At 44.0% G+C, this 144,179-nt stretch overlaps 1 protein-coding gene across 1 annotated transcript; it reads right to left on the minus strand.

The window, feature by feature from the left end:
* Window positions 1–2,418: 2,418 nt before the first annotated feature.
* Window positions 2,419–112,889, minus strand: ENPP6 (ectonucleotide pyrophosphatase/phosphodiesterase 6). Its single transcript, XM_008710495.2, has 8 exons — window positions 112,624–112,889; window positions 61,293–61,472; window positions 36,078–36,189; window positions 27,243–27,384; window positions 26,333–26,512; window positions 23,420–23,557; window positions 11,204–11,327; window positions 2,419–6,356 (listed from the first exon to the last, which is right to left on the minus strand). The coding sequence occupies exons 1-8, from the start codon at window positions 112,862–112,864 to the stop codon at window positions 6,151–6,153; spliced, it is 1,323 nt and encodes a 440-aa protein (XP_008708717.1). The 5' UTR covers window positions 112,865–112,889; the 3' UTR covers window positions 2,419–6,150.
* Between the last annotated feature and the right edge of the window lie 31,290 nt (window positions 112,890–144,179).

Genomic DNA, 144,179 nt, shown 5'->3' on the forward strand with positions numbered 1-144,179 from the left:
CTGTTGTCTCTTCCAAGCCTACAAAAACGACAGTACAAGTGCGTGTTAGTCTTGTTGAAAAGTCAAATTAAACATGGTGAAGACAGAGCCAATTTATCTTTTCTTCCTTTCTTCCCATCTGTTCTACTTCCTCTTGTTCATGGCTAAAGAGGGGGCCTGCTGAAATGCTCAAAGAGAAACTCCTGCCCTCTGGATCCCGTGTCACACAGCTAGTCATTTGTCAAAACCTGTTCCTTTCTCCAAAACCTTCCTGTACCTGGCTCTTCCAATCCCTCACTGCTATGAGAAGCTCTGTCCAAACTCTGGGGGATCATCTGATTGGAGTGTCCTAACTTCTTCACTTCGTTCATTGGTTCATTCATTCATTAATTCACTCAATAATTCATTCTTTTATTCACCAGTTGTCAACTAGTTTGTGTCGACTTTGTTGGTGCTCCAGACTTCACTGGAGGACTCCAGAAATGAGAAGACACAATCTTGCCATTCTCCTTCACCTGCACCTTGGTTGGAGAACACTTGCAAAAAAATTATCACACTGCACTGTGACTTGCTTTGTAATAAATGAAACAGTAAGAGAACATGAAAGTACAAAGGCCTCCCAGAAAATCCGGGCCATGAGGGTGAGTATAAGTTTGCTAGACAAAAAGTGGGAAGGGGCATGATGGACAGAGGGCCACGTCAGAGCTGAGAGTGGGGTGAGCAGTTCAATGCGTAACGAAGGGTGTGGTGTGCGCTATTCTTGTGTCTAGCAGTGGGAACCTTCTCCGAAGGGACTCACTCTGCATGGGGCAGGTTGTTTCCAGGGCGGCTCCAGAACTTCAGATAATTGTATGACATAGTCAATATAATACGCTCTTTTAAAAACAATTAGACTCGTCCTTTTTTCAAATGCATGAGAACCTATTAGGTGCCTGACTGTTCCAGGATCTAGATATGCAGAGGTGAATAAGCTGGACCTGGGCTCTGCCCTGATGAGGTGAAATTATTTGACTGTGTTTTAAACTTGCCAAGAGTATAACAAACTGTTGGCAATTACGTGACTAAAAGTTTTTTAAAAGGAATGAAAAGTAATCATTCTTTTGCCAAGAGTTAAGCTAAGACTCACAATTCGGAGAATGTTATCTCATAGAACTATGCCTTATCTATAGGGGCTCCTGGCAAAAATGCGAAACCAATTTGGAGTTGCACAAGTCCTAGCACAGCAGGGAGGCCAGGAGAGCCAGCAGGGTCAGGTGGGCTCGAGCAAGGGCAAAGTCAAGTGAGCACCCGGAGCTCCTTTCCAAGGGCCACATTACAGGCATTCTGTGTGGCCTCACCATGAAGCAGGCCACCCTGAGTCCTCCTGAATCACTTTGGTGACCTTCGGGACCGCTGCAGTGACGCTCCCTAAGAACCTGTCCTGGCCCAGCAAGCGCGCTGCGTGGCCCAGAGAAGAGACGCCCTAGCGGGTGTTCAGGGTTCAGGGAATCAACTCCAGAGCTGCTGTGGGTCAGATTCTGTGCCTTCGGACTTGACACACCATTTGCTTTCCTTTATGTAGCCTGCAGAGCACTTACAAGTGTAGGGCATTGGTGGGCCGGTCCGTGTGGTTCAGAGGTGTGGTGTTATAAGCCACACTGTGCGATTACTATCAGCTTTATTGTAATAAAGGTGATGTTTCACTCTCCATCTAGCAAACCCTGGAGCTACCTCAATTACATACAAAATTAGTTAGGAAGCAGGGATGCCAATTATTAGGTCCCCTCAAATCCTGACCTTTGACTGAAGGAGGGAAGGAGGGAAGGAAGGAAGGAAGGGGAGGGGAAGGAAGGAAGGAAGGAAGGAAGGAAGGAAGGAAGGAAGGAAGGAAGGAAGGAAGGGGAGGGGAAGGGACAAATGGCCAATAAGCACATGAAAAGATGCCCGCCATTATTCACCATGAGAGAAATGCCAATCAGAACCACAATGAGCTCTCACATCGTGTCTGCTAGGATGGCTATAATAAAAAAAGAAAGACATGATTCGAATGTTGGTGAAGGTGTGGAGAAACTTGCACCCTCTTACGCTTCCGGTGGGAACGCACAATGGTGCAGCCAGTTTGGAAAATGGTCTGGTAGTTCCTCAACAGTTTAATGTAGAGTTAGCGTATGACCCCACAGTTCAACTCCAGGTATGTTCCCCAAACAAATGCAGACTTATGTCCACAAAAATTCATACATGGATGTTCAGAGTGCCAATATTCAGACTATCCCAAAAGTGAGAAAATAAACAAATGCCCATCAACTTAATAATGGATAAATAAAGAGTAGCCACTCCATACAATGGAGTATTATTTGGGAATAAAAAGAATGATTGATATTGTATATTGATTCATGTTAAAACATTGAAAACATTATGCCGAGTGAAAGAAGACAGCCACAAAAGACAACATATTGTTATTCCATTTTAATGAAATACCTCGAATAGGCCAAACCTGTAGAGACAAAATGTAATTTAGTGGTGGCCCGAGACAGGTGCAGGGGGATGGTGGGCAGGAAATGGGGACTGAGCCACTAATGTGGATATAGAGTTTTTGGGGGTGATAAAAACGTTCTCAAAATTGATTGTGGTGATGGCTGCACAATTCTGTGACTCGACTCAAGCCATTGAATTGTACACTTTAAGTGGATGAATTATATGGTATATGAATTAAATTTTGATAAAGCTGTTATTCTAAAAGTATATTATGCTTAGTATATTCAAAATTAATCTCCCTCCCTCCCTTCCATCCATCCATCATCAAATCCATAAGCCTGGAACGGACTATGTTTAATCCATGGAATGAAGTATAATTATATCATCAGTTGGGTGATAAGAAAAGATAGCAAGCCAAAAATGAATCATTCTTTTAATTTGTGGAACTATAGACAAAGGGAATATCTGAAGTGTGAGCAGGTCTCCTTAATGAGATTTATTCTTTTTTCCATTCAACACTCATTTGCGGAACGTTTACTGAACATCTGAGGTGCTGTGCTAGGTGCTACTCTGTGATTTCCAAGCAACACACATAGCATGCTCTTCACAGCGTGTACCTGAGACCGCGTTTCACGTGTTTCAGAGCCAGTCTGCCAAGGCTACCACCTCCCCTTCTCCTAGCCAGTAGTTTACAAGAGCTGACTTTGGTCTATCACCAATTGTTTAAAAAGATTAAACACACAATCACATTTGGAAATCTTTTGATATTTACAGAAATGCAAAAAACACTTTTTCTTAGAAAATCCATTAAATAGGCCTATGTCTTCAACAATGAGTTTGTTTGATAGGACTCTTGGGAATCCTAGACTCAGGGGAATGGGGTGTAGAGAAGCCAAGTTTGCTCCTTTGGGTGCCTCTCTCCATCCCTGGGGCTTGCAGATCTGCCTTGGTGTAGACAGGGCTGGAAGCTTGACCCAGCTGGGACCAGTAGTCGATGCCAGTCCAATGGCCTCTGAAGAAACTGGCGGATTATGGAATTGCTGTCAGAAGACTCAGGTCTACCAAGGTCTAAGCAGAACCTCTCTGTCCGTAGAGCAAACGCAAACCTACAAGTACTGTCTGAGGTCCCCCCCAGATCCTCCAAACCGACGCGTCTGGAAGCAGTCTAGATGATGCTTACAGTCCCAGGAAGTTTGCAAATGGCTGTCAGTGACTGAACTCAGATGGATGTGGTTCCCAAGTTCTCTTTAAAAGTAGAGAGTTGGGACTCTATAATCAGGACTCTTCGAGGCTAGAAAGAATTCCCGGGGCCTGTTCTAATTTATGCTTAGGTCTTCAGAACTTAATTGGGTTCTGGAGATTAAACATTGGGCAGGGAAAGTGGCCATTCATCTCATCTTTAATCTAAGGTTCATTCCTTTGGTTTATGGTCAGTATTTGCAGGTCAATCCAATTATCTTCCCCCTGGAATTAGCAGTGAAGTAGCAAAATAATCGAGGAGAAAAGGTGTCCATATGTATGAGAGTTTACTCCAAAGGAACAGAACACATTTGGAAAAGAATTTTACTGGGGAAAGTAATGTAACTTCAAAAATCAAAGGGAAAAAAGTTCTAGCCAAATAATTAAGCCACTTAAACATGTGCATTATTTTAGGAAAATTTTTTTCTCCATTTGGTGTCTGAATTTTCTTTATTATTTACCAATATTCAGGATTCCAAAAGTATCTTACTCTCATTCATCTATTTACGATTATTTATTAGCTCCACTCTGTCCGACAAATATCTGAGATTTTATTACGTACCTTGAAGTTTTGAAGGCTGAGTGAGGGGAAAGTGGTCGAACAGAGCAGGAGAGACAAATGTAGGACCGTGTGCGTGTCTGTAGTCTCTTGACCGTGACGATCCCCGTTTCACTGAACCACTTTGGTATCTTTAGCGACCCTTCACAAGGAATGAAGGTGGGCTCCACTGAATTCATTAGATCACCATCCTTTCGGGAGAAAGGACACTTTGAACAATGGATGCCTGTTTCAACAGCCATTGCCCAATGTCGTGAGAGCACCAGTTTGCTTTCGGCCAAATAACAAAAGCCGATTTGCCTTCTTTTTAAATGATTCGGTGGTTTGCTGGCACTTTTAAAACACATTACATAAACCCTTAGAAGTCTTTTGTGATGACAGGTTTGGTATATGTATTTTTTTAAGTAGTGATCTTTTTGCTTTCACGATTCAAGGTGCAGAGATGCTCCCAGCCTTCTCGAATCAGGGTGAGTGTTGCTGCTCGTTTCTCAAGGCAAACACTGCACAAGGGCCTCAGCATCCTGAGGAGACCTGATGTGCTGTCCCTTCCTGGCAAAAGTCCATTTTGCAGATGTGCCCCATTTAGTGCAGAGTCACGGTTAATGCAGTGATCTGTCTGTGTGATTCCGATCGTTTGAACATGCAGTCATCCCTTGTTTCACAAGATTTCCTACAGCAAATCTGGGTGACTAAACTGAACACATTTCAGTTCAGGCTCAGTGGCTCTTCTGAGGGGTTACCAAAGATCTGAGGTCCCTGAGGTGGCACTTCGACCAAACTGTTGCCTAATCAAATGGCTAATTGGTTAGTGACTGGGATTCGGTTCCATCGTGTTCTCTCCATTCCCCACCGCCACCCCCACCATTTTCCTTGGGATTCTGGGTCCTTCAGGACACACTTGGCTGGTGTTATTCCACAAGCCTTGCTCCAAGACTACCGGTGCATAGAACTCAGGCTTAATGTGCCACATTCCAAGCCGTGATCTGAGGTTGCTACAAACACGTCCACGAGGCATCCGTAAGATGTGTAATGACTGTATCACTATATCGTTATAGCCTACACTCGGGATTCACACAGGGCGGGGAATCCATTAGTGCACGCACACACGCAGGGCCCACCGTGTGCAGGGCTCCGTGTTGTGACGGACTCTGCTGAGTCTCACAGAAGCCCCGTCTGCTGGAAGCTTTTCTGCTCCTCGAGGCAAGCAAGGCATGTTCGTGCGCTCAAGACCTTGGGAGGGCGCCCACATCTTTCACCTTGTTCTGTGAGTTCAATCCTTAGTACTTTTGATTGGTGATCAAAGCTAAGATAGGCCCTTTCTAGGACTTGGTATAAAATGAAAAAAAAACCCTCCATGGGCTGGGCCAGAAACAGAAGACAGCTATTGCTTTTATGTGGATTTCTTTCTTCTGGGATATGAGGATTGTAATACTGTCCATAACCCTGGATAGTACAGGATTATGGCCGTAGACCCCAAGGATGGCTCCTGGGTGTGGACCAGGCACAGACAAGGGCCTGCTCCGTGCAAGGCGGTGCAGAGAGGGGCCCAGGACTCCACGCGGTATCTACGCAAGGTCTGTTGGCCCAGGGGTAGGCCCCTACTCAGACCGTTCATCTGGGTAACTGCAGGGAAACAATGCAGAAAATGACATCTAGTTGAACCAAGGAAAAGCTAGGGTTTTCCTTACCTCCAGAAGAAACAAAGCTTGGGGTTTTTACTGTTTTTTTTTCTTTTCGTTTTGTTTTTTGTTTTTTTAAAGAAGTAAGGACTTTTATGTATGGAATCATCCAAGAACAGTATATTTACAATTTTTGTGGCCTTGATTGTGTTAATGAAGCTATTATTCGAACAGAAAATGAAAACCATCCCACCGTGGAGGCACACTCGGCTGAGTGTTTGGGGACAACAATAGCAGCGTCTATACAAACAGTAGGAGGAGAATCGAGACCAGAACACAGCTGCTCGGTCGGACAGACGGAGCCGAGCTGGCCTGGCCCTTCAGCATGCACAGCACCCTGGACCAGGACCCGTTGTTGGGCAGGGGAGCGATGCCCGTCACGTTGCACATGACATTGTAGACATCCACGGATCTGATTGGAGCAGCTCTGAAGTCGGATTTGAAATCTGAAAGGGAAAGGCAAGCAAACAAGTTGTCACAACCATTCCGCGGGCAGAAAGGGGCCGAGTCACAACACAGAGAATGATACTCAGGCTCCAGGCAGCTTTGGGACCGGAAATCAGCTCTGTCAATGGGGCGTGGCCAGTTCATGGTGAACTTGGAAGGGTATCTGGAAAGGGTGTCGCTTACAAAAGGAAGTTGCTTTCTATGGCTCATGGAGAGGAGTTTCTTTAAAAAGACGAATCAGGGGGGCGCCTGGGAGGCTCACTCAGTTAAGCATCTGCTTTTAGCTCAGGTCATGATCTCAGGGTCCTAGCCCCATTTTGGGCTCGTTGCTTGGCGAGGAATCTGCTCTTCCCTCTCCCTCTGCCCCCCTTCCTTCATGCTTTCTCTCTCTCCCTCTCTCCTCTCAAATAAATAAAATCTTAAAAAAAAGACAAATCAGCAGACCATCCTTGTGCATAACTGTGGTCCCTTCCTGACAACAGAGCTATCCTGGAAAGGCAGAAGGGCATCTCCAATTTTGCTGCTCATTTCTGCAGAGCCCTGGAGAGCAGATGTGGTCACAGAAGGTTGACTGTCTTGTTGAGCCCCCCAAACCCAATGACATACATTTATCCTCCAGAACATCTATGTAGCAGCAGCTGGTTGGCCAGGGGGGCCTCAGAGCCACTCATGAATGTTTCTTCCTTTTCCTGCCACATCGAGGTCTCGGGGCTTCATGAAATGTGACCTGTGCAGTTTGCTCAGTGCTGGCTAACTCGGAAGCAACAGCAGTGGTTTCTGAAGTATGTTTGGAGACTCAACTGAACATTCCTTGGGAGCCTCTCACTGGCAGATGAAATAACTTAGCCAGATAGAACACAAGCGGACTGGCACTGGGGTTAGGGACCCAGAGGAAGGCTCTGAGAGCTCCAGTGGAGAAGAGTGCGGTGCTGGCTTCCGCCCAGAGGCCGCACCGAACCCCAGCGTGGACGCAGGCATGGAGAGGGCAGGGCTAGCCGTCCACAGCCTAGCGGGTACGGAGGATTTCTATCAGGAGTGCACCTTCTCCTTCTCCTTCTCCGCAGGAGGCAGAGAAGCGGCTGAATGCCAAGTACTTGTCCGTGCAGAGACGGAGGGTAAGAGGTGAGTAGTGTACTTAGCAGTTTCCCTTCGGGGTCCCAAACCAGAGCTCCGCTGAGCTTGAATTCAAGAAGGAGATTTTATCCATCCATAAAGGCCTCTGTTTGTGCTTTTAGTCCAGGTAAGACTTTGAGAGGAAATGCCTGGTTTGGGGGCCGTAGGGCCAAGTTTTCTACCTTAGAAAATAATCCTGTATAATAGCTTTGCTAAAATGATCACACGTACTTTATTTAAAAAGCAAACAAACACCAATGGCCACAGAGTCTAGAAGGGGCAACACCAAACCCTGCTCTTATGTCAACCCTGAAATTACAAACACGGAAAGAAATTCCATTCCGAAAACTCTCCCACGGAGTATGTTAGATCCAGGCCAACTTCCCAAGTGATGGGTTTTGCTCACTTTGGAGAAGTAATGTTGACTTTAGCATAAGAAGTTCATAGGCTCTACAACCAGCCCACAGCCACTCAGTAGCTGGATAAGCTCGGGAAACGCACATGGAAGTGGTCCCCAAACCGTCGTTCCAGGCGCACTGCACCGCTCGATAAACGGTAACTATTCTTAGTGATAGGCGCGTAGAATAAACAGCCGGCAAGGGCGAATTATGGAGTGAAACTATTCACCCTATAAATTATTTGGAGGATTCAATTCACTGTTGGGGCAGGAAGGATAAGGGATAAGGCGGCATCACCTCCTGGTAAAAGCTAGTCGACATCCAGAGCCTCCCTGGAGAGGAGATTCCGGACTGCCCCAGAGTCCCAGCCCCTCTTAATGTCAGGGTCATTACAAGTAGGTGAGGAGGGCGGTCAGACCTCCCCAGAGAAGAGTCAGCCGCGGTTTGCGAAATCGATGGAAAGGTTGTCCCAGTGATGTGGCAGCAACTCCTGTCTCCTTCCGACTTGCCACGGACCTGGACATGACGACCGCACTGCCCCACTACACGGTGGCCGTGTCCTTGTCACGCGTGTGGGTGGGGAGGGTGTGTGGGTGGCGGACAACAGTAAACCCAACATGTCCTTCCCCAGCCTTCCAAATGCCCATGTCTTTAACACTCAGCAAGAAAAACCGAGATCAAGCTCTACTGACAAAAAAAAAAAAAAAAGAAAGAAAAGAAAGAAAAAAAAAGAGAAGAAAAAAGATTTTACATTAAAAGTACAAAATTAAATCCTATGTACGTAAGCAGGAAGGAGAACTGGGTTTTCCCTCCCACTCTATCTGGTTCATGACTTCCTGTGCTGCAGTGCTGGGACTTTGGGCCCAATGAATAGAGGATCCAGGCTAGAATGAGAGCTTCCAGAAAATTCCTGAACAGCAGAACAATAACAGATCCAGTTGGGGAGGACCTGGCCAAGCTGTGCTAACTCAAGGTGCCATTTTGAACCTGGATTGGGAATCCAGGTTATTTCCATGAATTTAAATTTTGTGGACACTGAAACTGTTTTTCCTAAAGAGAGAAGGTTCTGCTGCCCCACGCCATGCCTGGCCACCTTGGGCTGCTTTCCGGGTGAGGCCCACTAGCTCACAGGCAGCTCACTGAATCACACTCCTGCTGGCTTATCTTGAAATGGGGAGTTCTCCAGGGCAAGATTAGGTTGTTCAAATTAGAAACTGGGATTAAGCAGAGAGAGGCTATCTTCCAGAATTATTTCCTTTTCTTCCTGCTGGACCAGACTTACTGACTTCTAACGCTGTATCTGGGCGGCTGCAATGACGCCCAGCTTCCTCCCTAAGCGAGAAGCGCATATAATTAATGGGGGGGGGACGTACCTTTATCTCAAAGTGCAGCTAGATTGCTATTAAAGGCCTCACTCTTAAATTTTCTTCTGAGTAAACAGTCAGTGTGTAAAGCTGTTCAATTTTTCATGAGAATTGGAGCCAGAAACGTGATGGTTTGCGGGAGACTCTCAAGGCAGTATCTGCCTGGAAACGTTTTTGCAATTGGCCCAGTCCATTTTCATCAGGGGTCATCTATCTGTCTATAAAAGGCTTAGGCTTTTAGTTTTAAAGGAGCATATGACGGAGGCTTTTGTTGATCAACAAACTCTCCCCTCTGAATTTAAGCTAATGTAGCTTTGGGTACTTTGTTTTTAAAATTTTGGTTTGAAGCTAGATTTGCTTCCACTTTAAAATATGCCTGAGACTCTTGTTTATAAACACTCCTTCCACTGACAACTGTTTTGCACTCATGGTCTTATTTCTCTTTTCTAAGGAAGGAGGAGGTGATGCTTTTGAATGAAAGCCCTGATGTTTAATGTTCTCGCATATAAAGCCCGCAGCCCTGGAATGTCTCCAACCTAATCTATCGAACACGGTTGACCTCAACAAAGTCCTTAGGGCGCCATCCCTCATTCATTATGTTTTTGAGCTCTTTGGAGAATTAATGTTGAATTTAGTAGAAGAGCTTATATCTGCCCTGAGGCTCGGCTGACAGGCAGCACCCGATAACTACCACTGCTTGATGGCAGTGTGCTTGGCCATCCTCTGAACTGTCTTAGGCCGGTGTTGGGGACCCAGGGAGCACTCTGTCAGTGTTTGCTGCTCCTGGTACTCACGCCTACTTCCGGACCTGGCAACTTGGATCACCTATGGGAAAGGACCTGGACCGGTGTGTTCCCTGTGCTCAGGCGGCCAGGGGCTCCCAAGGAGCATGCAGAAATGGACACCTAGTTGTTCTCGGCAGCTGTTTTGTGGTAAGTAGAGTGACCCAAGGCAGATGGAATGAGAGGCGTTGACAGAGATCTTTGTCTTGCTGCCTCAAGACGAAGAGCAGACCTTCTCGGCATGGCTTCTAACCTATACTATGAAAGGGAAGCACGGACTGTCGTGGGCTGGAACATTCTGATCTAGATCCAGAAAACAGCACTTGGAATATGATGTCAGGGTAAGTTTAAGGAGAGTGGACAGTAGTAAGAGAGAAGACTAGCTAACGAGCCAGTCAACTGATGGTTGATGGCTGCCGTTCAATGCCTCTCCTGCCTCTGCTTTTTTTTTTCTTCTTAAGCAAGAAAGGGGTGTTTGGGTCATAGAATCATCTCCAGAGTGTTTGATAAACTTTTCCACAATGTGAATTTACAGTACTCTGTCAGTTAAAGCAAATGACCAAATAGACCCTCTCCATCCCCCCTCTATTCCAGCCTTAGAAATTTATCTGGTCAAGGAAGGCAGAGTAGATTTGCTTTCATCCAAGACATCCCTTGGCCTTCTGGCTCATTCTCAAAGTCAGTCTCAAGGTCATTTCCTAGCCTGGCCTTGAGCACATCCCAGCTTCTGGTCGGGCCCTAAACCGAAGGACCCCACAGGGGTGGGTACTCTAGGCAGGGAGGAGCTGCGGGAGAGTCAGACCCTGTGAAGTGATCACGTCAACTCCGAGACCCACAGCCGTCAGCAACCTGGTGTCTGATAAGCTCTCCTGGACATCGGATAGCTGTGAAATAACATTTTGATGAATTAAGTAAAAAATGAATCACAAACATGTGGAATACATTTTCTTCACTGCACTCAAGATTTAAAATTTACAAGGAAAAGTATTTGGCCACATTTGCCAAACCTAAGCAGCATTTGAAAGCAAGCCAGCAAAAGATGTTTCATGGAGACCAGCTGGGTTTGCTCAGCCTTGCTCATAAAGGGCATCCATAAAGAGATCACTTCGGCCTTTACTAGTGCTGTCAGCCCCTCTGGAGACACTGCCTTGGGAACGGAGGACAAAGCATACGGTCATGTCTTGCCTACCGGGTCCGAAGGCCAGGAAGATGCCCCTCATGTCCATGAGCTCGTTGTCATAGCCGTGCCAACCGTGCTGCCAGCCTTCCCTCCTGCCGGTACTGTTCATCCAAAAAGGAAGTGTGTCTCGATTCTGAAAGCAAGCGAGGCAGTTACATTACACCGTGTCCCAACCGTCGTGATGAGTGAGCATCTGGCCCAAACTACCACCCAGCGTGGGGGTTTCCTTCTCAGCGTTCTCCACTGGGGTCATCCAACCTCAGCTGGATCGCGTCCTACTCCAGGAAGCACAGACCTTTGCAGGCAGCCCCTGAAATTGCCAGAGAGCTCTAGTTATGAAGGTATCTCCTTAGCTGAGCAGAACTGTACCTGTAATCAGTCTGAACACCGCTGTAGATGTTAGAGAGAAGGGATGTTAAAGGGTATCTATGGTAGAGTGAAAAGTATATTTGGCCTTTGTCCCGGGTTCCTGGTCCCCAGCTCCTATAACCCTTGGAATTTCGGAGTGATAGGGGTGTTTTTTGTTATTCATAACGACCCCATATCTCCCATAGCTGAGGGTCTGTTAATGAGATGGCTGACTGGGGCTGGGGACTGGGTAGCTTTAGGTCACTGGAGGGACCAGCCACGTGACGGAGACGTCCCCTGACTTCTAAGACTACATTCAGTCTCGTGGCCAACGACGGAGGCACCCGTGCCTATGCAGTGAAACCCATACAAAAACCCTGGAGCAACGTGCATCAGGGAGCTTCTGGATCAATGAACAAACCAATATGCTGGGAGGGCGGTGACCCCAAAGACGGCCTGGCTGCTCTGTGTCCCTCACCCACCGTCCTTTGCTCTACAGAAAGCGTCCCTTCCACTGGGCTCTTCCTGAGTTGTAGCCTCTGTAAGGAAACTAATCACAGTTAGAGCCCATTTCTGGGCTCTCTGGTCCATTCCGGTCAGTTATCAGAACCTGCAAAGGGTGGTGAGAACCCTCTGGTCTGTAGCCAAGCCGGACACTAGCGCGGGTCAGAGAGTTGTTGGAAAACTGTCTCATCTAATCACCTTGTTGTTCTAGCAAAGCCGTCGAAGCCCAGAGGCCTTTCTACCCCCACATCCCACCCCATCTTTCCTTTTCTCGAGCTCCCCCCTCAGGAGCAACTTGGAATAAACTAGTCCCCTCCTCTCCTTTAGTCGAACGCCTGCAGATGGCATGGCCGTTCCTCTTACCCAGGCCTTTTACACCTTCGTTTCCTCCAGCAGTCTTCACTTGGGATGGGCTCCAGAACCATCTCTTCCCCGTCACCCTCTCTCCCTCAGAACTCAATTTCCTTAGACGGCAGATGCCGTGCGACAGCCGTGTCCTGAGGAGGCCACAGCCAGCTGGCTCACATCCCCAGCCCTTCCCCGCAGACGGACCATCCGTGCCTGACGTTCCAGGCCCCTCTGCTGAGCAGGGTCTGAGACCACGAACATTTCAGATGCAGGAAGTAGAAGCGCCTGGCCGTGACCGAGGCAGGGAAGCCACAGTGCCGGCCATCGACAGGTCGGCTCCTCCGACACGTAACAGTACCATCGGTTCAGTTCGCCAAGAGCCTGCGCCAACATTCGCTTCACCGGCACCACATCCCGGTGTGCATGACGTTCTTCCCACTGCACGGTGGAAGGAACTAGGGCCCAGAGAGGTTAAGGGACACTCTGAAAGCCACACAGCAGTGGAGAGGCAGGGCGGGGATTGGAACCCAGATGGGCTGTCTCCCGGTCCTCGTGCACCTCGTGCCCCATGGGTGGAGGTCACTGCGGGGCTCCTGCCTGTCCCTTGCCTCTTGACTCACCGAGTAGCAGCCAGTTCTCAAGAGTCTAGAAAAAAGGTTTTAAAATTGGATTCCAGTTTGTTGCTTTCTGGTTCTGCAAGCTGGTTCGGATCCTGGGCAAGCTACTTCTCGGAGCTTCGGTTTCCCTGCTGGATATGATGATACCCGCCTCCCCGTTTCTGGAGGAGGACATGACTGTGCGCGACGTGCCCGGCACATACCAGATGCTCAATAAATGGCTACGGGGGTCACCAGACGCCGCTGGCTGTGGGGCGAGGCGCTCTGGCCCCGCGCAGTAGGGCGGTGATGCCTGCGGGGCCTGAAGTCCCCTTTGCTTATTTAGCTGTCATATCGCATTGCACACCCGTCCCATCTCACCCCATAAATCACTCCCTCGCTTTCCAAATCACACTATTTCCCTGACTCTCCGTTTCCTGAATTTCCATCATCCCTGTCCCCCCTTCTCCCGCTGTAGCTTGTATTTTTCCATGGGAATGTTTTTTCTTACTGCATTTCTAACCTGTGATACCATTTTTGTTCTCTGTCTATGGTGGTGATCACAACACATCCCAATTTAGCGTTGTCAGCTAACTGGAGGTGTCGCTTCCCTCGCCAGGTCCCGGCAGTGATTCCCGCAGCACCAGGTAGAACGTTCTGTTACTAACGACTTCACCAGCTATGACCCCACAGGACACATGTGCCCCATGACAAAGGGATGGATGGAAGGGAGACGAAGCCTGATTATACCTGATTTACAAATTCCAGTCCGAAGTCCACAAATACATACAGCCGTGAGAACCTCGGCCTGAAGATAACTGGGGCTTTGTCTGATCGTAGGTGAATGCGTTCGTTTTTGGTAAGGTGACAAGTCGCTCCAGTCAAACACCTGTTCTTACTGATTTTAAAAAGTAACAAGGAACCGGCTGCTTATGGGAGCAGCTCACCATCTCCGGGCAGGGGCTGGACGCGTTACACTCCGCGCACAGCCTTAACTGCAGAATGGCGTGCGATTTCCTCCCTTCCCTTTCCTGGCGGCTTCCCCTGTTTCTGTTGCGTCCCCCAGACTGTCACCCCAGATGCATAGAGATGAGGTCCTACTGATGCGTGTGTGTCCAGACCTCTCAGCCTCCAGAGCGGAAGCCCCCAGGCTGCGGACCCTCCGGCTGCTGGTGAGGAGAACTCATGCCAGCCTGACTCTCGCGGGTTCAGGGACTGCCCCACAGAACCGCCTGGTGACGTGCAGAGGTGCCCAGACCCTCCAGGTTGGGTCAAAGCTGAGACAGGTGTAGAGAGTGGGTGTGTGTGTGTGTGTGTGTGTGTGTGTGTGTGTGTCCACGGGGAAGGGGGAGGGCAGGGCTCCTAAGTTTGGGTCACTAAGAAGACTGGGCTCCTGGTGGGGTGGGCAGCCAATTCCCAGGAAACACTGGGTCCTCCAGCAGCATGTTGTAGAAACCCAAAGAAGGGCCCCACCTGGAAGGGGTGGTTCCCTCTAACGAATAGGTGAGGGAGGGACTCTAGACGGAACAGAGTCTTGGGGAGAGGAGCCCCCGGCAAGGGGGGGAGATGTTCTTACCCCTCATGGGAGAAGGCAGGGATTTAAGAGCTGTTCACTCCGTGCTGCAGCTCGAGGGACTTGCGCGGAGCTCTGAATCTGTGCGGGGCTCTCTGCAGGCTTTCGGCTGAGAGGCACAGAGGAGGAAGGCATTCCTTCCCCGGAAAGAGCTTACCGTTAGCGAGGAAAGACGAGGGGTTACGGCTTCTGTGTCCTGAGGCCTGAGCGGGCCGGGACAGGCAGTGAGGTAGGATGAGGCCCTGGGGAGGCCTGCGGTGAGAACCACTGTCCGTGGGGCGGGCGAGCGTGTACTGCAGGGGGACCCACTGTGACAGGCCACCCAGGTGGCTCCAGCAGAGTGTGGGCAGGCCCCGGGCTCCTGGGAGCTCTGGGCGTGGGGAAGGCCTGGCAGAGAGAAGGCCGGGCCAGGCAGGGAGAGCTTGCAGCAGCTCGGACGGCCGGGAGAAGCATGAGAAGGAAGCAGCCACGGGAGAGCAACGCTGGCAGGCGTGAGGAGGGGACAGGGCTGCCTGAGGTGCCTGCCTGAGGCCGTCTGCCCAGGACTGAGCGGCTGCAGGGGATGCAAGACTTCGGGACAGTTCGAGACAAACCAGGACGTGGTGGCCATTCTACACTGAACACTCTCGGAAATTTAAATGAAATCTTCACCAAGTGTAATTTGTTCGGCACGTTCCAGAGCTTTCCGGGACCCCTCCCCCACACACGGTAGGTAGCTGCACTCGGACCTTCCTTCAATGAGCCACTAACCTAATTAATCATTTCTCACAGGAAGGAACCAGAAGTAGCTCCACAGGAGGAAACACTGTGAGAAACGGTTATTATGCTCATACACTTGTGTTCTTCGACCTCGGCGTCTGTACTCCGCTGCCAGCTGACGGGGAAATGCCTATAATCAGTTTGCTTGGATTTGGGAAGCCAGCGGAGTCTTTATGAGATAAGAGTCATGGCTTCCAGACTAGCTCTTTGTCTCAATCATTCTTAGAATTAAAAAAGAAAAAAAAAAAAAGCACTCCTACCTCAAAACCTGGAGAGCTCACTGTCTACACTGCTGGATCCCAAGCCTGGCCATGCACAGACTGCCCTGAGCTTATCCTGGGCCCGACTTTTGGGTATTTGCTTCAGTAGGTCAGGGTAAATCAGGGAACCTCTCTGTTTAATCACCTCTCCCCAGCCGATTACGATGCATAGTCAGGCCTGGAAAGCCCTGGAAACCATTCACCTGGCACCCATCACATGCTATGTTAACTTATGTGTCCTTTTCTAAGGACGCTTCTTATTTATACTGGATTACCATGCCAAGGTCCGAGTCTGTGTCTCAGGCCCTTTGCGTGGCCCCAGCAGAGCTGCCTGGGGCCTCCCTCCCCGAGAGAACGCAGGGTCTAAGGGGCGTACAATCAGTCACGCAGTCGGCTCCCAGAGGACTGTTCTCCACAGCAGGAACCAGGGCGGCCCCACCGGCTTATTCCATCCGGCCTCCAGCCTCATTGGCCAGTGCCTGTGGGATACTGGTTGTTAAAGTTTTTAACCATCACCCCTCTTTTCAACCCCTAAAAGTATAAATCTTCCAGGGAACTGGGGTCAGGCACCCAAGTTTGTCCCCTCCCTCTCTTGATGAGGCATCTCCCCGAATCTCCAGGGCTCTGGGGAACACAAGGGAAATCTGGTCAGATTAAAATAAATAAAATGTGAACACCTATCTAAAATTAAATCTACTTTATTCTCCTAGGACACGGTTATAAGAGGAACCTCCCACGTCCTGGAAAATACAATAAGCTTCTGACATCATCTCCGGCTGAAAGAGGCACCCAATACTATCCAAGTCAGGGGTGGCTTCAGTTCAAACTCTTGTGTTAGTGATGACAGTTTGGCGGGCTCGGGTGGTTTCGCTGATAGGGTTAAGTTTGACCGACGGTTTCTTTCTTTTTTTTTTTTTAAAGATTTTATTTATTTATTTGACAGAGACAGAGACAGCCAGCGAGAGAGGGAACACAAGCAGGGGGAGTGGGAGAGGAAGAAGCAGGCTCATAGCAGAAGAGCCTGATGTGGGGCTCGATCCCATAACGCCGGGATCACGCCCTGAGCCGAAGGCAGATGCTTAACCGCTGTGCCACCCAGGCGCCCCTGACTGACGGTTTTTATTACCGACCCCGTTTCTTAGATTTCCCCGTTGCTCTCTCTCGAGGCTTCAGGTTGGCATGAGTCAGGCTGCCTTTCTAACACAGAACCAAATTGCCCAGCCTCGGCCCTGGTCTGACCCTGGAAAGCCCTGTTGCCACACACAGCCTAATCCTTCGACTAGTAAATGTCAGAGAGCAAAGCCAGCAGGGCCCAAGAGGCACAGAATTCCTCGGAGTTCAGTGCAGGGCTGGAGAGCACTGCCTGGATGGGGCTCCTTTTTCTCCCTTTTCCCGCGGGCTCGTGTTTGCTGAAGTGTGCCAAGGGTGAGGAGGGCGTGCATGTGCTCCCCGACGACCCTAATCACCCCCAGAAAGTCCGCAGCTCCCAGCACTCGACAGCCCACTTCCTGAGGCTCAGTTACTTGGGCCTGGACAGCACCACTGCAGCTGCCACAAAAACTCAGAAGCCACGTTTTCCAGCTTGTCTTGATTTCCCCAAATATTTTGGGTCCACGCCTAACTGCCATTCAACCGCAGGCCTTAGAATTGAGCCTGGCATTCCATATCCTTGCCAGTTTTCAAAATAAATCTTTCCTCTGGAGACAAATATTGGCCTCCCTTAGAAGCTCGGGCCTGGATTAGCTGCATTTCTCTCCCCTCAGACAGGAGCCCAAGAGATCAAGAACGAACACCATGGTTCACAGCCCTTCACCAGGCTGGGCCCCAGCCTATCTTCCTGAGCACTGTGGCATGAGGGGGCCACCATCTAGGAGAGGCTACAGGACTCGGCCCCGAAGCAGGCAGGGAATCGGGGGCGGTGTCTGGTGAGAGCTGTTGTGTCCCATGCTTGTGCTCCAGCTGTGGGCTCGCTGAAGCTCGGAGAACTGCCATCGCTGGTCTGAACACCCTCTCCCTGTTGAAATCTCTTCTCGGACTGCTAATAATGAGCCCAAAGGAAGGGCTTTCCTGACTCAGCCGACCTCTCCCGTTTACTTGGTTACTGATTTACAAACTGACAAAGTGAACAGCCTGTGATAAGTAACCCGGGACCAACTGCCTTAATATTTATTAATTCACTTAGTAATTCATATTCCACAAACGCGCACCGAGCCCTTGCCACGTGCCACATGCCACGTGCCACGGAGGACAATAAGGGCGGAGGCGCCACAGGGCAGCCCGCAAGGAGTTTCCACGGCAGGCAGGGAGAGCACAGGAGCAGAGGGACAGATGGAGCACGTGGGGGAGTGGGTCCGGCTCTCGTGAGGATTCCGGGAGGGAGGAAACGAAGGGGAGAGCGGGCTGTTTCATGGGAGGGCTGGTGTTTGAGCCGGGCTAAAGGACAGGTGGGGGCCAGAAGGAGAGGGCGCCCCCAGGGTTCTGACTGATGTTACAAGAGCCTGCTGAGTACTGGCTGATTTCTTTAGGTACAGGTAACCCCCGCTTTCTGAGAGTTCGAGCTACACCACTTGGCTTTCACAAAAGAGCTACCACATTAGTAGCTAAAGTGAAAGAACTCTGAGGAGGGTCTTCGCTTCTAAGAAGAAGGGTGAAAAGCGAAACGGTGTTCAGCACTGGCTTTTGTAGAGACGGCAGGCCCCCAAGCCGCGGAGCGCACCGACCAGCTCCTTCCCTGACTTCGAGGCACCACCAGAGCTTCGAACTGTTACTGCGAGCCCCTGTGCTTTATCTTCGAATGATTTTGTGTGTCCATAGCAAGATGGGATCTAAGGTATCAGAAAAGCCTAGGAGAGGGCGCCTGGGTGGCGCAGTCGTTACGCGTCTGCCTTCGGCTCAGGGCGTGATCCCGGCGTTGTGGGATCGAGCCCCACATCAGGCTCCTCCGCTGGGAGCCTGCTTCTTCCTCTCCCACTCCCCCTGCCTGTGTTCCCTCTCTCGCTGGCTGTCTCTATCTCTGTCAAATAAATAAATAAAATCTTAAAAAAAATGAAAAGCCTAGGAGAGGTGATTTTCTGGGTTTGGGAACGCTCGAAAATGTTTCCATATGAAGTAGTGGTAACTGCTTCTTCGCTTTGCACCATTTCTGCCTACGTATGAAGGGTTTCAGAGGAACACTCTGCTTCTGGATAGCAGGGGGCAGGTGGGGGGGTGCTGCATATGGATGGAGGAAGGGGGGGATGGAAGAATGCACTTGAGTTTGGAGGAAACTACCCTCAGCATTTGCCCACTTTGCATTTTCCTGTGTTGCTCCTGACTATCCCACAGGCCAAGGACGCGTAGCATCACTGAGCCTCCCTCCTGAGGGCCCTTGGCCCACCAGATGGGGAGGAGCCCATGTCCAGCCCCACTGCAGGTGCCCCCTGGAGGGGGTGGGGGGTAGAGCATGGGCGAGTGAAACCTTGGGACTGGGAAGTGGGGTGGCTGGTGAAGGGTGTGGCCTTTGACCCCTGGCAAGCACAAGCAAAGAGGCTTCCACAGGACAGGACCAGGTCTTAGGGAGACAGATGGGGTGGGGGCAGCACTTAGGCAGCCCTTGAAGAAAGGAGCCTGGCAGGTGGGACAGGCCAGGGCTTGACCTAGGTAGGTGGCCTGGATTTTTCCACCCTCCATGTTTAGGCAGTCCTCTGGGAATACGGACGCCTCAGACTGCTGCCCTCGCAGGAGGAGCGCCAGGGCGAGGACCGGCAGCGGGCGGCAATCCAGTCCACACATTAAGGAATGCGGGAGCAGAAGCGAGCTGCGGGGAGCCGCTGGCCAGGGAGCTGGCTCTTCTGCGGCAGCCACAGCAGCCACCCTGGGTAACTGTGCAATTCCAGGTGACAGATGCAACCTGCTTCCCGGTCTTTATCTTTTTCAGGGACAGCTCTCTAAGTGACCGTTTAAAAAAATGAACTCGATTAAGTCTTCCCGGTAGAGCAGCGGCCTTAGAGTCTGTAAAACTTAGAGTGGTAGCAAAAAGTTGGTGTTTATATGGGAACGGCGCTGTTGCCGGGGAAGCCAAGTCTTGCATGTTGCGGAGTGGCGGCCGTAGAGGGAAAGGAAGGGGAGACGGGATTCTATTTTATTGGCCTCAGTCAGCACCAATTTGTCCTGACTCAGCTGTTTTTCTAATCGTGTCTAAATCAGCAAAAAGACTCCTCGGCCGTCCAAACCCAGACCCGGAGAGATTGCTTTCAGGCCTGAGAAGTTGGCCCTGCTGCACGCAGAGTGCCGTGTGGCGCGGACGCACCCGCACACGTGCCCTGCGGGCTGTGCAGGTCACGCTGCAAAGCACAGCGTCCTTCTGCCGCGTGGGGAGAGGCTCGGCAAAGAGCCAAGTGGGGGACGAACAGCGCGGCACGGAGCGGGAACAAGGATAGCGAGTGCGGTTCTCCATCCTCTGCAGTCAAGGAAGTATAATGAACAACAGAAAGATGTGAAAGAAAAAGGACCGAGGCAACGAGAAAGAAATGGTCACTCATCTTGACAATTTCTCAGAAGACAAAGAGATAAAACCCCATGTTTATCAAGGTAGAATCTGAAATTGTAATTTTTACCTGTGAGCCTTGAAAAGTCCATGAATTCAAGGACAGGAGTAAAGTGATAAAGGTATTCATTCATTCAGTCTATTCATTCAGTCCTGGTCATTCAGTCTAGGAAACTAAAGTACAAAAAGGAGTGACCGAAAGGCATCTAATTTCTCTCAGGACTCAGGGACAACCATGATTTTTCTGAGAAACATTTGTGCTTTTATGCGACAGACGCTCGAAGTTACATTAATGTATGTAACTGACGGTGCTTCCCTCTCTGAATTGGCTGCTTTTCAGAACTTTTCAGAATCGTATTTTTTCACGTCCTATTGATCTTCCTTGTGGTTTCTTTCTTTAAAAAAAAAGCAAACCAAACACTTTCTGCTTCAAATATTTAAACTGAATTTCCTTTTTGAGATGATTCTACATTTTTAAAAAGTTTTGCAAGTAATCGTCAGTCGTTAGGCATTCTTCCTTTCTGTTCTGGTGGCTTCTCCCCGCTCCCTAAGCCATGCAGTTAACTGGGTCCCCTGTTAACTCCCTGACTCAGCTCTGATTCACACGAGCGTCTGTGTGTGTTGTAGACCGTGTCGTACGTACAAAGATAATATAACGTAACGGACTACGTAACATGGTGTGTGATGGGCGTGTGGCCGGCTCCCAGCAGACACGTACGTCCGCAGGCTTCCCGCAGGAGAGCAGGTGCCTGGACCCTCAGTGCAGAGCGGAGGGGCGTGGGGAGGTCGGGGAGGCGATGAGGCCCCATCAGACTTGTCACTGGGCTTTGTGAGTGGGCCGCTGCCAGCCAGCCAGCACGTCTGTCCTCGTTCTCGTCTCAACTCCCTTCTTTGTGACTAAATTTCAGGGACCTTGCGTGCCTCATTCTGCAGCCTCTGCGTCTCAGTTGTCTTGTGACCGTGGCCCCCCGGTCCGCATTGCAGCATAGTGCTAGATCTCAGGACCAAAGCGGACTCGAGGCAGGAATTTTCTAGCCATGCTGCTGCTTCCGGATGAGACCTAAGGGGGGGCTTGCTAGTGGGGTCTCGGCAGAAGTGGATTAGCAGTGCAGTTAGAGAAGCTTAAGCATCAGGGCTTCTCACTCTCATGCGTCTCTTCTGAGTCCCTATAGCTAATTTTATTTTCATAATTACATATTCTTTTCTTAAAAAGAGACCCCTCCAAGTTTTATTATTGTCAGAGTCCCCTGAAACCGGCATCTGACTGATTCTAGGGTTATATTTTTGCTCTGTAATGAAAGTAGGAGACATACAAGAAGAAGCCACACCCCTTCTTTTCTGCTTTGGGATGACCTGAAGGGATGTGATGCTTGGGGTTGCAGCAGCCATCTTGTGATCCTGAAGAGAAAGCCAAAAGAACTGCAGAAGAACTGACTCGGAGACTTGATATGATTGAGATGACTGAGCTGCTGGATGAACCAACCCCAGAACGGTCTATGTCGACTTCTAGTTACATGAGGTAATAAGTCTTTACTATTTAAGGCACATGCATTCAAGTGGTATGTGAATGATAACCAAGGGCGTCAGGCTGATCTCCAGATCCCACCACTGTGTTTAAGTCACTCACTGGAAAACATGCATCTCCTTGCTGGGTGTGCTACTGCCAGGAGTCTTACCTTCCAGAAAGCACTCAGAGCTAGTGTGCCCATCCTACCCTACTGCGGGGTTTGGGGCCTCTCCCACTGGAATGGAGATGGCATCCCATTCGTTGTACAGCGAGTCTGGCTTTGCCACTCTCCCCACCCATGACTACTTTTCCATAAATTACCCCAAATCACCTCTGTCGCCCTCCCTACCATGAACCAGCTTCTTGGTGCACTGGTTTCAGCTCAATATGAGAAAGGAAACAGGAGATGCACATAATCATAGTGAGAAATGAGTGACAGGTAACGAGACGGACCGTCATCGTCTCTTTGCTTTGGAAAAGTCAAAGTCATTCCACCAGAATTTCCTAAACTGAGAAAGTTTCAAAATGCAAGCCCTTTTGAATGACTTGGGGAAGCTGGCTTTATGGAATACAGTCGAACAGGTGCCAATGCAGGTGACGCGACTGACTGCTCGCAGTCGGGTGTTCAGTGCAAAGCCGTGAGCAAATCACTGTCCATGAAAACGCCGTGGGCCTGGAATAATCTCACTCCGGGCAAACACCAAACAGTGTGATAAAGTGAAGACAAGCATGAGAGGCAGAGGGGCCTTCTTGGAAACTTACAGTCACATGGTGTGGAAGCCCACGTCCGCTGATTCGATGGGCCCCGCTTGGCCTCAGGACTGTGCACACTGACAGCTCTGACCCGGTCTGTGCTGTTTCCTTGGTGACCAGATGTTTTCTTTGAGAGCACACAGGAATGACTCAGTCCTCCTCGGTGACCGGATTTCATGTCAAGGAATACTCTTTCTTCCACAACGAGGTCCCTAGACTTCCACCCATCTGCCTGATCCGTGTTTCTCCTGATCACCACCTGCCCTCTCTCTGGCAGATAAATGCTAGTCCTAGGCCTTTGACTTCATGGGCGTCGACCAATGACCCCCATGTGCCAACACCTGTCATTCTCTTTCACCCTGCAGGCTGGTCTGTTTGCAAGACATCTGTGAACTCACGTCTATGATAAGCCACGGCCTCTCTGCAAACGGATTCTAGATAGGCCTTGACCGCGGTTCCCCTGAAGGCCGGGGCCCTCCCACACTGGCCCGAGGTCAGGAGTTGATCCCGGAGCCTCGAGAGCTTGCTGTCAAAGCAGGCAGGCAGGAGCTGCTGACGTCATTCCTGTCCAAGGCAGTGAGGGTTTGGACCCCAGATGCAAGATATTCCCCTCTGTAAAATCAAGCTGGCTAACTGGGGAAGCTGGGTCTCTGGAGCTGTGTTTGCCAAACACTTCTCTTAAAGGTGAAAGCAAAGCTGAGCCTCGCCTTGACTTTCTCTGCCCTGCAGCGATCGATCACTTTGGCTCAAGTAATTGTTGCACTTTAAACTGAATAGGTTACATCGTAAGCCTGGGTAATTGAGTTAAGGGCAGTTTGTTAAAATATAGCGAGTCTGGAGCCACGAAGTCTAAACTGTGACTGTGGGTCCACATCAACGGTTTGTGTCTGCAAAGCCACCTAAGCCTTTTGTGTCTCTAAAGGTGGAAGTCATGCCGCGAAGGACATTTAAGTGAAAACAAAATCTTTTGAGGGCAAAAGCCAAGTAATTATTTATCTTTGGGTGTTTGACAGAGTTTGTATAATGAACACATGTCATAATTTTACAATTACCTCAGTTATGAACCATCCTTCATCAGCCACTAAGGTCAGAGGAGAGACAAATTTCCCCTTCTTGTAGTAGAGCCTGCTTGGTATGGCTTCTTTCTCGTAGACTGTCATGTGTTCCACCGTCCTCAGCTTGTTATAGACCTGCAAAGATAACAAGAGGGACAAGTTTCGCATTCTCTTTCCTAACTGTATGTGCATATTTATTGCACCTGGAGGAGAGGGAGAACTTTACAGACCAAAGAAATTACCAAAACACCTGACAGGTCTGACTACAGAAGAATGAGAAACTTCTGGATGTCTCAGGAAACAAGGTGGCTTCCATCTCCTAAGGCTGAAGATCCACACACCCCACGACCTAACAAGTTGGCCCCCAGGGACCTAGCGAGAACCCTCACACTCGTGCACCAGGAGGCACACAGAGGGATAGATACTGCAGATTGGAACAGCCCAAATGCCCGGCACCTGCGGAAGGGAGAAATGACTTGTGTGGCTGGTGGTGGAGTCCTACACAGCAACGAAGAGCGGAGGCTCACCCTGCACAGAACGCCTGCAAGCGTCTCGGGGATCCCAGTTTGAGAAGACAAAGCAAGTTGCAGAAAAATACAGACCGGATTAGTATTATTACGATGTGATGTTTGAATAACTATAAAACTAAAGAACGCGTACGGCAAAACGATCAGGACAATTATGGAAATGACAACTGTATACTTTCTAATATTTTATAATAATGTGTCTACTCAGTAGTTAACAAACAAATTACAAAAGCTTATATAGGCCGAACATGCTACAGGAAAATTAAACGGCAAACGAGGCGCTGGTCTGCCTGATGCGAAACGCCACTACGATCAAAGAAAGGGCTTTGTTCTTTGAGCTGACCTAGAGCATGTCTTACCTACACCGGAGTCTTAAAAGTACTAGGAACTGTCTGCCGTTCACTCACCACTGATTGCATGACGAGGGCGTAAACTCTGCACGTTTCCGGTATTTGCCAGCAGCTTAAATATTGACGGCTGACATTAAAATCGACTGGCTGATGTTGACCTGTTGGCCCTCAGCCAAATCAGACCCATATTCCTGGGTAGAACTGAATATAAAATTGGGTTTTTCAACTCAGATCTGGAGAAAAATTAGCCTTGAGGCGTTTTAGTAGAGAGTTCCTGATGACCCCACGAGTTACAATTTCCTACTTGAGAAAATCCATAGTTCTTAAGGAAAGTAGGACGCATTTGCACAAAAATTTTGGATACGTGAAAAATCTGCTGACACATACCAGGTCTCCCAAACTGTTGTGTCCGTCACATGACAAACTGTCACCCAAACACAGCCCCCACTCTCGAATAATCCACCAACTGCTTCAGGCGGCTTACAACCGCCTGGCTTGCTCGTGGCGCTGGGAGCAGCCCTTACGAGCTGATGCTCGAGCATTCTGGAGGCAGCGTGTCTCCGCGTGCCAAGCTGGAGATGCAGATGACCCTCCTTGCCAAGGAAACAGAACTTCTTTGCAAGAAGCCATTTTCTGTGGGACCTGCCAATGTGTGGAGTACTCCTCCCGGCTTCATGCTGAGGGATTCCATGGGGCTGCCGTACAAATGGTCAGCGCCTCCACTCCCTGCCCATGGAACTTGAGAAAAAGGGGCAGCCACCTAGGAAATGGGACGAGGCTGGGGAGGAGGGGCATTGCTGGCAGCTGTGCTGCTCAACCCCCAAACAGACAGCTCTCAGACTTTTACATGGGAGTGGGCAGGAGGAGGCTGAAAGGACCAGCGGAGAGAGCCCGGCCTCCTGCACGCAGTGTCCATCCATACCAACGAGCGTCCGTTGTCAACCACATCCGGGCTGGGAGGGTAGGTGCAGACGTCAGGCATCCTAGGCCAATTCCGGGCACCTGTGGTTGGCACCTCCACAGGCAGCAGGCTGAGCCTTCCCCAAGGAAGGGACCCGTGTCCTGGCCCAGAGCACGAAGTTTTCTCTGGGAGTGGGCAGAAGCCCCAGAGCTTGCCCTGGGAGGTGACGAGGCAACTCGGGGCGAAGCAGGTGGACAAAGATGCTGCTTGCTCCTCATTTTCTCATCATGTACTGCAGGTAATTATGGCTGGAGAGAAGGGTAAGTAAAGTCTAGCCATCTCAGGGCGCTGAGTTCCTGGAGGGCAGTGACTATAGGGAGCACCCTCTTGGGCATACCCCCCTGCGACGGAGCTCATTGTGATAAGTGGCACATACGTCGTCCTTGAGGTGGGCCCAGCATGATTCTGGGGGCTTTCCAGCAGCCCAACAGGGCAGCTGTGATGCCATCGCCACCCACACGGACACAGAAGAAGCAGAGGGGCCGGGTCAGGGAGCTGCGGGTGTCCAGTCCGTGACTGGGCTGGGATTTGCAGCCAAGCAGCGTGCCCCCTTAGATAAGGCACTGACCCCTGGCACGCACGGCCTCAGCCTCTGTTCATTCATCACCTGCTTATCTCCACTGCCCTGATGAAAACAGATCAGATGGGCAGCTTTGTTCCAGAGAAAGAGCACTCCCTCTGTGCATCCGATGTCCCCCAGGTTTGCCTGAGATGTGCCGCATTTGGGCTAATAACAAAATAGCCCTACTAAAGGGCTCAGAGCTTCCCATGCTAAGCACCGCACGCCCTTTATCTCACCGAACTCCCACGCACACCTGTGCAGCAGATACCATCATGCCCACCGCAGAGAAGAGAAGACAGACGCAGGAGGATGGGCTACTTGGCAGAGGTCAGGCGAGCAGCGCATAGGTCACGTGCCTCTGGAGGCCCAGCTCCCAGCACAGCTCTCTACTTCAGCACTAAAGCCCCAGGGCAAAGATGAAGTGCACGGTGATGGGAAGGAGGGCGTGTTCAGCTCCCTTCCCCTCACCCGACCCACCCGTCCTTCTCCGCCCCTCATGGCGCTCCTTGCCTCAGAGTGCTTCCCAGGGGCCGGCCAGAGGCTCACGACGGGTCCTCGGTCCTTCACTTGCTGCAGGTCATTCAGGCTGATGTACTTATTCAGCTCGATCACCTTGTCCATCCAGAAAATGTCAGTCATTCCATGATCTGAGAAGATGATGACGTTGAGGTGGTCCTGCAGCTCCCGCTCCTGTGGGCGGACAAAGGCCATCAGGACAGCGCCCAGACAAAGACGCGCTCACTCTGGAAGGTCCTATAAACCAGTGTTTTAAACCGTAAGTTATAGGGAAAGGATACTTCCTCCGTCACCAACTGAATCGGCTACTGTCCTGCCCTGATGAGACCGGTGGGACATCAGCGCAGAAGCACTTCGGGGAGGGCAATGTGAAATCACGCTCCCTCTCCGGTAGTGCTGGAAATCATCCCTCCTGGCCTTGAGCTGCTCAAGCTACTTTCTCTGTTCTCATTTCCTTCGGCTCTTTCAGCAAACTTGTGTGGTAAGATGGGAGCTGTCACTCACCCATTTTACAGATGTGGAAAATAAAGCCCAGCAAAGTCTTCCCTTGAGAGTCATCCAGCAAGGGGGTGGCAGGGTCAGGGACAGAACCCAGGTCTGCTCTCCATGCCCGCCTGAACCTGGTTCACAGACTTACTAGGTGTGGTGAAGAACTGGGCCGTCCGGCCAGCTAAGCCAGGGAAGAATGCCAATCTGCTCATTCAGTCCTGCTGGACTAATCGTAAAACAAGGGATCGCCCGGTAGCTGACGAGGGGTTGTATGAAGAAAAGAGACCCATCCCAGCCTGGTGCTGGCCTCATCCACTAACAGCAGTAAGAAGAAGGTGTTGAGGGGCTATGACAGCCACGAAGGCAGAAAGTGACAAGAGGGAAGATCAGCCTCATGGTCCTTGTTTTCAGTTACCTGGATCCACTTGGTCATGTACACCAGGACGGTGTCCACGGCCTTCAGGGCGTCCTTCCGCTGAGGCGACGAGGGGCCGTAGTGGTGGCCTTCCACATCGATGCGCTCATGGTATATGGCTGCCAGGTCGGCCCGGCCACTCCTGGAGGAAGCAGAGTGAGAGAGATGCGGTTGAGGGAGGCCCTCACCAGCTTTCTCCCCCTTCACTCAGCAGTCCTTTCTGAAGGCACTGGCGCCCCCAGATCCCTGGCCTGTGGGCCAGGCAAAGCTGACACCTTAAAATGAACAGTGATCTCCAAGGGGGAAACATAACTACTGCATCAAGTCGTGCCAGTCCTGAGCACCTCAGGGCAACGGTCAGGGAGCATGTGTACGGGGCATCTCTCCTCCGGCCTCATGGGGCATCGCTCGGTATGCACCAAGAGCTGGAAGGGGTGGTAACAGGCAGGGGACAGTTCTCAGAGCTCTACTCTCCCACCCGCTGTTGTCGTAAGATCAGAACAACGAGAAGCAATCATTCAAATAACAACTTCGATTATTGCTGGACCTGAAGGAACTATCTAAATAAAACAGCAGACTGTGTGTTTAACCGACTGGGAAGATTAGGAAGAAGCTTTAGGAGGGCACCCTGGGGGAGGCCAACAGGTTAGTGTTCAGGGCCTGCTGTCAGCGGACACTTCTATGGGGACATTTATTCTATGAAGGGTCATCTCCAGTGTGGACATAGGTTGAATTCTAACAGTGACCATACTTCGGGGGGTCCCAGGAAGACCCTGGTTCTGGAAAAACTCTCCCTCTCGGCCAGAGTGCTGATGACACTGATAATGGCAGAGCACTGATAACCCAAGCCCTGGATGCTGGCCTGAGAATGACCAGGAACTAGTGATTGCAACTGATGTAGGAGGCCTGCGGAGGCAGGGAGGGAGGGGAGAAAAAGGCCGTGGAATACACCCCCCTTCACACAGTGCTTTCCCCCATCCCTCCCTCCCCAGCTCGAGCTTGCCCCACGACTCCCCCTAGAGCCCCCGAACAGAACAATGGTCAAGATGCCGACCATGCTGACGATGGGAGCAGTAACAGTAACTGACAAGAGCTGACGCCGTGCAAGAGAACTTACAGCTGATTCCTTTGCTTGGACTTTACAGGAGCTAATAATCAATACTCTCGGTGGATTGCCTGATTTCTCTTGAAAAACTGTATTTTAAAGGCACACACACAAACGAGATGGCGTGGTGTCTCCCGATGTGGCTGCCCCAGCACCGGGAACAGGAGCAGTGAAAGAATGTGTGTCCTCAGAGCCTGCTGTGCCTCGGGTCTTGCAATCGCAGAGGAGGGAGAAGCGCCTCTCAGGAGGTCAGAGAGTGTGGTTCGCACGGGCAGAGTTAAACACAGCTCCACTCATCCTCCAGGTCTCAGAGCAGATGGTGCCCCTTCCAGAAGTCGGCTCTGATGCCGCAGGCTCAGCTGGGAGGCCCTCCGGAGCCCCTGGGCCACTCCAGACTCATCTCCTGGTCACGCTCTTCCACGCCGGCCTGTAGCGGCCTGCTGATGTTCCTTCCCCCCTCTAAGCTGTGATGTTCTTTAGGGGGACGGCCATTCGTCCTCCACTGTCTCTCAGCTGTAGCCTGCTGTATTCGGCATACAGTAGGAGCTCTATAATGATCAGATGAAAGTGTACTAATAGTAAGTGCTCCATAAATGACAGTTGCTCTGGGTCAGGCACTATTTTGAAGGCTTTTCATTCATCATTTAATCCTCACAGCAACCCTTTCAGATAGGAAGGCACTGAACAGAGAGCTCGATACAGTTGCCTGCATCACACAGCCAGTGAGGGATGGAGCCAGGACTCCAACCCACATTGGGCTGACTCCAAAACCCTGACCACAGCCACCAGGAACTCAATGGCCCACACCAATGGGGCAGCATTCTGCTTGAACTTCTTGTGGAAATGGTCCTTATTCTCTTGTAAGAATCTCACCCTTCTCGACGGATAGCGCTCCACGTCTGTGGGCTGGATGTGTCTCAGATTTCTGGAACTCCCGTGTGAAGCCTCCATATAGAAAAGCATCTGTACATTTTGTAGGTGGGGAAACAGGCCAGAAAGGATTCTAGGACTTGCTCGAGGTCTCACAGACATAGCTACAAGTGGAAACGTGAATCTCCCAGATCAGAACATTCTACCAGCCTGGGCTTTTGAAAGTCCACATCTACTCCATTCACGGCCCTGGGGATGGTTTCCAGAGGACAGTCTGCCTAGCGTCTCCCTTCCTTACGGTCATACTTGCCAAGGGCACTCCCTTTAATGACCCTGTGGTGGTCGACTGTGTACCCTGAGGGCACTTCATTTACAGTTTTGGGAGCACATTGGTTTCAAGTTACTGAAATTGCTAGTCACGTGTTTTCTCTTTTTAGAACAAAACAAACTGGCCTTTCTTGAATAAATACCATTACCACCCTCCTCCACAAAGGGGATTGGGTCAGGTGTTTCTCAAAAGTGATATTATCATTATTCACACTCGCTAATCTGTGAATGACTCATCCATCTATAGACAGCAGAGAACAAAAAGTCACTGCAGGGTCCCGCAAGTGTGTGGGCGGTGGGTACATTTCTCGCTAGGTAATGGCATTTTCATACACATCCTTAAACTTCTGTGAGGCCCGTGTTCGCTGCACGGATAAACTAATGAACATAATGGAAACTTTCATCACATCTTTCCCTCCGATGGGCCTCAGCCTTTAGCTGCTTTATGCACTTGCCTCTGTAGCTGCCCAGATGTGCACACTCACGCAGCGTGCCCCGTGTTCAAGTGTGCACACTTCCAGCGTGGGGCTTGCATGGGGGAAAACTGCACAAACAGGCTGACCATTGCATTCAAGTTCAATGACATGCTTTTAGGTCACTGCGTTGTAGACACTTCCCTTAACGCAGCAGCCACCATATCTACAAATCTCTGTGTGATCGGGGAGCCAGTGTCACAGATTTACCTGATGGCTTTCTTTGAAGAAGCTGTCAATCCCAGGTGCCAGGAACACTGGATTTGAGATGCTGGCAACTCAGGGATTTATGCACATGCCTTTGGAAAAGACTTCTAGGTTGGAGTTTCGTCGATTCATTAGAGACCCGAGTCTTCAAGGGCAGAGCGCTCTTGCCTGTTTGGAGTTTAGAGGACGGATTCTTGGTCGCCAGCTGTTTCCCACATGGATCTGGTCTCCATCACAGGTCAGCTCATTTGTAATGGAGCAGCTGGGTGAGGAGCGATGGGTGGAAATGCCTGCAGACTTGTTGTTGGCCATTTATAATTTATAGCTTTAGGGGTCCAGGAACTGAGCCAAAAGGACATGTGGCTGTTGGCCCAGTACTTGAGAGCTGCGAGGAGCCCCCAGCCCTAGGGTTTCAGGGACACCCAGGTCCCCCATCATCTTAGGATGCTGTCCAGATCTCTTTTCAGTGTAAAAGTTCATGACCTCACATTCATTTTCTTTACTGATGTGAGTTGGAAAGAGAAGATTTAGGGAGAGAGAAATGGGGGACAATTCAAAGGGATGGTTGAAGATATCAACTGTTAAGAAGAATGATCCAAAACTTAGAAATTAGGCCCCCAAAACAGCTGCCTGTTGTTCCTGTGTGCTACAAGAGTGGTGTCTAAGAAACCAGACTCTATGACCAACTCGAGCCCGGACTGTGTAAACTTAGTTGTTAACCTGTCAGAAATCAGTAAGATGAAGGTTATTTTTGCCTGATGGAGAAGGCAGTCCCAAAGATCATGGTCTGATTGTCCTCTAAGTCACGAAGCATTTCTGCATCTCACGATAATCGTATGCCGTCATCCTCCATCATTCTTTTCCTTCGTGTGTGTGTTTCTCATATTCTCCATTTAACCAGCCTGGTCATTCCTGGATTCCCTCAGCAATAAAGTAATTTGAACTTCGGCATAATTCTCATATATGTATATATTGAGCACATGACACAGGCTTAATTTTGAAAATTATACTTTGATGAGGCATTGGAATTAGACAAATCTGGGTTCAAAGATGTGACCCTCGGGGCACCTGGCTGGCTCAGTTAAGCATCTGCCTTCGGCTCAGGACATGATCCCAGGGTCCTGCGATCGAGCCCCGTGTCGGCCTCCATCCTCGGCAGGAAGCCTGCTTCTCCCTCTCTCTCTGCTGCTCCCCCTGCTTGTGCTTTTTCACTCTGTCAAATAAATAAAATCTTTTTTTTTAAAGATTTTATTTATTCATTTGACAGAGAGGGAAACAGCCAGCGAGAGAGGGAACACAAGCAGGGGGAGTGGGAGAGGAAGAAGCAGGCTCCCAGCAGACGAGCCCGACGTGGGGCTCGATCCCAGAACTCCAGGATCACGCCCAGAGCCGAAGGCAGATGCTTAACGACTGAGCCACCCAGGCGCCCCACAAATAAATAAAATCCTAAAAAAAAAAAAAAGGTGTGAACCTTGCTATCCTAGAGGTCTCAGAAGAACAGCAGAAATATCTGGAAGCCTCGATGTGCCATGTGAAGAATCTCCACAGAGGGCTACACTGGGTATGAAATGAGCTAATGTTTGAAAAGTGCTTGACATATGGCCAAATGGAGGCAAAGGGAAGAAGATGCCTTCCATCTCTCTCTTCCTTCCAGATGCCCCTGGATGGTTTTTGCTTGTGCGCTGAGCCCCTTCCCTCAGAGTCCATGGGGAGGAGGGACAAAGGCCAGGACATTTGCAACCAGCTGACCCATGGTCTGTGGGAAGAACCATCTCGTCATCTGTCCCACTCCTTCATAGGCACCAGCCTCCACTGAGGTTCTGGGATCCTAAAGGAATTCCTTTGGAGCTGTTTTCCATAACCTGGAGCTTGACAATGGACAGTAGCTGTGTCCACTGCTCCCATGGCCCAGGTGTTACTTAATCAACCCTTTAGAGAGGCTGCATCAGGCAGTCCGCTGGGAGCAGCCTCCTGGTCCCTCCAGGCAGTCAGGGCTGCATGTGGCTGTCACCGCAGTCATGGCTGCTGCCGTGCACCCTGTCCCCCAGATGAACTACTCATGCCCCTTTTCCTGCCCACCGAAGCACTACAAACAGAACTTCCAGGAGGATGGATTAAGCGATGTGATCACAAAGTGCTTTCTGTTGTGGCTGTGTGGACAGGGATGTTGCCTCGCTGTCCCCGTGTGGTGGCATGGTACATAGCATGCCCGGGGCTGGGGCTGTGTGCTGCTGAACACGTCAAGCAGTGAGCAGCCCACAAAGGCTGCCAGTCCACCTCAGGCCCTCATGAGCCCCAGGCCCAGCACAGCCCCACAGGGGAGCCTTGCTAAGGAGCCATCCCCTACACCCTCTCCGTCTGATTCGGTTTCAGGGTGCCTTAGAGGTATGGGTGCAGACCAGGAGGAGAGCCGTGAAGTTGACTCTGAACTGTCCAGGCGATTCTCACTCAGAACTGGGCTCCGGCTCCACCACCCACTAGCTGTGTGCGGCCTGAGGCAACGTACTTAGTTTTGGGAGAATCAGCCGGCTCCGTGTAAGGGGGAGGACGACACCTGTGTGATACAGCAGACGGAACAGCAGAATGGGTCAACGGCAAGAGCGCCTTTGACCCAATGCTAGCAGATGGGTGCTGAAGACCCGAATTCTCCTCGCCTTCTCCTTTCGTCTACACTAGAGGCCGTGCAGGTGCGAGGCGGCATCTACCCTGGATATGGCCTGGGTCAGTAAAGCTTTAGGAGCACCGGATGGCAATGCCCAGGTCAAACATGGAAACTGGACTAGTCCTTCCTATTGACTGTGCGGCTTCTTGGCTGAGCTGGACTCTTTGCCGAAAGGCTGTCCCTAGGTCATTCTTAACTGCCTTCTGGAAAAGTGTATCTATCCTGCATCCCATTCTCTCTGCCTCTCAGACTAATAGCAGAGTGGACAAAGACACCCTATAAGCAGTACTGATCAGGAGAAATGTGTGTGTGTGCCCACACGCACGTGCATGCCTGTGTTTGCACACTTGTGTGAACTCTAAGCACTCTTCAAATTATAGCTAGGAATTTGAGATACAGCCAAACAGAAGCCAAGAGATAAGCTATAGGGTCTAAAACTTGCTCCTTCTTTTGGGGCCATCTGATGGAAAGATAAATAATTAATACATCTTTGCCTAAACACACACACCAAGGGAATTCATAATTCCTTTGAGTCAGATTCTTACATGAATAAGCTGGTACATGTAAAGTGGTCTCCACCACGGTGTGCACGAGTGTCAGCTCTTTACTCTACGCGTAAGAAGGTAATGAGACATGTTCCAAAAATGCATAGGTCGGGGGTGCTTGGGTCGCTCAGTCGGCTAAGGGTCCGACTCTTGATTTCGGCTCAGGTCATGATCTCAGGGTCATGAGACTGAGCCTGGCGTTGGGCTGTGTCCTGGGTGTGGAATCTGCTTAAGATTCTCTCTCCCTCTCCCCATCCCTGCTAGAGAGAGAGAGAGAGAGAGAGAGAAAGAAAGAAAGAAAGAAAGGGAAGGAAGGGAGGGAGGGAGGGAGGGAGGGAGGAAGGTGCATAGATTGGGTAAAGAAGGTGCCTTCTTTTTCTTTGCAAGAGAGCCTAACTCATCTTACAATTTCCACAGGCAATAGGTATCATCTGGCCTAGGGTTTTTCTTCTCTTTCTTCTCTGTCTCATTTCAAGCCCTGACTAGTTTTAGAAATGATGGCTCTCCGTCTTTCCAACCAGTATTCACAGGGGCTGTTTCTGGTGGCCCTGTTAACTTTGACAGTATGAAGACCCCACCAGACAACTGTACCGGCCTGACTCCATCCTGCCTAGGCCTCCGCTGCCCGACTGCAGAAGCATCATTCACTGGTGGGTTACGTGAATGCCGTCCCCTGGAGCTCAAGGCCATTTACGCAGACTGCAACGTGAATGGTGCCAATTGAGCAATGTGGTAGCACCAGGTCACACCAGATAGAGGCCTAGCCCAGGGCCACTTTCCTGGGCCTCCAGTTCTTTGTAGCCTTTTCTGTCTAGGAGAGCCCAATGCCTTTGCTAAATACACACACACACACACACACACACACACACACACACAAAAGATACACACACGTACATATACATACTACCACCCCACTCCCGCCATGACCCTCCCCCTTTCTAAATGCTGTGCTCTGAGGTAAAGATGTTATTCCCCAGTGTTCCATAGCTTTGTCATGTTGCTTGAAAAGGGAAAAAGAAAAACTTCTCTAGAAACAGAGAAACAGAAACTTCTCTAGGAAATGGAGCCCAGCACTCCTTCCTCCAGCATGCTGCATGCCTCAGGACAAGGAGTTGTATACTGTGGGGGACCATTCAACTGTCAAGGCAAGAAGAATGTGAAAAAGATTACACTCCCAAATAGAGTGTTGGGTTATTTGGAGGTATTTGTATGACAACTATGTTCTCAATGTTCATCTTCAGCATGGCAAAAGGCTGAAGGGGTGGCCAGCGTTTTGGATGTGTTGGAAACAGCACTGTATAGACACAGAGCTATTCCAAAGTTCCAGCTCTGCTCTTCTGCTTTGCACAAACTAATTTGTAACACAATATTCCAGTTCACGATATTCGTGTGTGTGGTTTTCCAGCACTTGTGGGCAAGGAAAAGAAAGTAGAGTCGGTAGGAGGCAGGATCATATAACACACGTGATTTACAAGCCATATGTTAAGAATATTGATTCAATAGTTAATAATATTTATTTAAAGTTCATTCCAGACGCTGTCCCTTCCCTCTTCCCTCCAGAAAAAAATCTAAACTTTAAAATTTGTTACATCTCCATTTTTAAGTATTTCAAACCTATTTCCTCTCCAATCTGTCAGAGCTTGAACCTTCCTGTGCCTCAAAGGCCCATCTAGGTAGGTTTCATGGAAGTGGAATTATTCTAAGAAGCAATGAAGGGAGGGGTATTGTTTTTTCCTTGTATAGTTCTGTGGGCGTGACTGCTGCTCCCTGCAATGTTTGGGATGGCGATGACAAGAATGGGATTCATAATTGGTCAACTCTGTATCTGGGGCAATCTTAGCTAGAGGCCAATCCATGTGGTTACTGCTGGTGAGCTGTACACAGTGCCTAGGATATGGTGGCCCTCAGAGGCTGCCCAGCTCTTCCTCCTGGGAGGATAACGGTCCCTCCCTGGTCTCCAAACTGATTATTATGGGTCTTCTGCCTTGACCCCACCCAGGAGACCCACTCAGCAGCCAAGGTGACCTCAAATCCAGCCCTGGAAATATGAGAGCCCCCAGTGAGAGTCTCCCATCTTGACTTCCACATCTAGTGACTTCTGAGGCTGCCTTGAGGCTTTCTCCTGACCTTTCTTGTTGACCATTAATGATTTCTGCATTTTTAAAATTCTGTGTCATTGTTCCATGTGGGAGGAAAAAAAGGCTCTATGTTCTAAAATGCTAACGTGTTTTGTACAATGCCAAGAAGAGGGTAGAGTAGGCAATTTTTTCTATTTATTTCACCACAGATCCCCCCTTCTAGCCAAATAATAACATTTTCTGAAATACAAGCATTCACTAAATCTCAATTAGAGAGATGTTGACATTCATATTGCTACTCGATTGTCCATCAATATAAAGAAGAAAGTCCCAAACCCTTGTGGATTTTCTTGCTCTCGATTCAACATTCACGAAGAGTGCCCCTACCTGAAATGACTCACTCACAATTATTCTCTTGTAGTAGTTAACAGTCACCATGCAAGAGATTCACCACATCTCTGGGACATTATTCCACCTGTACCAAGCTTTCTTAATCCACTGTAGCACTCATTCTTGGTCCTGGAAACAATGAAGAACAATGGTATAGCTAAAACTTTGGGACACTTACTTGAGGGAGTCAAGAGCATCGCTGACTGCATTGGCAAAATTGATATCCGTTGGGACGTTTTTATATTCTAGGCAGTAGGTAGGTCTGACCCCAAGAATCTCAACCTCACAGCCTAAGAAGGAAAAAGATAGTAAATGGTTACTTTCTTTAATAATTAAGGTCGGTTTTTGAGCTTATTTCAGGAAGCAAACACCACTAGTCAACATATTTAACTGTAATTTTGTTTAACTGGAGCAGATGTTCTCTTCCTATGCGACACTGGCATCCCATGATGGGGACTAGCAAAATGGGTTAATGTTGTCTTTCCCAATTTGAAACAAAATTAATTCATACACAGAAAGGTCTCAATTAAAATTTTTTCCCATAGATTTTTCATAACTGCTAAGGCTTCTAGTGTGTCTTTATCTATTCTAAAATCAAGTATTAGGTAGTATCTGATTAGTCCTGGAATAATAAATATTTCAGTAGTCTAACTGGACTTAGAAATACCGCACTAAATTAGCAAACCTAAAAATCACTGAATTAAAGCAAGGATTCTGAGACGTGACTTTGCCTCTCCCAAAATGAAGTAAAAGGGTATTTTTAAAGATTTTATTTATTTATTTTAGACATAGAGAGCACGTGAGGGTGGAGGGAAGAGCAGAGGGAGAGGGACAAGCAGACTCCGTGCTGAGCTCAGAGCCCGACGTGGGGCTTGATCCCATGAGCCTGAGATCATGACCTGAGGCAAAATCAAGAGTCAAAGGCCCAACTGACTGAGCCACCCAGGCACCCCAAAATGAAATAAAGAGTTAAGGGCATTCAGATGTTAGGAGCTTCTATGGCCTCAGCTTCACTGCCCCAGATCCCTGGACAAGTAGAAGTAGTTGTTCTGAGGAAGAGACACCAACCTTATTATCAAAATATAGGGCAGGAGAAGGATGAGCAAGTCTCAGTTTAAGTTAGTTGAGTATCATTGGGCACCAGCTATGAACTAGTCACTGTGTTCAGACATAGTGGAAACAAAAACGTGTCAGTCAGGGTCTCTATCCTGGAGCATCCCAGAATCTAGTCTAGTGGGAGGAGACATTTAGGGGAAAAGTGTAATATGTGAAGTCTAAAATGAGATGCACACTTACTGGTGTGGGAACTCAGACAAGGGGCATTTCCTTGAGGGATTATTTCTTCCTGGAAGCCTTCCTTGGACCCCCAGGCTGGGCTCAGTCTTATAGACTGCATTTGGCCAATGTGTCAGGGGATGGAGGTGGAGAAGGAAGGGACGTCCCAAGCAAAGAGAGAAGCAGAAGCAAAAGTTCGGAGATGAGAAACAAGGTTAGTGTGGGGAACTACACACAAAATAAAGTTCTGGACAAGAGATGTCAGGAGACAAGATAGTGAGCATCCTTATAGCCCAGAGAAAATGATTTCTCAAGGTAGAGGTAAGTAAAGTGGGACAAGTTAGGAGTAGGGGGGAAAGGACTGTCTCTGTCAGGAAATGCATTAAACCCACTCCTGAGGATACCTGCTAGTCCGTTACAGCTCATTTATAAGAAGGTGGAGCAGCCTCCAAGAATTCCTTAGCAAATCCAGCACACCATAGCAAATATGAGTGCTCTGTGGGAGAACCCATCTCTCTCTGCCCGGTAGCTTGGGAGAACAACGGCTATTTAGGACAATTTAGATAGGCCTAGAAGGCAGGCAGCTCCCCTTCCAAAGGTTTTTTGTTGAGTAAGATGATTAGGCTAGATGACCCAAGAGTAAATCCTGCCAATGGGTTATTGAAAAAGATTCATTATGGTAAGAAATGCCAGTGGGGGGGGGGCACCTGGGTGGCGCGGTCATTAAGCGTCTGCCTTCAGCTCAGGGCGTGATCCCAGCATTCTGGGATCGAGTCCCACATCAGGCTCCTCCGCTGGGAGCCTGCTTCTTCCTCTCCCACTCTCCCTGCTTGTGTTCCCTCTCTCGCTGGTTGTCTCTGTCTCTGTCAAATAAATAAATAAATAAAATCTTTAAAAAAAAAAAAAGAAATGCCAGTGGGATCTTGACCAGTTATAGCACTTTAGACATGTGTTTCATTTGTTGAAGGTTATTTGTGAATGTTTTTTGTTCTTGCAAAGCTGTTTACTCAACTATGTATGAAGGCCATTCTTTGCATCTACTCTGTGCTCAGTATCAGTGTTCAGAAGCAAATAAAACACTGCCTATCTTTCAAAACTTTAATGGCCTTATATAGTATGGTCAGGTATCTGCTTCTGGCATACCTGGTACATGGGATATCGTGAGTTTGCAAGTAATGGAATTTTGAACATGGTTTTGGCAGCTAAAAGAAACACACCTTTTTATGTTTGCACAGTAATATCAAACAACAAGTATTTCTGTGTAATAAATAAGAATTATGTTGGTTAATATTATCAATCATATATTCTCTTAATCATTTTATTGGATTAAAGTGAATCTGGACTTAACACTGCCATAGCGATATAGTTCACCTAAGAAATTTACCCTTTCTTCAAGTTAAAGGAGGATAAAACAACTTTTTATTGATTAGTTACATGTAGAATTCTATAGTAAAGATAGAACATGTGGCAAAGTAGATCCATTTTTTTATTTTTATTTTTTATTCTTAAAAATTACAATGAACTTTAACTCATTCCAGAACCATAGTAGCATCTACTAAAGGCTAAGGGTAGGACAGGAGAACGGAGACAAATTTCCCTCAAGTACACAAACGCTCCACTGAGTGCAATGCAACAGCTCATCAACAGCTAGGGACAGAACATTAGAGGGACTTCCAAGCTGCAGAAAGTTGAGAACAATGCTAGAGAGAAAAAGAACTCAGTGATTCAAAAAGTAGGCAGCATAAACTTTCCATGTAAAGAACAGCGAGCTCTCCACTGGACAAATTCCAAAGCCTGATAAAGGGATAATCCTTATCTTCCCTCATGACATTTGAAACTGGTGGCAAAGTAAATCTAACTAAAGCTTCAGAAAACCCCAGACCCAGCTCAACTACAGATTAGACTGACTTAGCCTCCACCCTAAAGGCCTGGCATAGGAAGAGGCATGAATTTTTCTCAGGGAAAATATCATCTGCTACACAATCTACTGTTCTTTTTCATATAATGTTCAGCATATAATAAAAAATCATGAGATGTACTAAGAAGCAATAAAATATGCCTCATAATTAAGAGAAAAATACTCAACAGAACCAGATCCGCAGACGACACAAATATTGGCCAGAAAGGGTAACCATAAAAGAAATTTCTTTAAGAGATTATTGACTATTTAAAGCAAAATGAAAAACAATATATTACAATATATATATTAAGTAAAACAGATGACAATAAGAATATAAAAAACATATAAGTGGACAAATGGCATTATAAAATTTTAAAAACTCCAACTTCATTGTGAAATAATATAATATTAATTCAGGGTAGAGCATGAATAAGTTAAGGATGCATGTTGGTATGTCTAGAGTAACCATTAGGGAAAAAAAAACAATAAAATCTGAAATCAAGAGAGAAAATATAATAAAATTCTGAAAGTATTCAATTAATGGAAAAGAATACAAGAAATGAGCAACAGAGGAATAAAAACAGTTAAGACAAATTAAAAAATAATACAAAGATGTAGGCTTAAACCCAACCATATCAATAATTACATCAAATGTAAATGAACTAAATACTTTATTTAAAAGGTAAAGATAGTCAGACTAGATAAAAAATTAAGACCCAAATATATACTATAATATCTGTAAGAGAAAAAAATTTAAAATATAAATATACTGACAGGTTAAAAAGAAAGGGATGGGAAAAAGTTATACCATGTAACAATAAATATAAGCAGTTGATAGGGTTATAATTCAAAATAGATTTTTATAAAATATTAAATGATAGTGAAGATGAGCAACTAGAACGTTTATAATTTTCTGGTGGGAGAGTAAAATGATACGGCCGCTTTATAAAATTGTTCACCAGTTTCCTATAAAGTCAAATAGACATTACCCAATGAACCAGCAATTTCACCCCCCAGATACTTACACAAGAGGAATGAAAACATATGTCCACAAAAAGACTTGTACAAAACGTTCATGGTAGCCTTAGTTATAATAGCTCCAAACTGGAAATAACTATGCATAAATAGGAGAATGGAAAAACAATTTTTGATATATTTATGCTATGAAATACTACCCAACAGTGAAAAACAGTAAACTACTGATGCATGCCACACAGGGAATGTAACTCAAAAATCTTACAGTGAACTAAAGAAGGCAGATGCAGAAGAATATATAAGGTGTGACACCATTTATATAAAGCCTGAGAATAGACAAAATGAATCTATGACAATACAAATCAGAAAACATTTGCTCCTGGGGACAGGGAGTGGTTGAAAGGAAGAATGACTATGGAAAAATGTTTTATCTTGATTTGGGTGGTAGTTACAGAGATGCACGCAATTTTAAAAATGCACCAAACTATACTCATATGATCTATCTATTTTATTGTATGTAAATTATCTCAAATATTAAATAATAATACAATTTAATGGAGTACCTTTAATATGCATAACACTGTATTAAAATGTGGATAATGTTCAATAAAGATGGTATCGTACAAAGATTAATAATAATAATGACAATCTATTATTAACTTACTACTACGTACCAGTGTTAATACATTATACTTGGTATAAACTTTACTAATCCTGTAAGCTAATAGTCCCTCCATTGTACACACAAGGAACTGAGTCAGAAAAGTAAAGAGATTTCCCCATTCACAGGGCAAGCACAAGAAAAAGCTGACATTTGAATCTAGTTTTATCTGACTCCAAAACTTTTGGTATTATTTTAAAATGGTACCTGGCAATTTCAGACATACAAGGACAGAAATTATGTACCATAAAGATTTACTCAAGCTTACTGATTTTGACTCAAGTCAAAATAAAAGAATCCAAGAACGAAGATGGAGTTTTGAAATAAATAGCAGTAAACAATAACATGGCAAAACATAGTTAGATTAAGTAATAAATATTAATGTAGCTATGTGAAAATATTTTATTGAAAAATGAGGTGCATATTTAAAATCTTTTAATGTAATAGTCTGGATATAAAGTTCCAAATTATTTCAACAAAAACTGGGGGAGAGTGCCAGGGAAGGAAGGAAAAGCATTTTCATTGTTGCTGGAGGAAAGGAACGGTCAATATATAATGTTTCATTCTAGACACTGATTTAAAGATTGCAATATAGGGGTGCCTGGGTGGCTCAGCTGTGAAGCGTCTGCCTTCAGCTCAGGGCGTGATCCCAGGGTCCTGGGATAGAGCCCCACATCGGACTCCCTGCTCCACTGGGAGCCTGCTTCTTCCTCTCCCACTCCCCCTGCTTGTGTTCCCTCTCTCGCTGGCTGTCTCTCTGTCAAATAAATAAATAAAATCTTTAAAAAAAAGATATAGCTATATAAAGATATAGAGGATTTGAATTTTTTAATTCAAATTCAATTAATTAACATATAATGTATTATTAGTTTCAGAGGTAGAGGTCAGTGATTCATCAGTCTTATATAACACCCAGTGCTCATTACATCACATGCCCTCCTTAACGTCCATCACCCAGTGACCCCATCTCCCCACCCACCCCCCTTCCAACAACCCTGTTTGTTACCTATGATTGAGTCTCTTATGGTTTGTCTCCCTCTCTTATTTCATCTTGTTTTATTTAAAGATATAGAGGATTTGAATGTTAGTATCAATAAACTGGATTCAATAGATACTGAAAATTTTTAATCTTATTATTACAGAATATTCAATATTATCACACCTAACAGAAAACCTGATCAAATTCTGGTCCACAAAGAAAATCCCACCTCCAAAAAGCAGAAATTTTATAGGCCACCTTGCATATTATCTGACCACAAGTAATAAAATTAGGACTTAATCATAACAGTTAACTAAAAATAAATCCAGCTCCTTATTAATGAAAAAGAAAACCCTTAAGTAACTTGATGTAAAGAGGAAATGAAACTTTCCCTGACGTGCTAGATATTAACCACAGTGAAAATTCTACTTTTCAAAACATCATGGGATGCATTTTCATTTAGTTCAGAAGCAAATCCGGAATGTTGCCATCACTGCTGCAATTTATTACTGTTGTAAAACTTCTTATCAAGGCAGTTAACAAGAAAAGAAAATAAAGAAATGAGTGCTGGAAACCAGAAGGCATGACTGAAGAGCTCATTGACAGGAACATTTTAAAAACATTTTGTCCATAACTCGTGGCAAAATACTCATATTGCTTCGTGACACACACAGAAACACACACGGCAGACACAAAAGTTTCACCAGACTATGAACAAAGCAGGCTAACACTTTCTTGTTCTATTCTATTCTGGTTTTTTAAATACTGATTAGAAATCCATAAATTGGTTTCACTGTACTCTATGGATCAATATCTGTGTTTGGAAAACACTAATAAGAGCCATATACCGAGGTGTGAGTTCTTGAGTCCCTCTTGTCCCTTGAAAATAGCGTTGTTAGGCGATATTTACACAATTTTTATTCTGTGCATGCTTCCCCTAGGCAAATCACTTCTAGGAACATATTCTAAGAAAGCTGTATATATAAGCATCTTTATTATGCTGTTATTTATAATATAAAATCAAGAAACAATTTAAATGTTTGGTAGAGTGGTATGGTTAAATTATATGCAGGCATTAAAATCATTATGTCATTTGTGTTTATTGGCATATTTTAGGGGAGAGGCTAGTAAGTGGTGTGTAAAGGATAATATCATTTTTATAAATATTTATTTTTTTATTTTTTAGATTTTAATTTATTTATTTGACAGACAAAGAGAGAGTAGAAGCAGGTGGAGCAGCAGAGGGAGAGAGAGAAGCAGGCTCTTCACTGAACAGGAAGCCTGTTGCAGGGCTCAATCCTAGGATCCTGGGATCATGGCCTGAGCCAAAGGCAGACACTTAACCAACTGAGCCACCCAGGTGTCCCATCATTTTTATAAATATTTAAAGCATATTTGTGTCCAAAAAGAGTGGAAATGAATGTAACATGAATGTAGGAAATGAATATAAGAAAATACTTCTGTATGAAAGACAAAGTGCTTTGCTGGCACTGCCTCATTCCATCTTTTCCAGTTTGGAATGCACGTTGTGAGGATGTGATCCCCAGACCTACAGCAGTCATCTTGAAACCATGAGGTAACGTATGAAGATAACAAATAAATATGCTAAAATGTAGCCAAAGGGTATAACAAGCCTGGGTTTTTAAAATGAAGTTGTTAAGCAGATGAACCCCATAAAGTACTTCTTGTAACGTGATGCAATTTCCCACGTGTGTATCCTTTGTTCACTATTAGATAGATTTTCTAGTATTTGCCACAGACAATTCCTGACTGATTCAGAGGGATTATAGTTGACTTTTAATTCTTACCATTATTTATTGAATTGAACCAAGTTTACTAAAAATAAATGTTATTTTTGTAATAGGAAACCAAGAATGTACAAAAGTTCTATTGCATTACCATCCGGTTTTTAAAAATTATAAATAATGCTGACACAAACATTCTTGTGCATGTTCTTTGATGCACTCAGGCATGCATTTCTGTTGGAATATATGTATGAGTAGAATTGCTAGATTTGGGGTATGTATATGTTCAACTTAGTATATAATGCCAAAGAGTTTTTCCAAGCTGTTTTATTAGTTTGCCCCTACCAGCACTTTGTGAGACTTCCAGATACTCCATCCTTGCCATCACTTGGACTTGTCAGTTTTTTTAATGAATCACTTTTTTCCATTTTGGTGGGTATGCAGTTATCTCATTGCAGTTTTATTGTGCATTTTTCTAATAAACAATAATGTTTAGTATCTTTACCTAGGTTTATTGACCATTGGGACATCCAGTTATGTAAAGTGGCAGCTCAAATATTCTAGAGTTTTCTATTGAGTTAACTGTTTTTTGTAGGAGTCATTCATATATTCCAGATACAAACTTCTTTTTGTTATACCTCCATCCACTCTGTGGATTTCTTTTTGCTCTTAATGACGTCCTTTCAAGAAGTTGCCAATTTTCAAGAAGTTCCCAAGAAGGTCTATTTTCTTCATCATTTTTCTATATTGTTATGCTATTTTTTTCCTGTTTAAGAAATATTTTTCTTACCCAAGGTCACGAAGGTATTATAGTCACCTATGTTTTCTTCTAGAAGCTTTATGTTTTACATTTTACCTTTAGATCTATAGTCTACCTGGAATTACCTAGAATTTTTATGGATAGTGTTAGACAGGAGTCTGAATATATATATATATACACACACACACATACACACACACATACATTCAATAGACATTTTATAACTTTTTGAAAAGATCATCTTTCATTACTTGCTCTGAAGTATCTCCCTTGTCATAAATCAGGTATTGTGGGTCTGTTTCAAGAATATATAAAGTAGGGACGGGCCTATGTGGCACAGTCAGTTAAATGTCCAACTCTTAGTTTTGGCTCAGGTCCTCATCTCAGTTTCATGAGATGAAGCCCTGGGTAGGGCTCAGTGCTCAGCACGGAGTCTGCTTCAGATTCTCTCTCCCTCTCTCTCTGCCCCCCTTCTCATGCTCTCTCTCTCAAATAAATACATCTTTAAAAAAAAAAAGAATACCTAAACTTTACTCTTAGTCTATTTGTCTACTCTTGTATAAATACCATTTTGTGTTCATTTTTGTAGTTTTAAAATGTCCATATTTAATGGGGTAAATCTTCCAGTTTTATTCGTTTGACTCAAGATTGTTTTTGCTATTCTTGATTCTGCATTTCCATATAAATTTACGAGTTGACCTGTCAATTCACACACAAAATTTACACACACACACACACACACACAAGCTGCTGGAATTTTGATTGGGATTACACTGAATCTATAGATGAGCTTTGGGAAAGTTTATATAATATTAAGATTTCCAATTCATTAACATAATACATTCCTCCACTTTTTAAGGTCTTTTTACATTTCTCTAAATTTTCTAAGTTCTCAAGCCATTTTTGTTAGATTTATTCCTTTATTTTTTGTGTTTTGATTCTATTGTAAATGATATATTTTTTTAAGATTTTATTTATTTGACAGAGACAGAGAGAGAGAGCGTGCACAAGCAGGGGGAGCAGCAGGCAGAGGGAAAAGCAGGTTCCCCACTGAGCAGAGAGCCCGATGCGGGACTCGATCCCAGGACCCTGGGATCATGATCTGAGCTGAAGGCAGACGCTCAATCAACTGAGTCACCCAGGCGCCCCAATGATATTGGTTTTTAAATTTCATTTTCTAATTTTTTGTTCCTAGTATAGATAAATACAATAGTTTTAAAATATTGACCTTATAGCAAAAGACTTACCTCAGTAACTCTAAACGTGAATTCTTTTGGATTTTTGCAGAATCATACAGAATAATGACAATCCTTTTTCTTCTTTTTGTTTTATTTTTATCCTTGCCCTCCCCATCACATCCCCCAACTGGATAGGACCTCTAAATATAATTTTGAATAGAATTTATGGTAGGCAGCACCCTTATCTCATTCCTGAACACATTTTCTATCAACTATTATGTTTGCTATAGGGTTTTTGGTAGATATTCTTTTTCAGATTAAGGAGGTATTTTACTAGTTACCCAAGTTCATTCTAATAAATTCCAGTTTCATTTACTAAGGGTTTTTTTTTTAATGAATGATTGTTGATATTTATCAAATAGTTTTTATGTATCTACTAAGATGATCAAAATTTTTTTAACTTTTATTCTGTTGCTGTTGAGAATTACATTGATAGATTTTAAAATACGAAACCTATCTTTAATTTCTGTAATAAACCCAATTTGGTTGGCATATATTATTCTATTTGTGTATTGCTTGATTCAGTTTACAAATATTTTGTTTAGAATTTTTATATCTATGTTCATGAAAAAGGCTGTCCTATAATTTAACTTTCTTTTAATAGTCTTGCCACATTTTAGTATCAAGCTTATACTGACTTCATTATGGATGTGATTTAGCATTATACATTCTCTGAAAGAGTTTGTGTAAGATTGGTGTTACTTTTCTCTTACATGTTTGAAAACTTCACTAGTGGAGGCATCTAATACTGGGGCATTCTGCTTTTATTTATTTTTTATTATTTTTGAAGATTTTATGTATTTACTTGAGGGGGGCAGGGAGAGAAAGCAAGGGGAAGAGCAGAGGGAGAGGGAGAAGCAGACTCCCCATTGAGCAGGGAGCCTGCTGTGGGACTTGATCCCAGAACCCTGGGATCATGACCTGAGCCAAAGGCAGACACTTAACTGACTGAGCCACCCAGGCACCCCTAGGTAAGGCTTTTAAAGATTTAATTTAAAAATAGCTATAGAAGTATTCCAATTTTCTTTTCTTTCTTTTTTTTTTTTTTAAAGATTTTATTTATTTGACAGAGATAGAGACAGCCAGCGAGAGAGGGAACACAAGCAGGGGGAGTGGGAGAGGAAGAAGCAGGCCCATAGCAGAAGAGCCTGATGTGGGGCTCGATCCCAGATCGCTGGGATCACGCCCTGAGCCGAAGGCAGACGCTTAACCGCTGTGCCACCCAGGCGCCCCACCAATTTTCTTTTTTTTTTGGTCCATTTAGTAATTTTTCTCCAGAAATCTATTTCATTTACATTTTCAAATACATTGGCATAACATTTTTTCATAATATTATTTTACTAGCTTTTTAATGTCCATAGGTTCCACGTTGATGCTCCCTTTCCATTTTATTATTGGTTATTTGTGTCTTCTCTTTTTATTCCTTGATAAGCCTTGTCAAGGTTTCACCCATTTTATTAGTTTTTTTCTTTTTTTAAAAAGATTTTATTTACTTATTTATTTATTTTAAGAGCTAAAGAGAGTGCAAGCTGGGGGAAGGAGCAGAGGGAGAGCGACAAGCAGACTCTGCACTGACCATTGAGCCCAACATGGGGCTTGATCCCATGACCCTGAGATCGTGACTTGAGCCAAAATCAAGAGTTAGACACTTAACCTACTGAGCCATCCAGGTGCCCCTCATTTCTTTTTAATAACAAATGTGGCTTTGTCAATCCCCTCTCTCATATGTTTGCTTTCTACTTCATTTCTGCTCTATTGTTATTATTGCCTTTTCTTCCATTTGGTGGAATTTAATTTGCTTTGAGATGGAGACTTAGCTTATTGATTTTCAACCATTATTTTTATCTAATATATGCAAGTATGAGTATTGATTTCCTTTCAGGCATGAGTTTAGTTGCATCCCATTTATCCTGCTACATTATATGTAATATTTTCACTAGCCTTCCATTCAAGATATTTTCTAAATTTCCACAGTACCTTCTTCTCTGAACCATGAATTATTTAGAAGTCTCTGGTTATTTTCCAAATATATGAGGATTTAAAGTTTTCTTTCTATTACTGACTGTACTTTAATTACACTGTGGTTAGAGAACACATTCTGTATGATTTCACACTTTTCTAATTTGTTGAGAAATGCTTTATGACTAACATATGGTCATTTTTTACAAATGTTCTGTGTGCACTTGAGAATAATGTGTATTCATCAGTTGTTGGGTGCAGTGTTCTAGTAATGTCAATTAGGTAAATATGTTAATTATATTGTAAAAATTTTCTGTACCCTTCTAATTTTTTTGTTCTCTTATTTTTTGTTCTCTTATTTCAGTTACTGAAAAGAGGTCTTAAAATCTTCTAATATCATCGTGAATTTACCTATCACTCCTTTAGTTCTGTCAATTTTTGCTTTATTTATTTTGCGATTGTTCAATCAAGAGCATTGCAATTTAGAATTGTTACATTTTCTTGGTGGATTCAACCTTATATCAACATAAAGTATCCTTCTTTATTTTAAAAATATACGCGAGTAATGAATCATGGAGCTTTACATCAAAAACTTGGGATGTACTGTATGGTGACTAACACAACATAATAAAAATTATTATAAAAAATAGTCTAGATTTTTAGTATACATTGATATTCGTATAGCTGCACCAGCTCTCCCTTGGTTAGTTTTTCTGTGTCACATCTCTTTTCAAAATGCTATTACTTTAAAATTTTCCACATACTTAATGTATGCCGTTTACAAGCAGCATATATTAGGATTTGTTTTTGTCCAGTCTGATGATAGTTGTTTTTAATGTAGATGTTTATTGAAGTTTAACATAGACAAAAAATGAATAAATCATAATTGTACAGGTCAGTGAATTTCTATAAAGTGAATGCAGCTGTGTAACTAGCACACAGATCAGGAGACAGAACATTACTATCAAACACGGGCACCGTCTAGTCCTATTCTCCCAAATGTAAATACTATTCTAATAATATGGATTAGCTTCATCTGCTTTTGGACTTTAAACAAATAGAATAACTCAGATTATTGAAATAATAAAATATTAGTAAAAAAGTAAACTTTTACATGTAATGTATTTACTGATATCTCTGTGTTTCAATCAGCCATCTAACTAAATGTCATGTATTCATCACATATCTGATGGTTTTTCTCTCTTTTCTTGATTTCTTTTGGACTAAGTATGTATTATTAGTGTTGTTCCATTTTCAGCCTTTATTAGCTTGTTATTTATATATTTTAATTAATATCTTCTTGGCATAAGGCCCTGGATATGACAAAAAATTGAAATATTGATCTACTGAAGTCTAATATAAATTTGCACTTCTGTAACTTCCTAGAAAGTACAAAGATGTTGGAATACTTTAAATTTTACATTCTCCCACCTTCTGTGCTTCTGTTGTCATGTATTTTAATTCTCTATGGCTTTTTAATACAAATATTATTATTATTACTATTATTCATTTACTTTTACCTACATATTTACTCCTTCTGTTGTTCCTCATTCTTTCCTCCTTCTCTGTGCTTCCATCTGTGACCATTTTCTTTCTGCCTAAAGAATTTAGTATGTCCTTTACTCTAAACCTGCTGGCAATAAATTTCCTGTTTCTGTCTCTAGAAAAAGTCATTTTTTTTTGTCTTCATTTCTGAAGGTTATTTTCAATGGATATAGAATTTGGGGTTGATAATTTTTTTTTAACACTTTGAGGATACCATTCCATTGCCTTTCTGTATCCCAATATTTCTGCTGGGAAGTCAGCTGTCAGTCTTAATATAGCCCCTTTGAAAAGTTCCCTCTGGTAATTTTTTTTTTTTAAGATTTTATTTATTTATTTGGCAGAGAGAGACAGCCAGTGAGAGAGGGAACACAAGCAGAGGGAGTGGGAGAGGAAGAAGCAGGCTCCTAGTGAAGCCTGATGTGGGGCTCGATCCCAGAACGCTGGGATCACGCCCTGAGCCAAAGGCAGACACTTAATGACTGTGCCACCCAGGCCCCCCCTCTGGTAATTTTTAAGATTTTCTCATTATCTATGGTTTTCAGCAGTTCTGAAATTCACAACATTCTTTCCTGGTTTCATAGCATTTCTTGAATCTATGCTTTGATATCTCATGTCTGTTTTGGAAAGTCCTCAAACATAATCTGTATTGTATTACTTGTGCCTCTAATCCATCTGTGGCCTTTTCACCATACCCAACATGTCTCTTACATTCTTTACTACCTTCTCCATTCTTTTGCCTCTCTGCATTTAAGCTGGATAACTGTCTTCAGTTCTAGAATTTACTTTTTAAAAAAGATTCCAGTTGGTTAGTGCAAGTCTCTGTTTTGTCATTTAGTTCTTTTATCATAGCTCCCTAAAGTCCAGGTTTGATATGTGGATCATTAGTGGGTTTAAGTTTACCATCTGTCTTTTTTTCTCTTGATTTTTCAGTTGAGATTTATCTGTTTATTTCTCCTGATTTTTCAGTCAAGCCTTGTTTTCCTATATTCTGGTTATTTTAAAAAATAGGATGCTGCATATGAGATATGAAAAACTGTGGATATCACTCGCCTCTCCATAGTTGTTAACTTCTTCTACACAGCAAATGCTTTGCTTTCAATGGACATGAGGCTATGGGCAGACCATCTCAATACACAGTGGCTTAAGATGACTCAAAACTCCTCCCTTTTATGAAGGCTCAGTCCTCAAAAAATCTACACCCTTTGCCCATGCCTAGCTCATTCTTATTGCTAGAGTGTTGCCCTTTATTGTTTAGCTAAACGTCTGGGATATTTACTAGGTCTCTTCTTGGTGGACTATGAATTCCAATTTTTATCATTTCTTTCATCCTGTGAGTCTTTCAAAGGCTCAGTTCAGTTTATTGGCCTCTCAACTGCTTTTGAGATCAGTATGTTGCTGGAGAGGAGACAGGGTACCAATTGCCAGATATACCTCCTTCTCTAGGTCTTGATATGCCTCTGATCCATTATGCACATACATATACTCACATAGTCCAGCCTCTTTTCTAGTTGTTGCTGAAGAGAAGAGTTATTTCAAATACAACTTAGCCTGTCCTTGTACCAAGGGAAACACCAAATCTCAATAATTTTTAAACATAAAAAGTTACATTTTATTAGAAATGCATCTCATGGGTGCCTGGTTGGCTCGTGGTTAAGCATCTGCCTTCGGTTCAGGTCATGATCTCAGAGTCTGAGGACCAAGTCCTGCATCAGGCTCCCTGCTTAGCAGGGAGTCTGCTTCTCCCTCTGCCCCTCACCCTGCTCATGATCTCTCTCTCTCCCTCTCTCGCTCTCTCAAGTAAGAAAATAAAATAAAATAAAAATAAAAGTAAATTAAAAAAATAAAAAATAAATGTATATCATAATGAAAGGAATAGGGATGTTTTAAAAAATCAATTCATATATCTATGGATGAATATGACTGATTTCTAGAATAAGACAAGTTCAAAATCCACTCTATTCCTATTAAGTCTAAGTGCTAAGAGAGTTGTTCACATAAATAAGTAGATAGAAATAGCAGTAGTTTGTTGTACAATGTCATTTAATTCTTTGAACTGCTTCTTTGAATGCCAACATTCATATAGTGATCTATCATCATAGATTTTTAAGTAATGTTTCAGCTGACAATTCAATTAAGTTTTTCCTAAATAATTTAAAAGCAAGCAGAGGAAAATACTTGATTTTTTTTAAGTTTTGTTATTTTATCACTAGAGGTATTCACTCTCTCAACACCTACACAGTATTTTGAACAGTTCCTTTGTTTAGTACCTAGAGACATTCATATGTCAGAGCAATGCACCTTAGTAAGGTTCTGGATGGCTGAGGGGTATTCCTTTCTTATGTAAAGTATGGAAAGGGCATATTTTTAGTCAAGACAATATGTGCAATGCACATGAAACTTTAGGGTCTTAGAATTGATTTCCTTAAAAGTAATTTTGGTCTTGTAAATCCCTGGGAACCCAGTTTGAAGACCCCTGAACTAGGAAACCATGCAGCAGTAGCTCTACTCTATGGGAACTGCACTGTTCAGCAAGCAGCTGGGCATGAAGTCTGCAGAGTTGGAGGTGACATATGACTGATAGTTGCATAATTTATTCCCCTCTAGGCTGTCCCACAACTGAAGCTCTGTGAGCAAAGAGAAAGAACCTTCATTGCAGAGCAAATAGGGCATTATAATTTGCTATCTACTCAGGTAATCAGAGATCCAGATGATGGAGTGAAAGGATTGTATCTCAACCCATCAGAGATGCCCTGAATCCAAGTCCTGCAAGCACAGTTAATTTTGATAGAAACTATAAACCTCCCTGTGCCCCTGAGAAGGGATTAAACTAGTACCCAGGGGGACAGAAACTGCGACAAGTGTAATCCTTCTGTTCTGTCCAACCAGAATGGTTGATGAGATCTCAAAAGGCAGACACATTCACCATATCTCTAATCTTATAACCCAGAATGAATAAATGACTGGCAAAGGAAATAGCAAGAGATGACAGCCACAATGCAGTGGAACATGAAATTAATGAAACTGGCGGTTTTAGGGAGAGCAAGGCTAATTATTCCTAGGTGAATTAGTGTAGATACTTTGTTTTGTTTTCTTCCGTCTTTATCTGATGGAAATCAACAGACTGGTGTGTGGGGGGGCTGCTGTGTGGGTCCCACGAGACAGCTCTCTAATCTGGAGTCTGTGGGCCCTTTCTGGATCTATCACAGGCCCAATCTGTGAAAGTGGGTGTGTTGCTCTACCTCTGAGTCTGCTGCCTTCAGACCGTATCCATGGCTTCAGGGGAGCATGGAATCTGGTCAACGGAGGTCACTGCAGGTCACCTCAACATGATTGAGGAAAACACGATTCTTAAATCTCTGCACAGGGGCCTGTGGGGAAGCAAAGGCAATGGCCTGGATCTCACGGTTTGAAAGATCAATCAGGAACTCTGGAGTAAGACTTTGGTTTCACAAACACCATGAGGGCATGTTTTGGCTTTACTCCATCTCGTTTCCTCACTGTTCCCAGGGAATTTTGAAGGGAACTGCCCTTAATTCGAGTTCATTTTTTAGGACCTCATCTTATCTCTGTCTCAAGTCCACCTTCCTGCTGGGTATTCCAACATCACTCAGGATGAGTATCCTCTTCTACAACCTAATAAAAATATCCTGAGTAGAAAATATAGAGTCAGAGGGAACTTAAATGACAAAGTGGGGGGGTCACCAGTAAGCCCATGCTTGATTTTTTTAAAAAAGGCATTTCCTTTTAAAAACACTTAACTACCATCCCACAGAAACTTATTTGCATACACCTATTTTGTCACAACAACACTTGACTGCATGGGCCAAAATGTTGTCAAAATAAATATGCAAATCTACGATGTCTATAATGTGAACGATGTTCCCATGGATGTGGCGTCCTGGCACAACTCACAGCTTTCACAGCCCTTCATGGAAGCCTTACATCAAACCCTTTATCTTACAAAGAAATCCAGGGCCTCAGATGGGAGAAGTGAATGTCCCAAGGTCTCCAGACCAGCTAGTAATCAGCTCTCCCAGCTGTGGTACTTTTCTACTATGCACAGTGCCTTCCTGAATGACCCTTGCTTCCTGGCAACTCTCTTTCCAAGGACCACCAAGTTGAGCCCATTAAAAAACCACATTTCTCCAACTTCCAAGAGCACAGATCTCGCCTTCCAAGTGCAGCTCGGCTTGCCAACGTTGACACATCTTGTAACAATAACCCCTGTAAGCTGCGTTTTATGTGATATGAGGCAGGTGTACAACTGTTGAATACATGTCTCGAGAGAGCTTATTAAAACAGCTAAGCCAATTAACTCTCTTAGAAACATGTAACCTTTTCCAGGAAAATACATCTGAGGCACAGGAGCTTGTGGGAACAGGTCCTTGGGGAAAGTTTGGCCTTTGATCTCAGAGACCCTTTCCCCAGGGTTGTCCTGGCCCACAGAGCTAGGAGACCTCTGGAGATGGCTCTCTTCTGAAGTAGGGAGAGGGCGGTGGGCTGGCCTGAGCACAGGATGCCACTGGAGACTGGTTTTGGGTGCAGGGGCAGAGAGCAAGCCCAGGAGACAAATGAGATGAGAAACAACACATCCATTAGAGCAGATTCCAAAAGCTCAACTGAAAATGACTCACTGGGCATAAAAAGTGACTGATGGGGAACCAAGGTGAGAAGGAATGTATGCCTAGCCCGAGCTGAGTCTCCACGTTAGGACAGCAGTGGTAAGACCACAGCAAGTCGTAATGAAGCCGAAGGTGTCACTTTAATCTCTGCATCTGCTAGTTAGCTTTAGATGGGGAGAATCTCTGGCCCAGGGTCAAGGACTGCACTCCTCCCAAGTGGGACCGGGTGAAGAACGAATGACTGCTCCTGGAATGATGCCCCTGGGTGCCCCCTCATATAAGCTATCAGCAGTGTCTCTAGGTCAGGGGCACATGCTTCAGGATTATTTAAATCTTGCAATTGATTATATGATTACAGTGACATCATGCTTCCCCAAAGATCTTGACTTCTGTGCCGCATGGTGTTTCCAGAGTCTCTTTCTCTGAGTAGGTGGGTCTTGTCATTTAGATCACAACAGACTGGACCTACTTAGGATGTGAGATGCCGGTGAGCCCTTTACTGCAGATCTCAGCCCTGCCAGCTACTTTGCTAGAATTCTAGCATCTATCCAGAGATCCCTCATCCCCCCAACTCCCAAATCTGAGCTGTGATCGCCAAGTCTTACAAACAGCCCTTTCTCTCCATTTAACTGGAGAACCTTGGTCTCCTCAACCTCTGAGGTAGTTCTGAGCCACTACTAGGAACATCTGGAACCAGGACTGAGTGCTTTGTGTGGGCCCTGCGAAGTCACTTCTCTTCAATCCTTAGGCAAACAGCCTGTGGCCAGTCCAGTGGCCACACTGCCCAGCATGAGGCTCTCCCTCTGCATGTAGTCCTGTGTAAGCTAACCCTGTCCATGGTTTCTGAGACATTGAACAGACAGGCTCTGCCCTTTCTTTCTCTGGTGACCCAGTGGTCAGCCCCCTCTGTCTATCCCTTTTCCGGAAACACTCTCCTCCTGTTCCTTACTGGCCTGATGACCTGTCCCAGAATTCTCTCAGTGATTTAATATAGGGTTTGTATATTGCTCTATGGTATATTTGCTGCAAATGTATATTTTAATTCTTGATGTGACCTTGCAGCCATATTTTAGGCTAAGAGTGACCTGGATCAGAGGGCTCCCCCTATGTGACTTAAAGTCGGTACAAACTGAAAATCTCTTTTTAGAATCTGGGGGCCAGAGGTGTATTACAGTGATTAAACCTTTACTCTGGTCAGATTTTCTACATGTCTTATCTCATGTCACATGCCAACAAACCTGCGAGGTACATATGGTCATTCCTGTTGGCTAGATGATGAAACTGACACACAGAGAGATTAAGTGACTGTCCCCAGGTCCCACAGCAGGGAAGGAGCTGCATTAGTCTAGAGCCACATTGTGGCTCTTTTCTTTAAATTTCCCTGAGGTTTCCCAAGTGCTTCAGTGAAGTGCTGGAAACACAGCAGGAAAGACAGGAGCTCCCTGCACACGAAGAGCCCTGGGGTGGGGGTGGGGGGGTAAAGTGCTGCCTCTCTGTCCCAACACAGTGAAATCTCTTTGATGATCAGCCAGAGGCCCACCAACCCACCTGGGGAAGGCATAGAGGCGGCTGGTCACCCCTGCCCACTTGGAGGGCTTCGGGACCAGCAAAGCCTGTGGCCCAGACCTAGGACAAATGGCTGCAGGACTGTCCTCAGCCATCAAAAGTAAGACTCCAGCATTCTCTACTGAGGACTGGCTTAATACAGGAGTACCAAGTTTGGGCCCCTTCCTTCACTTTGCCAGGATCCCTGCTCCTGAATCGCAGCTGGCTCTGCTCTGGGGAGTTGGGCTGGCAAGTCTGGGCAGGACAGTGGATACCCCAGCGGCACAAGACCCTCCCCAGCCTTGACCAAAGCTCAGGTACCAGGGCAGGGGATCTTGCCTGGGACTTGGAGTCAGACAGCCCTGGCAGCAGCCTAGCTCACTTGCTTCCTGGCTGCTTCTCAAGCTACTCTTTGTTTGTTTCCGTTGCAGGCTCACCTCCCTCTGATCATTCATTTCCTCAAGGCTATGTATGGGACCCTCTCTTCTTTTCAGGTCTGCCCCCTCCCTAGGTGATCTTCTGCACCCACACAGCATCAAGGATCCCTGACACAACCGCCACAAAACCACACGTCTGTACCTCCAGCTCTCTTCTCTGAGCTCCAGACCTGCCCAGTCAACATGTCTCAGAGTCAACTCAGAGCTGACGTCCCTCTGCCCCTATATCATTCCTCTTCCAGCTTCCCCAATTTAAGTGAAGACTCACCACCCACACGGTTCCGTCTGCCAGAAACCAGGTGTCATGCCTGTCACTGCTCAATCCCAAATCCAATTCATCACTAGGTCCTGGCGATTTTAATTCCTAAATATGTCCCCAATCATTCCATTTCTCACCATTTCTGTTACGCTGGTCTAAGCTATTCTCACTTCCTTCCTAGGTCTAACAATAACTTCCTGACTATTCCATCCCCTCGGGGTGCCACATTCCATTCTCCATGTAGCAGCCAGAGTGGTCTTGTCAAAATGCAAGCATGACACTTCCACTTTCCTCCTTAAAGCCTTCCAGTGACTTCTTATTTCTCTCAGGATAGGAATAAGTTCTCCTGCTCGGCCCACAGAACCCGGCCTGGCCTTGGCTTCTCTCCGTCTTATCCACACCACATCTATCCTTCCCTCTCAATTTCTTGAGGATGCTTCTTCTCCCATCCCTTCCACGCCTTAAGATTGCTGTTCCCTCAGCCCGAGTGCTCCTTCCCACTGACTCCCCAACTTACCCAAGGTGTTACTTCTTGTCATTCTCTCTGAGGAAACCAGATCCCTTATTAGATGATGTCATAATGCAATCTACTTTTCATTATTATACTTTAAACAAATGGATTTCTACATTTGTTTGGGCAAGTATAAGATTACTATCTGCCTCCTTCATGGGATGGTGAGTTCCCGGGGGGAGGGGGTTGGAGTGAGGAGAGCCTGTATCTGGTTTTGCTCATAGCTGTCTCCTAAGAGCTGATTTCAGGGCCTGGAGTCACACCCTTTTAAGAGGTTTTATGAAGAAACAGATTTGCCATGACTTGTGAAGAATAGAAGTTCATCCCTGGATTTCTCTTTACGGCTTTCTAATTACTATCATGGCTGCTGCTGAGAAACTGTGAGCTCTTCTGGCCAAGATGCCAGCCTGCGAGAGGAGGTTGCACGTGGCTGGACGGCTATGAAAAGCTTCCCAGCACTGGGGGAATTGCTCCCGCAGGCAGCGGTCCAGATGCGCAACACGTCCTCAGTTTCTCTGCAGCCGAGATCGTTGGCGCCTCGAAGTCCTGCAGAATGCTTTTGAAGATCACTTCTTTGAGACAACCTCCAAATGGAATTGGAATTCATAATCTTTTTCTTGCTGACACAGACAGAAATATCGGGGATGCAGACCTGACTAAAGTTCCTGACAAACAAAGGAAATGACTCAAGGTGAATTCAACCCAAAGAGTCTTAGAGAATTTTGACCCAAGCCCATTCTAGCCAGACAAGATTAATTATAGGAGCTTGAGTTTCGCTTGGTACTTCGGTGATTTTTAACACGTTTCTATCATATTTTAAAAAATCAATTAGATATAGATTAGGAGTTGGGTGTGCTATGTCAAAGACCACTTGCCAATCCTCATTGTTGTAGTTTCTTGTGTTACATGAACACAAAATTATGAGTGTTGTACGCATGGGTGTGTTTTTCTGCAAAGGGGATCCATAGTTTTGATAAGTTTCCTAAAGAGGTCCTGATTTACAAGCATAGGAATCAGCGAACTATATGGTAGGGCCTCTTTGGGTTCTAAAATCACATACATCTTAAAGTCTAATGCTAAATTGGTGATAATATTGGAAAGTTTAGAGAAACGCCGGGTCCCTTGCATTTGCAATGTCAAATATTCGTCTGAAAAAAAATCAGTTTTTATTCAGGTGTTTGGAGTCCTATTCATAGAGGCAAAGAACTGAGCCATATATAACGCTAACACACACATTTGTATAATTGATGCTGGGCCCCTGATTTTCCCTGTGCCTTAGTGTATTCAGCCCAGCTGAAAGCTGTCAGGAACACACCATGGCAGGAAAGGGAAAGNNNGAGGTTGTGAACAATCGATAATTCGATCAATAGCCAATGAGTGTCTCCTTACTTACGCAGATGAAATATCCTTGCTTGGTAGGAAATCAGTTAGAGACTCACCCCTAAAGTCCCCACCCAGCCCACCTCTGGAAAGCAGAGAAGGGAAGGCTAGGTAGAAATGTGTCCTTTCCCACACAGAAGGTACCCTATTTATCTGAACACCTGCACAGGACAGGAAGAGGTCGGTAGAAGAGCCCAGACCCACACCCATCCAGGGCCATATGAATGGCTGCTCCCCCGTCCCCCTGAGTGCTTGGCTGTAGGGAGTTCACACTGCAAAATGCATGATAAAAGACATAGAACTCAGAGTCTTCAAACACTCCAGAGAGTTTTAACCAGAGACTCCTAAAAAGTTGCTAATTTTTGTTCCTTTTTGGTATTTCAGGACTGCCACAAGAACAAACTTTAAAACCGCTGCCCCGTGTGTGGCAGCACTGACTGTTCAAGGGGCTCCAACTGTTTCCACACAGTATCTGACTTATCCTCCCCTTTCCGCTCATTTTTCCTCCTCCATCCTTCTCTGCTTTGGGTTGCTCTTACTATGAAGTGAATATCAGAGCCTCTTCCTCTTTCCCCTCAATAAAGTTTCTTTGATCTCAAACCAGAGGGATGGAATGGGGGACAAAGTTAGTGAATGACACACACTCAGCTCTCACTCTTTGCAGAACGCTGCTAGGCCCCAGCTGTGCAGTTCCTGGACGACCTCTCTGGGCTTCCCAGAGAAGTATCTGATTTCGGGCCTGGGACCCTTTCCCGTGGGACGCTTCTCCCCGCACAGCTCAATGGCACCACTGGGTGGGGTAACAGAGGCTCTGTTTACCATATTAAATTTCTCGAGACTTGAGGTGGGCTATTTTGGACTCTTCACCACTGATGAATTTTTCCGTCTGCTGCTTTATCTACCTGACAGGAAAACTTGAACTACTGCCATTTCTAAATTGCACTTCTAAATATTGACTTCACGGCGAGACTCAAAGTGTCATAACACAGCTCACTGGAGCAATGAAGATTTTCCAGGCCTCATCCAGAGGTCTGTACAATGTCCTGTGGGAAGTGGAGAAGGAAGAGGAGGATTTGAGAAGAAAAATAAAATCAAGTCATGTTTAGAAGAAATGCCACTGCACTTCACTTAATGTTGCGGAGACAAATGAACACTCACTGGGCTGTGAGCTGTGCCGAGGGGCTGGAGGGGACCAAGGCGGAGGGAGAAAGGATAGCAGTGACCGTTAATCCCTCAGCTGTCAGCCAGTAAGAATGGAAGGTGCAAGAGCACTCCTGGCTCGGTCGGGGCAGGGCCTTCAGAGACACTTCGCTCTAGGAGAGCCTTTATTTGGGTATCCAGCCTAGAAGGACGGATGGTGTCTGAGAAACGGGAGACTGGTCATCCGATTTCTATCAAGACTTCAACACGGCCAGATCGTTAGCTAATCTTCATTTAGGTCACTGAGGAAATCCTAGGAGACTTTCTTTTTCGCTTTTTCCTCCCAATGGTTAACACTATAAACTGATCATAAGGCATATTTGTCATATCACATTAGCTGTTAAACTGTGAATCAAAAGGAGCGATTGGACCTTTCTTGCCCTTAAGGAGCTGTTTTGGAGGAGAACATGATATTTTACATGCAAATTAGCTTTGAGGGTTTTTTTCTTGGATACTCAGAGATCTATAACTTCAAGTTGTTTATTATCCTGAAGGAGTCAGATCCTCCAGGATGAGATACAGAATAACGCTCTGGAATGCTGCAGAGAGAGGTCTCAAATATGGCAGCTGTCTCCCTTCAGGGCCACTCCCTGCCTTCATGCATACCGGCATCTACTGCTCTCTGAAAGGCCACTGGCAGATCATGTGTAGAGGAGGCAGCACATGGGGAGCTGGGGAGAGATGATGGGGGATGTGCTCTCCAGCACATGAAGAGCTCAAGTGCCAAGACACAGGAAGTTAAATTAACCAGCTACCATGGAAGATGGCCCTTACAGCACTGGGGCAACATGCATCTTGATGGTCCTTAGATTTGTCTAAGGTGGTCCCTAAGGCAGCATGCCCAATCCTTTCCTTCTTCTAGGCCTATGCATGTGGGCCCTTATATCTGTTGGTAATGATTTCTTAGAATGACCTCAAAGTGCATCTTTTGGCTTGAGACCTCATCACATTGGGCTGAACCATGAGCCCGGCTCCTCTAGCAAGTCCGATTAGCTTGGCTGGTGCACTGACTTCTTTTCTTAATCTCATGTCCAACTCGGAAAAGCTGAGTCTCCATTTAAGGTAATGAAGTCCCCTTAAAGCCTTCCCTTGCTTGAAAGCTTCTTCTCATGTCAGCTGAGGTAGCTGCTATGGGCTGAATCCCAGGTGTCTTCTGAAGAAACTCCAGCGCTCTCCCTGAAATTCTATCTGCCAGCAGAGCCAGCTGTGTCTAATTGTTCTTATGCCCAGTTTCCAATTTATGTAGCCTGCCCTGGCCTTCATGGGCTCACCTATGGATGCTAGTCTCTGCTCTGTGGCAGTTTTCCAGGCATTTACCCCAGCACGGCTGTGGGTCTGTTTTCCATGGTCTCCATCTGTCTGTGTTCTATGCTCCTCCAAGAGCTGGCACAGCCTCGAGTGCCCTGAGCAGCTCTCCACATGACCACCTCCAACCAGCATCCTCCAAACTCCTGTTGAAGGCCCACGCCCTCAGTGTGGGCCATCTGTGATTCAGCCTCAGCTTACTCATCCTTCTCTCTGTTCTTCCCGACCCCCTCCTACCACCGTCCCCCACAACCCACTGTGTTCTCACAATTTTATCAGGCTGCTGCTGCCCTCCAACCCAGGCCAGGGAGCTCCCCCAGCTGCCTCTCCCCATTAGTCCCTTCATTTCTTCCAGGCCTCCTCTGACATCTTCTTCCATCATGGCAATCAGCAATATTACATCATTAAGAATTTGGAAAAAAGTGTCTACATCCATGTCCATCGGGAAGTCAAATCACCCACTTCCCTAAAGAAGGAATGCCACCAAGGGGAAGGCAAATGTAAGTCGATTATTTAGTTATCACTGAATCCTCTCATCCTTAGTGCAAGATTTTTGACTGCCAAGACGAGAGTATTCTGAAGACTTCTCACAACAGCCAGGGTAGTTTGCATGATGACTTACCTCACTGCAGTAAGTAAAGTAATTTAGTTTCTCATTGATCTGTGATGTACAGGATATTAATACAAAGAGACTTCATTTAATGCAGTACCAAAAAGTTGTAAGTGCTTTGAATCCTCTTTTCAACACTGCAGGGGAGCTAAAAATCTATAGAAACAGTTTGCCAAATTCTTTTGTAAAGCAGAGAAGCAACACATAACTTCTCTTTAGGATATCCAAAATTTTGCAGATGAAAAAAGCATGAGATACTACAACAATATCGCTGAACCGAGGAAATCGGGCAACAGCAGTGTGTCTGGTCTGATGTTAGAGAGCTCAAAGCAAAAGTTTAAAAAACATGCCCATATTTCTTGTAAAGACCCCATTTTCCAAACTCTGGCTTGGTCTTCAAACATGACAACTACATCATTTGTCTTCAGAGACTCCACGGTCTCTGAGATTTGGAAGGCGGGAGGGGACTGGATGTCAACACACTCACCTGGCCAGTAGTACATGTAGACCTTCCTTTTGGCCTTGGTCAGAGTGACCCACAGAGGTTCTGATCCATTCCACCAGAGAGGCATCAGGCTGTCTCTGTTGACACCAATGTCAAATGACTTGTTGGTGCTGGGGTCCCACATGTAGTTTCCGATCATCTGATGGACCTCACAGTGGCGGCCTACGTTAATGAGAACACAAGGCCATCAGTTTATTGTTCTGGTCTTTTTATATTTCATCTTTTTATAAAAGCCATTTTCTCTTTTATGTTTATAAAAGCCATTCATGCACAGTTAAGAAGTACAGAACAACACAAAGATTTACTTTTGATTTTTTTTAAATCATGGATGTTTCTTCTCTCTTAGATTGTACCACAAAGACAATCAAATGAGAAGTCTAATAATTGAATGCGGATGGAGTCATTTTGTGTGAAGTTCATTTGCCAACCTATTTTAAGCTATACTAAGGACATTGTGTGCAAAATTTGACCCATTGTGCATGGCTCGAAATCTAAATATGAATCCATATGGAAATTGTAGGTTCCCATGGGGCTTGGATTAGCTCTTCACCCCAGAGCACCCCTTTGAAACCTCTTCCCACAAAGTCATGAGTCTAGATGCTGTGGAGTTTATTCCCTAGTTTTCCCGGATAAGAGGAGTTATCGCTTCAGCGCAGAACAATGATAGAATCTACGACATTTGGAACAGAATGGTGAGAAATAGATTCAACTTTGAAAAACAAAGCAAGTAAACAGCCCTCCAAATGGAGTGTTACATAGAAATGAGGATTGCTTCTGCTGGGCACAGCTTAGTCCCAGAAGGGAAGCCAGAAGTGAAAGACGCAAGCGCTTGGACTCTTTTGAAACGTTAGGCTTACATTATTTATTTTGGAGCAATCTGCTACATCGTTAAAGTAAAAATAACACAAACACTGGCAAGTGCATCAAAAATCGCTGCAATTTCCGTGAGCGTCATTTGGCATCAAGATGAAACATGCTTCACTGAGCTCACTAACTATGCTTAATCAAAGTGGCTTCTTTTTTGCTTGTTTGCTGTTGTTCTTTCTCCTTGAGCACCTCTACCCCACCCCAACACACGCAACAAATTTATTTTTAAACAAAAACAAAGAGAAACCATAAAAATACATTTTTTTTGAAAATTTGGAGACCCAAAATATTACAAAGGAAAAACCTTTTATTTCATCACAGAAACCCAGGCCTTCTACAAATCACGCTTTGAATTTAAAGCCCAGACTTCCAAACAAAATGGTTTTTACCCAAGGATGTAGAGTTAGTTTTTTGACCCTGACTAAAGCTTTCACATGTGGACTGATAAAAAACAAAAAATTCTGAGCAATTTCTCCAATGGTTAAGGAACTTAGTTATATTTATTCCTTCAACTAACATATATTCAATGCTCCTATGGGCTCTACACTGCGATAGGCATAGAGATTCAAAATAAATAAATGTGGTCCCCATCCTCAAGTGCCTTGTAACATAATACTCAATGGAGTTTCTTCCACATAAAAGAGACAGGCTTCCTTGGGCAAGGGCTTAAAAGAGGATCAGGTTGCCACCTTACCTTTTTTTTTTTTTTAACTCAAAATACTGCATCCTGTATCTAAAACATTTTTTATTATCCCACTAATGCTCACCCTTTTCACAAAGCAAGATAATCATGGTAATATTCATTGGGAAGTGTGTCCTTTTCAGTCTTCCCTGTAGATGTTCTCTAATGTCCTCCTAAAGGCAGAGGTATCTATCTGGAGCTGGTGTCACAGACACTGGGCAAGGGTGCAAAACTGGAAAAGGGTGTGGGAAGCACTACCAAAGTCAGTAAACCAAGAAGCTTCTAGATGAATCACAGGAAAGAGCTGGAAGGGCTAGGATAATGGGGAGAGACACCAAGAGGGAGGGGTATAGGAATCTCTGCTTGTATCTGAAACTGTTTTGACTATTTTAGAAGAAATGCCTGAAACCCAAATCTAAGCAGGGGCCTCATGTGATTTGGTTTCCACAAGGTGCTACCTTCAGAGAAGGATGAAGCAACTGAAAATAATTTTTAAAGTACTTATAAATTGTATATCTTGGAAATCCCACAATATCATTTGATAAAATGTTTTTCTTCTTTTCAACACTCACACTCAACCGTCTAGACCCTTAAGGGTGCAAACTCTCTCACCCTCTTTTGTTCTCTAGCTAAAAAATTATAAGGAGCCTTCTGTGGATTGTAGAGCTGTCTTATGACTGGATTGTGGGAGGTGTGTTTGTGTGTGTGTGTGTGTGTGTGAGAGAGAGAGAGAGAGAGAGAACATTCTTTCAGAACATTCAAATTAAATTCTCCATCTCTTACATATATTTTTTTGGAAATATCAATAGGGCCTCACATAGAGCCAGGATCTATGTGTGCAGTTAACACACAGTTCTGGCACATTTTAAAATTTCAGATGATGAAATCTTGTTTCCTATGGTTTTCTGAGTCCCTTAGCTTTTTTCATGATGGATCTTCTCTCCTCCCCATTATGGAAGATGTAGCGTTAATCTTGATACTCCCTTTACACACCAATCGAATCCGTGGTGCCCACTGACTCAAGTGAGCTCTGATAACTTTAATCAGGGCATTCTTTAGGGAAGGATCTTTAAGACAAGGACCCCGAGGGTGGCTTTGGTTCCTGCTCCCATCTAGCACACCAGTTGGTCTAGGCTGGCCCGCAGTGGTTCATCCATTCTCAAGGAAACCCAGACATACGGAGATCAACACTTGTCCAAGCGCTGGCAGTGACATACTGGAGTGGAGAGATTCCTGCTCACTCTGTGAGTGAGTGGTGCCTAAGGAAGATCCTGGGGCCAGTAGTTCTCTCTGTGTCAGTTAAAGGGTTTCCAAGTGTACACTGGAGCTCTTTCAACAAGGCTCGGCTCGGACCCCTGTTTAGAAAGTAGGTTTTATTCTTTTGGTGGACTGGGGCCTTGAGTTAAAATGGGAGGGTGTATTCTTCAAAGGCTTAATCATAGATGCCGTGCTAGTCCCCAGGGGCACCCCTTTGTTCTGGGAACCACTGCTTTTCATGGAAGCCACCAGGAGGATGTATGTTTCCCATCTCATGTCTGCTCTGAATCTTCTCTCCCAGATGAGCTGATTTCTTTCCATGAATATATTAAGGCTGGCAGTCTGTGCTTATAACAGTCTGAGTCCGCTCTTACTCAAGCTGGTTTCCTTACCTACCATGTCTCTCTCTTGCTCTTTCATTTTTATTGCCTGGGCAAATGTGGTGGTTGTAAAAACAGAACAGAACAAAACAAAATGTACTGGCTTCTGCAGCCTACAAGCTCTCATCTCCATATTTCTGCCTGACCCATATCTATTTTTATACATCCGCAACTCTTCTTGATTTTCCTCTGGTTTGGGCTTTCCAAACAAAGCTTTCCTTTAAGTTTGATTATTTGGACCCTTTCCTCAAGACTTCAACAGGAACTTTCCTGACACGGACACAAACCACAAATCTCAGGTGGTTTTCAGGTATGCTGTAAAGAAGGTCCACTTCTATTCAGCCCCTCCTCCAAATGACAGCCAGGTGGGGCTTTACAACTTGTTCCACAAGGTGTAGTACTCACTCTGAAAATGGGGACAGCTCCCAGTACAAACATTTCCAAACACAGTTGAATGTTTTTCTCTTTTTTCCTCCCATAGAGTTTATAAGCTTGTTAACACAAAATGTGGCAATGAACCTGGTACCTGAAGGACTTGTGGACTTTTCTTTTAAATGAGTTTCAGAGGTAGAATATAGTGATTCATCAGTTGCATATAACACCCAATGCTCATTCCGTCAAGTGCCCTCCATAGGACTTGTGGACTCTTGAAGCCCACCCACAGATGCCACTTCAGTTTAAGAGCTGCTGCACTTGCCTGGGAGCTGCTAGTGGCTACTCTGGCCAGTGGCAAGTGCAGGGGCTACTGCCTGCCTTTCGCAGAGCATGCTCATGGAATAGCTTCCACGCCTAGAACTACTGTATGAAAGCAGGAGGATAGGAAACGCTCATTCTTTTTCCCCAAAGTCTTTGTCGAGTGTGTTCTGATGTAATGACCATCACCAGAAGTTTCTTAGCAAATACCCATAATCCTCTGCATCTGTTATATGTTTCCAAACATCTCAGAAATGGCTGGTCTTCACATCAAACAAGATGACTGCAGATCTATCCAGTTTATCTATAACTGATGGACATCTATAAGGTTGCTGCTACTTAGTCTCCAATCAGTCTTCATTTTTTTCTCATTATTTTCCAACAGTAAATGTTAATTCCTTTTATAGTTCCTTATTTCATAAATTCTTATTTTTCATTCATCAATGTGTATGTATCAGATGTTTACATGCTAGGCATTTAAAAATCACAAGCTATGATCCCTGTCTTTGAAGTGCTCATAGCTGGTAGGTTAAGGGAGGGCAGGTCTTGGAGGCAGACTACACAGACATAAATCCAAGCTCTACTATTTACTATCTGCATGACCCTGGACAAGTAGCTTAGACTTAAAGCATCAATTTTCTCATCAGAGTAATAAGCATGATAATAATTATTGTGATATATACATACAGACATGCAGTTCTCCCTTTGCATGGTAGTGTAGGACCATAAAAATGACTGTGCACAAAAATAAAGAGAAATAAAACCAAATATATCACTAAAGAAAGTCAATAAACCCTGAGAGAAGAGGGCAAGAGAGGAAAGGAACAGAGAAGAATTACAGGAACAACCATAAAACAAGTAACAAATGGTAATAAGTACATACCTATCAACAATTACTTTGAATGCAAATATACTAAATGCTCCAATCAAAAGACATGGGGTGACAAAATGGATAAAAAAGCAAGACCCATTTACTTGCTGCCTACAAGATACCCATTTCAGACATAAAGACACATGCAGATTGAAAGTAAAAGTGATGGAAAAGCATTTATCATGCAAATGGAAGTGAAAAGAAAGCTGAGGTAGCAATACTTATATCAGACAAAACAGACTTTATTTTTTTTGTAATAATATATTTTTATTATATTATGTTCATCACCATACAGTACATCCCTGGTTTTTGATGTAATGTTCCATGATTCATTAGTTGCGTATAACACCCAGTGCACCATACAATACGTGCCCTCCTTACTACCCATCACCAGCCTATCCCATTCCCCCACCCCCCTCCCCTCGGAAGCCCTCAGTTTGTTTCCCAGACAATTATCATATGGTTTCACTCATTTATGGAACATAAGAAGTAGGAAGATCGGTAGGAGAAGAAAGGGATAAACAAAGGGGGGGTAATCAGAAGGGGGAACGAAGCATGAGAGACTATGGACTCTGGGAGACAAAACAGACTTTAAAACAAAGACTATAACAAGAGACAAAGAAGGACACTATATAATCATAAAGGGAACACTCTAACAAGAAGGTATAACAATTGTAAATATTTATGCATCCAACATGGGAGCACCCAAATACATAAAGCAGCTAATAACAAACATAGAGAAAGTAATTGACAGTAATACAATAATAGTAGGGGACTTTAACACCCCACTTACATCAATAGATAGATCATCCAAACAGAAAATCAATAAGAAAACAGTGGCTTTGAGTGACATATTAGACCAGATGGATCTAACAGATATATTCAGAACATTTCATCCTAAAACAGAAGAATACACATTCTTTTCAAGCGCATATGGAACATTCTCCAGAATAGATCACCTATTAGGCTACAAAACAAGTCTCAACAAATTGAAAAAGATCGAAGTCATACATGCATCTTTTCCAACCACAATGCTATGGAACTAGAAATCAACAACAAGAAAAAATATGGAAAGACCACAAATACATGGAAATTAAATAACATGCTACTAAACAATGAATGGGTCAACCAAGAAATCAAAAAAGAAATTAAAAAGAAATACATGGAGACAATTGAAAATGTGAATGCATGGTCCCAAATACTTGGGATGCAGCAAAAGCTGTTCTAAGAGGGAATTTTATAGCAATACAGGTCTGCCTTAAGAAGCAAGAAAAATTTCAAATAAACAACCTAATCTTAGACCTAAAGGAGTTAGAGAAAGAAGAACAAACAAAATCCAAAACCAGTAGAAGGAAGAAAATAATAAAGATTACAGCAGAAATAAATGAAATAGAAACTAAAAAGCCAATAGAATAGATCGATGAAACCAGGAGCTGGTTCTTTAAAAAGATCAACAAAATTGTGGCTCATAAAAAAAAGGGGGGGGCTCAAATGAACAAAATCAGAAATGAAAGAGGAGAAAGAAACCACACCACAGACATACAAAGGATTATAAGAGAATATCATGAAAAATTACATGCCAACAAATTGGACAACCTAGAAGAAATGGATAAATTCCTAGAAGCACATAACATCCCAAAACTGAATCAAGAAGTTGAACATTTGAACAGACAAATTACCAGCAATGAAATTGAATCGGTATTCAAAAAACTCCCAACAAACAAAAGTCCTAGACCAGACAGCTTCACAGATGAATTCTACCAAACATTTAAAGAAGAGTTAATAATACCTATTATTCTCAAACTAATCCAAAAAAATAGAAGAGGAAGGAAAGCTTCTAAATTCATTCTATGAGGTCAGCATTACTCTGATACCAAAACCAAATAAAGACACTACAAAAAAAGAGAACTACAGGCCAATATCTCTGATGAACATAGATGCAAAAATCCTCAACAAAATATTAGCAAACTGAATCCAACAATACATTAAAAAAATCATTCACCATTATCAAGTTGGATTTATTCCCAGGAAAGAAGGGTGGTCCAATATTTGCAAATCAATCAACATGATACATCACATTAATAAAAGAAAGGATAAGAACCATATGATCCTTTCTATAGATGCAGAAAAAGCATTTGACAAAGTACAACATCCATTCATGATAAAAACCCTCAACAAAGTAGGTTTGGAGGGAATATACCTCAACATAATAAAGGCCATATATGAAAAAGCCACAGCTAACATCACACTCAATGGTAAAACACTGAGAACTTTTCCCCTAAGGTCAGGAACAAGACAAGGACGTCCACTCTCATCACTTTATTCAACATAAAGCTGGAAATCCTAGCCACAACAATCAGACAAAAAAGAAATAAAAGGCATCCAAATTGGTAAGGAAGGGGCGTCTGGGTGGCTCAGTGGGTTAAGCATCTGCCTTCGGCTCAGGTCATGATCCTGGAATCTCGGGATTGAGCTTTATGTTGGGCTCTCTGCTCAGCGGGGAGTCTGCTTCTCTTTCTTCCTCTCCCCCCACTTGTGTTCTCTCTCTTGCTCGTTCACTTCACTCTCTTAAATAAATAAATAAATAAATAAAATCTTTAAAGAAACGCAAATTGTTTTGCACTATTGTGCAAAAACTTGCACTATTTGCAGATAACAGGATACTATATATAGAAAACCCTAAAGACTCCCCCAAGAAACTATTAGAACTGATAAATGAATTCAGTAAGGTTGCAGGATACAAAATCAATACACAGAAATCCATTGGATTTCTATACACTAATAATGAAGTAGCAGAAAGAGGAATTAAGAAAATAATCCCATTTACAATTGCACCAAAAATAATAAATACCTAGGAATAAACTTAACCAAGGAGGTCTGAGAACTATAAAACTGTGATGAAAGAAATTGAAGACAACACAAACAAATGGTAAGATATCTCATGCTCATGGATTGGAAGGACAAATATTATTAAAATGTCCATACTACCCAAAGCAATCTAAATATTGAATGTAATCCCTATCAAAATACCAATAGCATTTCTCACAGAAGTAGCACAAACAATCCTAAGATTTGTACGGAACCACAAAAAGACCTGAATAACCTGAATAACCAAAGCAATCTTGAAAAAGGAGAACAAAACTGGAGGTCTCACATTCCCAGACTTCAAGATATACTACAAAGCTGAGTAACTAAGACAGTATGGTACTGGAACAAAAACAGACACATAGATCAAAGAAACAGAATAAAGAGTTTATAAATAAACCCACGATTATATGGTCAATTAATCTTCAACAAAGGAGGAGAATATGCAATGGGAAAAAGATAGTCTCTTTTACAAATGGCGTTGGGAAAACTGAACAGCTATATGCAAAAGAATAAGAGTGGACCACTTTTACACCATACACAAAATTAACTCAAAATAGATTAAATGTGAAGACTAAAACCATAAAAATCCTAGAAGAGAGCACAGGCAGTAATTTCTTTGACATTGATCATAGCAACATTTTTCTAGGTATGTCTCCTGAGGCAAGGGAAACAAAAGCAAAAATAAACTATTGGGACGACATCAAAATTAAAAGCTTCTGCACAGCAAAGGAAGCAATCAACTAAATAAAGTCAACCTACTGAAGGGGAGAAGATCTATGCAAAGAACATATCCTATAAAGGGTTAGTATCCAAATGTATAAAGAACTTCTACAACTCAACACCAAAAAGACAAATAATCTAATTTAAAAATGGGCAGGAGACATGAACAGACATTTCTCCAAAGAAGATATACAGAAGGCCAACACACACATGAAAAGATGTTCAACATCACTCATCAGTAAGGAAATGCAAATCAAAACCACAACAAGAAATCACCTCACATCTGTCAGAACGGCTAAAATCAAAAAGACGAAACAATATGTGTTGGCGAGGGTGTGGAGAAAAAAGAACCCTCATGTGCTGTTGGTGGGAATGCAAACTGGGCAGCCACTGTGGAAAACAGTATGGAGGTTCCTCAAAAAATTCAAAATAGAACTACCATATGATCCAGTAATTCCACTATTGGGTACTCACCGAAAGAATATGAAAGCACTAATTCAAAGGGATATATGCACTCCTATGTTTATTGCAGCATTATTTACAATAGCCAAACTATGAAAGCAGCCCAAGTGTCTATCAACTGATGAATGGATAAAGAAGATGTGGTATATATATACAATGGAATATTACTCAGCCATAAAAAGAATGAAATGTTGCCTTTTGCAATAACATGGATGGATCTAAAGGGTATAATGCTAAGTGAAATAAGTCAGTCAGAGAAAGACAATTATCATATGATTTCACTTGTATATGGAATTTAAGAAGCAAAGCAAATGAACAAAGAAAAAAAGAGACAAAAAACCACTCTTAACTATAGAGAACAAACAGATGGTTCTGGGGGAGGGGTGAAACAGGTGAAGGGGATCGGAGCACACTTAAAATGAGCACTGAGTTATATACAGTACTATTGAATCACTATACTGTACACCAGAAACTAAGAGGACACTGTGTGTTAACTATCCTGGAATTAAAATTTTAAAAAGTGACCATGTAGCTGAAACCATGCAAAACTATCCCCATAATCAGTGGGAAAAATTACAATTCTTCCATGGCCGTTAGAAATTTTCTCAAAATACTAAAAATTCTATTACCGTATAGAGAAATGAAAAAAACAGTAAAATTAATACTTATTAGTACACTGTAATTTAAAACATTAGAAATATTAACAAAGAGTCTTATTTCTTTGTAAAAATAAGACTTATCAGACTGGTTTGAACAGTGCTTGCCTTCTTCCTCCCAAGATATAATATGATACAAGTGAGCATATTTTCCTTGCCTCAGCAAACTATCCTACCCTTTCTAAGTTTGGATCAGTTTCAAACATTTTATCCTTTGTGCTTTCAATGTCATGAAATATCTCTGAGAATTCTTTTCACGTGAAGATTTTTGCCGCTGTCACTTTAGGACATCTTCCTCCTTCTCATCATGACTGCTTTCTTCACTTATGTCAATAAGTTCGCCTTCACTAAGTTCCTCTGGCTGCACGGTGACAGTCTCCACTGGAGTCCATGTCAACGTCCCCATAATCAATTATTTCCTCTATGAGTCCGTTAACTCTGGGTTCAGGTCCTGTAAAGTTATTTGCACAATGCAGTACGTTTCTGCCACATCGTACACAGATTACTTGCTTCCATGATGCATGGATGTTTTCAGCTGCATGTTTGGGTCATATTTCTTCCAAACTAGCTAAAGAAACTGCATGATCTCCCACTGTAGCATCAATAGCCTGGTCAACAGTCCAGCTAAGAAAATAGGCTTTGAAAAGTGGAAATAGCTCCTTGATCTATTTGCTAGATTACTGAAAATGTACAAAGCACATTTTCACACCTTTGTTCAAGTGTTGAAGAGTATCAGGCTGACCTGGAGCATCATTCAGCAGCAGGAGTACATTAAAGTTAAATCATGTGGGTTTATCGCTGGGAGGCGAGGAGGCAACACAATTACATGTTTTGCTGTCTGTGCCTGAACTAAGTAACATGTGCAACAACCAATTACCAACAGACCTTGAAAGAAGTGATGCCATTGGTCGCTGATCATGGTGCACATTTGTTATTTACATAGTGATCTGCGGGGTGAGGAGCCCACAGTGAATTACACTTTATGCTACAGTAGCTACAATTAAGGTTGCCATATTTATTTTAGTTAATATGGGGTGGCAACTCAAGTTAGAATCCTGTTGCTGGGGAACTGGTATTATTTGACTCAACTGTGGTAATTGGATTTTGTGCTTACTCAAACTGAACAGAGCCAGGAGTGTGTTCGTGTGTACACAGACATATGTGCAAACACATACACATGCACATATGCATACATATACATACATGTACCTAGCACTTAGTAAACACTGTTAACATTAACTTTTATTATTATTATTATTAGGGTGGAGAATCACAGAAACAATTACAATCTGGAGATCAGCTGGAGCCTCCTTTCTCTTGAGCTCTCCACATGAATGGTTGCAACCCTATTTCCACCAAGATTCTTGCAAATTCCCACATAATTGCAGGCACCTCCACCTCTAGTCACCTGCTTCCATAATACATGGCACCCCGGAAATGAAACTCAGTCACTTACTACATTGCATTACATTTCTACAAAGAACCCCCCCCCCCAGACACAAAATGTTCCTCCTTGGCCCCTCACAGTAAAGGTCCCAGTCTTGTCCATCTCATTGATTCACCTCCTCTCCATTCTCTGCTCCACAGCACCTACGGGCCAAATTTTTCTCCAGACCTCAGTTTTCTCAAAAGCAATTCAGTCCTCCAAAGCTCCGGCTCAACTCCCAAATTTACATACTCATTATCTCACAGAACTCTGGAAAAAAGGAGGGAAGGAAGGCAGAAAGGAAAGAAGGAAAAAGAAAAGAGTGTTTCTTCAAACAGGAGCCACCCACTTTAGAAGGCCACTGTAGTTACAGTTGCTAGATTTATTTTAGGGGGAAAAAAAAGAAAAAGAAAAAGATGTAAGATTCCCAATTAAACCTGAATTTCAGATAACGAATTTTTCCCCCTATTCATGTGTCCCAATATTCCATGGAACATACTTCTGCTAAAATATTCGTTGTTGTTTATCTGAAATTCAAATGTGGCCTGACACCCTTTATTTTACCTGGCAGCTCTCAAGAAATGCAGGGTGCGGGGAGGCTAACTCGGCCTGTAAGAGTCGGAGAAAGCTTCTAGAGGAGCAGGGATTTGAAAGCTAAGGAGGACTTTTCAGGCACACAGAGTGCTGCACACAGAGGTGAGGGCAAGCACAAAATGAAGAAGAGATGAGAGAGGGGGGCATTTCTTATTCAGGTAAAACAGAGTTCTGCTTTCCAGCACTCAGCGTTCACTTTCCTTAAAGGGCGAGATGCTCTTAATGATAATTTGCTGTGCTGATACAATTCGAGATAGTCATGGCTTGATCCGGTCAAGGTCCTGGCACAGTTAAGAGATGGTACAGTTTCCTGAGAGAGGCGATTTACAAACGGGTGGCCAGGGTTTGGGAGAACCAACAGGGGACAGTGAAGCAACCTAAGAGTAGTGTAGCAGGGAGCCAGCACATCCTACCCCCTACCCCACTGAGGCTTGAAGAGCAAGCAGAGGAGTGTGGCCAGCACTGAGCCAGGGAGTCAGGACCAGTCTCCCAAATTCAGTCTCCTCCCTCTGTCCAGCTGAGGCCATCCAGAGGGTCAGCCTCCCAGAGCTCCAGGAGGGCTAGGGTAGGGAGAGTCAGGCAAAAACACAAATAGAGAAGACCCAGCACAAAAGAAAACTACGAGGCACAGATTTTTCAAGAAAATCACATTGACCACTAGAGTAGAGCCCTTAACCAAGTGTTAGGGGCCACGCGAGTCCGAGGTCACCACCACAGGGCCTTGTGAGTGGTTACGGCCCCACACACATCTCAGAAGTGGAGGGGACTGCAGGTGGCCTCTAATCATCTACCTGGACACTCAGAGGTAAGGAATAACTCTCTGCATTATGTACATATTAGGTGTGAAAGGGTCGAATATTTGCTCAAGTTCCCAGCGCTAACAAGAGGTGCATGGGGTGCAGGGGCAAAGAGAACAAAAGCAACCTGAACTCCTATCACGTGTCTTTCAATATAGTGTCCTTTGCTCTTCACTTTTCATGACTACAGTAGAGTTAGTGCTCATATTTGTATTCCAGAACATAAATTTATGCTGATCTCAAGAGGAGACCTTTTGGCTTTTTTTTTTTTTTTTTTGACCATTTACTTTAGGACTGTAAATATACATGCAGAAAACAACCACGTAGCCTATTATATATTACTAAACACTCCGGTTCCAACAGCCTATGAGGAACCAATAGGGAAATTTCTCTATTCTAAGAAAGCTTTCATAATTCTGATGTATAATCGCCTTCACAAAGTAATACGAATCTTTAATTTCAAAGTCGTTCATTGTATTTTTCTGGGGTCCACAGGTGTTTCCATTGGATGAATGAGGCCGTGTCTAATCAATATTAGAATAGCTCATTGAAAAGGGAAAAATGAAGTTACATGTTAGGCCCATCAGTTTAGTCAAAACATGGTGATATAAATACAGGTTCTAAAATACTAATAAGGATTTGAGAAATGATCCTTTTAGAACATAGACATTTTCACCCAGGAGCAGCACTCCTAAGTCTGAGGCCAGATTTGAGGGCAGGCCTCTAGGGCTACCCGCTGGAAATCTGTGTCATAACCATGCGTGATGTGCACACTTAACCAGGCTCCGGGCAGTCTGTCCGTCCCTGGAGATTATGGCTACAGTGGAGAGATGGCAGGCATGTGGTCAGACACACCAGGTCTGGGCTAAGGGGTCTTCCCCCTTTCTAGCTGTGGGAATTGAGGCTCATCCTGACCTTCTCAGAGCCTCACTTTTTCCATCTCTGAAATGGGAATAATAGTACTTTCCTGGCTGGACTGTGGTATTAAAAATAAAAATTGTCAACACAGAGACAGTGCTTGCTATGTTCCAAGCACTGTTCTCAGTTCGTATGTTATAGGTTGAATTGTGTCCTCCCACAAAAGATACGCCCAAGTCCTAATCCCTAGTACCTCAGAATGTAACCTTACCTGGAAATTGGGTCTTTACAGAGAATAATCAAATTAAAATGAAGTCATTAGGGTCGGCCCTAATTCGGTATGACTGATGTCCTTATAAAAAGGGGAAGTTTGGACACAAGAGACAGACACACACAGAGGGAAGATGCTGTGAAGACACTGGGAGAAGACGGCCATCTACAAGCCAGGGAGCACCAAGAGCTACCAGAAGCTAGAAGCAGCAAGGAAGGACACTCCCTTGGAGCTCCTAAAGGGACCGGGCCCTGCCAACCCCCTGATTTCTGACGCCGGCACCCAGAACTCCGAGACGGGCAACTTGTGTTGTTCTAGGACGCATGGCGCGTGGTGCTTTGTTGGAGCAGCTGTAGGGAACTAACACAGCCCTGAATCCTGACAGTAACTTAGGGCATAAGTACTCTTGTTAGCCCACCTTGTGGAGGAAGTCCCCAAGGCCCAGGTAACTTTCCTGAAGTCTCTCAGCAGCAGTAGTGGAGCCAGGATTCAACTCAGGGAGCCTGGAGCCAGAGTCCTTGCTCTTCCCCAGGGTGGTCTACTAACGCTGGTTCGCCAGTGGATGAACCGGCACTCGAAACAACCCGCAGAGCTTCACAAGCCCACAGGGAGACGGCCGCTGCTGCTGTTAGTATGCAACCTGTAAAGCTTCCACCTTCAGGGCAGGACGGCTTCAGGGGACCGGCTGGGTCTGGGTGCAAGGTTGCAGGGCTCAGCCTATTCTGGAAGCACTCTAACTGGGGCAATGCATGGGTGGGCTGGAGGCCAAGTGAGACTCACTCAGGAGGGCTTATCACCTGAAGGCCAGAGGTCTGAACCAATCTGACAGGTAATAAGCTTAGTAATAAGACTAGTTCTTGGCCAGCTTGTATGTATCCCCAACTAGGTACTTTATGCTTCCATCCTACTCTTCAACAGAAGTCTAAGTGATGGGTACTATTATCCTCATTGGCAGGTGGAGAACTAAGGCTCAAAGTGGCCACACGGCTGGTAAGAGGGCAGAGCCCCAGTTCAAAGCCAGATCCCACTGATTCAGTGCCCTCAAGCTTCTCAGCATCCACTCCCCTCCAGCCACCAGGCTCTTCACCAGCCCATCAGGACTTGGGCATCTTCAGAGAAATTGCCTCATAACCCAGGTTTGCTCTGAGACTCTCACAGAGGTAATCACATGTAGGTGCACAGATCTCCAGAAAGCCAGACACTTTTATCTTTTACAATGGACTATCATGCACAAACATTACCATAAATATCTCTAAAGAATGGATGCTGCCAGATAGGGGACACCAACGAAGCGGATAGGGATCATACATTCCCTCTTCCCCTGGAAAAAGTCCAGCTGTGAAAAGAGAGGCTCCCAAAGGTCTGAAATCCTGGGGTCTCAGGTTAATGGGTGCATTTTAAAGACCAAATGTACACACAACACCTCAAATTGATGTGGCTCCAAGAAGTAACTATACACGCGATTCAGAGCCAGGCAACCTGAGAATTTTATGTCAGACTTTCTACTACAAGACCCCTCTCAGCACTTTTCCTTGAGCATTTGGAGGCTCTAAAGGTTAGTTTAGACCCTGTTTAGATTGGTGAACTTTCAGATTTGAAAGAACTAACAATGCACTGCTCCGAGCACCCAACTTGCAGGTTGAAATTTGTGTTAAGGATCACCTCTGTTGGGAAATACATCTTATTTTTTAACTTATTCAAAGACAGAATTTGGTATGTTAAGAAGGGGCTTCAAATGAAATGTGCAAGGTCAAGCTGGAAGAAAAGCTCAAAATTTGCACGTCCTTAAACGCAACTACTGATCTATGTGCCAGACACAGTCATGATTAGAGTCTGAGTCACAGATACTCCAAGACCGAGAGGACAGGCTTTGATTACAGCGTGAAGTGTAGGGACCGCAGCAAAAATAACCCCAATGTTAACAAGGAGAGAGAGTTTTTATTAGAGACATTCACACTCATAGTTTTGAGGTCACTGGACTAAAAAAAAAAAAATGCATTAGATTGGTGCAATTATTTAACAACCAGAGTACAGGAAAAGAAATAAAAATTATTTTCCTGCATAAGGACAAAAATCTAAGTTTTGGACTTTTATTTTAAACACTTTTTATTTTCGGAAAGCTAATTTTTTTAAATCAAAGCTCAAAGAAATTTCCAAACAATTCAATCTATCCTCACCTCGGTGCAGTTAGAATTAATTAATTAATTAAGCCTGAATTAATTATTGTGTGAAGATGGAATCTCTTTTGAGAGACATATTCCCATTTTACTGAGTACTTCTAGGGACTTCTGGAGACGGAAGGTATTTGAAGGGAGAAACTTCTTATTCCTCGTCCTTATTCTTGCATACATGAGTGAAATCCAGCTAATACCTCTATCCTGTAGCAGCCTCTCCCTAGTGATAAAGTCATTTATCTTTCCCCCATCCACTGAACTGCCCTCCTCTCCCCCAGTGACATAAGACTGGCCACATTCCTCACACTACTTGGGGTGGTTACTTTGGCGTAAAACAGGCTCCAGCCCCCTCCCATCCTGTCTGCCTACAAGTGTTTACATTCTCTCCTCTCACCCAGGACAGGAGTTCTTGCCAGGGCAGGGGGTGGTTCTAGTTCTCCAGTTGTCCCACCTGTGGCTGGGGCAGGGGTGGGGGGCAAGGATGGAGAGTTCAACTCAGTTAAAAAAAAAAAAAGGTACATGTAGTTCTTGGATCCAACCCACATTCTCCAATCCGGCTTTTCAATTGGTGTAGACTCTGGGATGACCGATGTGTGATCTCCAACAACAGGGACAGATATCAAAATATTATTGGATCAACCATTAATTCCAGAAACTGATAAAGAATGATCAAATTCAGCTGTTCGGGAGGGTGAGGTAACCAGCAATGTCAATGGTTCAATCTAGCATGGACCAACCAATCTATAAAAATAAAAACCATTCCACCCCACCCGCTTTTTTTTTTTTTTTTTTTTTTTTTTTTTTTTTTTTTTTTTTTTTTTTGGTAGGAAGCAAGTGGAAGGAAACTAACTTTTGTCAGTGTGATTAGTTTTGTCATTTCTAGAATGTGTAAGGTATGATGCTGACCTGTCCAAGTTCACTACCCTGGGCCAGGTGTGGCCATGGAGAAGTGAGACCAGCTGCCCAAGTCATGGGAGGAAAAAAGTTTAGGTCACCACCGTAGCTGCAGTTTTTCTGCTCTGATCAACGAGCACTAGCGACCAGCATGTAAATGGACGGCTGCGGAGTTGACACTATGCCTCACCTAATGATTTGTGTATATAATTCTCCTTGGGTGCTCTTAGCATACATAAAATGTGTTGAAAGATAATTTGCCTTGCGGATGAAAGAGTAACTCAAACGAGCAATTCGTCACTTGGCTAGGTGTGAGAAGTATCTTTTTGATGTCCTGATAGTTTCCCAGTCCAAGGAGTTGACACCACTGGAACAGAAGAGCTTTTTGAGTTAAAAATAGAAGCTCAGGCAGGATGAGAACTGGCAGGAACTGAGGACCTATGAGAAGCATGTGGCCTAGGGGAAAGCGTGCTGGAGCCGAACAGACCAAAGTCGGGATCCTACCCCTGCCGTGGGAGCTCACATAAGTCCCTTAACTTTAATGAGCCTTCATTTCCTCATCTGGAAAATGGAGATAATCATACTTTCTCGCAGAGTCAAATAACTGGAGTAACTAGGACGTTAGCACACAACAGGCACATAGTCGGCATTTGGTAGATGCACCCCGTCACCTAAAATTCCCCTTTCAAGGGCAATGCTACCAAAGAGCATGCCGCTGTCGATGGCTTGGAGGGAGGGATGAGGCTGGGCCGCCTATGTCTTATTTCGTGTTTACACAACACGGTCTGAGGCAGACGCTCAAATCCCTTAAGGAATAGAAAAGAAGCATCGCCATATATGAGCCTTGCTCAGGGAAGTCTGGAAGGGGTGAATCCCACATTCAGAACCTAGCCACCGGCCCGGGAGGGCTAACCGCCTCCCTTGTGCGTGGGAAATGTCTGGCCCGACACTGCCCTCTACTGGCGGTCACAAAAATCACCGCCACCCGCAGCTACACCGGAGTGATGCTAGGAGCCTCGGGTTTCGTTTTTGCATTTCACGGTTTGAAGGCACCAGGGGATTCTTAAATCTGTTTGTAAAGATGCTAAACATACCAAGAATCCAGGCCGAGGCAGGCAGCGAGGCCCGGGGGGCCGAGGGGCCGCGCACCCAGGGGATCCCCTTCAGTAGCTGCAGCAAAAGGGAACAGCACATCCTGCAGAGCCAGGAGCAATCCTCCAGTCTGAACGTCACTCATTTTAATTCTCCTGTTGTGTTTCCACGTCCTCAGACACCCCGCCTCCCATCCTAATCTTTGTTTTGTTTCACTTTTCTTTTTATTTGCTTCTATTCAGTATTTGCTTCTAGTCAGTATTTTATTATCCTACCCTCTATCACCCTCCTCTTCCTTTCTCTTTGGGTTAAGGTCCATGATTTTTAACCCCAATTTGTATTGGTCACTGGTCACTGCAGTGAGCATTTAACTTCTCTAGCACCCCTGTGTCCTTCCAGGAGCAGCTTGGGAAATGCCTCCCCCCAACACACGGTCCATTCAGCAGCCTGTATGACCAGACCTCTCTGACTACAGTGAATGGGAAGAGGGGGGGCATCTATGCCAAGCCGGGCCCCACTCGTGGCTGCAGTGACAGCTGTTCCAGGATCTGGGCTGTGCGGGTCAGGCATCTGCCCCTGCATTCCCCATGCTGGAGAACCCATTCCTTCTGGGGGCCAAGCTGGGAAGACGTGTCTCCAGTGTAAAGATGTGCTCCCTGGAGGAGAACCTCAGGCTGCAGTTGGGGCAAATGTGGGCGGTGGGAAAGGAGCAGCAGAGATGGACGTGGGGAGTGAGTCCTGCCAGGGTTTCGTCCTTAGCTCTGCTCGCAGCTCCCCCTGTGCCTCTGGGTGAGGAGCTGCCCAAGCCTTCTCTTTGTCTACAGCAGCACGCTTGGATTGCCACCACTTGTGACTCCCCTCCCTGCAGCCATCACACAGGTTCTGTGGGCATTTCGGGCCACTTGGCCCTCCTCACTCTCAGCTCAAGTGCGGGGCTGGGGCCCTGGCCATTGAGGGCGCTACCTCAGGACCCTTTAGAGTGAGGTCCTGGACCCGGGTGGCGCAGGGCTCTGAGCACCAAGCCTTATTTAGCTCCGTGGCCTTACTCCTCCCTCCAGGCCGACTCACCCATGGCAAGTCTCACAGTCTAATTTGTGTTCAAAGTGCTTCTGGGCTAAGTGTAAGTTTATCTCTTTTGAAGAGCTTAAAGTTTAAAAGTTCTCTTCTATGGAAATGTTCAAACGTAGAGAAAGAGTTCTCTGCCTTGGTTTCATGTTTCCCTTCCCCCGCTGGAATATTTGTAAAGCAAATCCCAGACATCAAGTCTTAAATCTTAAATACTTCTATCCTATTTCTTATATTGAAGAACTTTTTTAAAAAAAAGATTTTATTTATTAATTTGACAGAGAGAGAGAGCACAAGCGGGGGGAACAGCTGGCAGAGGGAGAGGGAGCAGCAGGCTTCCCACTGAGCAGGGAGATGGTGTGGGGTTCCATCCCAGGACCCTGGGATCATGACCTGAGCCCAAGGTGGACACTTAACTGACTGAGCCAATTAGGCGCCCCATACTAAAGAACTTTTTTTAAAAAAATGACATTATTGTTTCATACCCAATAAAATGAATGATAATTCTTCAATATCATCTGTTACCCAGTCCATGTTCAGATTTCCCTAATTATCTCAAAACTGCCTGTGTAGTTGATCTCTTTGAATCAGGGTCCAAACAAAATCACATATTGTATTTGGACATGGTCGTTAGTCTCCTTTAACCAACAAGGCATCTCCTCTATTTTATTTATTTATTATTAATTCTCAGTTGTTGTTTTTTAATTGAGAAAACCGGGTCTTTTGTCCTGAAAATGTCTCATATTGTAGATTTGGCCTATTATATCCTTGTGGTGGTATTAACATGTTCCTTCATTTCCTATATTTCTTGAAAACTACTAGTTCAATCTAGAGGCCTGATTAGACTCAGGTTCAATTTTAAAAGGCAAGAATCCATCATCAGTGGGACTGTTTTCTTGCCTCTTGCATCACCTCATGTGCTCATAACGTCTGGTTATCTAACTTTTTGTTCAGCTTGATCTGTGGGCTTGGATGGTGTCAGCCTAATCCATTTACTATCAAGTTTCCCGTGAACCTTCATCTACTGATTTGAACACTAACCACATCCATTCCTTTTATAAGGGTTGCAAAATCCCTCTCTTCCCAAGTGAGACAATTTTCCGGAAATGGGTTCTTTTTGGAATTTCCATTTGGCCTGTATATGCCTTATGCTCAAGTGGGTGGACGTATCAGGTCTCTACTGCTGTGTAACAAATGACCTCAAATCTTAAGTAGTTCAAAACAACAATCATTTATTCGGCTCACAAATCTGCAGTTTGGGCAGCGGTCAGAAGGGGAACTCCTCTGTTCTGTGTGGCACGAGCAGGGGCAGCTCATGGGGGTGACTGACACTGCGGGCCTGGAAATACCGGAAGGCAATGGATGCTGGCCGTAGCCTGAGCTGGGGCTGTCAGCCGCCACACCATATGTGGCCCTTCCACATGACTGCTTGGCTTCTTCAAAGCATGGCAGCTGGTCCCAAGGGTGAGAAACCCAAGAGAGCAAGTAGAAAGAGTTGTATTTTTATGACCCAGACCCAGAAGCCACACAGCACCATTTCTCTTGTGCAATATTGGTCAAAGCCATTACTGAGGTTCATCTAGGTTCAAAAAGAGGGAATACACAGAATGTCTTAGAAACATCCTGGTATAAATACCCATTTCTAGAGTATTTATTTTCAAGACACAATGTTAGGTACTGTGAAAGGTAGAAGATTAGTAGGACATGATCCCAGCATTGGAGATCCACCCAAGGACACATTTGGTTGGTCAAGTCTGTGGGACCCCACAGTTTATAATTCTTTTAACTCGGAAGAAAGGAGACGACAGAGGCTCAGACTCTAGTGAAATTATAACTAAGTTAGAAATTAGGATAAATTATGGGGTACCTGGGTGACTCAGTCAGTTAAGCGTCTGCCTTGAGCTCAGATCATGATCCCAGGGTCCTGGGATTGAGTCCCACAAGGGGCTCCCTGCTCAGCAGGGAGTCTGTTTCTCCCTCTCACTCTCCTCTGTGCTCTCTCTCTTTCTCTCAAATAAATAAATAAAATCTTTTAAAAAAAGAAATTAGGACAGATTAGGAGGAAGGGTCAAGATCTAAAGAAACACCTTTACTGGATAGTGAAAGAGGAAGCTCTTAGAAGAGTCCCTAAGTACTTTTTTTAAAATAAAATAAGGTATCAGTTGATCATCCAATTATAAGAGATCTTAATGCTTTAATCCTATGCCAAGCTAATGAAATATACAAGATACTGTATGTCTGCAACATACCTAATAATAACCAATGAGAACCATATGAGAACAGAAGCTTCTACTATGTGCCAAGTACTGTGCTGAGAGGTTTCCAGAATTATCTCACCTTATCTTCACACTAGCCTTATGTAACAGACAGTTTACAGATGGGAGAACTGCGGCCCAGATAATGAAGTAAGTTACGTAAGCTCCCCTGCCAGGACTGGAACTAATCTATATTTAATATGCACCCAAAAGTATCTTAAAATGTTATTTTGTAATGGAGTATATGCACTTGGGTTTACTGCCCGTGTTCTCAGGTACCATGGGAATTTCCCAGAAGACATGAAGGGGCAAAGGGGGTGACTTTAGCATTGCATGCAACTGCACAGGCCCTCAAATTCATGGAGCCCCGCGCTGCACCCTGGTTCCACCAATCACCCATCTGGTCACCTTGGGGAACTCCCAGTCCCTTCATCTTTGAAATGAAGGGATTCTAATCCATGCACCCGCTAACTCTGAACTTGTATGCACTCACTGGAAATAATCCACTCCCATAAAAGCATTAAGAAATAATGTGCCCTTTGCTGAAGATTTCCTAACAATACACTGTGCACAGCACTTACTCCAAACCCCCACGAGATACAGTGCTCCAGTCTCTCTTCTGGCCTGGCGGCTCCCAGGACCCATCTCTCTTTTCCCCTGTACTCCACAGTGCTCAGTTTTGGTTCCCGACTCCCTCCCACCCAGATCTATCCCTTGTTCCCTAGGCCTCTCATTCTCTCTTTAATCTCTGGTGGAGGCCTTCAGCTTGTTCTGAATCCCCGTTTCCAAACCTGCAAACCCACACCCATCTCTGCTTGAGTAAACTTGGATCCACTCCCCTTGAAAATCAGTGGAAGACTATAAATCACACGTTGTTGTTGTTTTTTTCCTCTTACAGGGGATGAAACAGAGGTAATTCATGTAAACGAACAGTGTAATAATCACTGGATTAAAGGCAACTCTTCTTGTCATAATAGCCCTGCTCTCTTCCCTTCTGCACCACTACTGAGTTGATGCCAAAGGTAAATGGCACAAAAGCCCCTCCTCTGGGGCTACCGCTGCAGAAGAGGGCATTTTATCACACCACTGAGAAAGTCAAAGCCAGCACTGGAATGGGAATCTCCAAGAAAAGACTAGGGAAGGTTGAGTCAATATCCCAAGGTTGTGTGTTAAGTGAGAGAGCTCGAATCCCACTCCAACAGTGTGACTCCAGAGCCAGCACCTGTGGCCAACAGAGCGAGGCCTTTCCCAGCATCATCTTCACCATCACAGCTAACAGGGACCAAAAACTAAGTCTATGCCAAATAGGATACAAGACGCATCCCCAGCATTATTTCTATACTCCTCACACCAACCCTGTGAAGTAGACACATCACCATCTTCTTTTTATCTAGGTGAGCAGATGGGAGCCCAGAGAAGTTAAGTGGCCTACTCGAGGTGACTAGGGGGCAGATATAAGCATGCATACAGGCCATCGGACTTGGGTTATGGCTCCTGAGCAGTGTGCCGTGCTGCCTTCCCATGGGCTGCAGGGAGCACACCTCCTTCTGAACGGGCCTGCAGGAGGGGAAGGATTTGGTGAGGATCAGAGCTCAAGGTACCAACTGTACAGAGGCATGGTCTGTAATGGGTATTGCTACCGTGGGTTCTCTGAGGCTGGTGGGGCCTGAAGGAAAACCTACTAGAGTTGACTGAACGTTTTCAAAGTGACTCAGTAAGAAATAGGACTATGAAAACACCAAAACATAAGTGACAGCTATCTGCAAACCATTTTTGCTGCCCAGGCTCTGATGGTCATCATGGCAGGGGAAATGTGGGCAAGAGGAAGGAATCCGGCCTCAGAGAGCCTTGGTCTTCAGCTACAACGTGAGGCTCAGTTTTCTCATCACTAAAATGGGACTAAAAGAATCTCACCCCTTTGTACCAGATTAAGAAATCCTAAGCATATATGCATTAATAAATATGAAAATGTTTGACAGCTCTTTGGAAGAAAGGTTCCAGAGAAACATGACATGATATTTGTGTGAAATACGCATATGTCATGCTTGTATATTACATCACACTGAGAGATTTATGCTTCTTACTAGTACTGGACCTACTAGATTGTCAGACTAATGGAAAGTAACCAGAATACACGCTATTATTAGGCAGATATTGAGTATGTAGAAATATCTGAATAGCTTTTAATTTTAGATTGCCAGCTATTGTTGCCAGAGACTGCACAGCCAATGAAATAGATTAAATTTGAACATTATGAGCATACATACTTTCCACCACTGACGGGCATGTGCGAACACTGATGTGAAGGCTGGCAGGTTAGATACTCTGAAGGGCTCTCCCTCTACAATATAACTACAACATATAATAGAACTAGATTCTAGATAGGATACACTGCACGCACACACACACACACACACACATGCACATAGTGTTTAAAATTTTGCTAAGCTCACAAGTGGTCCCAGATCAGTAGTGTGCCTTCTTTCCTAGAGAAACAATTGAATCTCTTCTCTCAAGGAATGTCCCAATTTAAGTCCTCAGATTTCCCACAAACTAAGTTCAATCAAATATGAGCTTAAAAACAAACAAACAAACAAACAAACAAACAAAAAACAAAAAACCAAACACACAGAGAAATAAATCATGTGGCACAGGCAGGTAGCTCTCAACAAATGTCTCTTGTCTTCCTTTCATAGGGACTAACTGTTGCTGGGAAGCAAACGTCCAGCCAGCAATGATAGTTTCCAGCCACCCTTGTATCTAGATGGAGCCATGAATGCACTTTGGCCAACCGAAAGAAGTTCTGCAGAAGTGGTAAAAACCATTTCTCGGCCTGGCCCATAGTGACTACCTCTGTGACCCTCTGTGGTCTCTCCCTGTCCCCTAGCAGGATGGTGGTGCTCAGGGTGATGTTGGAGGCCACCTGTTGAATACGGCATAGCCTTTGCCAGTCGGGGTCCCTTAATGACTGACTGCATGGAGCAAAGTCCCACCTCAATCCACTCACTTGACATTGCTTAAGTAAGAAAAAAAGATTTAGAATGTTAAGCCAGTGAGATTTTGGAGTTTAAGTGTGCAGAAGTCAGTTTGACTTTACACTAATCAGTCATTGTGAGATGCAGCAGAAACAACTCAAATTTAGCACCAGGGGTTTAAAAGTTTGGGATTACCATATCGAGACTATAACATGAGATTTATTACATGTTTAATAAAAGAGAATCAAAATTATCAAGGAACAAAAGACTATCATATTTTGGACATTAAAAATATAATCACTTAAGTTAACATTTTGGTGGTGAGCTAAATAGCAGAATAAACACAGTTAAAAAGATATTAAACTAGAAGATACAACTGAAAGACCCAGAAGTCAGCATACGAGGGAGACAGATTAAAATATGACAGAAAGACTGTAGTGGGTTTGAATGGTGGCTCCTCAAAAGATATGTTGACCCAGAACCTGTGGGTGTGACCTTATTTGGGCAAAGGATCCTAACACGTGTAATTAAGTTAGGGAACTTGAGATGAGATCACCCTGGATCATCCATAGGTCTTTACAAGGAGAGGAAGAAGACACAGACAACACAGGAGAAGGCCATGTGTAGCCGGAGACAAGGATCAGTGATGAATCTACAAGCCAAGGGAATCTGGCAGCACCAGAAGCTAGGAGAGAGGGACAGACAGGTTATCCCTTAGAGCCTCTAGAAGGAACCAACCCTGCCAACATCTGGATGCTGACTCTGGCCTCCAGAGCTGTGAGAGAATACATTTCTATTGTTTAAAGCCATTTTGTTTGTAGTAATTTGTTAATGGCAGCCGTAGGGATCTAATACAAGGACGCAGAGATAGGAAGAGCGAAATGAGAGATTCTAATTTACATCTAATAAGAGACCCAGGAGGAAGAATACAGAGACTGAAGGAAAGTTGGTATTACAAGAGATGATGGCTGATAATTTTCCAAACTAATGAAATACATGAGTCCTTAGGTAACTACAGCATATAAAAAAGCAGGTTAAATTATAATATCATAATTCATACCAAAACAAATTGCAGTGAGAACACAGAACTTCCCTTTCTTCAAAGTATATACCTGGGAGTAGAATTAACTGGTCATAGGTAGAGTTGGCCCCAGATAGTCATGGTTTATACCGGTTATTCCAAAGTAATGATTCTTAGCAACTTTCGCCTTCTCAAAAGTGTCCTGATTGATCGCATTGATTTTGAATGTCACCCAGTGCCCCCCATAAAGACAAACAGAATCTATAACAAAACTGACAAGGTCTCCTGTGAACCTCAAGGGTAAATCCTGTGGGAACAACCCAACCAATGCTCCAAGAGCCGCATGGTCTCAGCATCTGTGTGGGGGCAGCAGAGAAAGGGCATTTGTGACCCTCTTCTCGAATAATGCCAACACCTTGAGACCCTTTGACACACATCACCGTCTACCAACTGACACGACACCTTGTCCTGATTTGGGTTAAAAAAGAATTGTAGTATTCTTGCCAAAAAAAGGTTTGAATCTAAACATGAAGAAAAATCAGACAAATCCAAAACGCAGCTGGTTTATACAAGAACTGGCTGGGCTTTTCAAGAATGTTAACATTACGAAAGTCCAAACAAAACAAAAAGGCAGGGATAATATTCTTAATAGAGAGCAAAAATCCTGGCAACCAAATGTACTGTTTGAACCTTGATTAGGATTTTTATCTCAAAAAAGTTATAAAGGATATTTTTTTGGCAATTGAGAAAATGTGAAAATAACCGTGGTTATATAGGAGAACATTCTGTAAGGGCTGAATTATTTAGAGGTGAAGTGTCATGATGTCGGCAACTTACTTGCAACTGGTTCAACAAAAACAAAAAAACAAAAACAGAACCCTCTATTTCTCAAGTGAGAATAAAGCAAATGTGTCAAATGTTAACAATTAGAGAACCAAGTTATAGGCACACAAATATTCCCTAATTCCATAATACTCTCAGGGTTTCTTTAGCTTAAAGATTTTTTATTATAAAAATCTGGGAAATATTCAGATGATGGAATTCTATTCAGCAATGAAAAGGAACAAACCATGGATACATGCTACAATGTGAATGAACCTCAAAGCTATTCAGTTCAGCCCAGTAAAAGAAGCAGGACCCAAGAGACCACGTGTTGAATGACTCCATTTATATGAAATATTCATAGGAGGCAAAGCTAAAAAGTCATAAAGTAGATTAGTGGTTGTCTGGGGTAGGAGGAGTGACAAATGGGAGTTAACAACAAATGTGCATGAGGAGTCAGACCACCAAGATGAGAAGAGAGAACAAGAAGAACTAGGACCAAACTCTGCGGAGCCCCAGTGTGAAGGAACTGGCAAAAAAACAGGAGTCAGTGGAAGTTACTAGAAGGTAAGACTGAGAGAAGAGAGGACACTCAGAGCCCAACAGAGACAGTCTCTAGGAAGGCAGGCATGGTCAAAAGGTAAAATGCCACAGAGAGATGCTGAAAGATGTCGCTGGATCTTGCTATTAGAAGGTCTTGGGTGAACTTAGGAAGAGCAGTTATGGTAAAAAGATGACATCAAAAATCAAACTGTACTTCACATACTTGCCCAATCCTGGTCTGAGCTGAAGCCTAACAGTCTCCCTGCTTCCACCTTTACCCTAGTTGGTTCCTCATTTCCATGCCCCAGTAGCCAGAGTGATCTTTCTAAAATGAAAGGTGTATCACTCTGCTCTTCTACTCAAAACCCACCAGAGGGGGCGCCTGGGTGATGCAGTCCTTAAGCATCTGTCTTCGGCTCAGGGCGTGATCCCAGTGTTCTGGGATCAAGCCCCGCATCAGGCTCCTCCGCTGGGAGCCTGCTTCTTCCTCTCCCACTCCCCCTGCTTGTGTTCCCTCTCTCGCTGACTGTCTCTCTCTCTGTCAAATAAATTAAAAAAAACAAAAAACAAAAAACACAAGAGGCGTTCCCTGTACTCAGGATAAGATCCAAAGTCTGCAGTGTGACCTGCAAAGACCTGACATGGCCTTGAATTAGTTCAGGTCCCTTAAGAAGGAGACACTGAGCCAAGGCTAGACACATATGAGATGGAAGAAGGAAAGGGCTGGGTAGAAAGGACCTCACAATTCTAAGAAATTTGGACCAGGCTGGGGGTGGGGGGGCTTCAACCAAAGTCACCAGCAGGGGAAGCGACCCGCCCTCAGATCCCCGCCTTGCTCAGTCATCGGTGAGGATCAGCTGGGAGACACGGGGCTGTGGCACCACCACAGTGGGGGCCTGTGGGTTAACTATAAAATCTGGAAATCAGAGCGATACACTTTCACGGCTGCCACAGCACTTGTTACTTTTCAGACCTCATCTGCCACCCTGCCCACCCCCAGTGTGTGCCGGCCTGGAGCTTCTATCTGTGCTGGTCCCTCTGCCTGGAATGCTTTGCTCTCAGATATCTACATGGCTGGCCCCCTTACTTTCTTTAGGTCTCTGCTCAAATTCCATCTAATCAGAGAGGCATTTCTAGACCACTCTGTAAAATGGCACTCTCATCGTTCTCGGTGCCCTTAACTTTCTCCACAGAATGTACTGCAACCTGACAGTATTTATAACATCTGTTTGTTTATTTGTGGCACTTCACAGGAACAGACGTTTCATGAGGGTAGAAACTTTGCCCTGTTTTGTTCATGGATGTCCCCGGTGCCTAGAAGAGTGTATCTCTGGGCCTGTGGAAGGCACTGGATACTTTCTGAATGAATGATAAGTGAATGATGAACACCTCTTATGTCCACAGAGCTAGTGCTCTGAGAATATTTATTTAATGGATGAATGAGTCAGGCACTGTTTCGGGATGTGGGGATAGAGCACTGAATGAGACCAAGTCCCTGATGTCATGGAGCATACGTTCCGTAATAAAAATAAAAGATTGATGACTGCATGCTGGAGCCTAGTAGATCATTTTTGAAATGTCATAAGTTGTCGTAAGTTCCTTTAAGTTCACTTTAAAGGAGCGAGCTCTTAGAGGAGACTATCCCAGGAAAGAAGGTAACATGGCACATGGGTAGAACGAGCCCAGCGGTCTTTGTTTTTACCCGTGGGTTTATGTTTTAATTCTAGAAGTCAAGCATTGGTTTACATTATGCCTGAAGCCTTTCCCAGTGGTGTCTCCTTAAGAAAACGTTAACTGAGCTTGGCTTCTGTGAGCTCAATTCTGAGACTTACAAAGCAAACATTTTCTTAAAATACCAACCCAGTTCTATTAAACAAAATCAAACATTGTCTGAGGTTTTTGCTCCAAGTAAAAAAAAGGCCCTTTTCACTCCTCTCAATATTATCTAAAGACCTGGAAACCCATGCTCTACTTGCGTCATCAGTAGGTACCTGACGAGAAGCTTCCATCAAGCTGTGTCTTGGCCTTGCCACTCTGTGTTTGCTGCTGGTCCATCGGACCACAGACGGACGGACATCTCAGGTGAAACATAACAAGAGCTCAGGAGAAGCCATATGTGAAAACTGAAGCCAAGTAGCTCCATCGCTCTGAAAATGTACGAACAGTGTGGCATCAAGGAGTAGCGATTATGATGAGAAAAGATTAAGGAGAATACACCGCCAATTAAATGGCAGACATTTCAAAATAAAGACATCAAATCACAAACATAAGATTCATTCTTAATCCCCCAGGCCTGCTCATAAAGCCATTTTTGCATCTCATTTTTTTCTTTCTGTGATCAAGGAGGTACTGATTGCCATGTAGAAGTCAACCTCTGGCCTTATGATCACTTGGACTTGAAACCGAATCAATCTAGAAAGAGGGACAGGGACCGAAATGACAGATAAGGTGATCGAACAAACCGATGTATTTGCCATTCTTTCAAAACTGAACTTCCTGGATTTTCCCTTTGTAACCCATCAGGGTGGCCCTCAGCCTTTCAGGCCATCTCAGGGGCTGAGGCCTGGGCTGAGCAGCTCTGTGTGGCGAGCCGGCCAGCGGCTGTGCTGGGGAAGTGGATCAGAGCTGAAAGAATAAATAGTTCCTTGTGGTCACACTGGGGACTTCTTCCCTTGGCAGCCCCTTTTCCACCACCATGACTCTGCGTGGGGGTTTACTCCAATGAAACCAGAGGGGATGGAGTCCATTAGCTATTTCCCAAAAAGAATTAAACTATATTCCACTAGGAAATTTGCAGTGAAGGATGTGATCTTAAATAGAAATTTCTGGCCTAGGTTTCTAATCCCCCAAATCCTACCTCAAGCAGGCCATTTTCCTTCTTCTTAAAATCATAACGCTGTATCTTAACAGGGCAAGGGGTGTGTGTAAAAACTAAATTCATGGTTTGAAAAGTAAATGTATGGACATATGGCCGCAAATGCCAGCAGAAGCTTCAGCTGCAGCTCGGTTCCCTAGCGATGGCAGCAAAGAGGGGACACAAGGTCCAGTAACATTACCTTTCCTTTGACGGGAGCTGGGGTCGGAAAGTTAAGGGGGAATGGATCCCAACAACAGATAAGAAACAGCCCCTTGCTGTGGCATTGGGATTCACGTCCCTGGAGCCCTCAACTCCCTCATTTTTTATTTTATTTTATTTTTTTTTTAGAAAAGAAACAAACTGAGAAAGACTTTGAGGCCACAAAGTCGAGAGAGTGCCATGGCCCAGACTAGAACCTACATCTCTTGCTTCCAGTTCATGGCTCCCCCCACACAGATCACTTCAAGAGACCAGAGAAGGGACCAGGCCAACACCCAACACTGGCCTATTAATGTGGACAGGAAGGGACTCCCGTGAGGGAAGAAGGGGCCAGATTTGGCAATGAATTGAAAAAATATAAAATATGGCTAAGTAAAATACAAAGCAATCCTGTTTTGGCAGAAGCATTGCCTTTTTATTTCATGTCATTAACGAATTCTTATTCTCCTGCTGACCACAAAACCACCTGGAAGGGGAAGCTGGGCTGAGGCAGGATACCTCCTACCTCACACCATGTCGCCCCAGGGAACTATTGTTTCTGAGAACTTTTCCAGACTCTCCATTATAAATGTCTCAAACTCCCAAACCCGAAATCTCTGGGGAATACAAAAGAAGTCGTTTCAAATCACCAGAGCACTGGCTTACTCACCAATTTGGAATTTAGTGAAAAGGCAAACCGTAAGAGTTTTAAGTTGGGTATCTATTGCCTCTTAGAATATTTGAGTTTGCAAGATACTTAATTATACCCTTTTCTGCTTTTTATTTTTAGGACCCATCCTGGGTCGGGTATGGGCTGGCCTGGAGGAGAAGAGGGCAGAGAGAATCACAGAGCTCTGTCCGAGGTGATCTTTGCCATTTCTGCTTAGATCTTTCATCTGCTGTAAGACTGAAAACGTGCCCCTTGACAGAATGGCAGCAGGACCTCCCTTTCTGTTAGGAGTGGGGGGTAGGATGGGGAAGAGAGAAACTGGCCTAGTGTTTAAGATAAAGCAGTTTCCAAGTAACTTTAAAACAAATACAAAGAGGCATTTACTGAGGTCCTACTGAGTGTCAGGGAACATGAGTGGGATGTGGGGCAACTCGGACTCCCTCTCCATTGAGGGGCTGCCGTGGCCTCCCAGGCCCCCAGAACCAAGTATAATTAGAAGCAATAGTCCAGAGATGCATCTTGGTGGTCTGGGTCAGGAACCCAGATGTGGCTTATAAAAGAGGTCTGTTTAAACCATTCCTCACAACTGTTCAGCCTCGGCCATTTGAGATAAGTAGCTAAGTGTCTGAGGTTGAATCCTCTCCTTTATACTCACCCCCAGAAGCGCCTATTGTTCACATTGTCCATTGAGGCTCACAAAGGAGGGTTTAAAAACATAGTTGCCCATGAGGTCGCTTAGTCTGGAGGAAGCCTGGAAAGGCCATGACTCATGCACTATGGATAGCTATGTGTGAGGCATACGCCATGCATGTAACGCAGCTATGAGATCACTGTCTGAGGGACAGACACTTAGATGGCCACACAGAGTGGAGCTGCCCTGAGGGCCACTCCTTGAGAGCAGGAAAGGAGAGGCAGCATGATGTCATGTGAGGAGACAGGATTTTGTACTCATGGTTCTGCTGTTTATGGGCTTTGTGATCTTGGGGGCAAGTAATTAACTACCTCACAGCCTTGATTTCCTCATCTGTGAAATGGGAATAACTATGCCTACCCTACGGGGTTTTATGAGGATTGAGTGATGTAGTATTTGAAAGCACCTAGCACTGACCGCTACAAATATACAGACATATAAATACTGCAGACATCTGGGAAATGTACATTCTGCTCCCTGCTTGACTGAATCTGGAAGACAATAGGAGTGCTGTAGAGATAAAGGCCATCCATTGTCCCCTCTACCAACGAGAGTTGGTGTGGCAAAAATGCTGAGTGATGGACGGGAGGTAGAAGTCCTCTGTTCTGGTCCTATTTACTCACTTCCTGGCTAGGTGACCTCAGACAAACTGCTTACCCTCTCTAGACTTAAGGTCTCTCATCTGCAAAAATGCCCTTATGTAATCCCAATGTGATTATAAAGATCAGTCGAAGGCATCAAGATAAGAAAGGAAGAAGTAACCATCTTTATTTGCAGGAAACATGATCTTGTATATTCTTAAATGCAGAGACTCCGATGGAATCCACAAAATACAATTAGAACTAATAAACAAATTCAGCAAGGTCGCCACATACAAAATCAACACCCCCAAACCAACTGGGCTTCCATATGCTGCAAAAATGAAATTAATAAAATAATTCCATTCACAACAATATCAAAAAGAATAAAGTGCTTAGAAATATCTAACAAACGAAGTGCAAGACTTATGCATGGAAAATTATCAAACATGGCTGAAAGGGTTTGGAACATGAATAAATGGAAACACATCCCATGTTTACGGATCAGAAAACATCATGTTGTTGAGGTGGCAATTCTTTCTAAATTGTTCTAGATTCAACACAATCCCTATCAAAATCCTAGGTAGGTTTCTTTTCTTTTTTTCTTTTTTTTTCCCCAGAAGTTGATAAGCTGTTGGAGAGGATGTGGAGAAAGGGGAACCCTCTTCCACTGTTGGTGGGAATGCACATTGGTACAGCCACTTTGGAAAACAGTGTGGAGGTCCCTTAAAAAGTTAAAAATAGAGCTATCCTATGACCCAGCAATTGCACTACTAGATATTTATCCCCAAAGATACAGACGTAGTGAAGAGAAGGGCCATATGCACCCCAATGTTCATAGCAGTATTGTCCACAATAGCTAAATCGTGGAAGGAGCTGAGATGCCTTTCAACAGATGACTGGATTAAGAAGATGTGGTCCATATATACAATGGAATATTACTAACCCATTAAAAAGAATGATTTCTCAACATTTGCAGCAACATCGACGGGACTAGAGGAGATAATAATAAGCGAAAGAAGTGAAGCAGAGAAAGACAATTATCATATGGTTTCACTCATTTATGGAACATAAGAAGTAGGAAGATCGGTAGGAGAAGAAAGGGAAGAAGAAGGGGGGGTAAACAGAAGGGGGGATGAACCATGAGAGACTATGGACTCTGGGAAACAAATTGAGACTTCAGAGGGGAGGGGGTGGGGGAATGGGATAGGCCAGTGATGGGTATTAAGGAGGGCACATATTGCATGGTGCACGGGTGTTATACGCAAGTAATGAATCATGGAACTTTACATCAAAAACTGGGAATGTACTGTATGGTGACTAACATAATATAATAAAAAATTATTATAAAAAAACCTCACTGGGAAATACAAGTGACTGAGAATAGCCAAAACAAGCTTTAAAAACAAGCACAGAGTCAGAGGGGAGAAAATCACATCCTGATTTCAAAACTTACTGCAAAGCTAAGTGATCATGACCGTATGGTCCTGGCATAAGGAGGGACATATGGAATAAAACAGAGAGCCCAGGAATAAACTCTAACATTTATGGTCAGTTGCTTTTCAACGAAAGTGTCAAGAAAATTCAGTAGGAAAGGAATACTCTTTTGACAAATGGTGCTGGGTGACTACCTCACATGATACACAAAGCTTAACTCAAAATCATCACAAACCTAAATGTAAGGGCTGAAAGTACAAAACTCTTAAAAGAAAACACAAGAGTAAATCTTCATGATGTTGGCTTAAGCAGCTACTTCTTACATATGACACAAAAAGTACAAGTGATAAAAGCAAAAAATTAATGAATAAGACTTCATTAAATGCTTTTACACTTGAAGCCACTCCATTAGGAAAGTGAAACAGCCCAACTCCTAAGAGAAAAATATTTGCGAGTCATATTTCCTCAAAGAAACATATATCCAAAATGTATGAAAAATTCTTACAACTAATAATAGAAACAGATAACCCAATTTTTAAAAAGGGATAATATAATTTGAATAGACATTCCTCCCGAGAAGTTACCAAATAGCCACTAAGTGTGTTATGTCAAGCATCATTAGTCATTAGGGAAATGCAGCTCAAAACCACAACAAAATACCGCTTCTTGCCCACCAGAATGGCAATAATGGAAAAAGACAATGACAAGTGTTACTGAGGTTGTAGAGAAATGGGACCCCTCCTACATTGCTGGTGGGAATGTAAAGTCATAAAGCCATTTTGAAAGCCAGTTTGGCAGTTTCTCAAAATGTTAAACATAGAATTACCATATGACTCAGCCATTCTACTCCTAAGTACCTACCCAGAAGAAATGACAACATAGGTCTACACGAAGACTCTGTACATGAATGTCTGTAGCAGCACTATTCACAACAGCCGAAAAATGGAAACAATCCAAATATTCATCAGCTGGTGAATGGGTAAACGCAACGTGGTCTAGCTGCATCATGGGTTACTCCTTGCCGGGGGAAAGGAGTGATGTACCGATACAACATGGACGAACCTCAAAATCATTATGAGTAGTGAAAGAAGCCAGATGCAAAAAAACACATATCCTATGGTTCGATTTGTATAAAATGTCCAGAAAAAGCTAATCTTTAGAGAAATAAGTTAGATTAGTGGTTGCCTAATGTGGTTGCTAGACATGGGAATGAGGAGCAACCATAGGGTACAAGGTTTTGTTGTGGGGTGATGGAAATACTCGAAAATTATATTGTCATGATAGTTGCACGCCTCTGTAAATATACTAAAAATCATTGAATTGTACACTATAAATGGATGGATTTTATGGCATGTAAAGTATACCTCAATAAAACTGCAATAATAATTTTAAAAGATCAGTTGAGATCACAACTATATAGACCCATAAACCAGCATATTGAGACTAGGTTAGATCCTCCACATTCCCGGTCACACAGGCAAACACCAGCCCCCCAGTCCTCCAAATACAGAATTCATCTACAAAGCATTGTTCCTCCTTTCTATCTCCCTACTGGTCTCCAAACCCTGCTGCTTTGTGCAAGTCCCCTAATCTAATGACTTTTTGTTTCTTCTTTTCCTTAAATCTTCTGTATGATAATTCTGTCTCCTGTTGAAAAATCTTTTTTCTTGGTTACTTTAATACTGTTTGACTCCTGCTGTTTTTCATTTTGGGTTTTTGCTAGAATGGTCTATGATAGGTCTGTACTTCTTGTCTCCTTTCTTCTTCTTCTTCTTTCTTCTTCTCCATCCTGCTCTCTAAATGTAAGCAAGGTCCCTCAAGGTTTCATCTTGACCTCTTTTTCTTCTCTTGCCATAATCTTCCCAAGGGGCCTCATCTACTCATATAATTTCTCACCTCTCTGAGGACAACTCTGAAATCTTTATCTCTAAACCATCATGACTGGTAAAGACATCACCACTTAGATATCTTGCAAGTGTCCAAAGTATGAGAATATAAACCACTGATTTAGTCACTGCACTGAGATATTTTACTGAAATATGAACTAGCCTTTCTCTTCTTATATATTTTCCTCTATTGTGTTTCAAGCAGGCATCCAGCCCCTTCTGTCTTTGGAGTGTTTCTGGAACAACAGCTGATATTGCCTGCTGGACACACTCTTTCCTTTGGGACATTTTATCATCTCAAATTGAGCTCATCTGAACACACTGTGAACATGTCTCTGAAGGGGAGAGGAAGACGGAAGGCATATTTGCCTTTGAGGGAAGCAAGGAAGAGAGAAAGGCAGGATGGGCTACATAATTTGCAGGACCTAGTGCAACATGACAATGTGGGATCCTTGTTCATAAATTATTAAGAATTTCAAAATGGTGACAGCAGAGCATGAAAGCAAGCACGGGGTCCCTATAAGCATGAGGCCCAGTGTGACTGCATAGGTCACACACTCATGAAACTAGTCCTGGTGGAAATTTTTCCTCCAGACCAGGGAGAGATAAGAAGGATTTACCGATCCAATGAGAGCAGAAAATGATGCACTGCTTGGTGGCAGAACTCCATGGAGAGACACAACAGGGGAGGCTGGAGTCAAGGTACAAGGTTTTCCAGCTCAAAGCAGCAGAGCCTGGTCTCTGGAGTCACATGGATTGACATGTGAGCAATTTGTGGCAACCAGGGTGGACCAATGACAAGGACTGCTCTCCTCAATGCCTTAGGACTATATATGACCCAGGACCTTTGCATAACCCTAGATGAGGAAGAAAAGTCACCCCACTCCCCACCCAGCAGTGACTGAGATTGAATTTCCACTGAGCCCAGTGGGATGGGAGTCAGAGTCAGATTTAGGATTTTTTTTTTTTAGTTGTGGTAAAATACACATAATATAAAAGTCACCGTTTTAACCATTTTTCAGTGTATAGTTCGGTAGCATTAAGTACATTCATGACGTTGTGCAACCATCATCATCACTCACCTCCAGAACTTTTCTTATTCCAAACTGAAACGCTGTCCTATTAAATACTAACTTCCCAATCCTCCCAGCCCCTAGTTACCACCATTCTACTTCCTGTCTCCATGAATCTGACTACCCTAGGTACCTCACAAAAGGAATCATCTAATATCTGTCCTTTTGTGTATGGCTTATTTGACTTAGCATGTTTTCAGGTTCACCCACAGATTTAGATTTGGGAGGGGGGGTGGTCAGACATTGGAGGTCTACTTATTTTGGGGTTAAACTGTAAATTTCTATGTTTTATTTTTATTTCTTTCAAATTTTTATTTAAATTCTAGTTAGTTAACATATAATGTGATATTGTTTTCAGGAGCAGAATTTAGTGATTCATCACTTGCATAGATTTTTTTTTTTTTTTTAAAGAAAATAAAGACAGGGGCACCTGGGTGGCTCAGTCGTTAAGTGTCTGCCTTCAGCTCAGGTCATGATCCCAGGATCCTGGGATCGAGCCCCGCATTGGGCTCCCTGCTCAGTGGGAAGCCTGCTTCTCCCTCTCCCACTCCCCCTGCTTATAAGTTCCCCTCTCACTATGTCTCTCTCTGTCAAATAAATAAAATCTTAAAAAAAAAAAAAAGGAAAATAAAGACATGCACTGTTTCTTACACATTCAAGACTGTGAACGTGCATCCACTTTACACACAGATTAATTCATTAACATTACCATAAGACTCACTTGAATACTTGTCTGATACTGAGACTTTTTTTTCTCTGATCCCCCACATCCAACCAGTCTTGCCCATTCCCTCTCCACAGAGCCTAGCAAATCCTTGACCCCAGGCTCATTCTGCTTCTGAGGACCTGACTCCCAGGTGACTTCTCACCTCAGACCTGGCTGGCCTCCCTCAGACACGCACTGCTCAGTAATGTTATAGTAAGTGTCTCAAAGCCCAGTCCTGCTCTCTACATGGTCCTCATCGTTCCCACCTCTGCCCCCTGACTTGTGTAAGACTGTCCACCCTTAAGGCCCTTCCTCCAAGTTTCAACCTATCCAAATCCTTCAGGCTTTACTTAAATATCAGCACCTCAGCAAGCTTTTCCTCTTCACCACACACTCCCAGAAATGGTCTCTGTATCTCCTGTGCCTATTCTATTTTGTCCTGTGATTATATTTATTTCAACACATATTTAGTTGCTCCAGCTTAATTGCAAGTTCATCCAAGACAGAGGCCATGTCCTGGTCATCTTTAGAACAGCAACTTATTTAGAATAGTAAATGTTCAATATATTCTCACACAGAGAGTATTCATATATGATGTATGGTATGCATGTATGTCCACACTGTATGTTGTCAGTTACCAAATTCTGTGGTTCAGACAGCAAGCAGTGAAGGACTTAGCAAACAGATCTCAAAGCACCACCCAGCTCTGAAAGCTTACTGTCTGTGGGTCAAGGCCTTTTAGAGGACAGACCTCCTATTTTGGCTTAAAAGAGAAAGATAGGTGGAGGGCAGCTGGCATCTGGGCTGGAGTGGAGGTTTGGGGGTTCCAGGGAGGATGGGAGCAGAATCCTTCCAGAAGTAATAAGTAGTATAAGCAAAGGGAAGGACTGAGAGTTCCCAGAAAGGCCTCCAACAAAAATAGGGAGGTGACAAGGGAGAGGTGAAGAGATCGTTCTCCAAAATTCCATTCCAATGGGGATTTCACAACTGGCCAACAGGACCCTGAAGGGTAGAAACTAATCTGATGTCCACTGAGGGAACCTCCTGAGGTGAATTTTCAAGACACCCACACAGCTGGCTACTCATTTCAAAAGAACAAACAGATGCTTGGGATTCGGTCAATATAGTCTTTTTTTTTCCATCTGATTATTTTAGCTTTTAGCTAGATGTTGAAGTACATGCTGACACGGTCTGAGGGTGAATTCTCTGGAATGTGATTTTCTTATCTGCTCTATCAGAACTTGGCGAGGTTATTTAAGGACCTTAAAGGATAGCAGCCAGCCTTCAATGATCATCTGTAAGTAGGGAGGGAAGTAGAAAGGATGGCTGAGCTGCGTCCAAACACCACCCCCAGTCTTCTAGGTGGTTCCACCTCCTCTTTGATCAGATCTTTGATGAAATCTCACAGAAAGCTTCTTTGAATCTCATTCCATTTCAGCTTATGCATCCTGAGAAAAGAAGCAAGAGGCACCCAGGCAGGGAAGCGCCGCTGTGAAAGAGTGGTGGGTCCAGAGAAGAGCCGAGAGCTCAGGCAAAGCAGCCCAATGGACAAACAGGCAGGAGGGGTTGCAAAGGACACCTGGGCTTCTGTCCCTGTGCATTTGAGGGACGCCAGACCCCAGCCGGCTTCGGAGCCCTGTGCTTGGTGAGGCTCTGCCCTTACCTAGCTGCTGGGTCTGAATCTCAGGGTTTGGGTCTGTGCTGCACAATGAGACAAATAAATGTGCTAGCATTTCTAAGGCTGCTTCTGCTTTTTACATTTTGTAATTCTGGATGCCTCTGGGGGAAATTTTAGATTGGGATATAGTGGGTTCTGTTACATACTCCCAAGCTCATTCACATAGTTTTAATGTTACATTTTACACTGACGAATGCATGCTAAAATGTACCCTGAATGTACAGGGAGGGGTGTCATGGTTTGGGACGAGGCCAGCTGGCTTAGCTGCAGGGGAAGAGGCTAGACTGGGAGTAACAGGAACATGGAATCAGATCCACCCACAGAGCCCAGCACGAAGGAGGACAGCCCTGGGTGCTGGGGAGTCCAGGATGACAGGCTAAAAGTAGCAATGGTGCTCTATGGGCCCCCGGGGCAGGAGAAGCCATCCAGTGTGAAGGTGAAGCGGAACTGAGAAGCCTATGGATTCCTATGGCCAGAAGGACTCCAGAATCCAGCGAGCTCACCACAGGTGAAGGCACCCGTGGTTTGTTAAAGAACAGTGGAGCCTTAGTAGATGAGGTTCGGCAACAAAACTCCAGAGTCTACAAAAAAGATAGAGAACCTAAGGCTTCCGCCACAGGGCTGGACGAAGTCCGGTTACTGGCTGACCCAGCGAGGTCTGACAAACGTGAATCAAGGGTCTCTTCTGAGCAAGCACTGGGCCGGATGCGGAGACTGCTAACGCTCCACTGCCCTTGAGCAAGCGCAGACCAAAAGCAGGCTGGCTTGCTGTGTGCACTGGTTTGGTCTGCAGGGTAGCTCCAGGGACCCACCTGGGGAAGGGAAGGCCTTCAGAGGCTAGAAACAAGGTGGGGCCTGAGAGACGATCTTTTGTCCTGCTTCTCAGAGGGGCAGTGGCAGCTCCCCTGAGGTGACAGTGTTCCGTGAAGGATGATGATAGCGGCCTTCACCATGGGTCTCCTGAGCCCTGGCTGGCTGTTGTTCACAAGCCTGCAATACAGACTGAAAAAAACAAACCAAACCAAACCACAAAAAACTGCTTTATGCCCACTAGGTTGGTAAACATCTTTTTAAAAAACTCTTTTAGTGTGAATATATTTCTCTAAGTCACAAGGGCAGTGCAACGGACCAAATGTTTGTCTCCCTGAAAAACTTATATATTCAAGTCTAATTTCCAGTGTGATGTTATTAAGAGGCTGAGCCTTTGGCAGGTGCTTAGGTCATGAGGATGGAGCTCTCATGAATGGGATTAGTGCCTTTATAAAAGGGACCCCAGAGAACTCTCTCACCTCTTTCTGCCATGTGAGGACACAATGAGAAAATGGTCATTTGCAACCCAGAACAGTACCCTCGCCAGAACCAGACCACACTGGCATGCTGATCATAGACTTCCAGCCCCCAGAACTGTGAAAAATACATTTCTATCATTTGTAAGCCACCTAACCTATTTATCTTTGTTATAGCAGACTGAAGTAAAACAGGGGGCTTTATCAATGTTAAATTAAAATGTCGGCTTACTCAACTAGAGATGAGCTTAATTCAATATTTTGAATAGAGAAATCATATTGTTCAAAAGACAGGCAATAAGATGTCCCCTCCCCTTTTCGTCTCTCATCTATCTCTAAGAGGGAACCACGGTTCTAGTTTCTTATGTTTTTCCTCCAATTGGCAAAAATCTTTGGCTGGGCCCTGATGACCTTGGAGGGGGGTATCTCCCAGCAGGGGCTGCTTGTGCCTCCTGGCTCCTGGTAGGGCCAGGCCAGACAGAGGGTGGGAGAGAGAGTTTGTGACCAGAGACTGGGAGAACATGTGTGGGAAGTTTTTAAAGTAACTGACCACTCACATCCAGTACGTGAACTGGCTGCTGGTAACATCTCAGGGTGAGTGGCTTGGGGCCTTTCTCAGAAGTGTGGACCCTGGTGACCTCTCTGAGGTACCCCCATGGCCTGACGTGGTCTGGCCCCACATCCGCCCTCTTTGGTGGACTCTTGGCTGGGTTGTCTTGCAAGTCAGGGGTGTACCCTAGAGAGGGTCCACCTCCTTTACCAAGGAGAACACACCAAAGCCCAGAAAGGGAGCTCGCATGGCCAGTGAGGGTGGCCCTGGCGGGACAATCCTTTAATAGGCTTTCATTACCTGTACCCCCTACAGGGGCAGGGCTGGCGCGGGTGGGGAACATGTTCGAGGCTGGGCCTGTAGTCCGCCAGTGAATGACTAGAAGCCCAATATTTGAGGTTTTCTCCCAAACACCAATGTTTGTTTAAGGTTTTTGCCTTCAACCATTAAAGCAGAATGTTTTCTCAAGCCCACCTGAGAAAGCCAAATCCTTATACACATAGATAATTTTTCAGGGAAAACTAGACAGGCTGCAGAGCCAGTGGGCTGATTTATTTGCCTTGTGTGCAGAATCTGGAAGAAGAGCCAAGGCCCAGGGACCCCTGAGGCAAACTCTATGGGTGGCTTACCCACTCCATCCCTAGATGTGGGCACCTCCATCTGCTGCCTCTCACCCTCCCCTCAGGCCAGGGTCCTTGTCCAGGGCCATTGGCAGCCTGTGGGGTGAACTACAGACTACTTTCTTCAAATGCATAAAAGAGGTCAAAGGGGACTCACTAACAGGAGAAGGATGCAGAATGTCATCGAGAACCCCATCCGATCACCCTTTCCCTCCGTCCAACCACGGCCCTTGAGAATCTCCTTTGAGCCTCATGACTATTCGAGCACCTAGAACAGAGCACTTAGAACATTCCCAGCATATATCTGGCATCACTAAATGCACAGTTAACCCCAGGGCTCCTCTTTCCCAGGCCTCCCATCTTAAAGCCGTGGGAACTCAGGACTAGGAAGATGATATGACATCCGATGTCCCAGCAGGTCCTGGCAGAGTCAGGAGAAGAACCTGGCACCCTGCCCTCCCTTCTGTCCTCTCTCTGGTCTACCAGTGCTTCCCAACCTGCTTCACATCAGACATTTGGGTTGGACAACATGGGACGAACACACAAGGCTGTTCATCCCCAGGTGACCGGGCAGGGGACAGGGCCTCTGGGCACACGTGCAATCCGTTCGTGGCCCCAGCACCCAGGCTAAGACACTCTGCTGCAGACATGCGCATGCATTCTCACGGCGACCCCACTTGTCCTCCCGCTGCACATCTGGCGACCACAGAAGGCAGGCACCCAGGGCGAGTTATTCATCGAGGGGTAAAATATCTGCAGTAACCTCGAATATAAGTTTGTTTATGATCCCAGCCTGAGCAGCCCTTGGTCCAAATGAGACTGCTCCCCATGGCTCCATGACCTGTCTGCCATACCCTTTGTCCCTGGGATGGAAATGGCTGAAGGTAGCACTAGGTTACGATCAAGCACAATATCCAACGAGAGCCAAATGCTACACACAGGAGCTAGAGGAGCCCCAGACCTCCCCAGGTCCTCGCCTTGAGGATGGTGGACACAATGGTGCTATTCATGGAAGGGGACTCTGAAACTTGAGTATGTGTTGTTTAAAGTGTCTCTGAAATAAATGTTAGCACGCTGACTCAGGCTCCCTCCAAAATAATTTTAAATGTCCTTTAACCCATTTTTGACATATCATTCATGATGAAGCAGGTACTGAGAGCAGCGTGTTTCAGCCAAACTCCCAGAAGCCTTGGCAGGAGGAATAAGGTCTTATCAATCAACACTGGGGGGAGGGGATGAGGGAGGGGAGAGCAGCCATGGTTTGAGGACTGTGCGGGTGAACCTTCTGGAAAAGGGTTTGCTGTTATTATAATCAAAAGCTTTCATCACATTTTTAAGCTTTACCCATGGTCCTAACCATTCCCTTCTTCAGGGAGTCAGGTTCCAGCGGCTGAATGCCATATAACAAGAACGCCCTCTCATCACCACGGAAGCCAAGAGAAACAGACTTTTTGAAAAGTGGCACTTTGGTGTAGAGAGGTCTGCTGATGGGAGCTTAAATAATGACGTGTCAGGAAAGATTATTTTTGTAAATTCCTGGAACACACTTCTTTCTCTGGCCATGAGCCGGTTACTGCTCTTCCTGCTTTTGCCGTCCGGTACTTTATCCAGCCAGCCTGCTTCCTGAGGCAGCATGAGCGGGACCCCTTAGAAAGATGTGGTTAGGTGTCCTTGGGAAGCAAGTGACAAAATGTAGACCAGTTCATGCAGATGGGAAGACAGATTTAACCGTGCCTCTGTGAGAAACAGCCTCCACCAGCTTGGGGCAACAGAGAGATAAGCAGTCCACTCTCTGGGGGTCCCCTGGAATCCACAGGAGCAATTTCTCTCTTTTACCCACATAGTTACTCCACATGTTTCTGGAACTCTGTCTCTGATCCCCTAAAGGGCCAATTCCAGGTGAAGATTCTACTCCCACTCGAAATCTATTCTGATAAAATACACTTCCCCAAACAGACAGGCCTCCAAACTTTCCTGTCTCTGGTCTCTGCTCACAGGAGCCCCAGAGTCCGAACACCTCCTGGTCTTGGACTCGGTTCAGGCTCCCTTCCTCTTACTTCCTCCTCCCCTTTCAGTGCCCTGTCAGCCTCAGCAAGTGCTGCCTCCAAGCTGCTCTTCAAATTCAACTCCTCACTTACAGCCCATCACGAAGAATAGATGCTTGAACATTTGAAGTGGAAGAGAAAGAAAGGAGTTTACTGGGTTATTTTCAATTCAGCTTTCAAAGGCTTCCATCAACTACGTGTCTTTTTTTTTTTTTTTTCAAATTCATCTCTCTAGTCCTTCAACCCACAGCCAAGTGGTGAATGGGTTTAGTGCTCCTTCACCTGCCTTGTTCTACTTCTCTGATTTGCTTGTGCTGTGGCCCTCACATCTGGCAGACTTCATAGATTTCTTTTTTTTCTCTTAAGATCTGGCTCAAAATACATCTCCTGCTAAAAATCTTTCCACTCATCTTTCAATGTTTAGTTCTACTGGAACTAAATGAAAAAGTTCAAGCCCACTGTAACTCCCAATAATACTTCCCTCTCCTGCATTGCAGGCACTCTATGCCATTCCTTCTCACAAAGACCCACAAGCTTCCTATAAAAGGCAACGAATGCCCGCTCAGTGCGTGTGATACACTGCATTAATGCTCAGGACAATTCCTGCCCCCACTGTGAGAGGATGATGCACCCCTGAGCCACTGGCCAGTGGAATGAGTGCATGTGGCTTGTGCCGCCTTGAGCAGAGGTCCTAAGCATTACCACGTCATTCTGCCATGTTCCCTCTCTCCCTTAGCCACAGGAGCAGCACGTCTCATGTAGAAGTTGTTTTTTCAGCCTGGGTCTCAAAATGAAGAGGAAATGGCGCAGAGTTAATCCTCAAAGTCCGTGTACATGAGTGAGGGATAAACCTTGGTTGTAAGCCTCTGATACAGCTTGTTATTACAACATAATTTAGCCTGATCTTAGTGATAAAGTGTGTGATAGGTACGGTTTTTATAATGGTGGCTTTACACGAGGTGTCCTGTTCTGTCCTCCAACAAGCCTGCTGGGTTACTTTTCCTTTCTCCATTCTACTGACAGATAATGTTCAAACTCAAAAGAACTTGTTCAAACTCTGAAAGTTAAGAGGTGACAGAATAGATGAAATCAGGTCTTCTGCAACAAATTCACAGCTCTTTCCACTCCACCATGTGTTAGGGGTTGAATTGTGTCCCCCCAAACATGTGGAAGTCCTATCCAATTGTACCTGTGAGTGGGACCCTCTTTAGAAAAAAGGTCTTTACAGATGTATTCCAGTTAAAATGAAGTCACTAGGATGGGCCCTAATCCAGTATAACTGGTGTCCTCGTAAGAAGAGAAGAGACACGGAGACACACAGGGAGAACACCAGGAGACAACAGAGGCAGAGACCACAGGGAGACATCAGTGCATCTGCAGGGCAGGGAAGACCAAGGATTGCTGGCAACACCAGAAGCTAAGAGAAAAGCACGGAAGAGATTCTCCCCTAGAGTCTCCCAAGAGAGCATGGCTCTGCCGACACCTTGATTTCTGATCACCAGCCTCCAGAACTGTGAAGGAAAAAATTCCTGTGTTTTAAGCCACCCAGTTTGTTATCATTTGTTACAGAAGCCCTAGGAAATCAATACACCATGACTAACTCAATTTTGGGGCGGAAACCACCAGAAACTCCCAGTAAATGGGGGATAGAAGAGGTCTGTCTAAAAATACCTCACTCCTCCGTCGGCCGACTTGTGTCACCCTCCTGACTGTATTTGTTTCCAAGAGCTCTCATAACAGAGTACCACACACCAGGTGGCTTACACAACAGAAATTTATTTTTCACAATTCTGGGGCTAGACATCTGATATCAAGGTGTCATCAAAGTTGGCCTTTTCTAAAACCTCTCTTCTTGGCCTGTACACTGCTGTCTTCTTCCCGTGTCTTCAAACAGGCTTCTCTCTGTGCCCACCTGTGTCCTAATCTCTTCTTGCAAGGACATCGGCCATATTGGATTATGGCCCACCCTAACGACCCCATTTTAACTTAATTACCTTTTTAAGACACTCATCTCCAAATGAGGCATTGGGGGTTAGGACTTCAAGATATAAATTTGCAGGGTCAGGGGGACACGATACAGCCTACAATGCTATCTCATGTTTTCAAATGTCAACAGAGCCTCTCATGATACCTGCGTTCCCAGCCTGGCCATTTAAACAATCTGGGATGGGGCTCAGACGTAAGGATGGCCCTGCCAGCCCTTTAACTTGCCGGACCTGACCCACGGTCTGACAGCCAGGACCACACGAAACTTGGCCTTCACTGTCCTCTCACAGATGTTCAGGTGGTTCTGAACCATTCGCCTTGTTCGAGCTTTGCTGTTGCCTCTGCTTTCTTGGCTTCGGCGATCTTGGTGAGAATCAGGTTCTCTTCTTGGGCTACGCTGACTAGTTTTCTGGTTAAATCTCCTCCCAGTGCCCCAGGCCTTTGATCTCCTACTTTGGCACAGCCTCCTCCTCGTGGTGACTCTCCTTTCCACCCTCTTGCTGCCTCCAGCCTTATAGTCAAAATTTAAAACAAAATTGATGAATGTTTTGAGATACATAAGATTATTAGACATAACTAGTAATCAGTTCTCCTAAATGGCTGTTAATTGCCTTCATAAAGCAAAGCATAATTTCAGAGGGTTTTTTTCCCCTTCTTATTAGTTTAGGAGTTATCTAGAACCAAAATAATAATTGACAAGTTCCCTGAAACTCTGAATGTTTTCATTACTATAATACCACTTCACAAAAATAAATTTTCTTTGAAGAAGGCAGAATAAATAATCTGCGGTGCAGAGATGAAAAATAAGGAGAGGGAGGAAGGAGAAAATGATGGAGTCACATAGGCCTGTCAGGTAGTGGGCAGGGAAGGCAGATCACTGCAGTGACTTTGGGAAAGAAATCTGAAAAAAGAAGTGGAGCAAACCTGGGTTCTTTCTAGGGAAAAGCATTCCAGCCAAAAGAAACAGCAAGCTGAAGTGTCTGGAGGTGGCCACCTGCCTGGAACAGATGAGACAGCAAGAGGAGGAGGGTCAGGAATGAGGCCGGAAAGGGATGGGATGGCCATATGGGCCAGTTCTCAAAGAACTCCAGGTTTTACCTGGAGTGAAAGCAGAATCTATGGGAGGGTCTGAATGGAGGAGTGGTATGATCAGATGCACGCTGTAAAAGGATGACTCTGGTTGTCTGTGGAGACAGACAGAAGGTAGGACAGAGGGGTGGAGGGAGCTGGGGCTGTTAGGGAGCTCTGGGCAACAGAGGGTGTGGACTCTAGGGCTGGAGGTAGGAGGAGTACAGGCTTTGCCATCCACCTGGAAAGGACAGCCCTCTCAGGTTGTCAGAGAAAGCGAGGTAAGGAAGATGTGGAGGAACAACAGAAGAGACCAAGGAGCGGTCGGCAAAACCAGAGGAAACCTAGAGAGCTGTCAGGAAGGAGAAGCAGGGCCCAGCCCAGCACTGTTTCTGGGCCGGAAATCGAAGCCTAAGGATTGACGCTTGACCATAGGAGATCTTTGGTGAAAATGAAAAGTGGAATTGGGTTTTGTACAAGAGAGAAGGAGAGGAAAAGTAGAGGGCACACCAGATATCATGCATTCAAGGAGGCTTCTAAATCGAGGGAAGCTAAGATGCTGGGGTGAATGTCTCTGAGCGGATGCTGACTTTGGGGGAGGGGAAGGGAGAGAGCTCTGGAGGCTGCATCCACACTGCTTGTGCTGTGGGCGTGCAGGGGTTCAAAGGCAGCCCACCAGGTAAAACCTGAATTCTCCAGAAGACTGAGGAGATGGGCTTTGTTCAAAACGTGATTTCTCAAGTACTTTCTGCACTGATTTCTTTTGGTCCAAGTGACAGCCGGTTTTAATTTAAATCAGCTATTTTCGCAAAAGCAGGGAAAAGGGTACCTACCCTGCAATCTCTTACTCCAGAATGTTGGATCCTTGATATCTGGGAAGAATTGTTTCCCTGTAATTTCTAGGAGTGCAACAGGAAATAGATTGGCACAAATATTAATTCTAATGGTTAACATCCTTGGCTTTGCTTTGATTCCAGTAGAAGATCGATAAAGCACCTTTATTCAGGCTCCCGGACTGGTCTTGGGGGGACTTCTGTCCCCAGGTCCCAGGTCTGATGCATGACCTCCTGGGCACTCCAGGACTGGGGTCAGAGCCCTGCTAATTGCTGTGTGAGAACCTGGTCTCTGACGCCTGCCCTCCAATCTCGGTCCTGGTCCTGACATTCTTTGGTCCTGACATTCTTTGGGAGTGAGGCACCCAAACTCCCTGTATTTTACTTACAAGTGTTTAAATGTTGAACTGATAATAACATATTGCAGGACAAACTAGTTTCAGCATATGTTTGTCTCTTGGTAGATTATCTTCAGTAAAGATTAAATTCTAGACCAGCTTCCCTGCTACTCAGGACATTTCTGGACCACTTTCCCCAAATGCTTGATCAGAAGTATTCAAGAATTTCAAACAAATGTTGCCGTTGGCCTTGACAAAATGATGCTAAGTTATACTCCCTCAAAAATATCCAACATTTTCATTTTCTCTTACCCATGATCTGGATTGAACAAATCATTGCCTTTTTTCCATGGATTTTATGTTAAACTTTACTTAAATGCGGATTTACCTCAGAGAGAGATCTTTACAACAAGATCAACAGTAAGAGATTAAAACAGAAAGCAGGGACGCCTGGGTGGCTCAGTAGGTTAAGCATCTGCCTCCGGCTCAACTCAAGATCCCAGGGTCCTGGGATCGAGTCCTGTGTCAGGATCCCTGCTCAGTGGGGAGTCTGCTTCTCCTTCTGCCTCTGCTCCACTCCCCCACTCTCTCTCTCTCTCAAATAAATAAATAAAATCTTTTTTTAAAAAATTTTAAAAATGAAACAGAAAGCAGAGCAGTGGTTGTGTTTACATTGTGGTTGTGTTTTAACTAAAATTAATTTGATCCACACACAGCTCTTCAGAAAGAGAGCTGATGCATAAAGTTAGATATAATGACATACGTGCCATGCTTGGGGCTCTTCATTCCAGCTCAGAGCCCACCTCCTTCGAAATGCTTCACATGCTACTACAACTGCAAGAACACTCTCCTCCCTTCGGGTCTCCAGGGGCATATCAGGAAAGCACCCTCAGGGGACAGCTGGTGGTTCAGTTGGGTAAGCAACTGCCTTCAGCTCAGGTTATGATCCTGGAGTCCCAGGACTGAGTCCCGCATCAGGCTCCCTGCTCAGCAGGGAGTCTGCTTCTCCCTCTGACCCTGCCCCTTCGTGCTCTCTCTCTCGAATAAATAAATAACATCTTAAAAAAAAAAAAAAGGAAATGACCTTCAGGTCCTTTGTGCATTCATTTGCTGGAGATGAGTAAGAAAACAGGACAGACTGGGTAGCCAAACAACAATTCTGGAGGCTGAAAATCCAAGGTCAAGGTGCTCGAAGGTTTGGTTCCTGGTGAGGCCTCTCTCCTTGGCTTGCAGAGGGTGCCTTCTCACTGTGTCCTCACATGGCTTTTTCTCTGAGTACATTTACTCCTGGTGTCTCTCCCTCTTTTGAAAGGAAATCAGTCAGACTGGGCTGGGCCCTCTCTAACAGCCTCACTTCCACTTACTCACCTCTTTAAAGACTGTATCTTTACATACATTACATTCTGAGCTACTAGGGGTTGGGACTTCAATACATACATTTAGGATGGAAACAATTCAGTCCTTTTCATTCGTCTTAGAGTATTAGTAGGTACCTGGTATGGCTCACCTCCTCAACTTGATTGTGGGCTCCCTGGATGAAAGGCCCTACTTTAAGATTCTGTGTATCCCCAGCAATCAATTGTTTGATGGATCTTCTTGATCACTTTTGGGATTTTGTTCACATTTGTCCTGATGCCAGAACATATTTTGAAGGAGAAAAGAAGTCAGCCACAGGGCCTTCATGTCAGTGACTGGACTAGAAGATTTCCCAGGTTCCTTAAGCATCCTGTGACTGTTCATTCCCATCACCATCCATGTGACTTCCCCAAAATTCTCCTCTCTAGAGTTTCAGTCATTGCTTCATTTCTTGTATTTCAGCCTCCCAAGAGTTGCCAGTCCTAACTTTTTCTAATTCCCTATGCACTGCTTATTTTCATGTCTGCATCTGGGAGCAGGCCAGAGAATTTGTATGTCATATCCTGAAGTGTTACTGATTTTTGGCCTGACTTGGGACCTGGAAGCTGAGGGATCAGGCTCAGGGCAGTGCACTGGGCCACCCGAAGTCGTCAGCACCATACTGACCCCGAGAGGACTTCAACCAAGTTTTTCCAGCTCCAAGGCCAATAACCTAATATTCCTCATTATGCAAAGATAAGAACACCAAAGGCTTTATGTCTTGTGGGCAGTAATTCATGTAATGAAGTGAGATCATAGTCTCTCTTAGGAATTCCGATGAACCTTATAACAGTATATCTTTTAGTACCAAAAGGATCTTTTGTCGATTCATAAAATGCTCAAATGCTCAAACCATATGTTTAAGTACAATTCCCAATGGCTATATCCTTCCTTAAATGAAAACAGAGGAATTTTTCAACATCAGGTGGAAAACTAAGCATGGCTATTGGGAGGAATAGTCTAAATGTAGCCCCGAGTCTGTTCCAGGGCAGTGGAGATGATAGCAGCTTCATGGCCTGGCACCTCCTGGCCCCCAGTCTGCTCTAAGCCATACGTTCACTCTTCACTTGGTAGGTATGAGACAAACCCAAAGACATGTGCGCGTGAACATGAGCCTTGCTAGACACATTCTGTGTACAATATTGCTTCCAAAGGGGCGCCTGGGTGGCGCAGTTGGTTAGGCATCCGACTCTTGGTTTCAGCTCAGGTGGTGATCTCAGGGTCATGAGATCGAGTCCCACTTGGAGCTCCGTGCTTAGTGTGGAGTCTGCTTGAGAGTCTCTCCCCCTCTCCCTCTGTCCCTCCTGCTCATGCTCTCGCTCTCTCTCAAATAAATAAATCTTTAAAAAAACATTGCTTCTATAAAAGTGGGAAAGCCAACGTAAGTAAGGCTTTCAAACAATACATCTTATCATCTAGAAATATTGAGGCAGAACACACATAGAGCTCTATGGCTTCTGCAGGCTAGCCTCAGTTTGACAGTGAAGGTGACATCTTTGCCAGACACTCATGGGCACTGACTGTACCACCACGGGAAGGGCTGTTCCGTCATGAGTACACAAGGGAAAACACCCCTAGCCTGAGAAGAAGGTGTGTCTCTGTGTGACTGATGCTTGGTGCCAATTATCCCTTGTGCCAATATCAAGAATGTGGGTCTGACGAACAAAAGGCCATGCCACTGGCTTGGTTTCTCTGTGGAGGCTGCAATGGTCCCCTTTTCCTCATTGGAGCCTGGCTTTCTAAAATGGATTTTGTTCATTTTCCACTGGGATGGAGAAAACTGCACGTGGCACTTTATGAATTGGGTCTCCCAGCAAGGCTCTGAAAGACAACTGGAGGGGGGTGGTCTGCGTGTGTGAAACTCCCGGGACAGAACTGAAGTCAGGCTGTGACACACAATAACATCTATGTGTGACCCAGCAGCCTGCGAACCGGCTCCCTGCAAGGGGAGAAGCATGCCAAGTGAGGACGAGAGGACTTTTGTTCATCCTCTTGATCTTACAGAGGCTGGTTGTTTGTCTGTTGGGGGAAATTAAAAAATAAGCAAATAAATTCCTTGCCTGTGTGCTGTCTGGATTTTTTTTCATTTCTAATTCTCCAAAGTATCTTCCCCCCTTAATTTTATGGCATTTTTATGTACACATGTACCCAGTACCCGCACATGAAGTCAGAGATATCCATTTGTCTTTCTAGACTGCTTTGGGTTTGCCTCGGTGTGGACAGCCATGATAAGATATAAGCGTTCTCATCCCCTTCTTGTTAACATAATTTAGAGAGTTTTCCCTGTGCTCAGAGCACGCAGCTAAGTCCTGCATAAGCAGCAGTAACAGTGCGTTCTTAACAGCCTCCCTGGACAGTTTGCTAAATTCTTTCTGAGAGCCTCTTGCTGGCCCTTACAAAGGTTAGCTAAAAAACAAACCAGAACCCAGGAATCCAACTGTGAGAGCAGAAAGTACGTTCGATTGCGCAGATAGAGGACTGAGTTTGTGCAATCACATTGGGCGTTCTGGTGATCCCTGATGAAGATCATTTTGAGGCAAAAATCAGCTTCCCAAACCCAAGCACACTCTGGGTTGGCTAGGGTTTTTGTTTTGCTTTGTTTTAACAGATACTAAAAGTTAAAGAGGGGAATCTGAACTACAAAACAATTTTTTTTTCTTCATTTTACTTGGCCCAAGAAGGCAAAAGAGGGGCAAGTGGCTTTGCTAAGTAACACTTCAGGATATGACATACAAATTCTCTCCATTTAGTCCAGGAATCCCATGTGCAATTTTCATAGTCTAGCACATTGGCAAACAAGCCAAAACACCTCCAGGATGACAGATGACTGCAGAGCAAAGGGACAGAAGGAATTTGGTACAAACACATAAAGACCTGTTGACTTTTTAGCTTGAACTTAGAAAGTACGGAGTTAACTAGAATTTTTATTTGTGAAACAAATAACTACTTTTAACACCATCTATTCATGTAGTTTTCTGTTCTCCTCACCAAAACAGGTCCTTGGGACAACTTTTGGGAAACAACACTACTGTGAAAAAAAAAGTCTCAGCCAAGAACTTTGGTGTCCCAAAGGGCTAGGGAAACCTGAACATTTAAATCAGACTTCAATGCCAGGAGCTAATTATTCCCTGTTGGACTCCAGCCCACCCCACCCAGAAGAGGACACAGTACTCACCAGTCATTAGGGTGTAGTAATTGGGGTAAGAGAGACTGGGAAAGTCGGGGGTCAAGTAATCCACTTTTACTCCCCTGCTCACGATCTCTTTGAAACCAGGCAAGGACTCCAGGGCCTCATCACTGATGTAGTCTGAGCGAAAACCATCCAGCAGAAACACCAGGAGCTTCCGGCCAGCAGCGGCTGGCTGCGCCAGGCTGAGCGTGAGGACCAGCAGGAGGGCCCTGAGCTTCACTGCCATGCTGCCAGGAGCCTGCCCGCCCGGCTGGCACAGCCGTCCCCTTGCAAAGACTGAGGATGGAGAATCTGTAGCTATTCTCTCTTCTAGGGGCTGGACCTTGACTGCTGGCCTTCCTGAGCCAAGTTCACTTTCAGAATTTAAAGGTACAGCACCCCCTTTTAAAAACATCTATACTCACCCTTTACTAGAAAGTCCGGAGACCAACTCCTTTGGAAAAGCTGGGTCCCCAAACAACCCAGAATCAACACCAGGGGAGACAGGGCGACCTTATTATTTTGGGTGAGTGTTCCAGAAATACAGGCACCCACAGAGAGGTAGAATTTTAGAAGATGACAGAAGTCCACACTAACTTTGCAGCTGGGCTAACCAAGGGGTGGAGCCAAGGAAAAGGACAACCTTTTAATGTGCTGCTATCCCGCACCTCTGCCCAGTTTAAACTCTTACTGACTTTTTCACTTCCAATTTAGTAACACGAACCTCTTCATTCAGGATATAAACAAGAGATGATAAAATTAGGTGGGCACATTTGTGAACTTTTCAGCGGCGCCTCTGTCACCATCGCATTTAAAAACAAATTACTTGTCTAGGTCTCAGCCACTTATTTTTTTTTCCTATGCATCTATATACAGTGTTTATTGTCCTATTTTTCAAGTTGCTGGTGTCCAAACCCATCTGCAGGAGGAGGTGGTTCTCACCCTTTGGGGGAAGGGGGGCCTGGGTTCACTTGGGGAAAGGTTAAGGACTCCAAATGTTAAGGATGAGTATACATGGGGTATCCACTTTCCTCTGCCACCATCGGGAGGCACAACCCAAAGTATGGCTCCTAAGTGTCCACAGGTCCTCAGAGGTTCCCAAGTCTCCACTGACAGTGCTGTGACGTGTCTGGGTGAAGGCACTGCTGATGTGGCCTTCTTGTTTTACGAGGATCTTAATGTTTTATGATCATGTTTAGACAGTTTCTCTAAGGTTTGGGTCAATGAATTAGTGTAAATAAGTCCCTCTAACATGCATACCAACATACAAGAAAAGAAAGAAACATATGGGATGGAATTCAAACCAAATCCCAGCATTGCCTATAGTAAGACACCTCCTAACCTTTTACCTTCTGGCCTGCAAAAGGTTGGAAATAAAAGCGAAAAGGCAACAACAGATCAGAAAACGTGGTTAATATTAACTGCTCAAAGTCTCCGTGTCTGTTATCTGGAGGGTCTTGTTTGGATGTGGGTATCGACACCTAATACTTAAGAGTACTTCTTGCTACTTGTTTTGCAAAGGTAGACAATGCTATAAGGTCATTTGTCACAGTGGTTTAACCCAGACAATGCAGAAAAATGGAAAATTTCCTCCAGAATCTGGAACCACCTTTGTGTTGAAAGCTGTTCCAGGTCTTGCCAGTGACATGCATGAGCTCTCAGGAGTGTGCTGCCCAGATCTGTCAGCACTCTGGGGCCTCACCTCCACGGAGAGGAAGGTGACGTGGAAGAAAAGAAACCAAAGCTTGCAGAAAGAAGACCGGATTCCACGGCCTGGCTTCTGGCATTATGCAATTGTGTGATTCTGAGAAAGTTGCCTTTCCGTGCTTCAGTTTTCTCCTCTGAAAAGTGACAGAAGCTTTCAGGTCCATTCCAGCTAAGGATCTGAATAGACATTTTTCCAAAGAAGACATCAGATGACCAACAGGCACATAAAAAGATGCTCAATGTCACTCATCGTCAGGGAAATGCAAATCAGAACTACAATGAGATGTCACCTCAGACCTGTCAGAACGGCTAGCCTCAGAAAGATGAAAAATAACGAGTGTTGGTGAGGATACGGAGAAGGAAATAAAATCACTATCCCAAAGAGCTAGCTGCGCCCATGTTTACTGCAGTATTATTCACAATAACCAATAAATGGGAACAACCTAAGCGTCCATCGATGAACCAAAGGAGAAAGAAGATGTGGTGTGGTGTATAATAATAGGGTATTATTTAGCCATGAGAAAGAAGGAAATCCTGCCATTTGCAACAATATGCACGGACCTTGAGGGCATTTTGCTAAGCAAAAGAAGTCAGACAGAGACAGATAACTGTATGTTCTCACTTGTGTGTGGAATCTAAAAAAGAAACAAAATCATAGAAACAGAGAGTAGAATGGTGGTTGGTGGGGGTTGAGGGGTGGGGGAAATGGGGAGATGTTGCATACAAACTTCCAGTTATGAGATGATAAGTGCCAGGATGTAACGTACAGTATGGTGACTATAATTAATCATATATACTTGACAGTTGTTAAGAGAGTAGATCTTCAATGTTATCACCATACACACACACACACAAATCCCAAAACAGTAATTATGTAAGGTGATGGAGGTGTTAACTAATCTTATTGCGCTAATCATCTTGTAATATGTGTATGTGTGTGTGTACTGAATCAAAGAGAGAGTGAGCACTCTGGCAAGTATGAGAGTTAAAGGTGAAAAGGAGTCCAAGGTTGTATTAGAGAAAGTGCATACAATAATCAGTCTATTTGTTCCCGCTAGAAAAGTAGTCTTTGTGCACTTTTTAAATGAAAAAGGTCCCCAAGAACAGACTCTCTCTATAAAAGGCAGCTGACTAAGCAGGATCACACGAATACTAAGTGGAATATCTAGAAACTATTAGCCTGACTCCTCATCTCACGCTTTGGCACTACCTTGCTGTTTCAAGGTCAGGGTCAGGGATCCCCTCTTTACTACCGTCAGCAGCCCAAGTGAGAACCACCGTTGGCCTTCGGACCAGGCCCCAGATTCACGCCTACTGTGGTGGACCCCCCAGGCTCACTTCTCCGGAGTACAGATAAGGGCTGAACCCACCCCACCAAAATCCCAGTCAGTAAGACTGAGTTAACATGTGGCTTTTAAAGTTCCTCATTTGATTCTGGTCAATAGCCAGGCTTGGGAAACACCACTGACAGTGCCAAGCAGCAATGGAAAAACCCGAGCACGGTCACATCATTATCAGAGATTGTGTTTTAGAAAATAGTCTCTGGAGGCTGTGTGGGGGCAGGAACAGTGTTGGTGGAAACAAGGATGACAATACCCACCTTCTTTGGTATTAAGAACTTCCTGGGTCATAGGGTAGCTCTATTTTTAACTTTTTAAGGGACCTCCACGTTGTTTTCCAAAGTGGCTGTACCAACTTGCATTCCCACCAACAGTGTAAGAGGGTTCCCCTTTCTCCACATCCTCTCCAACATTTGTTGATTCCTGCCTTGTCAATTTTTGCCATTCTAACTGGCGAAAGGTGGTATCTCAATGTGGTTTTGATTTGAATTTCCCTAATGGCTAATGATTTGAACACTTTTTCACATGTCTGTTAGCCATTTGTATGTCTTCATTGGAAAAGTGTCTGTTCATATCTTCTGCCCATTCTTTGATTTGATTATTTGTTTCTCAAGTATCGAGTTTGAGAAGTTCTTTATAGATATTGGATACCACCTTTTATTTTTTTTTAAAGATTTTATTTATTTATTTGACAGAGAGAGAGACAGCCAGCGAGAGAGGGAACACAAGCAGGGGGAGTGGGAGAGGAAGAAGCAGGCTCATAGTGGAGGAGCCTGATGTGGGGCTCGATCCCAGAACGCCGGGATCACGCCCTGAGCCAAAGGCAGACACTTAACAACTGACCAGGTGCCCCTAGATACCACCCTTTAATCTGTAGTTTAATTTGCAAATATCTTCTCCCACTGCGTGGGTTGCCTCTTTGTTTTGATGACTTTTTTTTGCTGCAGAAACTTTTTATCTTGATGAAGTCCCAAAAGTTCATTTTTTCTTTTGTTTCTCTTGTCTTTGGAGATGTGTCATGAAAGAAGTTGCTGTGGCCGATGTCGAAGAGGTTACAGCCTATGTTTTCCTCTATGATTTTGATGGATTCCTGTCTCGCATCGAGGTCTTTCATCCATTTGGGGTTTATCTTTGTGTATGGTGTGAGAGAGTGGTCAAGTTTCATTCTTTTGCATGTAGCTGTCCAATTTTCCCAGCACCATTTATTGAAGAGACTGTCTTTTTTCCCCTGGATGTTTTTTCCTGCTTTGTCAAAGATTAGTTGCCCAAAATCATAAGATATCTCAGAATAAACTTAACCAGAGAGGTAAAGGATCTATACTCTAGAAACTACAGAACACTGATGAAAGACATTGAAGAAGACACAAAAAGATGGAAAACCATTCCATGCTCATGAATCGGAAGAATAAACATAGTTAAAATGTCTACCCAGAGCAATCTACACTTTCAATGCCATCCCAATCACAATACCAATGACATTTTTCAAAGAGCTGAAACAAACCATCCTAAAATTTGTGTAGAACCAGAAAAGACCCCGAATCGCCAAAGAAATTTTGAAAAAGAACAAAGTTGGGGGCATCACGTTGCCTGACTTCGAGCTCTACTACAAAGCTCTGATCACCAAGACAGCATGGTACTGGCCCAAAAACAGACACATTGACCAATGGAACAGAATAGAGACTCGAGAAATGGACCCTCGGCTCTATATGGTCATTTAGATCTTCTGATAATTTTGTAAGGTAGGTATTTATACCTCTGGGATACAAAGGAAATTAAAGGCTCAGAGAAGTCTAATGCCAAATAGCCCGAACTGTCAGAATGGAAATTCAAGCCCAGGTCTCTTTTATAGTCCCATATTTGGGGGGGAATACATTCAATTTCTGAAATTAGGAAGAGGAATCAAAGCCTGTGTAAAAGAAAAAATAATAAATCCTAAGTCTCTTTCATTTATCTTGATTGAAGTGAGAGAGGGAAATAGGAAATCACCATTAGGGCCCTACAGACATAACCGTCACAGAACACCCACCAATGGAGGCTAAACTTGGTGGAAGAAAGTAAGGAAGTGTGTGTCAAAGGGACACGGGAGCCAACCTGAAAGGGCTCCCAGTGGCCAAAGCCAGAACAATCTGAATCATAAACTAAGCAATGCAATACTGGAATATTAACCCAAAGTACAAAATAAATATACAAGTCCATAATGTAAGATGAATAATTGAATAAACAAATAAATAGGGGAGAAGTGACAAATACTCCTTACAAAAGAATTCCAAACAATACATGTTGATACCCTCACTCCAGGAGGTGGAACTTGATCCCTACTTCCTCCCCATCAAGGTTAGGCCAGACCTAGAGACTCACTTCCAAACAACAGAGTAGGGAAAGGGAAAAGTAACTTTGCGGTGGAGAAATCTGGCAAACCCAACATTACTAGAGAGATGGAGGTTACTATCACCAGCGATGTCATGTGAACATCATGTACCCCCGCCCCCATAATCTCATAAGATGAGACAGGCACTTGGCTCTGCAAGGTCTTCTTTCCAAAAATCCACAACCCCAATCTAATTGTGAGCAAAACACCAGACAAACCCAGATTGGGGGATTTTCTACAGGATAACTATCAAGTACTCCTTAAGAATGTCAAGGTCACGAAAAACAAGGGAAGACCAAGACACGGGTCATAAACCAGAGGTAGTGGAGGCAACATGACAACTAACTGCAATACAACATAGGACCCTGGGTGGGATCCTGGAACACAAAGAGACATTAACGGAAAATTGGTACATCCAAATAAAGCCATTAAGTTAATGGTTCTGTACCAATGTTAGTTTTCATAACTGTACTCTGGTTACACACAATGCTAACCTTAGGTGAAGTTAGGTGAAAGGCTTATGGGAACACTCTGCATTCTTTTTGCAACTTTTCAGTAAGTCCAAAATTTTTTCAAAATAAAAAGTTAAAAAAAATTAAATTGAAACTAGAAGTCTGGTCATCAATAACAGGAATCTTGAGAAGATAAAAGCACTTACGAGAAAACAAAGCAATGGTGTCACAACCGCCCTTCGTTTGGGAGCTGGGAGTGAAGGGTACCTCAAATACACACATACTACTACCAGTCAACCCATACTGACGCTGCATCACGTCCTGGTAACCCTTCTAAGGCTTACTTCCTGAAACAGGCAGAAAGATTTTCTATAGTATCAAAAGATTTGTTTAGCGGTTCCAAAAAGAGGAAGCTTATAACCCTGCGACCAAAAAGTGTGCTAAGAGAAATCATGGTTTTGCATCACACTAGTGTGTGGACACTGGTGCTACACCCCACTGATCCCTAGAGAAGCTCTCATACACCTGTTTGCACAAGGATCTGGGCACATGGATGTTTATTGCAGCAGTGTCTAATGATAAAAAATTAGAAATGATCTAAATGTCCATTAGCGAGAGTATGAATAAGTGATGTCAATATTCGTCTAACAGAGCACAATACGGCTGTTCAAAAGAATGAACCCCAGTTGTCCCACCGTCCCCATCTGTAGTTCTGCTTTCCACAGTTTGTTACCTGTGGTCACCCGTGGTCAGGAGGCAGAAGATGCTCCTTCTGACACAGTATCAGAAGGTCAGTAGTAGCCTAGCCTAGAGCTGTGCCACAACGCCCACCTCACTCACCTCACTTCGTTTCATGGGCAGGCATCTTATCGTCCCCCAGCGTCACGGGAAGAAGGGAGAGTACAGGACAGTAAGATATTTTGAGAGGGAGAGACCACATTCACACAACTTGTATTACAGCATGCTGTTATAATTGTTCTATTTCATTGTTAGTTATTGTTGTTAATTTTACTTTGCCTGATTTATAAATTAAACTTCATCAGAGGTGTGTATATATAGGAAAGAACACAGTATATAAAGGGTTCAGAACTATCTGCGGTTGGTTCTGGAACATATCTCCCATGGAGAAGGGGGGAACGAACGTAGACTTAAATGTCTAGCTCTTGGAAGGTCTCAAGAACAATGCTGAATGGGAAAAACAAGCTGCAGGTGAATACAAACAATATAAAATACTAACATTAAAACATCCAGCACAATATATAGTAGGACCAACACCAAAGAAATTATAAACACCAAAATCAGGACTGAGGTTTCCTCTGGAATGGAGAGAGGAGAATGAAATTGGAGAGAGTTACACTGGGGGTTTCAACTTTGTCTGTAATGTTCTATTTATTTTTTAAAAAACAAAAACCTGAGGTTTATAGATTTGTGACAAAATGCTACAATTTCACAAACTTGAAGATTGGTAGAGGGATGTCATTTACATTATGCTGTCAGATTTTTTGTAGGCCAGAAACATAGGGTAACTTAAAAAAAAAATCAGCAGGTCTTGGTGATTAATTGAACATGTGGGTGGTAAGGGAGAGGGAAAGGTCCTGGATGAATCCCAAGGTTCTGCCTTAGATGACAGAGTGGTACCATTTGTCAGGATCGGTACTGTAGGAGAATTGCCATCTTTAAGCAATCACCTCGTCATATAAATCAGAAAAAAAGAGAGAAGTTAACCTAATTCAAACCATGATCCAAGGTAACAAAGGAACTTTATCTTCAAAATAGAACTAGGGAAGTGATCTCAGCACACCTGTCAAGAATGAGCAATTCTGAGTCCTGGCTCAAATACTCTTGTAAAAATGACCTAATGCTCTCTCTTTATGTCTTTGCAGGATAAATAGAAATCATCATGTATGCAGAAGGAAGTAAAATCAATTATTTAATAATTATGCAACAGCTGAATGCAAAAACTCACTTATAACCAATTGAAAGTGCTCAGTGTTGTTTTTTGGTTTTGTTTTGTTTTGTTTTGTTTTTTTAAGAAAACTGGAGAAATGGTTAGTCAAAGCGATGAGTATGTTTGAGTTTATCTTAACTGTGTGAAATGCGAAAGGACAATGCAGTAGCACGTCCACCGAAAATGCCTTGACAAAATGTTGCCACATCTTGGTTGCTGCCAGATGGGAAGAACTGCTTTGAAAAAAGGAATTAGAACCACAGAATTACAGAACTGTAAACATGGAAGGCATTGCAGAAATAATCCAACTGTGATCTCTTCATTTTGGAGAAGAGAAAGCTGAGGGTCGAGCAGGTGGAGGAACTTGCCTATGGGAACGCAAAGGTAAATAATGGCAGAGTCGCCTCCCGTATTAATGCTTCTTAGATTTCAACTTTATTTATTCTGTGTCTCCTTCCACTCCAACTCCCTTTTATTGTTTATTTGTCTGTCGTATATTTATTACTTGTTTTCAATGGGTCAAGTCCACAATCCCTTATTTGAAACGCTTGGGGCCAGCTATGTTTTTGAAATTGAGGTGTTTTTCTGATTTAAAAAGGTAATGTGGTGCAAATAGAGTATATTATATAAACACCTGCAGCATCTGAGGCACCATTCAATCAAGTCTGTTAACATTCCTACAGAAAATGTATACATTCACACTAAGTGGGATAAATAAAAACCGGAAGCAGCTTCACATTAGATCAAGGTGAATGTATGCCACCCAGTGAGTTCAGGTAAGATCAGGATTCTCCCTGAGTAAGTTATTAAAATCTTTGAGTTTTCAGAGCTTTTTGAATTCCAGAATTGTGCACAGGGGCATAAACTTGATGTTTTGGAGGAACCTCTAAATGTTCTTAGGCAAGGATATATACTTTGCTCCTAGTCCCTGGGCCTTGGTGAGGCCTTGTCAGTGTAGAGCATTGTTAGAACAACAGAAAGGACAGGCCCTCTCTATGTCCTTATAAAATGCCCAGTGCCATGAGAAGCTGTAGAAGGTAAAGGTGCCTAGAAACTAGCAAGAAGGAGGAATGAGTTGCTCATTTGGAAAGCCATAAACATGTATGTGATTGTCAGTTAGGATGCAATCACCAACTACCTTTGCTCTGCAGGATACTGGTTCAAATCTCAACAATAGGCATTTGTCCTCTCTTGGACGGACCAAGCCCCTTTGAAGTATTCTCTTCTACATAGCCTCGCCCAGGCCCCAGCCTCTGCTGGAAGGCAGCCTTCCTATTAGCCATTTTTGTGTCAGTGGACTCTGCCATACGACCTAACCACAGCTGATTTGTCAGGGGTGGGCCCATGACTCAAGGGAAGCTAGTCTAACGGCTTGTGTAGGCTTCACAAGATATGATGAACATGGTCACAAGATTTCCCCCTCTGGGAACTGGCATTTGGATCAGTGCCAGAGACATATGTAAGCTGAAGCCATGACGAAGCAGAAACCATTGAATAAGCAGAGGAATTGAGATGGTAGAGAGGAGCAAATGAAAAGAGAGAAGCAGAAACAGATGAGGGAGATACTGTATGTCCATAAAAGAGAGAAATAGGATGCAGCCAGTCCTACTTCCACCTTGGATCCTTGCCAGCTCCATCTTGAGTTCATGGTATCTTTCCAATGACCCCCGTTTTCATAAGGGGGTCGGAGGGGGACTCTGACCTTTGTACCAACAACTACCACTAAGGCTACTAGCTGCCAGGTCACACAGAGTACCCCTTTCCAGTTGGGGGTCTGGCAAGTGGAGTCCAGAAAGAAGTTTCCAATTTCCTTCCTTGAAAATTTTTAAACAATGTTAATTATGCACTTGCCTGAACTAGTTCAAGTGGGGCTAGCGGTGGCCCAGATCACCCATGGATATGCTCTTTAGGCCTATGTTTATCCAGGCAGAAGGACTAGGTCTTGGTTTGACCCAAGCTCTCCCCTTATTGCAAGGGGCTGACCCAAAATGTCCAGCTATTGGGAGTCTCTCCTCTGAAGATACCCATGGATCAGAGAAATTTGCAAATATGCATTTATTACAGAGAGCTTACCTTATTAAAAGCAGAGACTATTTTGAACACCAAATGCTATCATTATGCAAAATTTGTGCAGCACTTTTTTACGTTATATAAGAGCTAGATATGCATATCACAGAGAATGTATATTCCAAGTCAATGTATGCTGCCTGCAACTAAAGTTGAATTTTAAATTTGGTTACAGAAGTAAATAAAACCTTTAAAGAGCCTGATGGTGATGTCATTTCTAGGAATATGATGAACTAAATATCAGGACTGACCTGCTTGCTGAAAGCAACTGAAAAAAATTACCAAGTAATTTCTTTAAAATATTTGTTAAATGCATTAATAATCTCAAAAGAAAGAAAAGAATCATTGGGACCCTAAACCAAGTGAACATAAGAAGCCAGACTGGTCAGAATGCTAAGATCAGCTCTCACCACGAGCACACTTGCCAGGCAGTTGTGATCTGGAGGTTTGCTTTTTACTTTTTATTTCTTTTTTTTTTTTTAAGATTTTATTTATTTATTTGACAGAGATAGAGACAGCCAGCGAGAGAGGGAACACAAGCAGGGGGAGTGGGAGAGGAAGAAGCAGGCTCATAGCGGAAGAGCCTGACGTGGGGCTCGATCCCACAACGCTGGGATCACGCCCTGAGCTGAAGGCAGACGCCCAACTGCTGTGCCACCCAGGCGCCCCATGCTTTTTACTTTTTATTTCTTTTTAAATTTTTATTTAAATTCAATTTAGTTAACATATAGTGTATTATTACTTTCAGAGGTAGAATTTAGTGATTCATCAGTTGCACATAATACCCAGTACTCATTATAATGAGTGCACTCCTTAATTACCATCACCCAATTACCCTATCCCCCCACCCACCTCCCCTCCAGCAACCCTCAGTTTGTTTCCTATAGCTAAGAGTCTCTTACGATTTACCTCTTTCTGTTTTTACCTTATTTTATTTTTCCTACTTTTTAAAGAGTCACTCCCAGCAGGGAACAAGAAACAAATCCTAGGCCAGGTAAAGATGAGGCGGAGTCTAACAGAATCATAAAAAAGGGACTCTAAACAACAGATGAAAGACCATCACTAAAAACAAATAAAACAAAACAAAACAAAAAACCCATCACCATCGCTCTGAGAAAACAAGAAAGGAAAACTGCCTTTCTTGAAATTCTGTTGGGTGAAAAGTCCATGAGAATTCTTTTTTTTTTTTAAGATTTTATTTATTTATTTGACAGAGAGAGAGAGACAGCCAGCGAGAAAGGGAACACAAGCAGGGGGAGTGGGAGAGGAAGAGGCAGGCTCCCAGTGGAGGAGCCTGCTGTGGGGCTTGATCCCAGGACTCTGGGATCACACCCTGAGCCAAAGGCAGACGCTTAACGACTGAGCCACCCAGGCGCCCCAGTCCATGAGAATTCTTAATGACAATCTAGCCCCCAGGTGAGTTTGAGCCCCATTGGACACCATTTGTGTAGTCAAGTAAACTCCAGGCGAAGGATGTGGCTTCAAATTACCCCAAACTGATAGTGCCCACAGGTATCTAGAATTAGTAAATGCTAATTATAATGCTTAGGTAAATGCTGAAGTAATTTGCCTTGAACCAAATAGAAATTCCACAGCTGAAAAGTAAAAAAAAAAATAGACTTTCAAACTCAGAGGAAGTTTTAATAAAAGATTAGACAAAGCTGAATAAAGCATTAATGAACTAGAAAACAGAGCTGAGAAATTATGCAGAATGCAGTACAGAAAGAAAAAAAGAAAGGAAATACGAAAGCATGGTTAGCAAAGTTGTTTGGAGGATACCAAACATTTAAGCATAATTCCTAAAGTAGAGGAGGAAATGGGGAAGAGTAATGTTGGAAAAGGTAATAGTGGAGACTTACCCAGACGTGACAAAGGTCAACAGTCTTCTGATTCAGGATGCCCAATAAGTTCCCAATAGGTCAATAAAAAGTAATACTTATGGATAAACCTGGAGGGCATTATGCTAAATGACATAAGCCAGACATAGAATGACAAATACTACATGATCTCACTTATATGTGGAATCTAAAAAAAGTTGAATTCATAAAAGCAGAGAGTAGAACAGTGGTTGCGGGGGGCTGAGAGGTGGAGAAAATGGGGAGATGTTGGTCAAGGGGAACAAACTTTCAGTTATGCACAATGAATAAGTTCTGAGGATCGAATGTGCAGCATGGTGACTATAGTTAATAACACCATATCATATATCATATCATATATCTGAAATTTGCAGAGAGAGTAGATTGTAAGCATTTTCACCATACATACAAAACAATGATTGTTATGCAAGGTGATGGATGTTAACCAGCTCGATTGCGGTAATCATTTCACCGTGTTCACATCTGTCAAAACACCACATTGTATACCTTAAATACATACAATTTAATTTGTCAATTACACCTCAATAAAGCTGAGGGTGGGAAAAAGTAATATACATCTAGGCAGATTATAGTGAAGTTAGAGAACGTCAAAGGGAAAAAAATCTCAAAAAGCAGACATGGTAAAAAAAAGAGAGATTAGTCAATAGAAACAAAAAGTAGAATAACAAATTACTTCTTGTGGCGCCTGGTTGGCTCAGCCATTAAGCGTCTGCCTTCGGCTCAGGTCATGATCCCTGGGTCCTGGGATCGAGCCCCACAAGGGGCTCCCTGCTTGACGGGAAGCCTGCTTCTCCCTCTCACACTCCCCTCACTTGTGTTCCCTCTCTCACTGTCTCTCTCTGTCAAATAAATACATAAAATCTTAAAAAAAAAAACAAAACACTACTTCTTAACAGCAACAGTGGAAGCCAGAAGATAATGGAGCAATATCGTCAAGTTGCTCAATAAAAAATAATGATCGACCTAGAATCAGGGGAAATAACTTTCAATAATGAGAGCAAAATAAAAGTGTTTGCAAGCACATAAAGACTGAGAGAATTTGGCTCACAGAGTTTCACCAAAAGAAACTCTAAAGGATGTGCTTTAGACACGAGGCAAGTTGGCCCAGTTAGGTTTCCAAAGCAAGAAGGAAGGGGGCGCCTGAGTGGCTCAGTCGTTAAGCGTCTGCCTTCGGCTCAGGGCATGATCCCGGCATTCTGGGATCGAGTCCCACATCAGGCTCCTCCACTGGGAGCCTGCTTCTTCCTCTCCCACTCCCCCTGCTTGTGTTCCCTCTCTACTGGCTGTCTCTCTCTCTGTGTCAAATAAATAAATAAAATCTTTAATAAAAAAGAAAAAAAAGAAGGAAGGAAAAATAAAGAAAATAATGAATATGTGCCTAAATCAGAAGAAACTTTGGTATAGAAAATGGTATTGATGGTCAGGCCTCATGGGGTCAAAATCAGAAATACAACAATTACAGAGAAAGTGAAGAAGACTTATGGTCATCTTTGTTGGCTTTCTTTTTAACTGAGTAAGTCATAGTAAATTTTGTAAGCATGCATTTAAAATATTTAAATGTAAACTAGTAGGAGGGAGGAAAAAGTGAGGAAGAATAACCAACCCAAAAACAAGAAAAGGGATAGAACACAATAGAAAATTTTGAACAACAGGAATATCATGGGCAACAAAACATGGTGACAGACACAAATCCAGGTGTACTAGTACTCACAACCAATGCTAGGACTAAATTCTTCCCTTTAAAAGCACAGCTTATCAAATTGGATTTCAAAAATATAACTATATGCCATTTATAAGACTATCATTTAACACACAAGACTATAGTAATGTTGAAAATATAGTATGTTGAAAACAAAAAGGTAGCACACGGATTCTAAACAAAAATCAACAGGCGTGGCTATATTAATATCAGATAAAATAGAGTTTAAGGAAAAATCACAACAGGAGATGAAGAGAAGCTGCATAATAAAAAATTTAGTTTGCCAGGAAAATGGATCAGTTCCAAAGTTCTAATAATTTATAATACAGTCTCCAAAGATAGGGAGGCATAACTAACAGAACTCTGAGAAATTTAAAAATCTACCCCACAATGGGAGATTCCAAAACACTCTCCAAATGATCGATGCTTCAGAATCACTAACGATGCACGTTGAAGAGCACGATCAGCAGGGATGCTGTAATGGAGGCATACTGAACATTGCACCAAACAAGCAGAGAACTCATATTGTTTCCAAGCATACGTGGAACATCTATGCAAAATGGACCAAAACACTACACACCGAATTCCAAAATTTGATACCATGCAGCCCATATTATCTGGCCACAACCTAATTAAATTTTAAATCAATGGTAAAAAGCTAACTTTCTAATTATTTTTCTAATGATAACACTCTGGATTACATATGTCTGGCAACAAAGAAAATGCTGAATAATTCATGAATAAAGAAGAAATCATTATGAGAACTATAAAATATTCAGAGTGGAATGATAATATTGATACTACATGATAAAACAAGTAGATGCAGCTAAAATTGTATTTAGAGGGAAATTTATAACTTTAAATATTTATATTATAAAAAAAGAAAGCTTAAAAATTAATGATCCAAGTACTCAGCCCAAGAAATTAGAGGTAGAACGACAGAATAAACCCAACAAAATTGAGAGCAAATAAATAAAAAGAGCCAAAATTAAAGAAATAGAAATGAACATAAAACAGATCATCAACAAAACCCAAAGTCGGCAAGCTCAGTAAGAAAGAGAGGGAGAGAGAGTGCACACAAACACGGCAATAGAACGGAAAGAGGGCCAGAAGTGCAGATCCTGTAGTGATCAAAAATTAGTAAGATGTCCTGAACAACAATGTCAAGAAAGTCAATAAAGTTGAAAACAGAGATGGGCACCTGGGTGGCTCAGTCAGTTAAGCGTCTGCCTTCGGCTCAGCTCATGATCCCGGAGTTCCAGGATTGAGTCCTGCACTGGCTCCCCTCTCTGTGGGGAATCTGTGTCTCCCTCTGACCCTCCCCTCTCTTTGTGCTTTCTTTCTCTCAAATAAATAAATTGAATCCTTTTTTAAAAAGAAAAAAGAGGAAAACAGAGAAGATTGCCAAATTTCTAGAAATCTAAAAGCTAACAAAATTGACTCAAGATTATTAGGTTCTTACTGGTGGTGAATGCAGCAAAACATATAAACTTACTGAATCACTATGTTATACACCTGAAACTAATGTCACATTGAGTGCCAACTAGAAAGAAAAAATTGGGTTCTAATAGTAGAAATTAAATAATAGAAAAGAGATACTATCACAGAAGCAAAGATGCTAAAATTCCATGCTACATAAAATGTGAAAAGAAAATGTCAGTAAAAATCCTTATATATTATTACTTTTTTTTTTTTTTAGTATTTCATTTTTATTTTTTTTAAGTAATCTCTACACCCAACATTGGGCTCAAACTCACGACCCCGAGATCAAGAGTTGCAGGCTCCACCCACTGAGCCAGAATACTAGGTGGTTTTTTTTTAATGTTTATTATATTATGTTAGTCACCATACAGTACATCCCCGGTTTCCGATGTAAGGCTCGATGATTCATTAGTTGCGTATAACACCCAGTGCACCATGCAATATGTGCCCTCCTTACTACCCATCACCAGTCTATCCCATTCCCCCACCCCCTCCCCCTCTGAAGCCCTCAGTTTGTTTCTCAGAGTCCATAGAGACTATATTATTACTTTTTAAACTGATAGCTCTGTTCACCAAAAAGGCCTAGAAGCAATGTCATCTCAGTAGCAATGAGCTTTTTTTGGGGGGAGGCAATTAAGGGGGGGTATCTCCCCACTCAAGCTCATTTTTTTGGATGGTCTCAAGGTAAGTGTTACTTGGTAGCAAGAGAAATAAATGAACTGAGCTCTGAGGACAATGATTAAAAGGCCAGAATCTGCAGGTAAAATAATTACATGTCAGTCAAGATCCTTGACTGTGGTTACTTGCTCATGAAATTGACAGACTAAAACAGACTGACATCTTTTTATATTTTTAAAAGAATTATATTGCCAAAGGAACCACAAACCTGGCAAAAGCCTATGATGATTCAAACCCATAAATCATTCCCCAGGCCCTTGAAAATGCAGAGATAGGAATTGGGTGGTGAGCGCCATCCAGCCTGACAAAGGGAAGACTTATGATACCTGTTTCAAATGTGGCCAAAGAGGAAAGTGGACAAGAAGGAACCTTGCAGGGGAGGAATTGGGACGAGACAGGATGGCGGACAAGGGAGTGTCTTCCAGAGGGTAGCTGGAGATGCCAGGTGGGCACATCACAGAACTTATCGTACAGCGTGACAGGGAGGTTACTCTATGCAAACCCTGCAGGACCTGAATGCCACGGATAGTGGCTGCTGTGTGTTCCCCTTCTGCCATTTCCTGAATGGAGTTTGTATTGTGATGATCTTGTTCCTACTCCTCCATGGAGGAGGTAGGCAGGCGGACAACTTGTCCTTTGGTTGATAGGTTGTTGGGCCAGAAGGAGACCCAGCTGGACCTGTTCGAAGGACTCTCCATGGCCTGAAGTTCCTGGACCATGAATTGGAGGGCACTCTGGCTTGCTTCCCTGGGGGATGGGTGCATTTATTCTCCACGTGAAGAGGGGTGTGCGTGAGTAAGTCTGTAGTCAGAAAGGCCAACTGTGGCAGGAGCTACTAAACTGTCCCCTGGCATCTAGTCTCCTCTTCTGAGTTTCGGCTGGGCATAGTGCCTCCCTAGCTTGAGGCCCTCTCTTCCTGTCTCCTTTGCAGGCAAGAGAGGCCATGTGACTAGATCTGGAATAGGAATAGAAGTTACATCCCCTTAAAGGTAAAACTGTTCTCTCTGTACTTCTTTCCCCCTTCCCGTGGCATGAGAAAAGGGAGTGACAGGAGCTGTCACAGTGGATCCACAGATGAGCGCTCCATAGCCGAGAGTCCCACCAGCCTGAATTCCTGAAGGATCTTGTGAAGCAAGGCCAGCCTGCCATCCCCAAACCACTCCACTACCTTTGAAAGTTAATGAGAAAAATAAACAAAGAAGCTTCTGTTTTGTTTAAGCCATCCTCTTTCAGCATGTCTTTGTCATGGCAGAGAGATGTGCCTCACACAGGTCCTGTTTCCACGTGCCCACCTATATTTTAAAAGAATATGCATTTTATTTGCAGTTCCTTGGATTCCCACATATTTTTACAATTATGTATCGTGTTTTCTATTTCTAAGGCATGGCTAGAAAATAATAGGACTGGCTTCTCCAAGGTGCATTATAAATCTACAGCATAACTGAGACCCTTCTACCTCCTCAAAACACAAGCAATATGGCACATCCCTGTCAGTAACAGTGGTTTTGCAACAATGCTTCCAGGGATGAATCAGAATTTCTGTGTAAATGTAGGAGAGGGAGGGAAGGAGGGCATGTGTTATTATCTAATAAACTCTCAAGTGTCTGAAATCCATCACACAGAGCTTTGGGCTAAAGTCATCCTGTTTCGTTCCTACCGGGTCCTATCGTCCAGTACCTGTGCCTGGTTTCCCTCCATCATGCCTCAACGGGGCTCATGTGATTACCATACTAGCCATCCTACCTCATGGAGAGCAACCTCTTTATTACAGAAGCTGCGTTTTTTTAGGCTCTAAGATGGCAGGAGCAAATCTTGCATCAGGAAACCCAGAACCCTCTCACAGAGAAAATGTATCTGGTTCCCATTTCAGAACGATATTGTCAGATGACATGTGGTTGCGACAGGGCTTGTGTGGGTGAGCAGTGGCCCTTATTTCAGACCCTAGTGGCAGCACTTGGAGACTTGAAATCTTTGGGATTCTGTTTTTATACAGTGTCGGTTCTGAAAATTTATTGCGCTTTCTTTCCATAAATTTTCTCTCAGGAAGAAAAGACAAAGAAGATTATTTAAATTTTAGGTTGCCAGTGAAAAGATAAAAAGGACCCTTGCTTGATGGCATGGAATTCTATGGAAGAGGGAGCCAAGGAGATAATGGTGAAAGTTGATCACTGAGGTCTGCCCTGGGGGTAAGTGGGGGAATTGCCCCTTCATTGTCCACCTGTGAGGTCAGCCCTGGATGTTATTTTTAAACAGAAACAGTGTTTTCATCCATCTATACCCAGAGACACAAGAAATGGCCTCAGTTCTTCAAAGAGTTGTCTCCCTCTAGTGGCCAAAGATTTCTTAAGAAAGACTCCGGTCTGCATGCAAGGCAGTCTGGGTCCACCAAGAACATAAAACCTTTACATTTTTGTGGAGAATGTGTAAATTATCCTTGAATTGGAAATAGAGTTATAGCATGTAATTTTATAAGTGTATTCACCATAAATCTGGGAATGATAATTTCAATTTCAAAGGGTTATTGTGAGAACTAATCTGAACTATTAAATGAAATCAACAGAGGAACGCTGCAGCTAGGAGGCAGGCTAGGCTCACTCACTGGTAAGATACTGGCTTTGGCACAATAGCATAGAAGTAAAATGGCAAATGATTATATGTCATGAACCCTCACTATCATTCCTAAACAGTTGAAACCAAGAACCTTCAAATCTTCAGAGGTCAAGACTATGGATGTCAAAGGTCTGCTGTAGGGACTGCTCCTGACAAACTGGTGTAGACAGAATAATGGCTCCCCCAAAGATGTCCTCGTCTTAATTCCTGGAACATGTGTATTAGGTAGGTTACGTGGCAAAGCAGAATTAATGTAGTGAGTGGATGGAATTAAAGTTGCTAGGGAGACTATCCTGGTTGATCAGGGTGCATCCAATGAAATTACAAGGGATTTATATGTGAAAGAGGGAAATCGGAAAGGAGGGCAGAGTGATGTGTTGTGAGAACTAGAAGAACCTGAACCAATGTCGCTGCCTTTGAAGAGGGAGCAAGGGGGCACGGGTCACAGAATGAGACAGCCTCTAGAGGTGGAAAGGTCAAGGAAACGGATGCCCCCTGAGAGTCTTCAGAAATGAACACGGCCTTGTCAACAGCTTGATTTCGGCCCTGTGAGACTTATTTTACATTTCTGACATCCAAAACTGTAAGATAACAAATTTGTATAGTTTTAAGCCCTGAAATTGGTGGTAATTTGTTACGGCAGCAATAGGAAACTGATACATGCCCTAATTGCTTTCCTGGAGGAAATGCGAAACACTATCAGACCTTGAATTCATCTATTCAGAAATGACCTGCCCATGAGCTTGTAGCATGGGCTCTGAAGATTCAAATCTAACTGAGATTCAGATATGAGAATACGGATCCCTGCCCCCCCCGCCCCCCCAAAGAGGATAGTTATTCAGTGCTCCTTCCCACATTGAGAGGGCACAGTCTCGCCATCCTCCCTGAGCCTGGCCAGGTAGTAAGCGCATCAGCAAGCTGAAGAGGTTTCTTCCCTTACACAATGAGAGGGTTGGATTAAAAACCTTCTTGGTCCCCTCCAGCTCTCCACAGTCTATGAAACTAGAGTTCTTAGCTTTGCAAGCAGTTGATAAAATAACAGTGATACTTTTGTTTCTGCAACTCTACCTGTTCCATGATGGCTTGTATCAGAGCAAGACCCGGGGCTTCTGGCAGAAGCCCTTTTGAGCCATTTAGCTGGATGGGAGTCCATCTCTCCTGCCTCGAGGAAAACCGGGAATGTCCTTCCAAACTATCCCTACCCCCCCGCCCCCCCCACACACACACCAAAGGGCTCTCCTTCAGCTTCTGCTCCCTCAGGAAGGCAGCCCCCACAGGCTCACAAGTTTACACGCACTGCCTGAAGAAAGTGTGAGTGGAAGTGCCCTCCCCCACACACAGGCTGCTGGGGAACAAAGGCTGTGACGGAAGGGCCGCAGCTCTGGGGTCACTGCTCACAGCAGCCTTCCTGTTGAATCTTTCCCCTGGGGCAGCACCACACCTCTGGCTTTCTTAACGAAGTCTCCGAGAAGCTGGAGGCTTTGGGCCTGCAAAGTGCGGTACTGTATTTTCATCGAATTCCGAGTCCCCAGATCACCACCCCTGTGCTGAGGAAGGCTTATCTTAAGGGTGGGAAGTTCCCAGAATACAAAAACTTGTATTTCCCGAGCCGGATTACTTCACATCTGTGCCGTGCCCCTGAGGCTGCAGCTGGGGTTCCAACATGAGTTTTGTGGGGAGCCACTGCCACTTGCTTTGGCTGTCTTTCTGAGGGGCTTTGCTGTCGAAGTCCTCACTCTGCCTGCACAGTTGGTAAATACCCTTTTCCGGCTTCATTCCGGGCTCAAAACCAGTGTGGAAAAGTTGACTCACAGGTTTGATTCAACCACATCTTGTTTCTATGGAAACACAGACTGCTCCATAAGCCCAACTGTATATCCCTACTACCTAGCCCCTTTCACTAGCAACTTCCCTGGGTATTAACCTTGACTCAGAAGCTGAAGTAGCTTCATGGGACACAGAACAGCCACACGGAAAGGCCTCACAAAGAGCCAAATCCAAAATTGCCATGTTATATTATGCGGCCTTCAAACACGGAGGCCCACTCAACTGCGAAGACAGACTTGGTGATTTCTCTGAGAAGAACCAAGGACACCTGTGATGGAAGGGGCTCGGAGGCTGCATCCAAGCTGGACTGTGGAGTGCTGTGACCGATTGGCAATGCCTGCCACAGACCTGGGGGAGGCCGTGGAGGCACATGCTCTCCCTGAATTAAACACCGTATGTCCACTTCGGAGCAAAGCAGCGTAATCAGTCTGTTGTTCACAAGGGCTTCTGGGAGCTCAGATCCAGGGAGCAAGCCAGCAAGTCATAGGAGTCACTCCTGATCCACCCGGGGCACAGCAGCCCTCAAGAGCCAGGTTCCTTGGGCCATAGACACTAGTGTCCCATTCCTTTTATCTGGGGTAAGCTATGTGCTTGTCTTGAGTATTTGATATAAAACACTAAGAGGCAGCCCCATCCTTAAATGGGGACCCATTCTGCAGAGAGCAGGGGCAGAAAGTATCCGATTTCCCCTCTCCGGAACCGCAGACTCCAGAAGTACTAATTAGTAGTTTTGTTGTTGCTGCAAGCAAAGGGAAGCTGGCTGGAATTAGCTTAGGTGAGGTGGGAGACCATCATCTCGAGGGGTGGAGATATCAGGATATCTCCAGAGAGTAACAGGAAGCAACTAGACCTCAGTGACAACTGTCCCAGCAGGACTCTCCCACCATCTCCTGAGTCCAATTCTAGGTCATTGGCTTTAGACACTCCCACTGGCTCTTCTAGATAAGTAACCTGTCTCTGTCAGCCCCTGGGCCTCCAGACCCCAGTTGGCACTGTTCTTCCCTTCATTCCAATTCAGAAAGTCCATGGACGGATTCTTTTTTCTTTTTCTTTTTTCTTTTTTAAGTAGGCTCCATGCCCATTGTGGAGCCCAACATGGGGCTTGAACTCACAACCATGAGATGGAGACCTGAGCCAGATCAAGACTTGGAAACTTAACCAATTGAGCCTCCCAGGCACCCGCAGAGAGGGATTCTCCCCAGTCTGGCTTGCACAGGTAGGCCCTCAGGGCTACAGTAGTCTGACTGGCTGAATTTAGTTACAGGTGCCACACTGGATCATTTAGCTGAGGGAAGGGACAGCCCTGGGACCCGGAGCTGTTTCCAGAGGCCTACCGCTACGTATCAGGGCTCCTCTTAGAAAATGAGCAGAGGGACCACAGGTTACCCCTTCACGCAACCAGGCCCCCACGAGCCAGGACTAGGCATGGGAAGGGGGAAAGCAGCCCTCAACTTATAGGGTAGATTAGAGGGCTCAGAATCATCAAAGTCCAGGGGCTTTAGGTAATGGAAGTATGTTCAAAACCGAATCTGAGGCAGGAGCATCAAACAAAAGAGTAGTAATAATCATAATAGACGAGGTAGTCACAGTAAGAAAAATAATACCATTCACTGAGCATCTATTTTGTGCCAAATATATAAAAGCACTTTACATGTACTATTTCTAACTCTACAACCCTGCAAGGTGGTGCTCTTGGGCCCATTTTGCAGTAAGAAAATTAAGATTCACCAGACATCAAGAGACTCTCCTATAAGAGCTAATAAGCACCAGAAATGGTTCTAAAGCGAGAAGGGCTTGGAAAAAGGATCAAGCAGATCTTTCAGGAAGTTAAGTTTCTGTGATTTCCTGGGGCAAATGTGCTTACAGACAGAAAGCCTCTTTGGAGGGATTATGCAGAGCCTCACGGTGGGGAGGCTTGTTAAGTAAAACGTGGGAAGTCTGATGGGGGGGGAGCAGTCCTGATTCACCTGTTGTTCCAACATACGTATTACTAGCACCTCCTTTCGTTCTCAGAAGCAGCGGTGTGCTGGTAGACGTCTAAAAGCAGGTCTCAATATAGACACGTATGTGGTATGTATGGATCATACATACCACACCACACACCTGACATAAAGGGTGTGTAGTACGCAATCTACAAATAATACTAAACATACACTACTCTTCACTGAAAGTTCCATCTGCCCACCTGATTCTCAGAGAACACTTCTGTTGGTTTTTGCCAAAATCTTGTATCCGTAGCCCACCTGTAGTTTCTGGTTCAACCATGATTTGAAAAATGGAGCTGCATTCTTTTCCCAAGAAATTGCTAGTAGAAAGCTGCTAATTCTTTTCCCGATAAATTTATTGTCATTAAATCTAATAGGTGATCTACCATTAAACTGTGTCTCTTCCTTGTACAAATTACATTCAGAAATCCTAAACAGAAACTTCTCTCAGCTCCGGTGCACTACTGACTGCATCAGCTCCAACTATCTACACAGTTGCAGGGATGACAACATTGTCTGACTCCGCATTACTGAACAGCAGCTGTATTTGACACCTGGCTCCAAAAAGCACAGAAACATTAAGCAATAGACTCATTGCTCGCTGCCAGCATGAGCCCGTGTGGGCACCCCACTAAGAAACGGCCCCAGTTCCAGCAGGATATCATAGAGTTGCCCTACCTGCTAGAAGAATACCTCCAACCCTCCCTCCATAACTGCAACGTGGGTGCCTGTCACATCATGATATTCAGGACCAGCCAAGCGGAGGGAGAAAGGAAAGGGCAATGGGAGAGGCTTTGCCTCCCAACACGTGACCTGGGATCTGGGTTATGTGGACTCTCCAACTTTTAAACTGTTCTTTACTGGGGCGAACAGACAGAGACACTGAAGGACAACGTAGGAGACGATGCCCTTGTGAGCTAGGTGGACTCCTGTAATTTTCTGAGTGTTGCAGTTTCTCTAGTTTTTACAACCAAGGAGATGTTCTTACAACTTCCCTGCACTTGCCAACAATCTGACTCTGTACTTACAAAACCAAGTTTATTTCAAATGTGTAGAGCTTTACGGTGCAGGAAAAAGTGACTCCCAGCTTGGACACTTATGTGAGTAAGCTAGTCATTCTCTCTAAATATCTACTTTTTTAGCTATAAAATAGAAATAGCAAGGTAACTAATACTTAATGTACAGCCTTGTGCTTTAATTAATTTGAGATGCTTTAGTTAATTAACTAATTGAGAATTAAATGAGATAATATACATGACGGAATCCTTGTAAACTACCAATGTCAGATACTATCATTATACTGTTTAAATTTTTACCAACATTTAAAACTAGTGGCATCAGTGAGGACAGCCGGCAAAGCTGCAGCTAAGGTTGAACGGAAACATGGAAGCAGAAAGAACTGGGTCTTTGTTATGGTTTGAAATTTCCTGTTCATGATTAGGACAGAGCAGAGATATGAATACTTGAGGAGGTTTAAAAAAAAAAAACTGTCCAAAATTCAAGACAAAAAGCTTCATTTTCTCCAAGTTTTTTTTCCAATTATTTTAGAATTATTTTAGAAAAATGAATAAGAATCAATATAAAATATTCCCATAATGTTGTCCACCTTTACATTCCCAGTTCTCAATTCTACAATTTTTTTATTGAGCCCGTTCCCTCTGTCAGATGCTGTACTAGGTTCGGCGGATTCCTGTCCTTGTGAAGTTCCTACTAAGTCACTTTCTAAAAACTGTGAATATGTAGGTATATGTAGGTTTTTATGTAAAGCACTACTCGCTAGCAGCATGTAATTCCTGAGAGCACAGACGTAAGGACATTCTCCTGCCAGTTCTAAAATGAGGGGAAATGCTCCACCAACACGGAGACTCTCAGCATGCCAGGGAAGGAGCACAGTGTCCCCAGAAGAGAGCCGGCACTGGGATGTGAAGCAACAGCAGAGACAAGCTTCTGAGAACGACTGCTCAGAAAACAGCAGCTCACAGGGCGGTTTGTCTGCACTCAGTGAGTGTGGGGGTTGCTGGTTTGCGTGCTTGCTTTTGCCTTTATTCTCTGCCCAAAACTGAATGCTGTCAGTCTTTGCTTAACTGAGGCTAGTCACAGAAAACATAAAAACAGTAATTTGCTTTAACTATGTAATGTTAATAGACTATAATCTGACAAAAGCAAAAGAACTCCTTAACATTCAAGAGATTATAGCTTAATTTGCAACAATGCATGTAAAGTCATTTCATAGGCTTATAATTATTATCTAAATAAATAAACTTATTCCCTAATGAACAGGCTACATCATACACATATTTCTAATCCTAAATCCATCAATCACTACCAAAATAAAGGTCACTGGGTCACTTACTTTTGGGAGGACTTTCTCGAAGTGTTGTGTCATAATCACTGGTGGGAGGGAAATTTAGCCATACGTTTCTTGAGCCTGGAAAACATTCACAATCTTTGGCCCAGTAATTTTCTCCCTAGGAATCCAATTTAAAGAAAGAATTAGATACAGAAAAGATATATGGACAATATGTTCAAATGAGTGTTATCATAGCAAAAACATTGGTTATAAAATTATGTTTTGTCAATAGAATTGAATATTGAGAAACCATTAAACAGCATGTTTTCAAAACCTCACGTTTTGGGAATATATAATGTTTACAAAAATAAATAGGAGGTAAAACTTTATAATAAAAAATGTCATATGTAAGATACATAGTACATTTATATTTAATAATACCTATGTATTATATTTACATACACATATCACACAGAAAAACATCTGGAAGGAAATACACTAAAAAACACTAACAGTAGTTTCTCTAGGTCGTGGAATTTTGAGTGGCTTTTATTTTCTTAATCCTGTTCTTCTGTTAATTGAGGTTCCCAAATAAGCCTGAAGATCTACCAAGAAGAAAGAATATGTTGGCCAGGTTGACACGTAGTTCCTATGACAATTATACATACAACTTTAAAATAATAAACTGATATTATTTTTAATATCTTAATATAAATATTTAGTGGCAAAAAAAAAAAACAAAAAAAGACCACGATGAAAAATTTGGCAAGTATAGAAAAGTAAAAATATCGGAGAAAGAATCATCCAGAATTCCACCAGTTAGAGGGAAATGCGATTCATATCCCGTGACTGAGGCAGTGGCTTTGAGCTACGCCACGGAGCCCTACATTTGCCATGGAAGTGCCTCAGGAGCTATCACGGTAGAGAGCAGGGACTGACTGAGTCCTCCCATCCAGGTGGGGGACCGGAAACAGAACCCCCTTCTCCACGTCAAATCAATCCATTTGCATTCTAGACTTTCACCTAATATTCCACTTAAAGAAAGGCTCCATGGCCAAGCAAGTGCACACGGCACAAGGGAAGGCTGCCCCATTCAACCTCTTCCCTAAAGCTAAACACTTCAGTTGTTTCCAGTTTTTCTCTAACCTAATGGAGGGTTGGGGATAATGGTCATTTTTTAAAGCTCTTGATGTTGCCAAACTGCAACAAATTGTTGACACAAAGGTCAACCTGTTTACACTCCAATCAGCTTGTTCATCTCACCATACCCTTGCCTGCAGGGAGCAGAATTTTTAAAAAATACTCTTTGTTAACTTGATAGATTTAAATTACAGACCCTCACTGTGCTTGTCCATTTTAGAGGCTGATCCTCTCCTTCGGTACTTCTTCCAAGAACCCTTCCATCAGCAAACTCCCCTGTGAGGACATTGATACCCTCTCACTAAAGTGACTGGAGCTGTCCTATAGCACGTGCTTGCATTTTCTTCTCCCAAGGCCCCAGGCCAGCCACATGACTTGACTTCAGAGAGGGCCAAACTTGTGGAAGAAGGCCTCTATGAGAAATGGCAGGTCTACCGCCCCTCTCCCTCCTGAAACACTCTCCAGAACCACAGAATCTCAGAATTGGATGGTGCCCTGAAGAGTAGTCTTCCTGCAGGCCCTCTGTCTCAGAGGCTCTGAGCCCTGCAGTGGGAAACCAGCGGACCAGTTAATGATACAGCCAGGACCAAGACCTGCGTGTCCTGGGGGCCCAGCCCCGTGTTCTTCCCACTGCCAGCCTCCAGCTGCCTCCATAACCATCAAACAGCAGCCAAAGTGAACCCTTACCCTTCATCCTTCTGTCTGATCACACTCTAGGAAAGGATGTGTCACCATCATCCAGATATAAGAGTAACTCACAAGGGCCCCTGACCCAGGGCATGAGTAGAAGCTGAAATCCAGCTCAAGCAGTGGGGGAGAAAATAAAAGCAGAAAGAAAACAAATTGGGACATGCTCCTCTGAACCTGGCCAAGCTCTTAGCGCTCAGCTTTAAAGTCAGCCTATGAATAACCACTAGGCGGAGCTCTGCTTTCAAAATAAAGTCTTGATCCCTCAGTTAGGAACTGGCTTTCAGCTCAAATGGCCTTAGCTTGAAAATGTCAAAGCCTTAGTGCCAGGATTTGCTCACCAAGTCCACTGGCTCCCATCCAGATTTTATGCCAATGTAAAGTCTATAGTCTATAGTGCCCCATGAGCTAAACCTTTCCATTTTGGTCCCAGATTATTGTCTTAAAAGTAAATAAAATGGATATGCCTCTGTGTGTGTGAGTGTGTGTGTGTGTGTGTGTAAAATAAAACTGAACCAGAGAAATTACAAAACATGTATTTATCTAGGCAACAGAGAATTTTAAATATATATTTAAAATTTATTCTAACATATAAAATATATTTTTATATTATGTAAATAAAATGTAAAATATACTTAATGTTTATGTAATTATATTTGTTATATATGTAAATATATTTTAATATATAAAATATATACTTATTACATTTTATATAATTGTATATATTATGTATTTAAAATTCTTTCTGCTGTTAAGTGACAAATGCTTTGTAACCCCAATTATATATTATCTATTAAATATACTCTATATATTTATATGCAATATACTAAATATATATTTTATATAATATAATAGTTTTTATATATATATTTAAAATATTTTCTGTTGCTGAATGATAAATATATGCTTTGTAACTCCTCTTGCTCTGTTTTCCCCATAATAATCACAGAAACTCCCCAAAACACAGAGTAGCTTTTTTATTGACCCATTCAAGGTATTCAGTTCTATGCTTCTCTAGCCCACATCTGTTCACATATAGTTGAAAACAGAAAAGAAAGGGAGGGATTAAATTTAAAGAGAAATAGTCATTCACTGTTGTTCCTTGCTAAATTAGGACAGAAAGCACAGAGGAAAACAAGAGTCTATTGTAGCTTAGAGGAAGAAAGGCTTTAAATAGTCCCCACCAAATACAAAAATACAACAGTCCTCTTCTAGTTTCCTTCAGTGCTAGTTTTAACATACAAATTGGGGTGGGGGAGCATATATTTAGCAGTTATTATTTATGCTGCTTTGAGGAAAATCATCTGCATTGAACATGAAAAATAATAAACTGGGAGGTTTTAAGGAGATCGGTCAGCAACCCTAAAATGTAACTTTCCTCAGCCTCCCAGGGAAAAACAAAAACTCCCACCATCACCAAAACCAAGCTTGATAGACAACCTCATGGAAGATACAGACAGACTACACTAACTACATGGCAGAGGGAACTGGGCAGAAAAAACACCTACCAACAGGCTTCTTGTCAAGGCATATATATCCAAGGTTTCACTTCAGGAAACTGAGACCACTAGAAAAGGCTGGAAGATACTTCATACATCCCTGCAGGACCCTGGATCCAAACTCTGAAACCACCAGAAAAGCACACAGGTGTTACTCTTTGTGAGACCTGGTTCCTCCTGGTGATTCCACTCCCCATCCATTCCCCTTTTAATCTAGATTCGTTCAGACATAGGAACTGAGAAAAACCCAGACTGTGCAGAAGGAGAAGGAACAGGGGGGTAGCTCATCACATTGGAGGGAACACCAGCCCCCAAAGTAAAGTTCCTTAAGAAATAGAAGAGTAGGAAAGAAACCTGTTTGGCAGGACAGAGAAACCTAAGGTCTTCAAACACGTCTTGGACTCAGAATCCAGTATCAGAGAACCAATTGGATAGGAGAAGCTGGCAGGTTGATAACAGGGAGTTTCTATAGGTGAACGTCTGCCAGGAACTGGGAACAGGAACTTATTTGTCCATCTAGCCTCTGGCTAGTGCTCTGAGAACGTGACTGCACACAGGTAGATGTGACCACAGACGATCAGCTCGCCTTGTCTCTTAACAAATACTATCTATACAGGTGCATCTCATTCAAGGATGAGTACATGGGGGGCCTGGGAGGGGGAGCTAACTGTAAAAACTACAGAAAACAGGAAAGGGAATTCATCTTGATCCAGTAGAATAATATCTCTAAAAGTAATAAATAACCTAGAGTAGGATCCAGAAGGTTCAACAATGGCATCCTCTGTAGGATATAAAAAAGATACTGCCTCTATTTAGCAAAAGCAAAAACAAAAAAACATAAAGAAAGAAAAAGTGGAAATGAAAATCGAGGGATACGAGATAAACTAACGCTTTCCACAGATAATGAAGAACCTGCCATGAGCCAAGCACGGTGTTAGAAGCGGAGAACCCAGAGCTGGGTGAAACAGACGTGAGGCCGCTCTTGAGGCGGCTCATCCTTTGGTGAGATTCCCAGACGATAAAATAAACAAATGATTTAAAATGTGATAATGGCTATCAAGAAGATGAACAGGGTGCTGATTTAGGGAATAACGGGGGAGGGGGCACCTACTTAGATAAAGGCATCAGGGAAGGCTTCTGTAATGGGGTAGGATTTACTCTGAGACAGCTTTGAAAAGAGCAAGGAAAGAGCATTACTGGCAGAGAAAGCAGCTTGCCTTAAGGCGAAAAAGAGTTCTGCGTCCTTGAAGAACCGAAAAAAGAGCAGTGTGCCTGGTAAACAGAAGATGAATTTGGAAACATAAGCAGTGGTCAGCCACATAGGACCTTTACGACCAGGAAGAGCCCTTTGGATTTTAAGTACGAAAGGAAGTTACTGAGTGTGAATATTTATGTACATGTATGTGTGTGTGTGTGTGTGTGTATTTGTATATATTTATATGTATTTACTTGCATATATACATACATACACACATATATAAATATACTTAAATATATATGTGTATATATATGTACTTAAAAATATATATATTCATTACCTCGTAGAGAATGAACTAGGAGAGACCATAGAGAAAGCATAAAGATCAAGGGTCTCAAATCAGGGAAGAGATAACAGACTGCACAATGGAGACAAAGTGACAGTTTAAAGAGGTGGACCGCAATTCCCAGGATGCGAAGGAAACGGGAGCAGAGATCAAAAACACAAGGAAGATAACAGAAAATACAGAGCTATTTTCTGGATAACCAGTATTTCTAAAGGAGAAACCACAGCCATTGAATGAAAACGACGGAGATAAAAGGACAATTTCCTGAAACAAACAATACCTAAGTCTAAAAAAGCAAAAATTCATCCTTTGCCAAGGAAAATTAGAATCCAGCCACTGGATAGTTCCTTGAGAAATGCCTGAATTTACAACATAAATAATCAGATTTGTTCAAAGTTCTCTGTAGAGAAAAATGTGCAATCAGCATGGCTTTGGACTTTGGCTCCATGACAGGGATTCCCAGAAGGCGCCATGGAACGACATCTAGGGGTTTGAAACATAACAAGTATGACTCAAAAATTCTACCGCAAGCCAATATTGTTACTCATGTGAGAAAACAACAAAAAGGTATTATCACATCTGCAAGGGCTAACAAAACAGGACCCACAGAAAAATTACTCAGGTCCTGTCTAAAAAGGGGTGACTCAAGAATGGAGAAGTTATGATACAGAAGGAATGAGTAGGAATGTTTTTAATTCAATCATAGAAATAAATCTAAAAGGATGTACTAAATATACTTTCAAAATAGAGAGCAAATGAATATGTACATTGTACTTGAAAGAAAAGTTATAAATGAAAAAATATACTACTAATAAAAATTGTATCTAAAATCCCACATATCGACAAGAATCAGGAATGTGAGTGAAAATTCTTTCAGGAAGTAAAGATACTCTGACTTGTTTTGATGCATAACTGCTATGAAGAAAATGAATAATAGGGTCACGGTTTAGACAATAACAGGGTGACCTACTCAGATGAAATAGCCAGGGAGGATCTGTTTAAAGAACTACCATTTCCTTACTTTTTTGGAGATGGAGCAAAGGTGCTCTGAAAGGACAGAACATTTACATATTGGCCCCACAGTATTTAATTAAGTCTAGAATTGACCTAGTTGGAATGATAGAGCAAAACCAGAACTCATAACCAATCCAGAAATGGAAATTAAAAGCACTTTATTCCTCAATCGGCCAAACAGAGCAGGCAGCTTACCCATCTTATAATTAAAGTAGGGTAATGTTTGGTGAATATGTACCATAATATAGGTGTATCATTCAAGTTAATTAGATACCTATTCTGCATCTTGTCATCATAAAGTTGAACTGAGTATTTGTTTATAAAGAAGGGCAAAGAGCTTTTCCGTAATATTGAAAAGCTTGTTTTCATAGTTTCAAGGGCAACTGGCTTATAACCATTACACCATGAATATTTATTAGAGGACACTACATTGATTTAAATTATTTGATTCTAGAACATGGCTTGTTCTTTCAAAATAGTAAACAGTGGTGAATTGGAGATTCACTTAGGTCAGAGGTGGGCAAACTTTTCCTGCAAAGGGCCGGAGAGTAAACATTTTTGTCCAGGCAGCCATATAAAATACATAAATGAATGGGCATGTCTGTGTTCCAATAAAACTTTGTATTAAAAATGGGTAGCAGGCTGGATTTGGTCAGGGGCCATAGTTTGCCAACCAATGATTTAGATGATTCTTCTAAACCAGCCCCCTCAGTTCACGGAACTGATTTCTCTAATGATCATCCTCCCTGCCCTGCCACAGCCACTTTCGTGATCACACCCAGAGGCACAAGCACACCATTACTAAGAACTGACACCTCTCCATAACCTCAACCCATCCGCCCCACTCAAGGACCACCACTGTTACCTCTACTGCTTAGGAAAGAATGGTGACTCATATCATCCCTTGACCCCATCAGGTCCTTCAACCCACTGGTCCTGCCCTCTCTATACTGTCCTTCAGACCCTGCTGTCCTTTTGCCCTCCTCTACAGACCTTAATCCCATAGGAAATCATCACAATCCCTCCTTTACATAAATTTTCAGCTATCTCAACTTTGCTTTGTCATTCACTTGGCAAAACTACACCCCTATTTAAACCAAATCTCCACACACCGTGCAGCTGAATGGGTCTGGAGGAAATCCCAAAGCCACACTCACTGGCCCTTTTAATTCATGGCCATAAATTTCAAGTGAGCACTTTCTGTGCCATTTCCCTAATCCAGTCAATTTCCCACTCTGACTTTTCACCTTCTCTCTCCATGAGCCACCAGCACCGCCTCCACCACCATCACAAGCCCATGACAAGGCTTATCATTTCATTGTAAAATTAGAAGCTATCAGAATAAAAG

Source organism: Ursus maritimus, unplaced genomic scaffold (assembly GCF_017311325.1).
Source record: "Ursus maritimus isolate PB19 unplaced genomic scaffold, ASM1731132v1 scaffold_28, whole genome shotgun sequence".
Lineage (NCBI taxonomy): Eukaryota > Metazoa > Chordata > Mammalia > Carnivora > Ursidae > Ursus > Ursus maritimus.

Coding starts and splice junctions, on each gene's coding strand:
- ENPP6 (XM_008710495.2), bottom strand. CDS start 112,864: ATGGCAGTGAAGCTCAGGGCCCTCCTGCTGGTCCTCACGCTCAGCCTG. Junction 36,190..61,292: donor CTACATGTACTACTGGCCAG/GTGAGTGTGTTG, acceptor TTTCCTTCTTAG/GCTGTGAGGTTGAGATTCTT. Junction 23,558..26,332: donor CCCCTGGGAAGCACTCTGAG/GCAAGGAGCGCC, acceptor TTATCTTTGCAG/GTCTATAACAAGCTGAGGAC.